Source organism: Mus musculus, chromosome 5 (assembly GCF_000001635.26).
Source record: "Mus musculus strain C57BL/6J chromosome 5, GRCm38.p6 C57BL/6J".
Lineage (NCBI taxonomy): Eukaryota > Metazoa > Chordata > Mammalia > Rodentia > Muridae > Mus > Mus musculus.
In genome coordinates, this window is record NC_000071.6 from 122,517,801 (window position 1) to 122,641,243 (window position 123,443).

General features: G+C 45.0%; 1 protein-coding gene, 1 long non-coding RNA gene and 1 pseudogene across 10 annotated transcripts; 2 read left to right on the plus strand and 1 right to left on the minus strand.

Annotated features, from left to right (window-relative positions):
• Positions 1-22,464: 22,464 nt before the first annotated feature.
• Ift81 (intraflagellar transport 81) lies at positions 22,465-96,746 on the minus strand. Of its 9 annotated transcripts, XM_011248162.1 has the most exons (20): positions 96,638-96,746; positions 93,143-93,307; positions 92,278-92,381; positions 91,373-91,553; positions 89,168-89,257; positions 84,885-84,950; positions 84,468-84,578; positions 82,640-82,724; positions 76,725-76,888; positions 75,250-75,345; positions 73,280-73,426; positions 54,840-54,989; positions 51,111-51,239; positions 49,461-49,550; positions 42,859-42,945; positions 41,897-41,968; positions 41,355-41,440; positions 37,697-37,742; positions 33,260-33,403; positions 22,465-22,726 (listed from the first exon to the last, which is right to left on the minus strand). In XM_011248162.1, exons 2-20 carry the CDS (start codon positions 93,284-93,286, stop codon positions 22,691-22,693), a joined length of 2,028 nt encoding a protein of 675 aa, XP_011246464.1. In that variant the 5' UTR covers positions 93,287-93,307; positions 96,638-96,746; the 3' UTR covers positions 22,465-22,690. The 9 variants fall into 9 exon arrangements, 8 of the variants coding, with proteins under 8 accessions (XP_011246464.1, NP_034009.2, NP_001345847.1 ...); XR_003955576.1 differs by lacking the exon at positions 37,697-37,742; NM_009879.4 differs by lacking the exon at positions 22,465-22,726 and having other exon boundaries at positions 32,404-33,403; positions 96,638-96,744.
• Positions 62,083-62,821, plus strand: Gm18941 (predicted gene, 18941; annotated as a pseudogene).
• Positions 96,747-106,301: 9,555 nt separating the features above from the next.
• Gm32988 lies at positions 106,302-110,483 on the plus strand. The gene is made up of 3 exons (XR_387697.3): positions 106,302-107,472; positions 109,457-109,521; positions 110,364-110,483. It is a non-coding gene; the product is annotated as a predicted gene, 32988 (long non-coding RNA).
• Positions 110,484-123,443: the final 12,960 nt, after the last annotated feature.

Genomic DNA, 123,443 nt, shown 5'->3' on the forward strand with positions numbered 1-123,443 from the left:
GTGCTGGGATTAAAAGTGTGTCACTGACGCCTGGTTCCGAGTTTATGGAAGGTTCTCCTCCTGCCCCCCTCTTCCCTTCCAAGACTTTCACAGCCCATGTCAGTCTCAAACTGCTGCTCTGCTCTGCTGTGTGTGTGTGTATGCGTGTGTGTGCTTTGTAGATGATTAGTGTTTATAATTACTTGAGTTTAAGGAGTTTATAAACTGACATCAAGTCAAAGTTTCCCTGTAGAAGAAATTTCACCCATGTGACACAGCTTCTGGGAGCTTCCAGGGCAGTGGATGGGCTTTCCCCAGCCAACCCCCAAGACTGTATAAACCAATTGTTTGCCATAATTCTTATCTCTTGTCTCCTGTTGGTCATCAATCTACAAGGTACCTTGGCCACCTTAGGCATTCTTTAGTACCTTGAAGGATCCAGTCAAGAATCCTGACCACGGCTGCTGCATATCCACCTCTGGGACTGTGAGGACATCCGTTCCCACAAGTCCCCTTCACATCCTACATCCCTGCAGGGACCCCTTCACATCCTACATCCCTGCCTGCAGGCTCCACCTGCTGTAGCTGAAGCTCTGCGAGGCCTCTCTGGGTCAGCCAGAGTTCACTGGTCTGCATCACGCACTGCTGTGTGACATTTGCCCTTCAACCCAGCTTTGTCCCGTGTGGCTGAGGTCAGAAGGTGGCTTCTAAGCCTTTGTTTCCCTGATGCATAACGGCTGCTTTGCCAGAGAACGGACTGGGGTGTTGGACACTGTTGGTGCTGTGTTGGCATAATGGTGCCGCCGTGAGCTGAGTCATGTTCTGATTCCTGCCCCTCCCCAACTGACTTTTTTTTTTTTCTTGGCACTTAACACCCTCCAGTCCCTTCAACCTCTAAAGCTGGGACAGTCGAGGATGACAAATGGGCTTTTGAACCCTGACTCTGCCTAAGGAACTGAGAGATATTTCTGGTAGCCCATAGAGATTGAGGAGGTCACACTGTCCAATCTTGAGGCTAACAATTCTAGGTGTAGCAGGCAAGATTGGGTGCCTGTGCATAGGAGCCACACCCGCAGGGACAATGCCAGACACGCAGCTGGACCCTGGAGGAGGGGATTCCTGCATAGTCTCCTGGACCCTGAGGACATCAGCGCCTGCCTCCTTCAGCTCTGAGTGGTGTCTTCTGTACCCACTGTGCACCAGCCAGAGGAAGGGGCTCACACACCCAAGGGAGATATTGGCTCATGCCCCTCTAGTGCCAAGGAGGCCTCTCTGAAGATTAGGAGAGCCCATCAGAACCTCAGTAGGGAGGCCGGGCAGCTGAGGCCACAGGCTCATGAGAAACAGAGGTCCTTTCTTTGGCCCCATTGCTCTCTCACCTCCCCAGAGAGCAATAGGAATTTAAGTTTCCTGGGAAGAGAAAACCAAGGGCACTGGCCTGCTGGCTCTAGCCTGGGTACTGCCTGTAGAGAGAGATCCTCCCTCTGGAACCGCCTGAGGATGGCAGATTAGGTGGAAGGGAAATCTTGCACTCTGACCCTCTTGCCTCTGAGGTGTGGCAGTGTGGCAGGAGCCCCCAAAGCGAGTCAGGTGTGGCTGGGGTGGGGGAGAGGAAATAGAAGTCTGAACCACGGCATATGTCCTTATTATGACCAAAGTTCTGCATAGGGCATATGGAATGTGAAAGCAGATTCTTTCTCACAGGACTCCCTCGAGTGACTGGGTGCAGACTGGAGAGAGGGAGAGCCAGGCAGTGGTGACAAAGCTGCCCTGTGGCAAGTACTCGTGGAGAGATGACTGCCTAATAAACCTGTAAAGGCAAGTTCAGCTTCACCAGCGATCAAGGAAAATGCAAATCACATGGAGGGGGGAGAACTTCCACCGACCAAACTGGGATTGCTTTCAAAAGAGGGCCATCTCCTCCTCACATCTGTGGGAGTGCCACGGTGGCTTTCTGGGAAGGCACTTGGTAATATGGAAAGAGGCTGTTAAAGGAACCATTTGGTCATTTCACTTATAGGAAAAAGGTTCTGGGAGAAAAAAAAATAGCAAGAGGTGCAAACCATGGTGGTTTGAAGCTAAGCTGTTGGGGAAAAATGCATGCCCAATAACAGGAGAATTATTCATGATAAACTCATGGAGAATTTCACTTAGATGTCAAAAAAGCCCATGAGAAGCTGGAGACACAGATCCACAGTACATATGCTCATATCTGACACCCATGAGGTCCTGGGATCTAGTCCCAACACTGGGGAAAAACAAAAAAACAAAAAAGCCACTGGTAGGTTAAGTTTGTGCCCATGTTGCAGGATCCTAGGGACTGAGGATAAGTTCCTTCACCTCCCTGGGCCTCACCGTCCTTACCTTTAGCTTGAGTCACTTCCTGCAAGATTTCATGTCACATAGTCCCTAACATTCTTAAGAGTCCCTGGCCTCTGAGATGAGATTGTGTGAGCAACATTTATCTTAACATTGATAAGGGACAAATGTGAAGTACGTTTTTTAGAAATTATTTCCAGGGCCTGGCAACGTGGCTTAGCAGGAAGAGGTGCTTGCTGCAGGGCTTGCGTTTGGTACCCAGGATCCTCATGGTGACCCTCAGGTTGTCCTCTGACCTCTACATCACAGAGGTCATCGTAGCACTACACATCTATTGTGGCTCATGGACCCATTCGCCCCAAGATCAATGTACAATGAAATCAGACAGAGGTGTTTCTGACGAAATGTTGATGGATGGGACACTAAGGTGCTAAGGTAAATATAAGAGAAGCATATAGGCACTGTGTGTGTCCGAGTCCACTTCCCAGTAAGCATGCATATACAGGCACTTCACAGACAGACCACCAGAGGCTAGGCAGCGATCGTGGTGGCTTTTCTTTCCCCTTTATAGTTTAGTGTATTTGAAACAGAAATTTTTTTTCCAAAAAACCTGGTGTGGGGAAAGTGTACCCTGTGAACTGTGCCCTCCGGCTGCCTGCCAACAGTTTGGTTTCTGTTGGTGTCACATCCACAGCGAGCCCAGTCGCCCCTGCACGGCCAAGGTGTCCTGTGAAATATATAGACCAGGGTCAGCTCGGCTCACAGGGTCCGATGGCCTCAGCAGACCTTTCCGGGGGGGGGGGGGTGAGGGGTGGCGCACTGCCATGGGGCATTATCTCCAGGAGATAGGGACGATGGACAAGCACTTTACTGCAGAGAGGTGATCCAAGCAGGCTTGGTCGGTCGAGGGAAAGGAGGCTAGGACACATTCCATTAAGGAATTTCACACTCCCCCTCCTCCCCAGCCCGTCATCGTCGTTTTCTCTATCCCCTGAACAGAAATATATTTAGCAACCCTATCTAAACCCTCTCCTTTCCCTTAATTTGATTAAGGAGCTGAGGGAACAAAACCAGAGATGGGTGGGGGCTTGGGGAGGGGGTCAGGAGCGGGTGGTTAAGCTGTGGCGAGTGATTAGGGGAGCTGGCTGCCCATCTCAGGCAGGTGAGGCTTAAGTGTGGACAGCCCCAGTGCCTCCTGGTACTCTGTAAAGAGGCACCGAGGACCCAGGGAGGGAACATTTTATCAGGGAATGCTCTTCTCTGGGAAAATGTGAACCAAACCAGAGGGGGTCAAGCCTCAAGGATTAGCTCAGACAATGGGGCCTCACTAACACAGGACACCAGCTTCTTTCCCAGTCTCTGCCTCCCTGGAACTTCAGTCTTCAGGGCTTCCCAGAGGCTGCGCAGTTTGAACTCTTGGGGCTTTAATGGCTCGCACCTACCTACCTACCTACCTACCTACCTACCTACCTACCGATCTACCTACCGATATACCTACCGACCTACCTACCTACCTACCTGACCTACCTACCTACCTACCTACCTACCTACCTACCTACCGATCTACCTACCTACCTACCTACCGACCTACCTACCTACCTACCTACCTACCTACCTACCTACCTATGTACCTACCTACCTATCGACCTACCTACCTACCTACCTACCGATCTACCTACCGACCTACCTACCTACCTACCTACCTACCAACCTACCAACCTACCTACCTACCTACCTACCTACCTACCTACCTACCGATCTACCTACCGACCTACCTACCTACGTACCTACCTACCTACCTACCGACCTACCTACCTACCTACCTACCTACCTACCTACCTACCGATCTACCTACCTACCTACCTACCGACCTACCTACCTACCTACCTACCTACCTACCTACCTACCTATGTACCTACCTACCTATCGACCTACCTACCTACCTACCTACCGATCTACCTACCGACCTACCTACCTACCTACCTACCTACCTACCAACCTACCAACCTACCTACCTACCTACCTACCTACGTACCTACCTACCACCTACCCACCTACCTACCTATGTACCTACCTACCTACCTACGTACCTACCTACCTATGTACCTACCTACCTACCTACGTACCTACCTACCTATGTACCTACCTACCTACCTACCTACCTACCTACCGATCTACCTACCTACCTACCTACCGACCTACCTACCTACCTACCTACCTACCTACCTATGTACCTACCTACCTACCTACCTACGTACCTACGTACCTACCTACCTACCTACCTACCTACCTACCTACCTACCAACCTACCAACCTACCTACCTACCTACCTACCTACCTACCTACCTACCTACCTACCTGTGGGACTGGAGATAGGATTCAGAGTCTCATGCACTGCAGAACACAACCCTATTATTATAAACTTGATTTATACACAGTGTCTTCTATATCCCAAGATGGCCTCCACCTTGCTATGTAGCTGAGGATGGTGGTCAACTCCTGATCTTCCTGCCTCTCTCTCTTGAGTGCCAGGCTTATAGGTCTAGGCTACTGCATCCAGTTTAAGTAGTGCTGGGTATCAAACCCAGGTCTTTAACTTTTTTTTTTATTATATCTACACGTGCATGTGTTCGTGTGCATGAATATGCCACACTACATGTACGGAGGCAGTAAGACTATTTTGGGACTTGGTTCTCTCCTTCTCCTATGCAGGTCCTGAGTATTGGCCTCAGGCCACCATGCTTAGTGGCAAGCACCATTAACCTCTGAGCCATTGGTTCTCAACACTCCTAATGCTGCTACCCTTTAGTACAGTTCCTCATGTTGTGGTGACCACACACCCCCAACCACAAAATTATTTTCGTGGCTGCTTCGTAACCGTAATTTTGCAACTGTTACAAACTGTAACATAAATATCTGATATGCAGGATATTTAATATGTGACTCCTGTGAGAGGCTCATTTGACCCCAAAAGGGTTGAGAACCACTGCTCTGAGCCATCTCACTGGCCCTGAGTCACCGTCTTTCTATGCTTGCTAGGAGAGCACGCCACCGACGTAGCCTCTCCCCATCCTTGGGTACTCGTCAGCGAGTTATCGTTCCCCATGAAGATGTTGCAGGGGAGATGCGCTGGCCAAATGTAAGCAGTAGTTAGTGCAGAAGAACAAGGACCCCAGATTATTTCATTAATCCACTGCTCCTTAGGCAAATGTTATCCTTCTGAGAAAACAAATGCAGCCGTCACTGGCCCAGCCCTGTGTGCCAGGCTCTATATGCCATCTCAGCCAGGAATGGTGGCATATGCCTTTGATCGCAGCACTCAGATGGACCTCTGAGGTCAAGGCCAGTCTGGTCTATCTAGTGAGTTCCAGGTTGCCTTTATAAATCAGGCTCTATAAGCTGGGCGTGGTGGCGCATGCCTTTAATCCCAGCACTCGGGAGGCAGAGGCAGGTGGATTTCTGAGTTCGAGGCCAGCCTGGTCTACAGAGTGAGTTCCAGGACAGCCAGGGTCTGAATGTCTGGGCACCACATGTGCACAGGGCTGGTGGAGGCCAGGAGAGGGCCTTGCATTCCTTGTTACTGTAGTTACAGATATGAGTTACAGATGTGAGTTACTGTGTGGATGCTGGGAACTGACCCTGGATGCTCTGGAAGAGCAGTCACTGAGTCCACTTGAAAAAAAAAATTTCTTGTGGATGTATTTGTTTGGATGTGCAAATGTCAAAGTACATGAATGGAAATGAGAGAGCAGCTTTTGGGAGCCGGTTCTCTCAACACGTGGGCTGGGGGACCAAACTCTGGTCATCAGGCTTGGTGGCAGGTGTCTATCTGTGGAGCATCTCACTAGTCTCGTTCTATCCAGTTTTACAGTAACTGCTCGCTGTCTACTCTTTAGTCCAGGCTGGACTTGAACTGTCTCTCTTCCTCAACCTCCACGGTGTTGGGTTTCCAGACCCAAGTGACTGCCACCTCTGTGTCCAATGACCCTCTTTTGTAGATCTGCAACCAGTTTATAAGTTACAAGAGGCAGAGGGGGTGAGAGGAGGGGTGTGGAGAGCAGGGGTGGATGGCAGTGTATGGAAGGAGTGGGCTCTCTGTTTTATACCATTTCTCTCACTAGTCTGTCCTCAAGAACAGGGCCTCCACCTTGTTGACCCTGGATTCCCACATCCAGACACAATGCCTGGAACAAAGGTAATGTTTCCGTGGGCACCAGCAGTGTCCGATAAATTTGGCTAAGCAACCCGAGGCCAAGTCAGGGAGGATTAAGCATTTGTCAAGAGATCTCTTGTTCAACCTGTCCTGTTGCTGGGCTTCAACAAAACAGTTCTGCTGGCAATGGGGATCCCTGCAGGAGGTGTGAAAGGTCACCAAGACCTTGAGAATGGGCAAGTCCTGGGAGGGGCTCCAACTCCCCTTGTGCTGTTGGATTTAGAGCCAGTGGCCTCTCTCTCTCTCTCTCTCTTTCTCTCTCTCTCTCTCTCTCTGTGTGTGTGTGTGTGTGTGTGTGTGTGATACACACTCCCCAGTGTTCCCTTCTACAGAGACTTCTCAAGGTCAAATCCAAAGGTCCTGAGGTTGGCTAGGCAGATGGGTGGGAAGGGGTGGGTGGAAAGAGAGCCACCCCAGCAGTTGCTGGGCCCTGGAGAGGGGGGATCGAGGTTAGTGCTTGAAGTTCAGGGAGCTCGTAGATCTGGTCTCTCAGGAAAAAAAACTAAAGCTCGTCCAGGAAGGGACCTCAGGCTTCAGCATGCCTCCCTGTGATTAATAACTACCTCACTGCCTCACCTAGCTGTCTACTGCGGCTTTTGGGTGGGGATCCTCTGCCGTCCACAAGGAAGCCTACAAAGGGTAGAGAACATGAACAGGCCCGGAGATCCTGGGCTGAGTCCAGGCCTTCCTGGCCTGCACTCTGGGAACCACAGGCTTTCTCTGCTTCTCCAAAGGCTCCTCGGTGTCTTTAAGTGAGCTGCTTATTAACCAGAGGACAGCAGGGCACAGGGACAGGAGAGCTGGGACCTGTGGCCAGTAAGTATACATTCAGAAGCAGTGTGGGCAAAGCTGATGGGCCAGCTGGGACATTAGACTGTGGTCTTTGTGGCTCCTGGGGACAGCCAGAGGAACAAGGGTCCTCCACCAGCATTGCATGCCCATAGAAGGGGACAAGAGTACCCTAAGTGGCTATGGGGCAGCTAGTGGCGCACTTGTTGGCAGGGCTGAGAGGTACTGGACTAAAATTTCCCTTTCAGAGCTACATGTGAGGGAGGCTCTTCCCCGGCTGTAGAAACGCCTCCACCCTCCTCCTTTGCTAAGAGACTTTTAAAGAGAAGGCCCTGGACACAAATGCTTGTGGCCCAGGCATCCTCTTCCCACACTCCACGCAAGCTGCCGTGGCCACCCCAATCTGTACAAGTGCTTCGGCCAGCTGGCTCCTGGGGGTCACGGCAGGGATGCAGAGCACCCCGGCACCCAAAGTGGCTTGGCCACAAAAGGTGTTTTTGTCTACGGAAACATGCATTAGCCGGGCTTTCAGCTGGGTCTTGGGTTTCTGGCTGGTGCTGATTGCGTCAAAGGGAATGGGTGGGAAGTGCTCCTGTTCGGCTTCACACACACACACACACACACACACACACACACACACACATACACACACAGAAGCAGAGAGACAGAGAAAGGGGGGTGAGTGAGCTTCGAGTGGCTGTGCTTAAGGCCAGTGCCTTAAAAATGATGATGTAAACACTGGCCAGCAGTTGGCCTGTGGAGCCCTTGGGGACCAGAGGAGAGAAACTGTCCTGACTTACCCTCCGCCCTAGGCTCTCCAAACAGAAGACCCAGTCCTCATCTATCACCTTAGAAGCTAAACAACTTCCTCAGACAGCTTTGAGGAGCATAAATCAGGAGCTGTAGCTTCTAAGAAGCCTGCGCAAGGCCTCCAATTCTACTATCCTGTCCTCACAGCGCAGGGGGGCTAAGTCACAGCCAGGGCTCATGCAGGCACACATACAGCGGTTCAACTTCTCCGAGTCTCCGTCCTCACTCATTGGTGGGTCAGTGCTATACCTGAGCCACAGGTATCGTGGAGGTTAAACAAGGAGACACCCTGGACATGATGGTTCATATCTGTAATCCCAGCACTTGGGAAATGGAGACAGAAAGACCAGGTGTTCAAGGTCAACCTGGGCTCCATAGTGAGTTTGAGGCCAGCCTAGGCTACAGGAGACTCTGTCTCAAAAACATAAATTAAAAACAAAACAGCAACAGAACAAAGAGAGAATTCACGCGGTGTGCTCTGTGCGGTCTGGGCTTCGGTGAGCGTTGTGGCTACATGCCCATCATCTCAGGGCCTGGAGGCCATCCCCAGACAAGAAAAAGCAGCAGCTCCCCTCAGACCCACCCAGCAAGAAGGCCGTGGGCCAGGACCTCAGCGGCTCACAATGCCCAAGCCTTCTTTCCCTTGCTCTGTCTCTGGCTAACCAGTGCCAGGCCTGCCTACTCCTGCCAAACTCTGTGGTCTCCAACTTATTTGAATTCTCAAAGAGCAGCCCAGTAGATACTTGGAGCCGCTGGAGGAGAGACGGATCCAAGCCTGCCTGGATGGCAGTACTACACTGTCAGTCAGCTTAGGTTCTAAGGTGGCCTGGAGAGCCGCGTTCCCACAGAGAGCGGCTTCTGTAGGCAGGCCAGGGAGCTAGCTGGCTTTGGTTAAAGACTCTTTCCTCTCATATATACTCGCATCTAAATGTGTCACAAGCAAGCGTGGCTCCCCAACAGGTTCCGACATGATGGCTTTCCTGTTCTAAGGTGATGGGACACCATCGCTTCCACTAGGATGGCACTGGGTCCCACTTGGGAAATAAGATCTGGAATGGGCACAGAAACGGCGGGTACCTGCCTGGTGTGGCAATGCCAGGACGAACTGTGGTATGTGGCACAGGAGCCAGGCAGGATGGGAGAGGCGGCTCCGAGTACAGTGACCTTTGTCCTGTTTGTTCTTGGAGAGGGCAGGCCCGGCTAGCACGGCCCTCTTCTCCCAGTGTCTGCCCGAGGCTCTTGGCTGCTCGAATGTTCTTTGGGCTTGAGGCAGCAGCCTAACTTTGGTGGGTGATAAGCAGGGAACCTTCCAGGCAGTTAGGACACTGTGGAGCCTCTGGGGTGACCCAGCAGGCACCGGACTAGGTGTTGTGTGTGCTCCTGCCCCCTCCCCTTCACCCCTCCCTCTGGTTCTTTGCCAGCTGAAGGCTTATCATTAACTAGACATCTAGGCAACCCCTGCCAATTTGGACACTTTGTCACTGGGAGGAGAGAGGGCTAAAGACCCTGTATCTGCTCCACACACCATTCTGTCTCTTCTCAGCTTTGTCCTCTTTTAGCCTTGCTCCCTGCCAAGGCTGCCTGGGTCTCTGGCTCCTGCAGTTGGACATAGACATAGTGATGATGCCTGTGTGATGGAGAGGCAGGGTACTCTGGCCCTTTCCCTGCCGAGCTTTCTGACTGAGCCTGTTTCACCCCGCCCCCTTCTTTTATTTTATTTTATTTTATTTTACTTATTCACTTTACATCCCACTCACTGCCCCTCTCCCGGTCACCCCTCCCACAATCTCCCAGAGCCCCACCCCCCTACCCACGGTCTTCTCCTCTGAGTGGGTGGGGCCCTCTTCTTTCTTAATTCTGAATGAAGCCATCAGGGCTTCAGACATCCCAAGCCAGGCAAAGCATTCCTCTTGGGACGAGTCTGAAGGCTTCTCTTCTCTTTCCTGTCCAAAGTTAGGCCTGGGTGACCACCCCTTTCGCATCACGGAGGGCACTGCCTCTGCCCGCTCTGCCCTGGCTGGCAAGAGAGCTCTAGAGGGTAAAGAGTATCTTTCCCTTTCACAAATAATCGAATCCAGCCGTGTGCTGGAGGACTCGGGTGTATTAATAGCAGATGTTTTGTTTTCCTACTCTGGAGCTTGTCCCTGCGTTCGCATAGACGATAAGAGTCCACACAGTGTTCTCTGCCAGGCACCCTTCTGCCCTCCCCCAGGAGGGGCAAGTTGGGGGCGCTTGTTCCTCTGTTTAAAGCCATTGCTGATTTACAAACTCTGAAAAAATAGACTTAAAAGTTTATGTTCGGTCTCTCTTGGCTACTGTTGCTGCTCAGCAAAGAAACCCTATATTGTTTAAAGCCTCCAGGCAAAAGGGTTGCAAGGCAACCTTCAAACAATAGAAAATACCCTAAACTAAAAATAAAAGCACCAAGACCTGGGAAGTGTGGTAGTGCTTCGGTGAAGTCGCCCTGCGGGAAAGGCAAAGGGGAAGGCTGTCACACCAACATGTGGGCCACTGGTACCCTTCTTGTCTGTGTCTCCTATAGTTCAAGCATACTGGGTCCCCCTTCTTCCTATGCCTGGACTCTCTGTCTTTCCAGTGTCCACAGCCCCCAAACTCAAGAGGCTCCTCTCTCTGTTCTAGGGAAACTTCCTAAGACTAACAATCGCTGACCCTGCCCTTTGTCTCTTGCAATGAAATAATCTCCCATCTCTAAGAAGTCCCTTGGAGGCCTAGGAAGGAAGCTGAGCTCAGGGTAGCATACCCCGGATTTTGGGAGTGCGCCCTGGGAGGGTCACTACTTTGAGGCTGGCCTGGAGTTGTTACACGGTGAGATCCATACAGACTAAAACAAGACAAAACACACAGTTCATAAAGGAAAAGTCCAAGGAAGAAAGGCAGGACTGAGGACAGGAGCTAGGACAGGCTGGGGCCAGAGCCCATTATGATTCATTACATGGTGGGAGGCTCTAAACTAGGGAAAGATCCTTGTACTTTGAGGAAGGGGCCTCAAGCCAAGAAGTGCTAGGCTCCTGAAGCTGGAAAAGCAAGATGGATGCCCTTCAGAGGCCCTAGTGGGGACTTGACCAGTCGGACACCCTGACCTCTGGATTTCTGGCCTTAGAAATTTAAGGCTACAGTCCTGTTTTAAGCCATCAAGTTGGATGTTTGTATAGCAACATCAGGAGACAAATACAACGTTGAAAGCAGAACCTGAGGCTCTCTGGTGAAGACAAGAAACCTGCAATTCACTCTTCAGCATGTGACACAGAGGGCAGACCCATGGGGACAAAGCTGTAAGATCACGGTTTCCCTTAAAGAGTCACAGGGTCATAAAAAGGCTATGCCCTCTCTTCTCTCTCCCTCCACTCACTACTTTCCTCTCCCCTGCCAGCAGGGCAGGCTGGGCAATAGAGTGTCCACCTGTCTGCCTTCAGCAGCTGGGATGTTGTATTTTATCCTGTAACTTGTGACCCATCCAACTAGTGACCCAGAAACAGACCAGACTGGAAAGGGAAACCAGAAGTTAGCAAAACAAGCCACCTAGTCAGCCCCACCTCCACTCCAGGCTGCTAGCCAGCACTTGCTGCAGACTCTCCAAGCAGGGAGACTTGCAGGCCCTCTCCTTTGTAAGCAGGCTCGCCTTTTCCCAGTCTGTTCCCTGAGTGAATGCCTCCTAAGGACTTGCATAAGAGAGCCCGTAAAAGCCTCCCACCTTAAAGCAAGAGGAAAACACTGGATTTTTGGAGGCCCCCTTGTCTCCTGGATGCACACACACACTCAAAGACCGGAATTTACTCTGTTCTCCCTACAATGCCAGGAGATAAGAACCATCGGTCCTGTGTTAGAAGTCAGAGCCCTGAATTATGGTGAGGATGAGTAACATGGTCAAAGTCACATGGCAAACTAGACTGAACCAAAGCAGGAGGCAGCTCTCCCGGCTCCAGAGGACCGGGGAGCACTCCAGCGGACCGGGGAGCACTCAGGCTTAGTCTTTGGTTGTGCAGGTCAGTAGGGCGTGGCCTCTGGGTAGGTGGTCCCGGCAGAATTATAAACCATTAAACCTGTCATTACAAGTCATTACTGATGTCTCAGGAGAAAGATTTTTTTGCAGGCTAAGGAGCTCTATAGAGCTCTCTCTCTCTGTCTCTCTCTCTCTGTCTCTCTCTCTCTGTGTATGTGTGTGAGTCTGTGTTTGGCAGGTAGCCAGGGGAGGAGGTATGTTGCTAGTCAACCATGGGGTCAAGGCAGGTGTGCTCTATACGTGCACATAAACGCACAGAGAGCGTCCCACCAGCATCAACATGACTCCCTCTCTAGCTTCTCTTTCAGCATCTGCTGCTTGTCCTCCTCCACTACTCTTCTGAGAGATCCTGGAGTCTAACTTCAGGAGCAATGCTAATCGACTCCACAAAGTCAATGCCAAGGACTGAGCTGGCCAAGGCTGAATAGCTGTGAGTCTCTGCGACCAGAGCAACCAGAGCAACCAGCACCTGCAGCCTGGCACAGGGGCTGAGCAGCTCAGCCCAGGGCCACCAGTCTTCTGACCTTTGACACAGACAGGCTCTGTGCGGGCACCCTCATTTCCCACTCTCACAAAAGGGTGCCCTTTGTTTCCTGCTAAAAAGCAAGTGAATGGAATGATTTGGTTTCAAATGGCCTGTTCGTCATAAGTATTTACAGTATTTTCATTTGTACTAGTCACCCAAGGGGGCTGTTGTGCAAAAATTTATGCACAGAGTTCTGTTAGGTGCCTCTCCAAGGGGTCAGGGTGGTCAAAGCTGTCCTGTGGTCCCTGTGTCCCATGGGACAGAGGTGGAGACAAGTAGCTGGCAAGGACAAAACCTGAATGAAGGACTGACTCCTGCTCTTTAACATCTGAGATGCCTGTGGGTGTGGGCTCAGGTTTAGTGACCCATCGGAAAGTGTTATGGGTCCTAGACTAAAAGGCGACACCCTTGAATGCCCTTGAATGCTGTGCACATATCTGTATATAAAGGAGTGGACATGGGAGGGAAGATGGGGACTGGGACAAAGGGGCAGGGAAGGTGGGAAATGTCCCCACAATCTCTATAAGACACCTGCTAAGAGTCCAAAAAAATACAGTTTGTAGTTGACACATCACGACTTGTAAGTGAGGAGGCTGCGAGCCTCCAGTTCCTGGGCTGTCTTCCTCACATAGTATCCTTGGGTGGATACTATGGCAAGATGCTTGTTGAGTAGCAATTTCCTCCAAGTTAAAAGGTCCATCCTAGAGGAGAGATCCTCTGAGAGGGATGCAGACAACTCACAAGTATCAGGAAGTACCCAAAACTAACCAGATTCTCAAGGCTCCTCCCTCCCTAAGGTTATATAAGCAGCAAGGGCTCCTGAGGCAAGGAGATTCTCCCAGGTGTCAAACTGACAGCTCCGGGGTTGTAAAGACAGCTCTAAGGTGGCAGTTTTTTTGTTTTTGTTTTTGTTTTTGTTTTTGTTTTGTTTTGTTTTGTTTCTGGTTATCACTCATGTTGGGGTAAGCTGTTGGTGATACAGCTGTCGTTGACTCATCCACGGTCCTGTAAGCAATCTCTAACAGATGCCTTGGTTAAACAGGTTGAGCCCTGGTGGTATTATTACTCTGTCCTTGGATTCCTACGGGGTGAGCAGATGTCAGCTCATGTCTCCCCAGGAAGACTATTTAAGTGCCCCTACTTCCCACCTCTGTGGCCCCTGAAGAAAACTATGCCTTACTTAATGGCCTCTCTACCAACAAATGAAGGAACTGGGCCTCTCACCCCCTCCAGCAATTCAACAGTATTCACTCACTACTCCCCAAAGCCGGAGAGCAAGGCAGCCTCAGTGACCTAGCTACAACAGACGCTACTCACACACTCAGATGTGAAATCACCTGAGTCTTCCATGCCTTTCTGGGCTCCCCATAGGGTTTCTGACTATCAACTGGTTATCTAACATCCATGGGTAACTGAAAATCCGTGGCCAACACAAATATTTCCAGCCCTATGATCCGGGCTTTAGATTTTCAAAGCTTTTCTTCTAAATTGGGTGAGAGGGAGCTGGAAAGATGGCTCTGTGGCTAAGAGAGCTTGCTGGTCTTTGAGAAGGCCTGGGTTCGGTTCCCAGCACCCACATGATGGCTCATGACCATCCTTAACTCCAGCTGCATAGGATCCAACAACACTCGCCGGGTGTGGTGGTGCACACCTTTAATCCCAGCACTCGGGAGGCAGAGGCAGGCGGATTTCTGAGTTTGAGGCCAGCCTGGTCTACAGAGTGAGTTCCAGGACAGCCAGGACTATACAGAGAAACCTTGTCTCAAAAAACCAAAAAACAAACAAACAAACAAACAAACAAACAAACAAACAAAAAACAAGGATCCAACACTCTCTGACCTCCAGTGGCACAAGGCACACATGTGATGTGCGTTCATTATGTATATGAGGCAAAATACTCATAAACATGTGGTAAAGTAAATCTAAAAATAAGAAAAAAATGAAATCCAAGCCAGATTATGTCCTCCTCCTGCTCAGAGGCACTGAATATCATATCAGCGTGTTAAAAAATAAACTGTAAGACAGGCGGGGTGGCTCATGCTTGTAACTCCACATCCAGGAGACAGGCATGAGGCCTGTCATGGGTTTGAGGCAGCTTGGGCTCCACAGCGAGGTGCTACCATGCCCTCCCCCTATGAACGCTATTTCCCTCCCCTTGCTTCAGCTTTCATCACCTAGGCTCTGCCCTGGTCACAGTGGACATTTGCTGGTCCTTACACACAAAGAACTTCCTCCAGCCTCCAAGCCTCTGCACTAGATAGAGCACTCCCAGGTGAAAGGCTCAGCCTACTGTCCACAATGGCTTTGTGACTTGCGTCTAGATTTAAAGGATTCTTTTTCGGAGAAACTTTGCTTGTGTGTTTCATCTTAAATGAAGGGAAAGTGGACTTAGAGGACTGAGTCACCTGGTTCGATCACTTGGTGTCTGTTGCACTTGGGAGTACGATCCAGGGATGCACAGGGCTCCTTCCCTTCTAGACAGGACCTCAGCATCCACTGTCGTGTCCAGCATAGACCACGTGTCCCATAAAAACTGATGGATAAGGAGTAAAAATACAACCATTCCATGCAGCTAATGAAAGTGATAAATAAGGATCAAAGGTAAAGTAGGAATCCCAGCACATCTCTCTCTCTCTCTCTCTCTCTCTCTCTCTGTGTGTCTCCTCTCTGTCTGCCTGTCTCTGTCTCTGTCTCTGTCTCTCTCTCTCTCTCTGTGTGTGTCTCCTCTCTGTCTGCCTGTCTCTGTCTCTGTCTCTGTCTCTGTCTCTCTCTCTCTCACACACACACACACACACACACACACACACACACACATCCATTTAGGAGAGAGACACTCCAGGAATAGAAGGGAGTGTCCCAGTCTGATAAACTGTCTACTACACAGACACGGCACACATCCTAGTTAATGGCGAAGATAAGCGGAAGAGACCCAAGCTCACGACGTCTGTTGGACATTGCTCCAAAGGTTCTAGCCTGGGCAACCAGCTTTGGGGAGATGTGAAGGTGCAATACAGCTGCGACCCAGGTTGCCATGTAATGATGAGAGAGACAATAACAAGTGATGTCGGCCGGGGGTTGGTGGCCCAAGCCTGTGATCGCAGGATAGAGGCACAGGAAGATCCAACAACTGAGGTCAGTTCAAAGCTACCCTGTACTAAATGAGACTTTGCCTGAAAACAAACAAAACAAACAAACAAACAAAACAAAACAAAACCAGAAACCCAAGCCAAATCAGCAAAACCCCCAAACAAACAAACAAACAAACAGGAATAAAACACAACACCCCCTGGCAACAATGTGGATGTGTGGGAATCTTCAGACAGTGCTTCACTGGGCAGAGGATGGCTTGGAAAACAGCTTGCAATTCTTTTGAGAAGTTGAACATGGAGGTGTTGTTTGACTCCAAGAGAATGGAAAACATGGCCACACAGAAGCTGAATGCTCACAGCAACATTCTCCATGGTAGTCAAGAAATAGGAACAACTCAAATGCTTAGGAGCCCGTGAAGACACAAACTGGAGTAAAACCACACAATGGAATGTTCAGCCAAAGGAGGCACAAGACACACCTGCCATGGCCCAGAGCCCCAGTGACAGAGAGGGAAAGGGTTTGGAGGGCAACCTGCCAAGGAAACAAGCCGGTCAGACGCTGGCAAATGCTGCAATCCCACTCCCCTGAGGTGCCGCGGGCGACCACACTTACACAGGCAGGACAGCCAGAGGTGGTGGGAGGGGAAAGTGGGAGCTTGCTATGCAATGGCTACAGAGTTTCTGCGAGCGGTAAAGAGGTCTGGACTGTACAACAAAACCAATGTACTCCACTGAAACGTATGCTTCAAAGTGGCCAAGGCACCAGGCATAGTGGGGGCACATCTTTAATCCCAGCAGTCAGAAGGCAGAGGCAGGAGGGTCTTAGTGAGTTCCAGGCCAGCCAGGGCTACACAGTGAGACTCTTTCTCAAGGAATGAAATAAAATAATAAAATATGAAGTGGTTCAAGGGTTTAGAGACTTGATTTTGAATGACACATGTGTGCACCTGCACTTACACACATACATCATACAGTGGTACATCATACATTTTAATGCTTGGAATAGGCCAGTCTAGACAGACAGACAGACAGACATCAAGTTAGGGGCTGCTGAACACTGAGGTGACTTTGAAAAGTGGGAGCGATTTCTACTGGGTGTGGGGTTTCTTTTGGGGGTGGTGAAGTGTTCTAAAACTGAGTGCAGTGCACAACATTCCACAGATTGAGGGGTGGGGGCCAACTAGATGGCTTGGCAGTAAGAGTGCTTCTGGTTGAACTCATGACCTCTGGAGACCAGGTAGTAGGAGACAAACTGAAACTGTCCTCTGGCCCCATAGTGCCATAATAGTGATGCCATGGGGGTGGGGGGAGCTCCACTGGCACACACCTTTAATCCCAACACTCAGGAGACAGAGGCAGGCAGAGATCTGAGTTTGAGGCCAGCCTGGTCTATAGAGCTAGTTCCAGGAAAGCCCTGGCTACACAGAGAAACCCTCTCAAAAGAGAAAAAAAATATATAGCCCCATTGGATCATATGCTGAAGTTAAGGTAGGAAGACCATGGAAGTATAAAGTCTGACTCCTTTAAATAATTGTTACTCTGCTTCTGTTAGGCAAGCTTCTCTCTCCTTAATGGAAGATGGAACATGAGGCTGTTGTTGTTGGGACAAGAAGGGAAGGAGGGCTCTCTAGGAACAGGAATAGAGAGAGCTATCTCAAGAGACTCAACTGTGCTCAAGAAAACGGAGCTGGGTACAGGGAGCTCTAGAAACAGTTGAATAAGCCACACACTGTGCAGAAAGCAACTAAAAACCTTTCCTACAGGGGCCCACCAAACACTTTTCAGGCCTGATAGCTGCTATTGAGATGAGGAAGTTCTAGGCCGGTTAGTTGCATTATAAATCTCTCTTGATTTCTGGGTATATTAGACAACCAAATGTGCCTTTTGATTTGTTTTTCCATAATTTAATTACACGCTGGGACACTACAGCTGATATGATCTTCAGAACAGTTACTTTTGGAGCACTGGGGCTCGGTTGTAAAAGAAGACACAGAAAGGGCCAGTGGAAGGCCAGCGTCCAGTCTCAGTGACGAAGGAGGATGAACCTGGAGGACACTGGTGAGAGGGATGCCAGTTGGAAAAAGACACACAATGCCACCTTTGAGGTGCCCATGGTCAACGTCAGGAAGATGAAAACCAACAGGGTAGGTAGGTGCTGGCAGGGAAGGAGGGTGCGAAATCTCAAGCATTCGTTCTTGCAAGATGGAAGGTTTGGAGGGTCAACGTGCCGCCACACGCCCACAGTAAACACCCAGGAAGCAGACGCTGAGAGGCAGGGAGATGCTGAGCCCAGAGCTCAGCCCTGCCACCTCAGCACTTTGGAGGGAGAGGATGAGGCCAGCCTGGACTATTTTGTTTCTGCCACATTTCAAAAGTGCAGCACGGAGCTCAAAGCCTGAGTAACGACTTGATTTCATTGTCATTATGACTGCTGTGGAAAGAATTCTTAAATGTGATGAACCTGCTCCGTGTTTGTCTTTTTAAATAAAGATTTTAAAACTTGTGATGGAGTTATGGAAACGGGCCACTTGGTTTAATTTCGTGATTGTTTTTACTTCCCGATTCCTACCTGATTATGCAATTCTGGGGCTTACAAATGGAAACAAAAGGAAAAAGTTCACGTGCCAATCTGTTATCTTCATGGTTCTGCACTAAGGAGGAACGAGGAATGTTTGCACTGACATTAAGACTTAAAACCACTACTTATGTGTACTTGTGCCTCCATGAGGTTTACGAATGGAGTGCGTGAAGGTGCTTCCAGGGGCCAAAGCCATTGGATATCCTGGAACTGGAGTCACAGGCAGCAGTGAGCCACCAGATGTGGGTCCTGGAAACTAGACTCAGAGCCTCTGCATGAGCCATGTCTCCAGCCCCCACATCAAGATCATTTCTGCCGATGCTTTCCTATGTAGTCTGTATGGCCCTCCGAGGCCCCAGGCAGGACCAGACGCTGAGGGAAATCCTTCTGCCTCAGCTTCTCTGATTCTGGGATTATAATGAGTACCGTCATGCTTCCATAAAAACCTCTCTTTAAGTAAATTTGGATCTGGGGGACTCAGTACTGGGTGAGACGCCTCCTTCAGCGCTGAGAGTGGATACACTCTTGTACTTGAGATGTACTATTTGAACAGTTCCTATATAAACTTTCCTCTTTCAACAAACCTACAAGGTCACAGAATCCATCCTGAGGAAAACACAGAATCTTGCCAAGATTAAAAAAGTTGTCACATTGACTCCAAAATGTAACCATTTCCCCCCAAATACTTGATTCAAGATACAAGCAAAAGGACAGATGTTCCTATGACTCCGCGACAGAAGGTGAACTCTGGGAATAGCCATTTACCATCTTGTGTACATACCACATGACTCCTGACTTACCAGTTCTGTGTTTGAACAATAACCATCTACATATTGCTAAATGTCTCGAAAACATGGTAATATCCATTTCTATTAACTTTCTCCTAAGCCTAGTGGGTCTTCTAATGAAGTATCTATTTTTAAAAAATATTTTATGTTTAGTTACATGTATGTTCATGTGTCTGTACGTACTCACGTGTGTACACATACATGTATACACACAGGTGCCTGCAGAGGCCACAAGATCACAGGATCTCTCAGAGTTGGAGTTACAGAAGGTTGTGGGCCATCTGATGTAAGTGCTGGGAACCAACCCTGGTTCCTCTAAAGAGCACTAGGGGCTCTTAGCCACTGAGCCATCTCTCTAGCCCCAAATGTATAAACTGTTGGATATATCAAAGTTCACAGGACACACAATCAAAGCAATTCTCAACCTGCAGCTGTGACTCCTAGTAGGGTTGAACTTCTTTTCACAGGGGTTGCCTAAGACGATCAGAAAACACAGATCTTTACATTGTGGTGGATAATGTAAGCAAATTACAGTTATGAAGTAGCAATTGGGGGAGGGAAGGATGGAGAGATGGAGAGATGGCTCAGTGGTTAAGAGCACTGACTGCTCTTCCAGAGGTCCTGAGTTCAATTCCCAGCACCCACATGGTGGCTCACAACCATCTGTAATGCCCTCTTCTGGTGTGTCTTAAGAAAGTTACAGTATACTCATATACATAAAATAAATAAGTACAATTTTTGGGAAAGAAAAAAATGGTCACCACACTATGAGGATCTGTACTAAACGGTCGCAGCATCAGGATGGGTTGAGAACCGCTGCTCTGTTTGTTTAATTGTTTTCTGTGGAAGAGAATACATTTGTGCTTCCACATAGGGTGTAGACTCCCTATAAAGACTAGGGGTTGACTGGGGTGGGGGTGAAGCTCACTTGACAGTACTTACCTAGCATGCATGAAACCTCGGTTACATGCCCAGCACAACACAGACCAGGTGTGGCTGTGCACGCCTGCTATCTAAGCACTTGTGAGGTAGATGCAAGAAGAATAGCCCAAGTTCACAGTGAGTTCATGGCTATGTGAGACTACCCCACCTACCTGAAAATAAAAGACTGGGGATGAGTCTTTTTAATTATAAAGCTACCTTACATTTTTCCCCATTAGGTTAGCCAAGAAACTGCTCGTTAGGGAGGTTACACGGTAAGATCTCCCTGGCCAGGGGCCGGAGTAGAAATTGCATTTAGCTGGGCAAGAATAATGATACTGTTTGCTGCGAAGGGCACCCAGTCTCATCCACCACCACCGTAAGTTACGTAACTTCATCTTTCCAGTGACTTTTGGTCATAGAAAACCACACTGAAGTGATTTGCTAGAGAAGGCCTTGCACGTCCATTTCACCCACATTTCCTGACTGAGCCGCCCGTCTTCCTGTGCAGACCGAGGAACTCAATTCTGTGTTTTTATGTGCTTACAACTCAAGAGGAGGGTCAGGTAAGGAAACTCGCAGGCACCAAACAGTACAGGACTTGGAATGGTTCATTTAGGTTAAACCAAAACTGTACAATGGCCCATTCCCAGCTTACTCATCTACTGTCCTCCACATTGTGTGCACCATGACTGCACATGGTGACCACACATGGACGCCCTTAACAGGACTATGTGATAAGGTACAGCGCCCACTACCTTCTATTCGAATACCCATGGGTACCCATAGCTCCACCTGCTCCTAGAGACCTACTGGCTCCTAGGAGATCCCTCTAGTTTGAGACCTGGGAGTGAATGGACCGTCATTGTCAGGCAAGAACGTTAATGTCTCTCCAACAGTTGATCTGAAAAGCTTGGCAGAGGAACCATTCCACGGCATCTCGATGGACAAAGCTCACGGAGTAGCTCAGACGTCACCGTTCTCTCCCTGGGTGACAGGTCAAGTTTAGGGTCCCATGCACGCTAAGCGAGTGCCACCACTGACAGCTTCAGCCTCTGACTTTCAGGGCTATTTGTTTTGTTTTGTTTTGTTTTTCATAAAAAATACATTATTTGGAAATATAATACCACTAGCTACTTTCATTATTTATTAAAAATAGATTTCATAGAAAGAATACTGAGCACAAAGCTGTTGACCTCTGAGCGAGATTATAGGTAACTGGCTTGTCTGGTTGGCTTTTTGAGACAGGCTCTCACTGTGTAGCTCTGGCTGGCCTGGAACTATGTAGATGAGGTTGGCTCTAACTCTTGAGAGCTGGGATTAAAGGCAGGAACTGCCACACTTGGCTAATTACAAATTCCGTAACCCTATGATCCTCACTGAGATACTGTAGCATTAGCACACCTCGCCTAGGGAAGCCGACAGCCAGCCAGTGAGGTGCAGTGATGCACAGCTGGAGCCAGTGAGGTGCTGTGATGCACAGCTGGAGCCAGTGAGGTGCTGTGATGCACAGCTGGAGCCAGTGAGGTGCTGTGATGCACAGCTGGAGCCAGTGAGGTGCAGTGATGCACAGCTGGAAGAAATGCACACTGGGACTGGCTTTCTCAGCCGCAATTTGGCCCTATTTATTATTTCTATCTTGAGACAGGACGTTCCTTTTAAAAATATTTAAGGGTGTTTGTTTGTTTGTTTGTTTGTTTGTTTTAAAAGACGTGGTTTCTCTGTGTAGCCCTGGCTGTCCTGGAACTCACTTTGTAGACCAGCCTGGCCTCGAACTCAGAAATCCGCCTGCCTCTGCCTCCCAAGTGCTGGGATTAAATGGCACCATCACCCGGACTTAAAGTTATTTCTTGATTAGTTCTTTGAGAATGATGGACCTGTTTTGATATTGCCCCTCCCCCATCCTATCCAGATACACCTCCTCTTCTCTACCCCAACAGGGCGCTCTTAACCCTTGGGTCCCCCACCTCACCATGCATTCCACGCATGTGCCACTATGCTCAAGTTCCGTTAGAACTTTATTCATTTGAAATTTTAATTGATCACAGTGTGTACGTGGATGCAGTGATGAGCCATGGGTACGGCGCTTAGAGGGTTACCTCTGTAGAGGCAATTACTCTTTCTTACCTTGTTCTTGGTTCCGGTGTGATCCAACTCAGGTTGCCACTTCTTACACACTTGGCCATGTTGCTGGGCCTGGGTTTGTTTTTTTTTTTTTTTTTTTTTTTTTTTGAGACACGGTCTATGTAGTCCTGGCTCTCCTGGAACTTGCTATGTAGACCAGGCCAGCCTCGAACTCATGGAGATCCACTTGCCTCTGCCTTCTGAGTGCTGGGACTAAAGGCGTGCACCATCACACCTTGGCCTACGGCCCAATTTTTTTTTTTTAATCACGTATTCTCTGCTACCTGAACTTTGTTACACAGAGCACGTATTTTTAAGTTTTATTCACCTCGCAGAACTGACTCACCCTTAAAAGTGGTTGTTAGTGTGCACATGTGCTGTGCTCTTCAGACTGTCAGAGCCACACAGGCCTCCTCAGGGCTCTCACTCCTTTTGGGGGTTGGCTTATTGTTTTTGAGACATGGTCTTGCCACATAGCCCAATGCTGGTCTCAAACTGCTAATCCTTCTGTCTCGGTCTCCCCCGTGCCGGGCTTACAGGTGGACGCCACCATACATGGCTTCTATGTCCTTAAAAATAGAAAACATTTCTGAGAGATGTTCCAGAGTCACTTAGCTATAAGAAGCTGTCTATAGGGAGAAGATCGAAAGGTTTGAATTATAAGAACCATCCGATACACATGAACAGGGAGGAAAAATGCAGGAGTAAAAACAACAACAGCAAAAGCAGCAAACAAAAGCAACTACCACTAAAGGGTGTCCCATCTGGGAGGTCAGTCTGTCAGTAGAGGGCTTGCCCCACAAGTCTATGGGGACCTGAATCTGACCTGTTGCAGTCATGTGACCTCTGGCCTCAACTTGCATGTGCGTGCACTCAACACATATGCAACCCTCCCCTCACATGACCTCACATGGACCCACACATAACTGTATGGCAGGTAAAGAAAAACGACGGAAAGGGTCAGGAAAAAAATTAAGATTTTTAAAACGAACACACACTAGGCCTGCCTCCTTAAGTAAACAAATACGGACTCTTGTATCAAAAGATTGAGATAAGATGTACAGGCAGGATGAGAAAAAGAAAAAGAAGCCTTTCGGTCCGTGGAGAATAAACAGCTAGGTGGTTAAGAGCACGTGCTGCTCTTCCAGAGGATCAGGGTCTGGTTCCCAGTACCTGTCATGGCTCACAACCATCCAACACCATCTTCTGACCTCTGAAAGCACCAGATGAACACATGATGCACACACGTGCTAGCAAAAACACTCATACACATAAAATAAGTAAGTCTAAAAACATTTTAGAAACTACTGGTTAGGCAGGGCTTTGCGTATTTGGGGCAACCAGACTCTTCATTGATCTGAGGACAGCTCGGGTTCCATCTCTGGAAGACACACATTAAACGAGCTTAGAGATGCATGCTAATCCCTGAGTTCTGGAACTCCATCACAAGATGATGGGAGATAATAGAGAGGTGCTTGTTCCCATTGAATTCTGACAATACCTACTTGGCCAAGAGAATCTGAAAACAAGAAGAGCTGGAGAATGGGGCCCTTAAAACAGTCAGACCTCTTAAACCACAGTGACGCTTCAAGTCTAAGGCTGAAAGGTTTGTGGGCTTTTGTTTGCTTGTTCGTTTGTTTATTCCATTCCTGGGGATCGAACCCAGGACCTGGGGCACAAAGACTGTACACGTCACTGTGACCCATATCCTCAGCCCTGTGTGCAGTTTTGGAGAAAGGATGAGAAAGACTGAGGATGTGACTCAGACTAGAGGGCACCTGCCTAGCAGGTGTGACACCCTGGGTTTGGTGAGGAAAATGTGTATTTTTGAAAAACAACGTTTTCTGAAAAATATCTGGCAAACTTCACATTTTTCTAACTTCATATAAAATTCTATCCTTCCTCTGGGGGCATGCTCCTTATGAAAATTTTCCTCTAAGCACTCCAGATCTCGGGAACATTTTGTAGAACATCTTTATTTTCCTTTTCTGTATCACTCAAATCACAGTTCACAAGTTATGCAATAGGAGGAGTCTCTCGAACCAGGAAAAGGAAACTTTACTGCTTATCCTGCGCAGATCAATCAGCCCGGGCAACCACAAGCTCTTATTTGTTTAATTGGGTCAGTGGAGTGACTTTAGCCACTGCCCTGGTTCAACATCAATACAATAATGGAAATGTACACAGGGCAGCCGCCCGCCATGCGAAGCTTGTTTTTTGTAGAGGAGGAAAGGATTAAACAAGAAACGTTTTCAGCTTTCAAGTTGGGAAATTACAAAGTAAGGCTGATGTAACCATCTGTCATAATTAAACACTGCGGATGAGCCCATCATCAGATGGGAAGGGTCATCTTTGAAAAGTATCATAGGTATGAATTTTGTGTTGACTTTCTATCCAGTCAAGATCATTTACCTTGTGGCTAACAGCTGACGCAATGCTTGATTCCAAAGCAAACAACAGGGACTTCTTGCGAACCAGCTATCCTTACAATATTACAATATGGCGTCTTTATTTCCACATGCGGTATGGGTGTGCATAGCATCTTAGTGGAAATTAACGTAACGTGTGTGCTGGAGACTGTTGCCCACAACATAACCGACTCTGTAAATGCTCTGATTGCCCGTAACACACTAGGAAACCATACAAAAATAGATGATTCTATCCCTGATGATATGCTAAGTAACGTCAGACTGCACTATCCCTGATGATATGCTAGGTAAAACAATAATCAGACTGTAATTCTTATTTGCTTAAAAATAAATACACCTTATCAAGGAGGCTATCTATATCACGAATTAGAACCATGATAAGGGCAGTGGTTAAGAGCACTGACTGCTCTTGTAGAGGACCTGGGTTCAGTTCCCAGCACTCACATGGTGGCTCACAAGTCCCTGAACTAGGAACTCCAACAATCCCATCTGACTGCTGTGGGCACCAGACATGCATGTAGTACACAGAGATACACGCAGGTAAAATACTGACACATGTAAAATAAAATAAGCAAATCTAAACAAAACTTTTAAAGGCCATGACAACAACTGAAAAAGGAATTGCCTTCAAAATATGCAAAATAGCATCTGAGAGGCTGTCACTGTGAAGAAAGGACCAGCCATCCACCTCTACAGGCAAACTGCAGATTCAGCTGGAAGCTAACGTTGGCATTGAGCTGGAAGTTGGACCAGTAGGACTTCTACTGCCATCCTGGACGGGTGGTCATAACCTTAGAAGGGGCCCTCGACGCCTCTGACATCTTCTTTAGACCTTACATCAAGCTGCAATGAACTCTGGCTTCAAACCAGACTTTGAAGGCCAGAGAACAAATGCAAAGGGTTAAGGTTGGCTAGTTTTTATTTCTTATGAGCTAAAATATTTTGAAACCCAAGTTCAGCTCAATTTAGATTAGCAAAAGGTGTTCTGATGAAGAACAAATGTGCTCCCTGACTGTATTTTGAAGTAGATGGTTGGACAGCCAACATAGAGTTCGTGGATAAACCACAGCCCGCCTTTAAGGCAGAACATACTGCTGGGGAAATGTCCTCCATCCGTCCCAGGACTTAAGGCACAGAGTAACAAGAATGTTTTTCCATTCGGTGAATTTGCAGTGTTGGGGAGTATTGTGCAGCAGACCCAGGGAGAAGTCCTAAATTGGAAAAGCAGCTGAGTCCAAGGTCATCTCTCTTGTTGCCAAATATATCTTGAAACAAATATAAGAAGGCCACTTTGCTGAGTGTTATCTGGACATATATAGTTTCAATCAAATTCTTCGAGAAGTGTCAGAATAGAAGCTGAACATTTGTTTGACACGGCCAAGTCCCTGGCAAGTGGTCTTCTTGATGGCTAGGGCTCTCCCTGGCAGTGCTGTGATTGTTCCTATGAAAACTCTCCTGACTCTCAAGGGAAAGAAATCAAGCACTGTGAGGCACCAGCTCCCATTTCTTTTTTAAATACAGGAAATCATATAAACTTATAAAAATCTTTCCCAACAAAAATATCCCTTTGAGAGATTCTGTTCCTCAGCTAAATTCCTTAGAGTGATCAAATCTTTTTCACACACACACAAATCCCAACTGTTGCATATCGTTTTTTTATAAAAAAGATTGGATGATACCTCCTTAAAGGCTGGGTCTTAGTATTGATGTGAAAATACCCTCCTCCCCTTAATATAATAAACACATTAATTAACTGGCTGCCTGTCTATACTGCTCCTCCCAACTCCGTGGTTAAGCCCCAGATGATCACGTGTTCTCTACATAGAGAACCTCCATTTCATCAAAGTCTATAAGGAAGCTGGGACAGATAGAGAACCAAGACCACAGGAGACTTGGGGCTGCCCATCAATCACAGGAGCTGCCCATCAATCACTGGAGCTGCCCATCAATCACTGGAGCTGCCCATCAATCGCAGGAGCTGCCCATCAATCACTGGAGCTGTCCATCAATCGCAGGAGCTGCCCATCAATCACTGGAGCTGCCCATCAATCACTGGAGCTGCCCATCAATCACTGGAGCTGCCCATCAATCACTGGAGCTGCCCATCAATCACTGGAGCTGCCCATCAATCACAGGAGCTGCCCATCAATCAATCACTGGAACTGCCCATCAATCACTGGAGCTGCAGCACAGAGCTCTCGCCATCTGGTTCCCAGCAGCCCCTCCCTCATCCCTGGTAGGCTCCAGCTTGTACCACAGGATAATTCCCTTCTGGAGGTTTCATACGCCCCATGGAGTCTCTGCTCCTCTCCAAGTCAGATTCTACACGTGCTTCCAGAAGAGGTGGAATCATGGGTGTTTCTCTTCATTGGGCGGGCCAAAGATTACTCAGCCAAAAGGGCTTTTCTTCCTTTTGATTTCTGCATTGGTTCCTTAGAGCTCTTAAACCCCAAAAGGATAGCAGTGCCCTCCACCCAACCTAAGTCACAAAGTGAGTGTCTGGAAGTCCAGTGGAGTTCTGCTCTCTGTAATACATGTTGATATCTTGAAATAGTGCAGTTTTCAGGCAATCTGGGATAGTTCTGCTTATTGGCTAAACAAGCACTGTAAGCCATTTCTATTGTGGGCCCCGTTGCTTGTATTGATACCCAGACTTCATGCTTTTCTCCCACGCATGTCACCTCCAGCTCAGTCAGTCCCCACCTCGTTAAGGAAGCCCCCTTGGCTTTTTTCATTTTCTGGTGTTCTTTAGATCCCTGGTTTTTGATCTTTTCACGTCTTCAGTTTGCCACCTCTCCACCCACTTTTATCTCATCATTGCCCAGGCTGGAATTGAACTCCTGAGCTTTGGGCCCCCTTGTCTTGCTTCAGCTCCCAAGAAGCAGGACAGTACGCATAAACCACTGTGCCGGATCCAGATACTTGGGGGTTTTGTGCTTGTTTGTTTTGTTTCTATGATTTAGTTAGGGAAACTGAGAAAGAGCTCTCCAGAGTGGGAGGGGCTTAGGGAGGAATATTCTAGATGCCTGTTTTGAATGAACTTCCACAGCACCAGCATATTTAACACCTGGCTATAAGGTCTGGATGTTTACTGATGCTCAACGTATTTTAGGTCTGTTTAATCCTGCAGACACACCTTTTAGTCTCCTGTGCCTTTTCCTACAGTCTAGCTCAGAGGCCCCCTGGTGGGTCCTTGAGGCCAAAGGCAGTACCAAACCATCCTTCTTATTGTATGCCGTTTTCTCTATACATTCACACATATGATAAATTTTAATTTAATGACAGTAAGAATAAAATATGACTTAAAATCAGATACTATGATAAAAGCTAGTTCAAGTTTATGAATTATTAGGATGTTTTTCATTGATAAGTTTTGGAGTACAGCTGACCAAATGCAATTGAAGCATCAAAAAGCAGATCTGTGGGTCAGGAGGGACTGGTGTACAGAACACAGGAGCTTAGCACATACTGGTGCTCCGTTCTCTCACAAGGCAAGGCAACCCGGCCACACACTGAGATCTCTCATCATTTCCTGAACATGCCATACATATCCTTAAGTGAATTTTAAACTTAGTTATGGGTGTGCTCTTGTGTTTGTATGTATGTGTGTCCGTGTTCCTGCATGTTTGTATGTGGACTGTGTGTGTGTGGTGCTCCAGGAGAAGAGAAAAAGGATATCAGTTGCTATGATGCTGGAGGTAGTTGTAAGCCTCCACGCGGGTGGTGGGAACCCGAGCCAGGCCCTCTGTAAGAGCAGCCAGTGCTCTTAACTGCAGAGCATCTCTCCAGGACTTAAATGTATAGCTTCCATTTTTTTCCAAAAAACTTTCATCAGATTTCCATAAAATCTTAACACAGTCTTGCAAATCTAGACATGCCTCAACTCTTTTTAAAATTATTCCTCAAACCATTCAAAATATATAGCATTACTTTTCTATGTAGAGTCTGTGTGTTTGGAAAATTCTGTTTATTGTGTATACAACTTTCATTTCCGTAAGGGTTTGAAGGGCCATCTCAGATCACCTGGCTTGGTGGCAAGTCTTTACCTGCTCAGCCACCACGCCTGTCTGGCTATGAGGTTTTTAGAGCAAAAATGAGGTCGTGTAGACTTTACATTTTGTAACTTAGTAAAGAGTCACACACAGAAGATAATACTTATAGATAAGTAAATATTCTCCAGTTCAGAAAGAAGCTGTGTCTCGGCACTTAAAAAAAAAATGGCAAGAGATGTTTATAAAGTAGTAAAAATAATTTTGATTGAATAAATGTAATAAGCATATCTTATAGTCTCGCTTATTATGTTTTGTTTTGTTTGTTTGTTTGTTTGTATTTAAAAAATTACAGATGGTTGTGAACCACCAGATGGGTGTTGGGAATTGAACCCAGGTCCTCTGCAAGAGCAGCCAGTCCTTTTAACCACTGAGCCATCTCTCCGGGCCCCAGATCCATTCTTTAACAAGGTCCTCTAAGTTTATGTTACCAAAAAGAATTTAATGCATGCAATAGTTCAGAGACAGACACCAACTGTTTACAAATAAGTACTGCTTACAACAGACTCTGCACCAAGGCAGCAACTAAGAGCATACATCTTGGATGCAGGCTCTGCCACAGTCATCACCTGGGTCATAGTGTGAAGTCTACCTGGCCTGCCTCATTGTGAGCATCACCTTGCTTCCCCACAGAAACTTCTGGGACTATGCCTGGCACATGCCTGGCACTCAGCAACGGTTCATGCCCTTTCTTCTTTATCATGACTGCAGAGCTCTGGGAGATAGTATCTGCTAATTTGTTGCTTTGTTTAATGAATGCTTTAGTTAAGTCCATCCTTGGATACCACAGTACTGTGCCTGAGCCTCTTTAAGGAGGGAGCTGCATTGCTCTTCAGAGCAGGAAGGCAATCTGCTGCAAGAGCAGCAGCAGACCGGCTTTGCGGTGGCTGGCAGGGCTCCCTCAGAGGTCCCTCCAACAAAGGAAGATGCAGGTGAGTCATTCAAGCACCAGAGCCTGCTGTTCTCTGCTGATCTCAAAGCTACCCACCAAAGTGCTACACTAAACAGCAACTCACAGGGACCGACTGTCACACCCGGAACTCAAGTGGAAACTTAAGACCTCACTGGGAAGCAGGAATTCTTCATTTCCCCGCATATTCTGAATTGTGAATTTCCATAGCAGCAAACCTTAGCTTAGTGACGCAAGGCTTCTGGTTCTAGAAAGGAAATTGTGCAATGACCAGTGACCAGGAAAGTACTCCCAGTTTGCCAAAAGAGGGAGCTTGGGAGCAGAAAGCACGTGTTTGTCCAGGCCTCTCAAAAAACAAAACAAAACAAAAAAAACCCCAAAAAACTACTTATTTGGACTCTGGGTTTTTTTTTTATATAATTATTATTATTTCTTTTGCAAGGACTGGGTAAGAATAAGCCATATTCTTGCCCAGTGAACTTGCTTTGTTTTTTAAAGAAGACGGTCTTAAGACAGAAGAGTCAAACATCAAAACACACAGAGCACCTTTAATGATCCATCTCTACCCTCCCCAGACGAAACAGTCACCACATGCCTAGCTGCCACCGCAAACAACTCTAATTAGACTGCCCTCGTTTAGGGGAGACGGAGGGAGGCCTCGGTCAGCATGAGGACAGAGGTAATTACACTGGTGACAAAGGTGCAGCTCTGTCTCTTTCCTGGCTGCTGGAGACTGTCTGAAGACAGTGCACTACACATGCTTCACACCTCCCACACCACAACAGGGCCCAACTGTGGGCAAGCAGGTTATGGGAAGGCCAAGCATCCAAGTGGGCACCCATTACCTGCTCCCAGAGGCAAACCCCTTTCTGCCAAGCCAGAGGCATGATGTAAGCACCTAGAACTCTTTGTGGGAACAAACCTGTTATTCACCAGCGCTGGGCGAGGACCTGTGTGAGATGAGGTTTCTCTGAGAAACACAGTTATTTTTTAATATAAACTTTGCCTCTGTGAAGACAGATTTTTCTGTGTTACTCATGATGCACCCCCCCCCCCAAATTCAGATCCAAGAATCCTGCCAATTTACACATTTTTAGTTTGAGTGCATATATAGCCTCTTATTTTACTCAAATTATTTTTAAAAATGCTTGTTATCATCTTAGCATTAAAAACTTAAGAAATACACTTGGAAAGTGCATAGACCTTAAAATTTTCCAAAAAAAAAGTATAAATGTCATGCATGCTAAGAATTCAGCAGAATGACAAACATCAATTAAAAACAAGTGTGACTCAATGGCTTGTTTTAGAATTGCTGCCTGCTGAATTAAAAAGCAAGGCAGCAGCCAGCAGCAGCCTGAGGGAAAGCTAGCCGGTTCACAGTCTCTGGGTCCTTTCCCTTCACTCTCCAGTGTTCTGAGGTCTTCTAGCTTGCTCCCCAGCACTGCAAAGTGTGACCTTGAATTCAGCCAATTGTAACAGGAAGTACATCCGACTTCTAGATTCTTCTTAAAGGGCATATTTACAGGATTATTTCCTGAACCAATAGTGAGCAAGAGGGCGTTGCCACTGACAGTCAAAGTCCTCACAACAGCTAGCAGCCCAAGCCCCAGAGAAGGAAAGCTGACTGCAGAGGCAGATTCGCAGGCGACATTTTTCTCTTTTATTTGGGCCATCATGTGAAAGACACAATTATTTTCTAAAATGATTAAGTGCGCTCATCAATTAGCCGGTTAGCATATTAACCTTGAAAGAAAATAATGGAGCAAGCTCTTCTTTACTAAGTACAAGCTGTCAAAAACTGTCAGGGTTAGTCAAAGCTTCTTAATGTTCCAATCAAGTCATGGGCGAGTGGAAGGAAAGTCTGCATGAAACCCATTAAGCTGCGTTACTAAGTGTCCAATGTTATGTAAAAGCTATAAATAACTTGTTCTTTTAGAGGTTTTTCCAATTTGCTTTTCTTGAAGTGATAAGGATGTTCTGCTTTGCCTTGGTGTGTAATCCACACTCTTGCTCTGTGCAAGTGAAGGTGGAATGTGAGAATCAATCAGAATCTGAAGTGGGCCTGGGGCTGCCCTTCTCAATTCCAGAACTTAAGAAGAGAATGACGGAGTATGGAGCTAAAAAACAGATTAGCTTCTAGGTATAACGACCTTGTGAGGTTTCCTCTGGGGAGTAAAGTGCCTTTTTGAAATGCCATCTAGTCTTTCAAGTATTTGTTACAGAATTCACATTCTGGCTAATGGAGCATTTTATACTACTAAAAACATGCCAAGCCTACAGCTGATCTGACAGGAGCATAATCTACCTTGGTGTCCAAAAATGATTACTGAATTAAGAAGGGTTTCTTTCCATACACTAACACACAGCCTTTCCTCTTGGAGCTTCCCATCTACCAAAGGGCGGAAGGACAATGCTGGGAGTTGACACTGCCCAGATAAGAGGGCAACCAAACTGAGGACCAGAGTCAGCCACAGACACAGAATGCTCATCCTCTCCTTCCTCCCCTCCCGCCTCCTCTCTGTGTGTGTGTGTGTGTGTGTGTGTGTGTGTGTGTGTGTGTGCATGTGTGTGCACGCCTGTGTGTGTGTACACGGATGTGTGGAGAGCAGAGGTGGACGCTGAGATTCTGATTACTAACAAAAAAGCTTTCAAACAAATATTAAGAGTAGATTAAACTTGGGAGAAAGAGATCCATGTCTGTATATTTTACACAACACAAATTTTCATTACATTTTTTTCAAGGGTAGTTAAAAAGAACTAGCCTACAAAGGACATACTAACAATTTAAAATCTGGGTTTTTGACTCTAAAGACATTTTGAAACACAGACTGAAGCAAAAATGAAGTAAAAAGAGAACATACAAGTTTAATATCTTTCTTTAATGAAAACCAAAGAAATCTGTAAGTATGTAGTCCACATGGAACAGAGGCTGGGAGCACATGAGAGTCTTAATTTCACTAGGAATCCTGTGTTAGCTTTCCAGCCTATGTTGCATGTATATTTTATGACAATTTTTATATTTATAATAACAGTCCTCAGGACAATGCAAGTATTGTATTATGAAGTCCACATTTGATGAAAATGAGTGAGAATCCTGAGATGAGACATGAATGTTATAAAATACTTTAAAACAATCTTGACACAACTATGTTCTTTAAGATCAACAGCTACGGCAGGCCACCGCAGGCTTTATTTACTTTGCAATCACATCACATCACAATTGCTTTTCACAACATTAACTGGTTTGTATTTTATAGAAGAGAAAGAAACTGAAGTGAAACTGTAGCGACTGCTGACTTCAGACAAAAGCTTCTTCAAACGAACTCCTAGTTCCTAAAAGAGTCCTCCAAGTCAGAGACAGACTGAGAAGAGCATTACCCGTCAGTCCTCACAGCTTGAGAAGCTACGTGGTTCTTAATGGACACATGCTTACATTACAGAGAGCAAACTTAGCCCTTTCCCATAAAACTCAGGAGACACCACTAGACGGCTAAGCTAAACAAACAACGAAAGCCTCTCCTGCAGTTAAAAAGACCTTTAAAACCTCATCTGCCTTCACTTCATTTCCAAGACAACTGAGAAGGGACGGCTAGTCTGAAAGCAAAGGATGAATAAGTCACTTCCGAGAAGAAATCACGTTACGCAGATGCGACTTAAGCCCGGCCGACACAGGGCTCAGAGAACCAGCCGGTCCTCTCCGCCCTCTTGAATTACCTGGCCGATGGAAGCTGGGCTTTGCTGCTTTAGAAAGCACTGTTTTTTGCATTCCATCAGTTGTTCAAGATCACGCCACATTTTTGCTTGCTTCATGTTTGGACCATGACTTTCTCGTACAGCTTTTTGTTTTTCCCGGAGTTTCTATCATTAAACAAAACAAAACACCAAGTATAATAAATTATTGGTTAAAGAGATTTACTTCTGTCGTCATGTTGCAAAGGAGTATGGTATGTTTTATACAGTCCATGAGTGTTAATAAAGCAAATATGCTCTCTTCTAAAACACTTCTAAAACACTAAGAATATTTTAAAAGTTAACTAAATTGAAGGTGTATGTAGAATAACCTGACATTAAAAAGGTCAGGAAAGGGGGCTGGAGAGATGGCTCAGAGGCTAGAAACACCTGCTGTTCCTGCAAAGAACTCAGGTTTGATTCCCAGCAACCACATGGTAGCTCATAAACATCTGTAACACCAGTCCACATTTGGTATATTTGCATCAACTTAGGCCACCATTCATCCACAGAAAACAAACATACTGTTTCTCAGCCTTCTGGCTAAGATCAAGTGTAAGAGACAAACAAAAAAGTCATGAGAAAGATGGGAAAGGAAGGGAAAAGGGAGAGGGAAGGAAAAGAAAGGAAGGGGAGGGAAAAAGAGGAGAGGGAAGGGGAGGGGAGGGGAGGGGAGGGGAGGGGAGGGGAGGGGAGGGGAGGGGAGGGAAGGGGAGGGAAGGGAAGGGAAGGGAACGGAAGGGAAGGGAAGGGAAGCACAGAGGCAGATTGGACTGACAGCACGGAACAGACCCCGTCTAGGGGCTGGTGGCCAGCTGAGGTCCTGTCACGAGTTATAAGCAGGTACTCAGGTTCCCTGGATCTCCGTTTCTTAACTGCCAACTGTAGCTAAAGATCGGGAACACTAAAAGTATGTGCTTTATACTATTTTTTTCTTCATGTGAAAACAGAGCTGGAATATTTGATAAGCTAAATTGTGTGTTGTTATCATTAAATATATCTTGTACCCTGAAATCATATACATTCTATGTAAGTTCAAATTATCAAACCACATGCATTATCTTCTTCAGAGAAATCATGATTTCTTTTTTTACCATTTAATACGCCAAAATCTTTATGGGAAATATTTTTTTTAAAAATAAGACTTATTGTCAGCCTGAGTACAGAGCAAGTGCCAGGAAAGCCAGGAATGTACAGAGAAACCCTGTCTCCAAAAACAGAAAGAAAAGAAAAGAGGAGAGGAGAGGAGAGGAGAGGAGAGGAGAGGAGAGGAGAGGAGAGGAGAGGAGAGGAGAGGAGAGGAGAGGAGCTCCTGTTTAAACTTTGCATATATGGGTGTTTTGCCTGTAGATATGTCTGTGCACTGCATACATGTCTGGTCCCCATGAAGGTCAGATGAGTGTCAAATCACCCGTCTAGAGTTACAGATGGATGTGGGCAGCCATGTGGGTGCTGGGACCTGAATCTGGATCCTCTTAACTACTGAGCCATCTCTCCAGCCCCCAGAATTATTTTTGTTACTGTCCAGATGAGATGATTCCACCTGCTAAAACTTGTTTACTTCTTGACTATAATTATAAATAGACATGAAAAATGTTTTCAATGAATTGCAAAATTATATTTTGGTTCTGTAAATGAAGGAAGGCTAACAGAAAAGAGGAGTCAGAACAAAGACAGCAAGAAAGAAGGGCGGGGTGGCAGTGTACACACACGGAACCACTGTGACAGAAACGCCAACAGATGCACTGTGAGAAAATCTTCAGGAGGGAGAGAGACAAGCAGGCACACAGCAGCCGCCACCCGGGACACACTCATCTTTCCTCTTTTAGGACACGGCTCATCTACCGATCTTCAGGACAAATGAGAATGCTGGTGGCTGATGCTTGCCCAAATAAGAGAAAGAACCGGGATGAAAGCGAGATTTAAACCACTGATTAAATACTGCCCACCCCAGTTATGGGTACTGAAAGCAAACAGAACAGAAGCAATGTGAGAGCACGCAGGGGCATTTTCAGAAATAACTGTAATATAGCCAACCATTTAAAAACAGGCTTACAGAAAAGCACAGGCTTAGTATATGTAAGCTTATGTTGGGAGAAATGTATGTCACCACAAACATTCTGCTGTTCACAAATTAAAAGTATTTGAAAAGACCACTCAAGTATGCTAAGAATTTTAGGAGTTCTCAGCATGACTTTTTCAGATATGGTAAATCTAAATTAAAATTTTTCTTGTATTACTGAAATAATTTCTCACCCCTAAATGCGAGCAATCTATAGGAATGTCTTAAAGAAGCAGCCAGCGGTGGAAGAGATGGCTCAGTGGGGAAGGGTACTTGCTGCTCAGGCATGGGGACCTCAGTTGGGATCCCCAGTATCTACATCTGTAACCTCAGCACGGGGAGGGGGACAGATGCAGGAGGACCCCGGCCTTGGTGAGGGGGCCCTGGGAGCTCACAGGGACCAGGTGGAGAACGACGGCAGAGGACACACAGGGCCCCGGACCTCTGTGTGTGCCAGCACACACACGGAAACACTACCTTACCCAGGGCTACCTTGGAAATCACTCTAGAAGTGAGAGGAGGAAGAAGTGTCCAAATTCTGTTATGGGTTAGTCACTGACTCATTCTGCTTAAAAATACTTTATATCTGATTGTTCCTACAGCTTTCCCCAAGATCTTGATTAAGAAAAACATTATGCTGGGCATGGTGCCGCATGTCTTTAATCCCAGCACTTGGGAGGCAGAGGCAGGCGGATTTCTGAGTTCGAGGCCAACCTGGTCTACAAGGTGAGTTCCAGGACAGCCAGGGCTATACAGAGAAACCCTGTCTTGAAAAAAACCAAAACCAAAACCAAAACCAAAGCCAAAAACTACAAAAAAAGAAAAACATTACACTGGAAGGAGCGAGAACTTCTTGGTGTTGTAGACGGAAACCAGGCTTTTGCAGGCTCTTTCAGCACTGCACTATCACTGAGCCTCACAGCCCAACAAACAGCTGTAATTGGATTTAGAAATTAAGCTTATAAAGATATTTAAGGTTTTATAAGTGTGTCTATACACATCAACATCCATCCAGATATTTTTAATTAAAAGATTATATAGATATGTCATAACCCATAATGAACACAGAAACATATATTCATATCTTTATTATATCATATATTTGTATATTTATATATTTATTATATTAATTAAGATATCAATATGTTAATATAACATATGATATTAATTTATAAATTATTTTATATATTATATAAATATACTTATATATTTATAGTATATATTATGGTTATATGAGCTGTTAAATATACATATATTTATATAATATAGGTATAAAATATATAATAAATATATTTATATAATAAGATATTTATAAAATGTATAATAAACACATTACTGTATCTGTATGTGTTATGGGTGTTTTGCCTACATGTATGTCTGTACCACATGTATGCCTGGTTCACACAGACAACAGAAGGGACATGGGATTCCTTGGAACTGGACTTATAGACTATTGTGAGCCACCATGTGGGTGCTGGGAATTGAACACAGGTCCTTTGGAAGAGCAGGTAGTACTCTTAATCACTGAGCTATTTCTCCAGCTCCACTTTTAAACAAGAAAAAAAGGGGAATAGTTTCTTATTAATATAACGTGGACTCTTTAGATGAAAGCCTATTGAAAAACATACTAAAAATGTAAACAATCTATGGTTAATGTAAATGAAGGTTTATATACACTAATTAAAATACATTAATTTCTAACATAAAATTCCATTTGCTTCCTTTTTTAATGCAATTGTGCCACCCTTAAAGTAGCAGTTCTCAAACTGTGGGTTGTGACCCTTTCACGGGGGTCACCTAAGACCATCAGAAAACACAGATATTTACATTATGACTCATAACAGTAGCAAAATTACAGTTATTAAGTAGCAACACAAATAATTTCATGGCTGGGGGTCACCACAACATGAGGGGATGGGTCATAGCATTAGGAAAGTTGAGAACCACTGCTATAAAGAAATAAGATATAGAACTGACAAGTTCTCTGTCTCTGTCTCTGTCTCTCTCTCTCTCTCTCTCTCTCTCTCTCTCCCCTTCCTCCTTCCCTCCATCTCTCTGTCTCTGTCTTTGTCTCTGTCTCTCCCTCCCTCCCTCTCTCTCTGACTCTCTCTCTCATCCTGTGTGTGTGTACACTTGATACGTGTCTGGAGGTCAGAGGCCTCTGACAGGACTTGGCTCTCTGTGTGAGTCCTGGAGACTGACCTTATCACACGCTAACATGCAGCACCACCTCTCTGGTCCCTTTACTTTCCTAAGAAAGGAAGTAACAACCCCTTGAAATAGGTAGCCTTCCAGAAGAATAAGTGTCAGAGCCATGCAATAAAAAGCCTCAATTAGAGACATTAAAAAGTAATTCTTACCTTACCAAGGTTTTCTTGCTCAGTAATATTTTTGGTATACTGTTCCCTAGAGAGCCAACAGAATATTCAATCTTAGCTTTAATGATTTCATCACACAACAAAATTATAAATTAGCACATCTATATACATTTATAGTTTGCAACAGAATTAAGAAGGAACTCATCAGATACTTCGTTTTTCTTCATGTTTAAATTTCTGTTCCAGTAAACAGTAATTTAAAAGCCTTATATAGGAAATTAAGTTAAGAAAATTAAGATATATTACTAGTTCTGATTATCTACCCTTAAAATTGACAACCCGTGTGCTTAAATTACACATTGCCTTTTAGAGTCTATTAACTATATAAGTGTCTGACTCTACCTCCGCTTCCAGGAAATCAGCCTGAAGAAGAACTCCACAACTTAAGAAACATAAGAGCAAATACTACTTATTTCACCAATGTATAGAATACTGAAAGCTGGAAGACTAAATGCATATAGATGGGGAAATGTTTATGCAGATTATAGTAATCTATTGAAAGGAGTAACACAGAGTTGTGAAAAATGAGGTAAATCTATACATACTGAAGTGGAAAAAATTCTAAATGAATATTAAGATAATTTAATATTGGGGCTGGAGAGATGGCTCAGAGGTTAAGAACAATGATTGATCTTCTAGAGGTCCTGAGTTCAATTCCCAGTAACCACATGGTGGCTCACAACCATTTGTAATGGGATCTGATGCCTTCTAGTGTGTTCTGGTGTGTCTGAAGACAGCTATGTTGTACCTATATGCACAAAATAAATAAATCTAATAAAAAAGTTTAACAAGAGATAATTTAATATTATTTTTGCATACACACATGTATGTATACATATATTTCCCATGTATTGGCTAACATGCACATGTGCAGATATATTAGCATTTTCATGGTTGAATATGGAACAGTGTACACTAAAGCATTAATAGTAGACTGTTAAAGCATGAACCATGACAATATGGCCTGCATCTTTAAAACATTTTTATTTTATTTCATAGGTTTGGGTATTTTGTCTGCATAGGGGTCACCACAAGGTGAGGAACAGTATTAGTGTTGCAGCATTAGAAGGGTGGAGAACCACTGCTCTAAGCCATCTCTCCAGTCATCCTCTACCCACCATCTCCTTCTCTGCCCTTTTTGAAAGATCTCACAGAGCCCAGTATAATCTCACACTTAGCTAGCCTTGAATTACTGGTCCACCTGCCTTCACCTCTCAAGTGCTGGAGTTTACAGTGGTGTTTCACCACACAATAGGTCCTTTCCTTTGCTTTTCTTCCTTTTCCTTTCCTCTCCTTTCCCCTTTCCTTTTCCCTTACCTCCCCTCTTTCCTTCCCTCCCCTTTCCCCCTCTTTTTTTCATTCTTTCTTCCTTTCTTTCAACAGGGTCTTACTAGGTATTTGGCTGGTTTTGAATTCACCTCGGTAGACCAGGCTGGCCTTGAGCCCACAGCGATCTGTCTGCTTTGCCTTCTGAGTGCTGGAAATACACACACACACACACACACACACACACACACACACCTTTAACAAGGTCCTGCCATTTTTCTCAGGCTGGCCTCAAACTCAAGTAGCCCAGGCCAGCCCTAACCCCACGATCCTCTAGCCTCAGCCTCCCAGTGCTGAGGTTACAGGTATCTGCCGCTATGCTCACCACATTTTGTCTGGAAAGCACTGAATTTCTACTTATAATGATTACTTTTTGGTTTTACAGATAATTTTTATGAGCTAAAAGCTCATTTAAAGTGAAAAATTCAAAGTATTGAAAAATTACAGTACAATTATATTTTAATGGTGTTTAAGAAAAAAAGCACAATTTAGAGTAGGTGACATATTAAGGTCAAAGGATTAAGGAACAGATGGAAGTGTCCAGAGTAGTTTGTGCCAATCTGACACAAGATAGTCGTTTAGGAAAAAGGACTCTCAACTGAGAAAATGCCTCCATAAGATCCAGCCACAGGCAAGCCGGGAACACATCTTCTTAATCAGCAATACATGTAAGAGGGCCCTGCTCAGTGTGGTGGTGCTGCTCCAGGGCTGTCAGTCCTGGGTGGTCTACAAACTCAGGCTGAGCAAGCTATGAGGAACACGCCAGTGAGCAGCCGTCCTCCACAGCTCTGCACCAGCTCCTGCCTCCAGCTTCCCCCCTAATTGAATTCCTGCCCTGACTTCCCAACACCTATAAGCTGAAATCAACTGACTTTGGTTGATGGCATCTTATCACAGCAATAGAAACCTTAACAATACAAGGAACACGGGAGGAGTCTTTAGACTCTGTATATTTGTTTGTTTGTTTAGGGTTTTGTGAAACAGGGTTTTTCTGTGTAACATCTCTGGCCTCAAACTCAGAGATCTACCTGCTTCTGCCTCCCAAGAGCTGTGATTAAACACATGTCACCATGCCTGGCTAGCTCTTATATTTCAATGCAAATATGTTTTATTTTTCTGTGCAAACTTAGATTGTCCTATTAGAAGAATTTAGCAAGATAAGATGAGAAACCCAGCAGCACAAGCAGAGCCAGGCCACACCCCTGCAGCGGGAGGCATGAGAGAGAGGTGGATCTCTGTGAGTTTGAGGCTAGCCTGGTCTACAGAGTGAATGCCAGGATAGCCCGGGGTACATAGTGAGACTCTGTCTTGAGAAAAAGAAAAGGAGAACCGTAAAGTTTACGTTGTGTAAATGAAGCTAAATGAGGACTTTTATAGTTAATGTGTAAGAGTATGTACTAAAGTCTCTATTTATAGGACATCTCCGGGCTGCCTCGCCTGCCAGCACACTACAGACTCTGCAACAGACAGCTTCTACAACAGACAAGTTCCCAGGCTCCTTCTGGTAACACTAATGCAAGCACGGTCCCTCGAAATCTCAAGCGCAGGCTCAGACAAATGACTCCTCCCTTTAGTGTTCTTACTGGCGAGTAAGAAGAAGACATAGCTGTGATGGTGAGTGAGGAAGGATACGCTCCCACGACTGCATTTTATTACAACTTGCAAATGTTTTACAAATTTATTATTTTAAGGCAAGAGTTGATTCAAATTGATTTAAGGCAAGACTACAACACAGTTGAGACTACAAATAAACTCCCCATTCAAGGACTAAGCAGTGTTTACATACAGTTCTTATTTCAGAGGCTGGCATACCGCAGTCACATGCTTCTAGCTAAAAGGCAGCTGCCACACTGCACTATTAGCAGGTAGATGACCAGAGTCCCAGCCATGTGTGCTTAACGAGATGACATTAAAACGCTAATGCTTACAGAAAGCAAATATAAAAGCACACATATTCCTGGGGCTTGGAGGGGGGCTAATGATTCATGCAATGTGAAAGGCTTTGGAACCAGGCAGTGGTGATGGCTCAGCACAGTGAATGTAATCAGGGCCACTAATCACATGCTTACAAGTGGCTAAGGTGACACATTTTATATTTTATACAAATATATATTTTCTACATGAAAAAAAGCAAGCAAGCAGCACAATTATATGTACTCCTATCCTGTTAGGAGGGTTAGACTATCCTAAGATTCAGTGTTCAACAGCAGCTTAGCATCTGACAGCTGAAATATTCTCTATGTTCCTATCTTATTTACAAATCTTGTATAGTTAAAGAGAAAGAATCATTCATATAAGAATAAAAATCACTTACCTAATTGCTTTCCTCTTCTCTTGCTGATCAGAAGAGACGTACGCCTTCATCTCATCAGTCGCTCGACGAAGCTCAACTTCTAGGTTCTACATGTAACATAAAACAAGTTTCAGGAAGTTGTTAATACTTAGAGGGAGGTCTCAGATGGGGCCTAAAACTGGTTCAGTGGGTAAAGGCAAGAGCCATCAAGTCTCACAACCTGAGTTCCATCCCCAGTACCCACACAGTAGAAAGAGAATGCTGAGTCCTGTAAGTTGTTCTCTGATCTCCTCACATGCACCAGGGCACATGGTGTGTATGTTCACAAACATACACAATCAATAAAATAATTTTTAGGACAGTTATGGTGGTGCACATCTTTGATTCCAGCCCTCAGGAAGCAGAGGCAGGCAGATTTCTGTGAATCTGAGGCCAGCCTGGTCTATGTAGCAAGCTTCAGAACAGCCAGGACTACAGAGAGACTCTGTCTCAAAGCACAAACAAACAAAAGAAAAAAACTTAACCTTTGTCAAGAAAGCCTCTGACCCCACTCCTTGCCTTACCTTAATCATGCAGTTTGTATAGTGGTATTTACTTTCTTCTTGAAGACATTCCTCACGAAGTCCTCGCACTTCCTACAGTAGATAATGTTACAGGGGCAACCAATGATTGAAAGAGCAGAAGACTCGTTGCTTTAGATGAACAGCAGAAGAGCAAGCGTCAGAACCAGCTCCTCAGGACTGCTGCTTTATGATGACTGCGCAGCCGCACCGCGGGTCCTGAGACTCGTCCTAGTGCGTTCTAACCTCAGCAGCAGTTACTCATTTATTTATTAAGTCCTACTGTGTGTCTAGCACTCTTGTAAGAATTAGGGACATAGCAGTGAGGAAGAAATGGGGTTCTTCCTCTCATAGACAAGGAAACAGGAATGAAGAGTGGTCCCCATGGGTGCAGGTTCATGTGGACACCTCAGCCCTGGGGAGATGGTACTGTAAGGTGTGTCAGCCTGCGGCGGGGAGTGGGAATCTCTAGGCAGAGGGATCAGTAGGAGCTGACTTTCAGGCTGAGATCTATGTGCTGAGGATAAGGGGGAAGAAGACACTGAGTGTCCCAGGCAGACAGGAGCACACACAGTAACCTGGAAGTAGAACGGAGCTTGGCCAGTTTGGAGTTCAGACACAGACCACCATGCTGGACAAGGAGGAGGACTACAGGACACAGATATGACCTTGACCAGCAGCAGGAACCCCATACAACATAGCCTGAAGGTTAGGTTTACTTCAAGTGTACTGGGAAGCCAATGGAGGGTGGCTTATATATGATATCACGTCTGCTCTAGGAGATGACCTTAGGCATTGGTCATACAGATAGAAAAATTCAAGTTTAAAGAAATAGAATTTCTGGTACTGTGGAGGAATGCTAGAAGGCAGCGGTAAAGATGTAAGAACATCATGACTCAGGGGGTGAAAATGTGCACAGGTGGGCAGCATTGGCTGCACTGTTAAAACAGAAGCCCTCTTCTTACCTGCTCTAATTTGGACCGGTTGCTTTCAAGGCCTGCTGCACAGCTATCATACTGGGCTTTCTTCTCATCACACTCCTGGGTTAGTTCCTAGTTTGAAAAGGGCAGATGATTAAGTGGAAAACAAAGGCAGAAACCATGCCTCGGAAACAATGCGCGTCCTTGTCAGTCCTGTAACTTAACTCTAAGCTTCCTGGCATGCTGACGAGTTATTTATACAACAACTGGACAGTCAAGAATTATGACAGGCGGAGGTGCTGATAAGAACAATGGCTGCCGTGTACTGATCTGTGTGCCAGGCTCTAGCTTATGAGCTGGGATACAACAGTGAACAAACAGCACGCCCCTCAGTGATGCCCAGAGCCAGGGGCTGCTGGAGCCTCAGTGATGCCCAGAGCCACGGGCTGCAGTGTGACCTGTGCAGGAGCACACAGGACTTTCAAACCTAATCTAGGCTTGGGGATCAGTGGAGACAACATCTTGGAGAAACCAATATCTAAACCGAGAATGAGGTATTAGTAAGAATAATTAGAAGGTGAGCAAGGGAAAGGAGATGCTTTTTTTTTTTTTTTTTTTTTTTTTTTTAAGGAACACTGTGTGTAAAGGATTGGAAACAAGGGAGAACAAAAATTCAGGGATGTGTGAATAGTGTCCATTTTTGGACTGAATCTGAGAACAGGGAGAGAAGAGGAGGAAGATGTACGTGGGCTGTGATAAGAACTCTGAATCCTATTAGAACCCTGGACAGTAACTAAATCTTCAATACTGAAGGAGGTGCTGACATAAAGCTTAAAGAACATGCAGGAAGGTCAGTGCCTTGCTGAGATTATACTGCTATGAAGGGCAGAGGCAGGGTGAATTCAAGCTCTTTTAGTAGTTTCCACATTTATTTAGATATTTTGAAGGAGATAATCTGAAAATCTCTAGCAAATACACAGTGATGATTAGTATCTGCAAATGTTGCTAAGGAGAAGCAAATGTCTCGTAAAATCCAAGGCTGAACTGAACTGCCAAGGAATTAGAACCATCAGTCTTGGGAAGCAGAGACTAGCAGTGCTATCTTGGGGAAAGGAGTCTGCACTGCAGAGGGATAATGCCAGCCACAGGGTAGGGGAAGCACTGGGAACACCAGGCGAGGAGGTGGAACTGAGGACCCTATGTAGACCCAAGCTGCTCTCAATGAGGAAACTTCTAAAGGGTTAAGGGTTAAGAAGGAAGAGTTATGATCAGCCTGAAGACAACCGTGGTTAGCCATAGCATCCCTGGACACAGGGGCGCACCCTGAGCATCCTTGGACACAGGGCACACATTGAGCATCCCTGGACACAGGGGCACACATTGAGCATCCCTGGACACAGGAGCACACCCTGAGCATCCCTGGACACAGGGGCACACACTGAGCATCCCTGGACACAGGGGCACACGCTGAGCATCCCTGGACACAGGGGCACACCCTGAGCATCCCTGGACACAGGGGCACACACTGAGCATCCCTGGACACAGGGGCACACCCTGAGCATCCCTGGACACAGGAACACACCCTGAGCATCCCTGGACACAGGGGCACACACTGAGCATCCCTGGACACAGGGGCACATGCTGAGACCTTGCAGGCCAGAGTCCTGCTGCCTGTGCTGTCTCTGTGGATTGGGACTGCATACGGCTGGTGTAACTAGACCAGCGAAAGCTGCAGAGAGGAGCCGCTACCCTATGGGTCACACTGAGCTAAAGCAGAAGCCAGGGAGGTGGCTTGGGGGGTAATGGATTTGTCGACAAGCCTAATATCCAAGTTCAACCCCTGGGAGCCACACACTGACTCTCACAAGTTGACCTCTGACATCTGTGCATGTACACACACACACACACACACACACACACACACACACCCAACAAAATAAATAAATGAATGAATGTAACAATCATATGTCTCTTAAGTGGAGAAAGAAAGCAGTTGTGTGTACTTAGACAGCTTACAGGACCTATGTTCAGATCTCAGCACCTACACTGGGCAGCTCACAACCATCTACACTGGGCAGCTCACAACCATCTACACTGGGCAGCTCACAACCATCTACACTGGGCAGCTCACAACCATCTACACTGGGCAGCTCACAACCATCTACACTGGGCAGTTCACAACCATCTACACTGGGCAGCTCACAACCATCTACACTGGGCAGTTCACAACCATCTACACTGGGCAGCTCACAACCATCTACACTGGGCAGCTCACAACCATCTACACTGGGCAGCTCACAACCATCTACACTGGGCAGCTCACAACCTTCTACAATCCAGATCCAGAGGATTCTAGGATTTCTTCTAGCTCTCATCGTTGTCCCACTCCTGCCGCATGCACACACACACACACACACACACACACACACACACACACAACTAAATAATAATAATAATAATTAACAATAATAATAAAAACACGTCTGTACTGTGTGTCTTTAACCCCAGCACTCAGGAGGCAGAAGCAGAGGCTGGTGAATTTCTGTAAATTCAAAGTCAGCCTGGTCTACATAGTGAGTTTCAGGCCAGCCAGGGCTATATAATTAGACTCTGCCAATAAGTAAACAAGTAAATAAATAGACATACAGACAAATAAACAAATAAAATCTACTTACTAACTCCCATAAAACTTCTGGAAAATATTTAAGGCCCTATTAAGTTATATTCTCTTTCTCTGATGAAGGGGCAGACAGGAAAAATAGTATATTTGAGACAAGGCCTCAGGTAGCGTTAGCTGGCCTTGAACTGTTTTTTGTTTGTTTGTTTGTTTGTTTGTTTTTTGAGACAGGGTCTCTGTATAATTGTTCTGGCTGTTCTGGAACTGACTATGTAGACCAGGCTAGCTTTGAACTCACAGAGATCCTCCTGCCTCTGTCTCCTGAGTGCTGGGATAAAGGCGCATAGCCCCACGCTCAACTGAACTTGTTCTCTCTAATGAAGATCCCTTTGGGTTTAGCAGAGAAGCACCGAGACAGCGCCTTAGCAACACTGCTTGCTCACTCACAAGTTGGGCAGAGCCACAGAACAAAGGCAATTTCTTACTTTTATAGACTTAAAAAGAGATTTACGCTGGGCGTGGTGGCGCACGCCTTTAATCCCAGCACTCGGGAGGCAGAGGCAGGCAGATTTCTGAGTTCGAGGCCAGCCTGGTCTACAGAGTGAGTTCCAGGACAGCCAGGGCTATACAGAGAAACCCTGTCTCGAACCCCCCCACACACACAAAAAAGAGATTTACTTTTATTTAAATGTACAGGAATGTCCTGGTTTGTATATGCTTGGCCCAGGGAGTGGCACTATTAGAGGTGTGGCCTTAGGTACATCACTGTGGGCATGGGCTTAAGACCTTTATCCTAGCTGCCTGGAAGTCAGTCTCCTCATAGAAGCCTTCAGATGAAGACATAGAACTCTGAGCTCTGCCTGTACCATGCCTGCCTGGATACTGCCATGTTCTCACCTCGATGATAATGGATTGAACCTCTGAACCTGTAAGCCAGCCCCAACTAAATGTTTTTATGAGTTGCCTTGGTCATGGTATCTATCCACAGCAGTAAAACCCTAACTAAGACAATGTATGTATGTCTCTGTGGTCATCTGTCACATATGTGCAGGGGCCCATGGTGGCCAGAAGAAGGTATCAGAACCCTGGAGCTAAAGTTACTGGGCGCTGTGTGGGTGCTCTGATGTAGACTCTGATTTCTAGAAGAGCAGCAAGTGCTCTAAGCCACCTTGAGACTTTAAAGGGGAGAAGGCTGGGCCTAGAAATAAGGCCTACAAGGTAATCCGGGGCTTCTGTGTGCTAGGAATTAGCAGCTTGGTGAAGCTGGGGTATAAGGCCACACCTTAGGCCTAGGATGGAGAGAAAGCTGTAGGGGGTGCGGCTGCACCCCTCTATAGCAGCAGAATCTATGGTCAAGATGACCTCAATCATCCTCCACCCCGTCCCAGCCCAAGTGCTGGGTTACAGTGTTTGTCACAGTCCCAGCTCTGCTTGGTGCTGGGGATTAAACCTAGGCTCTGGCATGTTAGGCAAGCACTCTACCAACTGAGTGCCACATCCTAGTCCCTCCAAACGTCCCCCTAGACAGTGCTGCACAGCTTGAATCATGTGTAATTTGGGGGTTTGTAGGGTTTTTGGATACATGATCTTTCATGGAGTCTATGATGGCTTCAAGTTCAACATGTGGATGTAACCAGAGATGACCTTGAACCTCTTACCCTTCCAGTTCCACCACATCCAGCTGAGTTTTACAATCAATCAATAAAAAGTATTTCAAGAAAACTAAACTATTAGATTGTATACTCTAAACTGAGTATACAATTACAATTGCATGTAATTAGTTATTCCATTTAATTACACAGCAATAGAATTGCCTCTAAGAAAACAAACTTTTCAAGGTGTTATTCTAGTTACAGATGATTAAATGTTAAGGTGTAAATCTTGAGTTGGTGATACTCTTGATTTTAAGTAGTTATAAAACTTAATTTTAGAATGCATTCCAAATACAATAGAAATAACTGAGGATAGCCCATTAAAGTTAAAAGTATACAATATTTTAAAATACTCTTGGTCTTTAAATGTATGATAGTGTCACTGGGCATGTTGGCACATACCTTTAATTCCAACTCTTTGGGACTGGGGCAGGCTGAGCTCTACAAGTTCAAGGCCAGCCAGGACTACATAGTGAGATCTTCACTTAAAACAAACTGAAACAAAAACAAAATAAAAAGGCACAGCCTCAAAGGCTGCGGGATTCCCTTAGCTCCTGAGTTCTGGGCAACTACAACAATCTGAATGTAAACAATGGGTGTTAGGACTTGGGGATGTAGTTTACCAACACAATGCTTTGCCTAGCAAGTGTCAAATGTGGGACTCCATCTGCAGCATCAGAAAAGTAAAACAAAACAAAACATACAAAAACCTCTGAAAGGCTAGGGAATAGTTTAGTGGCAGGCCTAGTTTAGTGCTTGTCTAGCATGTGAAAGGCCCTGGATTCCATCTCTACCACCACAAAACACACAAATAAATCAAGGGCAACAGAGAAGTTAGTAGTCAACACTGGTATAACAAGACTAGAAAGGCCATCCTGTGGTTGGAGGCGTAACTAATTCCCACAGGAGGAGGAGGGGGACCATGATACGGGGAAAAAAGAAACAGTGGTAAAAAGACTTGAAGGTGGCAGGAATAGAGGAAGATCCCCAAAGATTCAGGGGTCACATTACATTACTAGTGCAGTGTTAGAGACACTTGCTCTGCCGTCTGCCACTATACAATCTTAGACAAGTCACTAGTCTCTATGCCTGCCTGCCTGCCTCCCTCCCCACCTCTGTTCCTTTCTTTCTCTCCATAAAGGAAGTTCCTGTCTCTTTGGATTGTTTGTCAGGTCCAATGAGAAATGTCAGAGTACAAGGTACATAGCTAGTGCTTAATAAATATTGTTAATACCAAATTTACCATCACTATCTATAAGTCCCCATTGCTAACACTCGTACAGCTTTTCTGGTTTCATAGCATCCCTCTGGCCTATTCCACAATATACTAAGTAATATATACATTACTTGCTCTTTAGATGTGATTTCTTTTATCTTGCTTGAATTTCCTTATGTGCTGCTACCATACCGCTTAGAGCATAAACCTGAGAGAGCAGGGCTGTCTCTTCGATCTCCTCTGTGATGGCAGCAGTGTGTAATGAGATAGACTGAGATAAGGCAACTTAGGCAGGACATGCAGACATGGTAGCATTCACCTTTAATTCTAGCACTTGGAAGAGGCACATGGATCTCTTTAAATCCAAGGCCAACATGGTGTAAACATAGTGTTCCAGGACAGCCAGAGCTATGCAAAATGGGAGAAAGACCCCGGGGGGGGGGGGAATTTGCAGGCTAAAGTAAGACCCTTCCTTGAGTCTCCCATTTGTCTGTCTGGATAAGCTTCTAAACCTATCTCAGACTGTGTGGCATTTTCTATAAAAAGGAAATGATGTCTATAGCTGACTTCAAAGTCTATGTGATTTTCTACTCTGGAGCTAACTCTGACAGATGGTGTTCATGTAGAACTGGGTTTCTAGTTCCGTCCTCAGGCACAGGCAAGATGGCTCACACTCACACTTACAATTACTCCGGAGACGGATGAAGCAGCAGCACTACTGCCAAAACCTAGCGGCTGGCCGCTGGCTCGTGCATGCTGTGCAGGGCACTTACCTCTGACAGTTCTCCTTTAAAGCCCTGGTTACAACTAGCTTCCAAGTAATGGCACTTGTGCTTAGCCTCCTGCCGTTTGCCCGCTGTGCCTGCCAGAACAGTAAGCCCATCCATCTAAGGCTGCCTTGCTGGGATACTCTGCCTCACTTGGCCACACAAGAATGAGATTTAATACTTACAGCACTCAAATGCAAATGATTTTTACAAATTTCATCTGGCTGCATTTTGCATTTCAGTTTGAATTCCTTCTCCCCAGCCCTCACTGATTTGTGGGCCCCACCATCACTGCCTTATGCTGCGTCAGTTCAGTACTAGTTTCCTTTCCATTATCTCCCTTAAAAAATACCTAAGAGTCCACCTAAGCAAGACAGCAAAAACATCAAACTTACTTGACATTTCTGACGCAACTGCCGTAGTTCTTTTATAACTGGGGCTAAAGCTGACTTCTTTTCTGATACCAAGGAATTCAGTTTTTTCACCTGTCATTTAAAGCAAAAGACATGTCATTTAAAAAATGAAAAAAAGTGCTGCATACATAAAAATACTACTGCAGTCAAGTAAAGACTTAAAGAAATAAAACTTTTAATTACTTTAGTGCCAAATAGTAGGAAAGAGATTGAATAGATGTTAGTTTCTTTTTTTCTTATTTTTTGGGGGATATAGGGTCTCACTATGTAGCTCTGGCTGTCCTCAAACTCACAGAGATTTGCCTGTCTCTGCTTCCCCAGTGCTAGGATTATAGATGTGTGCCCGAGGTCTGGTTAATAGATGTGAACTCCGTAGCAAAGTGCAGGGCCACTTATTGGTTCTAAATGCCAGTTATCATGACCGCACACCATGCTGAGAAGATGTCTGCAATCTAACACTGAAGCACAAAGCAACTACAAATTACCTGTGTGCCATTATAATGTTATTGTCTATGAGACATGTGCAACTCAGGAGGTCACATAAATGAACACAAATATGCACGGGTGATTTTCAATATATGTAATGTGAATAACCTGACAGAAGAGGGGTCCTGGAGGCCTCCTCTATACTAAACACTAAGTATTTTTAGAAACTAGATTTGGGCGAAATCCAGAAAGTTTGTAGGATACATTCTGGAAAGTCTTTGAGTTTGGGGATGCAACTATCTTTTTTCTTTTTTTTTTTTTTTTTTTTTTTTTTTTTTTTTTGGTTTTTCGAGACAGGGTTTCTCTGTATAGCCCTGGCTGTCCTCGAACTCAGAAATCCTCCTGCCTCTGCCTCCCAAGTGCTGGGATTACTATCTACTAATAAATAAGAAAAGATTTTAATATCATGCTTGATGAAAATGTCCCAGTGTATTTGGGTGATAGCAGCCCCGAATCTAGAATATCAAAGACATACACAAAGATGAAATAATTCTAGTTCTTATTTTTAATATAGATATTTCTTTAATGTTACATCAAGATACAAAATAAGCACTGTTTTAAGCTGAACATTACAATGGAACAACTCCTTGATAAAAAAACACCACATAGATGCAAGAATTCGGGAGAGTGAAGTCTCAAGCAACGGTGTGCTGCTGTCGGTGTGAGTGGAGCCTGAGTCCTGAGGGTGAGTGAGGTAAGGCCTTCTCTAGGCAAATCCTTCCTCTGGCCTGAGTGTGCAAATTGACAATGTGTAGAAAATGTCCACCATAGCTTCCCCCATAGAGTTTACGCCTAACGATTGATACCCTACAGAGACTGCTCCTAAGAAGACTAGCTAAGCCCCCTCCTTGTTCCTCTGTGCATAGTAAACAGCTAAGTGGGTATGCAGCAGCAGCAGCTTCTTAGAGCCTGGATCACCTGATTCCCGCTTTTCTATTTATGTGTCTGTGTGTCTGTCCTTTGTTCCTTCCCTTGCTGCCCCAAGAGGTCAACCCTGATACCATACAAGCATGTATGACAAAAGAATAGAAAGTAAGCATTGTATAGAGATGAATATTTGAATGTTTAACTGAAAATTAAACACACACACACACACACACACACACAGAGTAAGTCAACAAGCAAGCAGTAGAGAGGCTCCATTACCATCTCTGACATGTCATCCAGGGTCCGGCCTTTCATCTCGTCAACCTCACTCTTCAGGGCCGACACTCTCTCAAGCTCCTCTTGGGTGTAACTGTATCCAGATATACCCTTCTTTTCTTCAATAGTTCGCTATAAGAAATGAATAGGCCATGAGTATTGGCATCTTCTTCCCATAAGAAACACTTCCTATTTCTGTTGAAAAGTTGTGAATAACATAAAGTCATTCAGAATCCTAATGGACCATCTGCATTTACTTCAATTATTATCTCATCCAGAAACAGGTCTTTATACACTATAAACCTGTACTCAAAGTTGCCATACTGTCTGGAGATGCAGAGGAAGTACATCCAATTTCAGATCTTCAAATAACGCCACATACTTAGTGTAGGCTATGAAACACACGATGCACCCAATAGCTCTGTAAAGAATGCACACACTCGTAAGTGATAGTGAACTCATCCACTTATCTGCTGCCCCGTATGCACTAGCTTTTCTGAGCACAGTTCTAGCCACTAGTACGCAGGGTGAGCATAATAAAGGAGGGGGTTCTTTCTAAAACTAGCTTATTTCTAGTAGGAAAAATACACAATAAAAAAACAAGTAAGTAGAATACACTCAAGGTGAGAACAGATTTGCTGCAGAAAGTATATGACATCTGAGCAAAGCTCTGCTGGGCGTATGGAAGTGGGACCCAGCAATGGAGTAGCAACCTTAGACTGGAAGAAAACACACAAGTGCAACATCCTAGACAAGTGGAACAATGTGTGTGTGGGTGCACACGTGTTTGAGGCTGCACATGTGTGCAGAGGCAGACCCCCGTGTCTTCGCAGTCACTCCCTCCCATGTTTTTTGAGACAGTGTCTGGAGCTCACTGAGTCTCTGCATCGGGGGCCAGGCTTATACTGGTGTGCTTCTCTGTGCTATGGTGTTAAGGACTGAGCTCAGGCCCTCCTTACTACATGGCAAGCACGGACTGAGCCAGCTCCTAATGCTATTAAAAATGTTTCAGGGAAGAGAGAATGGGCAGCTACTTTAAATGCTGCTAAAAGGCTGAGTAAGAAAAGAACTCAAGCTGGATGGTGGTGTATGCCTTTGATCCCAGCACTCAAAGGCAGAGGCCAGCCTGGTCTACAGAGCAAGTCCTAGGATGGCCCAGGCGACACAGAGAAACCCTGTCTCAAAACACCAGAGGAGGGGAGAGAAGGGCCAGGGGAAGAGAGAGGGAGACAAATACTTAAAATTGAAGGCACTTGTGACCTAATGAGAAGTTTCTGTGCAATGGCAAGTTTTAAAACCTCATTGGAAGCCAGGCATAGTGGCACATGACTGTAATTCCAGCACTCAGAAGACTAAGGCAGGAAGGAGATCATGACTTCAAAGCCAGCTAGGACTACACAGTGAGTTTCAGGGCAGCCGAGCCTACACAGTAAGACCCTATCTCAAAGAAAAATAAAAAGTATCATTGAAGAATATTCCAAAGGGTTGGATTTCTGGGCTACCAATAGGACTAGCATAAAAAGAGAAGAAGGAATCAGGGAGAAGTAGCATACAGTTCTGCAAGCTGCCTCATCTGTGGGCAGCAATCCAAGCCCTCAGCTGGGCACTGAGGAGGAAGACACTAGGACTGAGCGGGACTGGGTGTGACCACTTAAGAGACAGACACAGATTTTAGCATTTCCATGGTACTATGACACAGAGGTAGAACTCAACACCTGTCAACATATAGGTGGCCTGTAAATGCCCCGGCTTCCAGCTAATGCCTCAGAGGGCTGCATCTTAGAGATTATAGGGATAACCTAACAGCCAGACCTAGGCCCAATAGTAACAACCAATTCCGAGGAATAAAGTCTCTGCTTGTGGTATAAGGACTGTCCTTATGAGTAAATAAAAATTAGAAGAATATCAGCTCTAACATTCCCCATCAATTGGATTAAAGAAATCTTCAGGAAAAAAAGTTAAATCTTCCTTTGGAAGGTAATTAATATAGGTAGGGCCACAAGTCTATAATTACACATAATTTCTGACATCCAATAAATATTATGGATAAAGAAACAGAACCAAGTCCCCAAAAAAACAAGAAAAAAAAATAGAGAAGAGAAATGGGTGTCTGTATAAACTTAGTAGACAGGAACTTTGAAACCACGAACTAGGATCTATAAAACAGAATAAACAGGAAACTCAAAGATGGAAAAACAAATTAACTGAGATTAAGAACTTTATAAATGTTTTAAACATGAAACTGGCATACATACATAAACAACACACACACACACACTAATTAATGAACTAGAAGCAGAAAAACAGGCCTAGAAAGATGGCTCAGTTAAGAGCATTTGTTGCTCTTACAGAGGAAGCAGGTTTGGTCCAGCACCCACAAGGCAGCTCACAACCATTTAACTCTAATTCTAAGATTACCTTTCCTGACCTCCGTGAGCACCACGGACACATGGGGCACACACACATTCATGCAGGATATGCTTATACATATAAAAATAAATCAATCTAAGAACAAAAGAAGGTACAAAGGACAAGACAATAAAGCAACCCAAGGTAAATCCCTGCAAGAAACAATACTGAGAAATGAAAACAAACAAAAAAACAAAAAGTGATACACATAATTAATTAAAAAAAACAAAAAAACAGGACGATGAGGTGGCTCAGGGGAAGGACACTTGCTGCAAAGCCTGATGTCGTGAGTCTGATCCCTGGAGCCCATGTGGTGGAAGGAGAGGATAGACTCCTACAGGTCATCCTCTGACATCCACACATGCACGTGAGCACAACACTAAACTAAACAAACAAGTGTAACACCAATAACAGAGGAACAGGGGCAGTGGCAGCTAGAACTAATACAGATGTCACGGGAGTCCAAGTAAGAGGGGGGAGAGACACTGACAACCCATGCAGCCACATGGAATCACAAGTCCACAGCACAAGAGGAAACTGAAAAGCCCCCAATGTTTGATTTTTAAGTCAAGGCTAAGGGATCCAAGTGGAAATTAGAAAATCGTCTAAACAATAATGCAGGTATTATTGTCAGTTTTCAAACTAGTGTTGTCAGGATCCATGTTTGGTTCACAGTAAATTTTAGTCTTAAAATCTCTACAAACAGACTGTTCATTATCACAACACTGAAAAGTTCATATTGTCGAACTGCAACATATGAAATGCCCTTGACCTCAACCAGGATTGCTGTTCACAGCAACGTCCTGATGAAATAGCTTCCCCCATGGGGAAAAGGAGGGAAAATGTCACCCCAAGAGAGCTGCAGGGATCTGGAGCTCAGAGCAGCTCAACAGCAATGCTTCAGCTATCACGTGCCAAGCCTGCAGGCAAACTCCACACAGCACCTTCCCTGGGCATTTCTTTCCAAAGCTCTTAGAGAGCGCATGTGTAAGCCATGATAAATAAATGTTTTATAGTCACTCGCTTGGAATGATAATTTTACTCATATTAACTAGCTAACCAAAAGAAACACCCACTTGGACTTCCAACTTCTATTAATAACTCCAAAGTAGGCACACACATTTTTTAAAAGGCAGTGCTTACTGCTGTATTTTAAAAATAAATGAATCAGCTTATATGACATCTCTGTAATTAATCAAAGAAAGTTAATAATTGGATGATTTTTCCAGTGAAAACAGTGACCTCAGCAGAAAGCTCTGAGCCATAAGCAAGCCTCCTGATATCTGTATTTTAGCAGCCACGTAATACATGAGGCTGTATTACCAGTTGATGCTGAATGGTTTCCTGACGCTGCTTCAGAAGTTCTTCTGTCCTCTGCAGGAGGCCAAACTCAGCCTTAAATTCAGCTATTATCTGATGCTTCTTTTTGAAAACTGTGCTTTTGCTTCGAAGTTTACTGACGTATCGCTTGAACTGCAAAAAGAACCCAAACATTAGAAATAAACTCACTGTGTTAGAAAGCCTTTCTTATCTTTTTCAGCTGTCCGTGAACCACCAATACATAAAAACTTAGCTTTCTTAGACAACTAGTAGAGACTAATTGCTTAATATTTATGCACTTAGCATGTATGCACCATATGCAATGCAGAGACAGAGAAGTCAGGGAAGGTGTCAGACCCCTAGGAACTGGAGTTACAGATGGTTGTTGCGAGCTACCACATTGGTGCTGTCAACTGAACCTGGCTCTTCTCTGTTTTTTCTGATCAGGCTGTCCTAGAACTTGCTATGTAGACCAGGCTGGCCAGGCATGTGCCACCATACCCAGCTAGGAACCTGGTTCCTCTATAAAAGCAACAAGTGCTATTAATCACTGAGCCATCTCTCCTGCCTTAAGACTAACTGCTTAATTAAACAATATATATATACATCTTCATTTTTGAACTCACCTAAATATTCTGAGTCCTCATATAAAAAGCTCTTCACTTTAAACTTTACAAATAAGAAATTAAAAAAAAAAAATGAACAAACAAAAAACCCACCCAGCCATTGAACCCATGACAGTCGGAAGGCCTAAAGCAGAAGGAAGCTGCTCCGAGTGGCTGTGGCCCTGGTCTCGCCATGGAGTCTTGTGAATGACTGTGTGCTGCCAGAGTGCACTGGACTCACTGGGCTCGACACTGAGAACTGGAGTCAGCCACAGGGACTACTTGCCACCTGAGAAATGCCTGTGCTTGTTTCCTTAGGAAGCATTGCAGGCAGAGGATAGGGACTCATCCTAAAATGGAAGAACTTAAGAATACTGAACATTAGGGCAGGAACTCAGTCACCTATTGGGCCACTTACCTCCATGTGATAGCCAAGCTATGACTACACTACACTCACTAAAGACCTAGTATTAAGAAATACCAACTGGGGCTGGTGAGATGGCTCAGTGGGTAAGAGCACCCGACTGCTCTTCCGAAGGTCCAGAGTTCAAATCCCAGCAACTACATGGTGGCTCACAACCATCCGTAACAAGATCTGACTCCCTCTTCTGGTGTGTCTGAAGACAGCTAGAGTGTACTTACATATAATAATAAATAAATAAATCTTAAAAAAAAAAAAAAAAAGAAATACCAACTGGAGTCTGAAAAGCCAAGTGAAATCAAATATTCAAGAAAGTCGTATGATAAACATTACTTATTACATATTATGGCACTGCGGCAGAGACGACTACTCTGAACAAGGCTCTCTACTCACCAAGCTGAAAGAAATCACCCAGGTTTACAATGCTGGTAAGCTTTATAAAAAACTGAAGGGACCCCAAGGGCACGGAGTAGCTAAACCTGCGCTGGGACAAAGGTCAGAAATAGGGACGCAGGTTAGAGGAGGGGCTCATAGGAAGCTTCCCGGAATAAGTTACATTTAACCAAAAGTGAAGGCATGGAAGTGCCTTAAAGGGCAGAGAAGGAAGCCGTGACTAGCATTCCAGGAAGTAGGAGCAGCCTGTGCACAGCCTGAGACACCGGCTCCACATGGGTACTGCTCAGTGTGAGAAGGAGGCACACAAGAAACTGCTGATGAGGAACACTGACCCCCACTTCTACCGTGCCCAGGTCTTCTCCTGCTGTGGAACGTCTCTAATACAAGAGGCATTTCATTACATATAGAATTGAAAATTCCATCGTAGGGACCAGGCTGCCATATGCACACCACTTCCATATAACTTCTCAGGTGGCCTGTCCCCCTCACCTGAGACAGTTACCAACCTCAGAGAATACACAGTGCTTCGTTTTGTTTTGTTTCTTGAGTTTTGGAGACAGGGTCTTACTATATAATAGCCTTTGCTGTCCTGAGCTTATGATGTAGACCAGGCTGACTTTGAATTTACAGAGATCCTCCTGTCTCTGTCCCTCCAGTGTTAGGATTAAGGGCATGAGAGCCAGCTGTATGGTGCTTCTTAAAACTAATTTTTAAGATGGTGAGTTTAGTAAATAACATACTAAGTAAAGTCATGACTATACTACTGAATAAAATCTTAGAAATGAGAGAAAGATAAAGTTCAAAGACACTATACCAATGAGGATTTTTCTTCTAAGCTGGTCCTTTGTTGTTGATGAGAAAGATATGCTATTTTTACCCAAAGAATTAGATCTCAGCAGAGGACTGATGGCACACGCCTTTAACCTGAGAATTTGGGAGGCAGAGGTAATTGGATCTCTGTGAGTTCAAGGCCAGCCTGGTCTACAGACTGAGTTCTAGCACAGCCAGGGCTACACAGAAAAACTCCATCTCGAAAAATCAAAATAAATAAATGAATGAATAAAATAATTAATTAGATCTCAATTGAATATTTGAGATACACTAGAGGATACAGAGTATCATCATTAATTTTCAGAGCTGATAAATATTTGGGTTTCTTCAAATATTTGATTTATACATTTATTTTAATATTTTTGGTTTTTCGAGACAGGGTTTCTCTGTGTAGCCCTGCTGGCCTTGTAGACTAGGCTGATACTGAACTAGAAATCTGCCTGCCTCTGCCTCCTGAATGCCGAGATTAAAGGTGTGTGTGATGTCACCATGCTCCACTTAAATATTTGATTTTTTAAAAATTTTATTTTATGTGTATGGGTGTGCTTGCCTGCATGTATGTCTGTGTATTGTGTGCTTGCCTGATGCTGGTGAAGGCTAGAAGAGGAAATTAGATTGCCTGGAAGTAGAGTTACAGATGGCTGTGACCACCATGTGGGTGCTAGGAATTGAACATGGTCCTCTGTTAGAACAGCTAGTGTTCCTAACCCCTGAGCTATCTCTTCAGCCCCACAATGTTTGATTTTATTACCATCAACCATGGTGAAAATGCTACTCATACAAACACACAGGACAAAATGGCAGTAGTATGTTTATGGCCATCTCAGAACTGTTGAAAATTTTGTCTTAATCCTGGGCTAAAGTTAATTTAACAACACTTTTCAATGAGACTCAAGATAGCAACTCAGACAGCCATTTTTAAGATCAAATCACATAACACAATACAAACCAAAGATAAATTAATTTGATATTTACACACTGAGGAGTGATGGTGGGGAAATATGAAGTTTTTGTTTCCTATAACCAGACTACTGTGTTTCTATAACAGCATTTAATTTAATTTAATTAATTTATTTATTTGAGGCAGGGTTTCTCTGTGTAGCCCTGGCTGGCCTCTATAGATCAGGCTGGCCTTGAACTCAGAGACCCACCTGCCTCTGCCTCCTGAGTGTTGTGATTCAAGGCCACCAATGCCTGGCTATACAGCAAAAAATTTTGTATGGGCAGTAGAAACATTACAATTCTTAACAGGCCAATGATATTCAATGTGAGCTATGGGGTGATGGTGTGTGTGGTGTGTGTGTGGTGTCTGTGTGTGTGCATGTATGTATGTATGTATGTGTGTGTTATGTGTGTATGTGTGTGTTGTGTCAGTGTGTATGTGTGTGTGTGAGTGGTGTGTGTGTGGTGTGTGTGTGTGTGAGTGGTGTGTGTGTGGTGTGTGTGTGTGTGTGTGGTGTGTGTGTGTGTGAGTGGTGTGTGTGTGGTGTGTGTGTGTGTGTGTGTGTGTGTGTGTGGTGTGTGTGTGTGTGTGTATGTGTGTGTGTGTATCTTTAAAACTCTGTCACAGCATCCCATGGACTTGCCATCCACAGTTTTAGAAAATGAGCCTCAGAGCAAGGAAGTTCAAAAATACTTTTCCTTTGTTTTCTTTGTGGATTTTTGAGATAGGGTCTCCTTATGTAGTCCAGGCTAGACTGAACCTAAACATGACACTTGGCCTTGGCCTCCTTAGTGCTGGAACTACAGGCAGGTGACAACACACTGAGTTTGATTATATGGGGACGGGATGGGGAAGAGACAGATACAGAGAGACAGATAGGCAGGCAGACACACAGAGAGAAAGACAGAATCAGACAGAGGGAGAGGGAGGTAGACGGGGAGGGGGAGGGGGAAGGAGGGAGGGGATGACCCCTGTAGCCAGGCTAGCCTTGAACTGATACTCTTGCCTCCACTTTCCGAGGCTAGGATTACAAGCATGCATCACCATGACTGGCTCCTCAAATATTTCTCTATAATTAAGTTAGCCTTGCTCCTCAGGAATCCAGCCCCCACACAGCAAATTTTCAATGGCTGGGTTACAAAAGCTGCTGAAAAAAAATCTGAGCAATCCAAAGTACCCAGAGTCTAATTCTAATAACTTGCTAATTCTCCCTTTCAAGAATAAATGTGTACACCAGCTATAAGCCCAGCCTCAGAATCCCGAGTAACTATACGTTCTATTAAAAGTGTCCTGGGCAAAGCGCCCAGGATAATATCAGCCCTGCTCATCTGGTACCCCGTGTAACATCTAGGCCAGTCTCCCTTCTCTAGCTTGGGCTCCATAACTATTTTTAAAAGCTAAAAGCCAGAGATGCTGTTGGTGGAAGAACAACCTCACAGATTACTCACCGTACTCTATGAGAACCAGTTATTATTTGGCCTTCATTGTACATTGTACCTAGGGGAGGGTACAGCGGGGTCACATGAATCACAGTTGCATACAAAGAAGCAATAGGTGACCTTCTAAGTGCTCTGCTGCTCCTGGCTAACTAAGGAGAAGGAAACACATCACCCTGTTCTCATTCCTGGACGCTCCTAATTACCACTTGAACTTTAGGTTATTTCTGGGCTGTTAAATAATATACAAAACAGTACAAAAACACTGACTCTTCAAACACTTTATTTTTTTGAGACAAGGATCTTGCTATGTAACAGAGGCCAGCCTTCAACCCAGATCTTCTGAGTGCTGGGATTACAGCTTTGTGTCACCATGCTACATTAAATATACACTTCTTAACTTCTATGGGATATTTTCCCCAGACATAGTCAAAAGGAACATGCATTTCTGATATTCTGCCACACTGCTCTTCAGAAGGCTATTTATAATATTTTTATAATCGATCTAAAAAGTGAACCAATTGCCCTCTTTAGCCCATACTTCTTTATTAGGAAGCTTGGCTCTCCATCATTTCTTGAGCACCTGCAGAGATCTTGTGGAACAACCTGCTTGCCTCTGACTCATCTTGTCACCAGTCTGCTGTGTTTTGCTGCTGCATCTGTAACAGTGATTCTCAAACTTTCCGGTCTCAAGAACCCTTTATATAATCTTTTCTATTTGGCTCAGGCTGGTCTTGAACTCATCACCCTCCTGTCTCATTCTTCCAAGAGCTGAGATGACAGAAATGTACCACCATGCCCAGCGATCCTCTTAAAATCATCAGAGATTTCAAGATTTTATTTATGTAGATCCTACCTATCGATGTTTACCACACTAGAAATGAAAATTAGCACTATGGTGTACCGCAAAGTCTAAAACACAAAAAAGCAAGCACAAGCTCTCTGGCTCCCGTAGGATGCTTGCACAGGAAGTCTCTGTAAGCGCAACTGTGTACCAGAGATGGTCAGAGTAAGCTCTCCCTCAGGCTCCTCTCTCAGAGCGGTGACAATGGTGCCTGGAAGGATGGCCAATGTCAAAGGCTCAGGAGCAAAGTGGCACAGTCAGAGTGTCCAGGCACTAAAGACAGGGAATCGAATGGACAGAGGAAGCCTGCAGAGGTTATATCTGAGCAGACTGGGAATGTTTATGGAAGTAAGATCAGTAGGCTGGATTCCAAGGATGGAGAGTGATGGACAGAATTGAGGGGCTGAAATGACACAGACACAGACTAGTCAGTCGCAGGCATAGGGAAGGCTCAGTGAGAGCATGGGAAATAAACATACCAAGGTGATAACATGACCTGTGGGGCACAAGATTGATATGTGGATGACATATGGAAGAAGAAGCTGGAGTAATTGGTATGTTGACTAAATTAAGCACTGCGTGAGGGGACTCATTAATACAGGCATAGTGGCACACATCTGTAATTCTGACATTCAGGAGTCTGAGGGAAACAAACAAACCTGAATTTGAGGCCAGCCCGAGCTAGATGAACACCATTGCAAAACAAAGCACAGCAAAGCAAAACAAAGTCAGTAAGGATGTAGCTCAGTGCATAGGGCACTCGCCCAGCATGCATGAAACACAGGTTGATATCCAGAACTACATAAAAATAGATGCTGTAGTAGTCTGAATAATAATAGCGCCCGTAGGCTCCTATCTTTGAATGCTTAGTCACTAGGGAGTGGTACTATTTGAAAGGATTATAAGGACTAGCAGATGTGGGAAGGGAAAAGGGAAAGGAAAAGGGAAAGGAAAAGGGAAGGGAAAAGGGAAGGGAAAAGGGAAGGGAAAAGGGAAGGGAAAAGGGAAGGGAAAAGGGAAGGGAAAAGGGAAGGGAAAAGGGAAGGGAAAAGGGAAGGGAAAAGGGAAGGGAAAAGGGAAGGGAAGGGAAGGGAAGGGAAGGGAAGGGAAGGGAAGGGAAAGATTTGCCCCGTGTGGTGGCACACACCTTTAGTCCCAGCACTTGGAAGCAGAGGCAGATGAATCTGTGAGTTTGAGGCCAGAGTGAGTTCCAGGATATCCAGGGCTATACAAAGAAACCCTTTCTTGAAGACCAAAACTGATGTCTTTTATTTGCATGAATGGTTTGTCTGCACATATGTATGTGCACTTTCTGTGGCCAGAGGAGGAACCTGCTCTCCTAGAACTAGAATTGTGGATGGCTGTCAGCTGCTAAGCGGGTGCTGGGAATCGATCCCAGGTCTTCTGGAAGAGCAAATGTTCTTAAGCACTGAGCCATTTCTCCAGCCTCATCATATCTTGTTTTATATTTATGGTGGGAAGATTTTAAAGTGGTAGTTGCAACTGAGAACCAAAGCCTGGTGCATTATGGTTCCCATAAGGCACCTCTGCAAATAATTGAGGAGGAACCAGTGTAAAAAGAATGTTTTATTGTGATGTGTTCTGTAAACTAGGAATTATGATTCCTGTCATTTCTCACCTTTGTTGTAGCTTTTACTATTGAAATACACCTCAACATTATCTTAAGGTGTTTGCTCACTGTAAGAATTGCTTCTACAGGTTGTGGTAACTGGGCCAGGAGGGAAAGGATAGAGGTGTGGTGCTAGGCACAAAAAGTACCCAGAGGTGGTGGCCTGCTGTGGCAGCAGCATTGCTGGGAACACACTGTGGGGGCCTATACTACCTGGGGATTCAAGAATAGCCTTAGTAGACAGCTGCTGAGTGCCAGTGTGTCCTGGAGCTGGATCGGCAGTCTGTGGAGGTGCACTTCTTCCTGGGCAGTGCCAGCTGGAGATGCAGTGAGGATGCAGCCACTGCCTGCCCCCCCCCCCCCCCCCGCCAATCTGCAGTGAGCCTACACCTTGCCCAAGGAGCAGCGTCAGCCCAACCTCCGGGATGACATCACTAGCCTCCTTTGCACAGGCGGCAGCGCCAGAGCAGTAACGAGGAGTGGCTCATCCAGCAGGAGAGCGAGCTGCATGCCCATCTCACCAGGCTCACCACTGTGGAGCCAGAGAGGGAATGTCCCCAGCTATATCCTGGGAACCAGGAAGGAGGTGAGAATGGCAGTCACATGGAGGCCCAGCAGGCCTGCATTGAGGCCAAGCACGACAAATCCACGGCAGGCAGGGACGAGCTCTTCTCTCAGGTGAACAAGAAGGGAAAGAAGCGAGCTATCCCTGAATACCAGTGTGGCAAGACTGCTGCAGGAAGTCTGCATCACACTCAGTGGTGTCACCTGTGATGGCAAGGACACTGAGGAGCAACTGTAGGCCTGGTGGCCTCTGGCACAGAGACAACTCATCCCCAAGTGGCCACAAAGGAAGTCACTAATGCATTCTTCCATCAGGATAGTGGAGTAAAGAACTGATGAGACCCCATCCCCTGTCTTGGCTGGCACGCTGATCCAAGACAGGACAGGGACAGGAGCTCCATTCCCTGCCTACAGTCCATGTTTCTGCATCTGCCTTTCTCCATCAGATCTACTGGCTGTTCTGAAATACTCTCCCTTCCCCCTTTCTGGGCCCCTGAAATGGAAACTTAAGGGTTCTTTGGAAAGTCAGCTGTGTTGGATGGTGTTTTGCTGGGGCAAACAGGCGAAGGAGTTTTTCAGGCAGACTCATGAAGGAACATTCTGCTGAAGACACAGGAGAAAGGCTGTTCTGCTAAAGCAAGCACGTGAAAGGACACATGATGCAAGAGTCTTTGCTAATGGCGCACATGTATTGGTCCGCCTTACATTGTGTAGTGGAGCTGCATTTGTTGGGACTCCATAGAAACGCACCAAAAACCTTCTGGTGGTGTGCTACAGCTTCTTGATGCTTCTGCAGACTCAGGCTGATTGGCAGAGTGATGTCAGCTGAGACAGACGCACATGCTGAGGCAAGACTCATGGAGGACATGTGAAATTTGGAGGGATTATAAAAAGAACGACCAGTGACAAAGGCTGAGTTTGGCTGATGAACAGTGACAGAGGCTGAGTTTGGCTGAGGTAGCCTTAAATGCTTGCTGGTCTTTTGTCTTCGCTGCTCTTTGCCCGCTGAGATACAAACTGAAAACTTCTCCTGATGTCCCTCCGGATCCCTCCTACTGACTCGTGCCAAGACTGATGCCTGTTTCTCTCTGCTAGGTACTGCTGCTGATTCGAGTTTGCTACTGAATTAGACTATTAGTGTATCCATGAAGTGTTTGCCAGTGGATTGAGCTGTCACTGCTAACCTGTAAACTGAACTGCCGATTTCCAGACAACACAGATAGGAGCTGCTCCAAAGAACCTTTCTATAAGTAGATTCACTTCTCCACCCTCCCACTCTGTATCCTTTCTTTCTTTCCCACTACCTCTGGTGGGCTATAGGCTAAAAGGGAAGCTAAAACATTTAAGAACCATCATTAAAAATAAGATTTGAAAGACTTCTCCTCCCACTTTTAGGCTAAAAGGAGCCTGCTGCTACCACCACCGTCCTGGGTCTGTGAGCACTTGGGAAAAAGTGCTTCAAAGTGTTCTCATTAAAGTAACTGCGGACATACTTCAAAAATATTGCTGAATTTTACAAGCCAGACTGATCAAAGAGGTAAGTAAATGACCTTTAGAGGGAAGGGAGGTGGTAATGAAAGTTGTGTGACTTTTATATTTATTTCTGTCAGCAAACACGGGTTAAAATATCAACAGTGCAATTCCATTGTTTAAATAACAACACACTGGTCCTAAATGAAAGGGCTGTTGTTTTGCTAATGACACACATATACTGTTATAAATAATTTTTTGTTGTTGTTGTTTTGATTTTTTGAGACTGGATCTTACTATGTAGCTCTGGCTGTCCTGAACTCACTATGTACACCAGACCAGACGGGCCTCAAACACAGAGATCCACCTGCCTCTGCTTCCCAAGTGCTGCGATTAAAAAAGTACACTACTACATCTGGCAAATGAATGCATCTTAACATAAAAAATTAGTTGAAATTTTTCTTCTTAGATTATGCTTGAAAGATAAAACCTTGACTAGGCAGTGGTGACGCACACTTTAATCTGAGCACTGGGGAGGCAAAGGCAGGAAAATCTCTGAGTTTGAAGCCAGCCTAATCTACAGAGTGAGTTCCAGGACAGCCAGGGCTACACAGAGAAACCCTGTCTCAAAAAACAAAATCAACAGCAAAAAAAAAACCCTCCACCACCACTGCCTAAAAACCTTAAATGTTCTATGCTTAGTTATAAAAGTTTTAAAAATATATGCCCTAGAGTGGAGCTGGAGAGATGGTTCAGCAGTTACAAGCACTTAGGGTCTTAGCAGTCACATGGGCGTTTACAACCACATAGCTCTGGTTCTAGGGGATCTCCTGCCCTCTCCTAACTTCTGAGGGTACCAGGCACATACATACATACATACATACATACATACATGTATATGTACATATAGACACACACACATGCATGTGCTACACAAACACACATGTAGAAAAACACTTATACACTTTAAAATAAGTAAATGTTTAAAATGTAGAAGAGGCTATTTAAAATAGTTCTAAAGAAGAATAATTCCAAAGTAGATGTTTCCAAGAATCACTGTAAGCAGCTGGCAGGCAGCACAGCAGGAAACAGTCCCTGCTATTTGAGCCTGATGGCCTAGGTTCCGTCCCGAGAGCCTATGCAGAAAGCCCCATGTGTCCGTGTACATCTGTGATCCTAGCATGTCTGAAAAGTGCCAGGAAGCAGAGCGGAGAATCGTGCAGCTCAGAAACAACAGAGACGGCAATGCACAGGAGGCAGGAGGAGAGAACCAGCTCCCAGAAGCTTCCTCCTGTGTCTACGCCTGTGCTGGGCATGTGCATGTGTACACACTCAAATTAATAGGCAAGTCTTTTATTAAAAGAAATCAGTTTCATGCTAATGAGGCACTTGCAGCCATGCCTGACAACCTGAGCTCTAACCCTGGGACCCACAGAGTGAATGGAGAGATTTGCCTCCCTCATGCCATCCCCTGACCTCCACAGGTGCTCTGTGCACACAGATATATTCACATGTAAGGAAATGAAAAGGTAAATTTAAAATGAAAAGAATGACTTCCAAAGGAAGTCATTCCAAAATTTAAGCATTTTATCTTTAAAGACACAGTGTTTCACTGCGTGTGTTCATGTGTGTGAACTTGCACATGTATGTGGCTGATATCACACCAGGATTTTATTTGGTGGTGGAGGACACTGACTGGGGCCCTCATGTTTCAGCAGCAAACACTACTGACTGTGCCACCTTGCCAATCACAAACAAAATTGTAAAGGTGTGCCTGGTGCCTGCGGAGGTCACAAGAAGGCAGCAGGTCCCCAAGAACTGGAGCTAGGAGTAGTTCTGAACCACTGTGTGGATGATGGGAACTTGAACCTGGGTCTTTTACAAAAGCTTAAACAGAGTGCCATCCCCAGGCTTTAAACGATTTTAGTAGTAGTAGTATCATCATTATCATCATCATCATCATTTGGGGTGTGTGTGTGTGTGTGTGTGTGTGTGTGTGTGTGTGTGTGTGCACATGCGCCTAAGTGTGTGTGCAGGTTCCCAGAGGCCAGAAAACAGCATCAAATTCCCAGAGGCTGGAGTTACAGGTGGCTGTGAGCTGCCTGATGTGGATTCTGGTCCTTCCAAAGAGCAAGTAGGTGCTTTTAACCAATGAGCTATTTCACCAGTCAAGAGACTTGTTTGAAAAAAACAAGTCATTTTAAAGGGGGAAAATAAAGGCATAGGATATAAGCAATACATTTGTGCAAGATTAAGATAAAAGCTTCCCATTTTGCACTGTAATAGGTCACCCAAACAAATGTGTCCTCATTACAGTGAAACTCCAAGCCTGCCATTGGGTAGAAAAGTGCAATTCAGTACTATCATCAATCCTGTGTACCATTATACACATGGAATCCAATGTTGTCATTTGGGAAAGAGCAGCCCCCACTGTGAATGCTTAGGTCAGTAGGATTCATGCTTTTCGGTTTAGGCCGTAGGTGCTAAGGGAACACGCTCTTATGTGGAACTAATCTATCTGCAGGCACTGGGGTGGGTAATGGATTAATGATTTACAGTGCTAGCTGTGCCTTTAGGAACAATATTATAGACTCAGCTCCTTCATGATCGAAATGGAATTTGACAAATGTTCTTTCTCCTTTTATCTGCTTACTGTGTTCCTAACCTTTTACAGTAATGATCAGAATCTGGGCTGACCTATTCCTGACACTTCGCAAGCCCACCGGGAACTACAAAACAATTACTGGACTTTCAACCTCGTTCTGAACACTTACCTGAAAACAAGAATCTGCCCCTACTCCAATTTTTTTTTTTTTTGCTTCAATATCCAGCATGAAAATTTTATTCTGAGCAATTAAGCTGGAAGGGTTTCACAAGACAGCTACACAATAGGAATGAACGTTCTGCTGCTCAGGACTATGAAGAGCCATGCATAGTTTAAAGGAGAAATGAGAAATTCCACCAAGCTCTCAAGTTTCTTCTTACAAGTGGACCAGAATGAGTACTGTCTGTTCTCAAATCCCATTAGTCCAACCCCCGTGCTAGTTTCCATGTCTCAATTAAATCACATCTTTGCCAATTGTCTGGTCAAATGATATTTAAATAAAAAGTGCATAGAAATAGGCTTGAGGGAGCTAAAGAGTTCAGGGATGGGATGCCACTATGTACAAACAACATGCTGTGTCCAAAGATAGCATTCCCATTGGTCAGGCTATTTTTCCGCTCACAGGCTCAGAAGTTTGCTCTCAGAGCTGCTACCTACTCTAAGCAAAAAGAAAATGTTTCAAAGCAACCTTTGTTTTCTGCTAAAATGGCCGTCTGTTCACAACACCCAGCATAACCAGTGTAACATAAACACGTACACAAATACTATCCCAACCTTTCCCAACCTGTTAGTATTACATTTTAAACTTTAAATTAGAAAATCTCAGCAGGCAAGCATGAACGATGTAATTATGTGCATATGGTAGTAGCTAGTTAGCTGTGCCCTCTTTACAGTCTATAATGAACAGTGTTATATGTGCTGGTTGCAATCAGCCTTAAGCAGAGGCTGGCCCAGGAATGTCTATCTTAAGAGAGCGGACCACGCCCTCCCAAGTCTCTGTGCTTCTCCTAGGAATCAGACCACCAGCTCACAGCTCACTCTAATGAACGCTTCACCTGCCGTTAATGTTCCAAGAAAAAAGCTGAAAATCTAATATTGCCTGCATCACATACTACTTCTATTATAGTAAGCTGAGCCAAATTTATTTGGTCCAATTTTGTTCTCTGTCTTAGGAAATTTTAGGACCCATAGGCCCTGCTATGATAGAGAACAATGCGATTTGAAAGGCTCTAAAAATACGGCAGGCAGGCAGGCTTGCCTCGGCTCACTTGGAAGGGCGGATGATTCAACCACAAGTGTCAAAATTTGGTTCCCAATTTTTCGGGAACTGACAGCTGCAGCAGATCTTGCCAGGATTCCCTTATCTCCACGCTGCTTCTCTTTGAAGTCCTTAAAGAAGATTTCATAATCTTCCCTATTTAGCTCTAGGATTTCTGGTGGTGGCTGCAGAATGAAATGCTTGGCTGTTTTTAAAGCTGCTTATAATAGTATTTGACTAAGCACATTTTCCGAACTGCCGAGCGTCTGGTGATGGTGGGGAAGAGGGTGCAATGGGCTGCACCCAACGGTGACCTCTCAACCCATGGACCAGGGGAACGTACACACCCTTCAGGTTCATTTGGTGCTTTAAAAGAATTTAGACCCAAAAGACATACTCCAATCTGAATGAAAACCCTGGGAACATAGCCTACAAGCTTAGATTGTTGACTAAAAAAATGGCAAAATATCACACCAAAAGAATTGGCTACAGGCTACCATATTAAATAGCAAATTTAACCTTGTGATCAGGATTATAAAACTACTTGAAGATGTAAACAGCCATGGCTAGGGTGAAGAATGATTAATTTTTCTCATCAACTGAGGCTTGCAAAATAGTGCCAAGACATTTGTTAATATTCATAGTCTGATTTAAAAAAAACAAAAACAAAAACAAACAACTTTTCAATGGACAGGCAGATCTCTGTGGGTTTGAGACTACCCTGGTCTATATATTGGGTTCCAGGCCACCTAGGCTGCACAATGAAACCATGTAGATAGAAATGGAAGCAGGGGATGGGAGGAGGGAGGAAGGAAGCAAGGAAGCTTTCATTCCAAGTGTCTGGTACCCAAGCCGCATCTGTGGTCTTTACTGTTTCCTGACTTGTGAGCTCAAGAGCGCTACAGACTATAACGGTCCACAGAGACTGCTGTCAGCATAGCATATGCTGGAGAAGGCCACAGTGAAGGTGTGAGCAGGAAGACAGCATCAGGGAGTGCATCCTAGAAGAGGCTCCCCTGGAGCTAACACCTTCCTGTTACTTGTAGAGAAGCCCACTGACAGCAGCACCTGCCACCAAGACACCGACACTGTCTTGGTCCTGCCTTCTCATTACTGCTGCTACTGGTGTAGCTGCTCTAGCTCCATCCCAATGAGACTTCTGTGTAATACATGTAAACACTTCAAAACAGAAAAGGTAAGATCACTTAAGATCTTGTTCCAATACTCAAAGTTGTCTTAATTTGGAATAATGGCAGTGACTTGCACTTTAAACCATATATGGATTTATGTTATTGTTTAGATTTAAATTTTATTTTTATTTTATGTGTGGAGTGTCTGCCCAAGTGTGTCTATGCATCACGTAAGTATGGTGTCCATGAAAGGCCAGAAGAGGGTGTTGGATCCCCTGGAATTACAGATTCCATGTGGATGCTGGGAATTGAACCTGGGATCCTCCAGAAGAGCAGCCAGTGCTCAGAAACACTAAGCTGCCTCTCCAGCCTCCATATGAAGATTTTTAACCAGAATCTAATATCAAACTAACTTACAAATTAAAGTGTGTTTTCTCTTATAAGTGATAACATTTTGAAAAGTCACACTGAGATATTCCTATATGCTCCGTGGAGGGTGATTCCCACCTATTTTATTCATTGACTTTCACTCTTAATTAATTAACTAATTAATTTAGCTTTAAGACAGGATCTCTTTATGTAGCCCTGGCTGTCCTGGAACTCACTCTGTAGACCAGGTTGGTCTCGAACTCAGAAATCCACCTGCCTCTGCCTCCCGAGTGCTGGGATTAAAGGCGTGCACCACCACTGCCCAGTAACTTTCAAATCTTTTTAACATGAAATTTTATTCTCAAACAAAGTCTTATTTTCGTTGTTCAGATAAAACAAATGAGGTGGCTGTTCTCAACAGAGGATGTGAACATGCCCCCCCTGTCTGCTGGGACCCTTCTTCTAGATGTTGCCCTGCTATAGTGTGAAAATACAATGTTGAGCTTGAGGAAAGGCTATACAAACCCCAGATACCCTGAGCCACTCAAAACCCATAAAAGTTACAGAAAAAAATGTTAATATTATCTAAATTACAAAGTATCTGAGGAAAACAAAAGAAACTAACACCATAAAGGAATTTGTTAACTCAAATAAGAAGCTAATAGTTAAAACTGTTCCATGGCTAGAACAAAAAAACTACATTAGAATGTGTCAAAAATATATGCAATTATTATTTTTAGAATCTACACAGGTGTTTGAGGAGATTCTTTGGCTTCTACTCAAAACACAGTACAATGCTACTCAAATTTCTCAAACCCACAGAACAGTATTTCTGTGTCTGTCTCCAGAGACAGGCCTGACATGATTTAAAGATGCATTATCACTTGTTTCTCTCTGGAAGGGTTGGATTGGGGATAAGAAACAGTCCGACTTTCATACTATAACAATCTATTCAGGAAGCTGGGCAGATTAATCAGCTCTGCAGATAAGCGCACTGGCCGCTCTTCCAGAGGACCCACATGTGGCTAACAAGTCTCTGTAACTCCAGGGGCTCCATCTCCTTCCTCTGGTCTCCCCAGACACCAGGCATGCACATGGCACATAGATACACATACAGAAAAAACTCACATACACATAAAAAGTTTGAACTGGACTGCACTGATCTTCTACATGTCTCTTACTCTAATCACACTAACAAGATTACCATCACAAGTACATTCCTATTGTTGGACATCCATTACCAAAGATATGGGTATTTGAGGTTTTTGTTAACTTGTTTGCCATTCATTTTATTTATTTATTTATTTATTGTTACCAAAGGTATGTTTTTAAAGACTGAGCACATGGCAATGGCTCAGTGAACAGCTGCTACAATAATTCTTACCAGCACTGTCTTACTCCATCTTGAATCTAGGTTATGTATCAAGTAGAAAATTATTTCATAGTTTTCTAATAGCTCCAGTTTGAACGCTGCTCTCAAATGTTAAGCTGTGAACTAGAGTTTTAGTTTCCACAATATCCACGCAGTGATAACGAGACCAGAGAAGTCTCAGAAGCCAACGCACCGGAGCGTCTGGTGCTGTACGGACCCTGTAGGCACTAATGCAGTCAGTCTTCATCGTGAGCAGGGAAGACACACCTAGTCATCTGGCATTAACCATCCTGCACACTCTGTACATTCACACTTGCCGATGTGGATGAGTGGCACTCAGACGACGCCAACGTGCATTAAACCCCCCCCCCCATAGAATGATGGCTCCACGTGCGACGTGGTGACTCAGCCCGCTTTGTAAGAAGCTTTGATATCAAATATTTGATGTGTTTTTCCTAGAGACCATCATCCCCATTTTACAGACGGAAAATCCTCAGAAAAGTCAAGAATCTTTTCAAGGTCAGTAAAAACACAGACCGTACTTTGGACAAGTCTCAGCTGTGCAATGCTCTCCCTGGATGCACTTAAGCGGTCCTCACTCTGCACGAGGTTCTGTCATGGCATCCTTTATAAACACTATACAACCAACCCATCCTCCCTCCTTCCCCACCTTCTCTCAGAGTCTATGTAGTCCATCCAAGCTGGCCTGGCACTTGCTATGTAGCCCAGGCTGGCCTCAAACTTCTGACAATCTTCCTGCCTCAAGGCACTCCTGAGTGCTGTGTTTACAGGCACAAGCCACAAGCAGGCAGCTTCGTGCCACTCTCTCTTAACACCCTCTCATCAAGTGCTCCGATAGGTAACATTTAAGTAAGAGGGGTTGAGTGACTACCATGTGATGCCAAATAAGAAACTCCAGAGAAGGCCGCCCATCTTATGTAATGTTAAGTAGAGCAAGCTTCCTCCCCTTGCCCATATGGTCTATCCTCTATCAAAGTTGAAAATAAAATTGGTCTACCAAGATTTGTTCTTTAGAAATTACGCATAATGTTCCCCAATACCTTCTGTTCTCTTAGGTAAATGCCAAATAATTTACTTGATTTGTTCTAGTTTTGATCACACATTTCTCAAAAATTAAGTTGACCATAGCAATTCCAAAGCTATCTTTTTCCACTTAAAAAGTATTCTTGGTCTGCTGTCAGATACCTCTACACAACATGATGTCTTGAAAATAAAGGCTTACAGCTTGTCACTGGGTTCCTTCCCCCCACATGTGCATAGAGAGAATGCCCAGTGAGCCTGAGGCAGGGTCCACAGCACTGTGGTCACAGCACTTGCCCTGGCACTGGGCCTTCACAGTTGATAAAACCTAGGAAGCAGGCAGGAGTCTCCTACCCAGCTCCTGAAGGATGTGTCGACCACATGCTGCCTCACTAGCAGTGCTGCTCCCTTTAGACTGAAAGCCACGTTGGAAAGCTACAGTCAGAAGCTCAGGGGACACTCTGCAGCAGAGGAAGAATCCACTTGTGCTGGGCACAGGGAAGGAACACGGCCAATTTTTCACAGTATTAACTCAAGAACTTCTCAAAGTCCAAAATGAGGTTTGGCTATGTGCAGCTTTTCAAAGGAGCCTCTGCTGGGGTCTAGAAGCTAGAGAATACAGGCAAGGTGTTGGAGTCCAGCTGTGGCCTGCCACTTGAACTGCTACGTAAGAAAGCACTGGGCAGAGACAAGACTCTGGGCTTTATTCAAGATGTCTGGCTTTACCCTCAGCTGCACTTGAGCTAATTTTATGGAAAACAATGAAGAATGGTATTTTGCTACTCGAGTTCAGCCATCAGCAATCAAGATTAACTGCCCCACTAACTTACAAGTCTGACGCCATAAACGCAATTATTAAAGCATTGCTCAAAACGCAAAGGGCATAGGAATGTAGCATTTTAAAACAGATAAACATGCAGGATGAGGTCACTTTCACGGTTGTTAGTCAAATGCATACTACTAACAGCAATTTAGTAATAAAGCTTTCTTACTTTATTAATCAACAAAGACAAATTCTTATCTATTTGATTCTACTAGGTTTGCTTTGCTTTTATAATTTAATACTTAAATAAATCCAATATTAAGTCATTAAAATGTAAAAGCACTGGTGATGGAGAGATGGCTCAGAGCACGCCCTACTCTTCCAGAGGACTGAGTCTGGGTCCTAGCACTGATATCAGGTAGTTCACAACTACTGTGACTTCAGTTCTACGAAACACAACACCTCTGGCCTCTGCAGTCATGCATGCTCACAAGCACACCCTCCCCACACACACACACACAATTTAAATCAAAAGACAAGTGAAACTCTGGAATACTGTTTCGAAAAACTCCAGTCTTTCATATCTTATATCAAGAAATTGTCAATATTACCTCAAAAAGGACAAAACATTTAATACTTCAGTTTTTGTAACTTTTACTAAATGAATTAACTTCACACCAACATACACTTAAGAAGTTAACCGCGTCAGTGATCTAGAACAAACTTCACTGTCATAACCTTCAGTCATGGGATGCTTCAACTTACCTCATCTCCCTTCAGAACCTCAGTGCCGTCGAACTCCCGGGTCTGGTTTGTTTTCACCAACACCTCTCTCTCAAGGCTGGCCAGCTTCTCCTTGGTCTCCTGCAGCTCCTCAGCTTTGGCTTCTTTCTTACGAGAAATGATGGATGCCTAGTTGGATAGTCAATACGAGAATAAAATAGTAAATACATTCAGTTTTCTGTTATCTTGTGAAATTACCTTTTGGGGGAGGATTTTCACCAATATAAATGTTCAGGGTCAGCTTTGCTGCTCCTGACCAACACTGCCTGCTCCTCTGGTCCTTCTCACCGGTGGGTGTTTACCACGACAAACATGGATGGTCAAACTCACATTCTGAAAGGCAAAGGCCCTGGGGAAACACTCAAACCCCCAAATATGCACTAGAGAAATACTCGAGCCCTCGAGTGACAGATGCTGAGAGGCAATGAAAACACCTTCCAGGAAGGGACGCGGAGCAAGACCCAGTGTACAGTTTGTACATTTCCACTCACTGGAAGAAAATAAGAATACCTTCTTTTCAAAAATACCGTGAAGTGCAGCTCACTAAAGTTAATACCAATATTTAAAAAAAAAGAAAGGCCAAACTATCTACTACATTTGGTACATTTAATAAACAATTTATTTTTATAAGATATTTCTGTTAAATGTATGTGTGTATGCCTCAGTGTTTGCATGCACCATGTGTGTGCGTGGGCCCATGGAGGTCAGACGAGAGCACTAGAACTGGGGTGACAGGAGGCTGTCAGTGCCACAAGGGCACTGGGAATCAAACTGGGTCCTCTGTGAACAGCACTTGCTCTGCACCACTGAGCCATCTCTCCAGCCCAAGATTCACTCCTGTGTGTGTGTGTGTGTGTGCGCATCATGTATATGTGTAGATCCATGGAAACCAGAGGTATTGAACCCTTTGGAGCTGAAGTCACAGGCTTCTGTGAGCTGCCTGACCTGGGGACTGGGAACAAAACTGGGGTCCTCTGTAAGAGCAGCAAGAACTTTTAACTGCAGAGGCATCTCTCCAGCATTTTAATAAATAAGATATAGGTTAAAAGTCAAACATCGGGGCTGGTGAGATGGCTCAGTGGGTAAGAGCACCTGACTGCTCTTCCGAAGGTCAGGAGTTCAAATCCCAGCAACCACATGGTGGCTCACAACCATCCCTAATGAGATCTGACTCCCTCTTCTGGAGTGTCTGAAGACAGCTACAGTGTACTTACATATAATAAATAAATAAATCTTAAAAATAAAGTCAAACATCAGAATCATCAGAATTGTACATATTATTTACATAATCCAAATGGATGTTCTTAAAGCTGAATGAACATTTAAATGAGCTAGAACTCGGGAAATGTTTTCTGTCTTTCATTTGTTTATTTATTTATTTATTTATTTATTTATTTATTTATTTATTTATTTATTTATTTGATTTTCAGAGATGGTTTGTGTTTGTTTATTTTTTTTGGAGAAAGGGTTCCTGAATATGGTCCTGGCTGTCTTGGAACTTGTTATGTAAAGCAGACTGGCCTTGAACTCAAAGATCTTCCTGCCTCTGCCTCCTGCATTAAAGGCATGCACCACTACACCCAGCCTTCTAGAATTTTCTTAGATTCTTAGAATATTATCAGCCAAATTGTGACATAGTACAAATTCGAAAGAGTAAAACAAACACGACAGGAGATGGGTACATTGTGCACAAACCCCTTAAAAATTCTATTTTTCTTTTGATTAAAAATAAATGAAAGGGAAGTGATGAAGGACTAGTTCCCCTCATGCAAGGACTCCATGTTAAAAGACAAGGGAGTGAAGTGCACTCTGGGTGGGAACTGAGATCTCACATAACAGAGACATGAGACTCCCTCCCAAGGTCAAAGTGCCCAACACCATCTTGAAGCTATGAGTTAACTCCATCAGACAAGAAACAGAAGAACTTCCCCAGCAGTTACAGATCGCCTTACCTGTTGCCTGTACAGTGAGAGCTTGCCTTCAATTGGCTCGTTTCTCATCATTTTCTTTTCAATCAACTGATTGATCTCCGTGTTTACTTCATTGACCTAAAACAGTGTAAAAGTTAAAGATGTTAAAACTCTCCCTGACAGCCAGGAGTGGTAGTACATACTTGAAACCCTAAGCACTAGGGAAGCTGAGGCAGGAGGATAGATACTTAAGATTAGCTTCAGCTACTCAGTAGAACTCTCTCAGAAAAACCAAGCAACCAATCAAATAGCCAGACAACTATACCAACATCCCAAGCTGATGTGCACTAGCGAACTCGGCCTAGCAGCAGCCACATTCAGCTTGAGTTCATGTAACAGTTTCCATTACGGAAATCACCAGGAGCAAAGTCCCAGCTACCGTATAAGCCGACTATTGGGAGCACTTTTAGAAACAACTTAAATTTAATAATAAATAATATACAATTCGATTACTTCTACAGATTGAATCAGATATGTACACAATCCTGAAGCATTTATAGGAATTATTCTTACATTATTATATGAAATCTGAAGTTACCCACATACCTCTGCTGTGACTTACAAATCACCAGGTAACAATGTGAACCCAGTCAGACATTCCCCAGAGGCAGAGGACAGGGAGTTCACAGACCCAGCTGAGAGCTGACATGGAACAACTAAAATTCACTGATACACACCATTTATACTACTCATTAACTCTTTCCAAAGTAATAAAGCCAGGTAACATCAGTCCTTCAACAAAGAAAAACAAACAAACCAACCACGGCTTGGTATATCCATCCTTCAAAAGTCTGAAGCCCCTAACCTGTGACCTCCTATGTAAGCCACATCTGACCTGAGTATCCATGTTGCCTAAGTGAGTTAAAAGGGCAATGTGGTCAGAATTAGACATTTAACTGGAGAGCTTATTAAATAAATCAAAGAGTCATCAAGTAAAAACCTTTCAATCAATTTTCATGAGAATTGGGCTTTTTTTGCTTGTTTTTCCAGACAGGGTTTCTCTGTGTAGCCCTGGCTGTCCTGGAACTCACTCTGTAGACCAGGCTGACCTCGAACTCAGAAATCCGCCTGCCTCTGCCTCCTGAGTGCTGGGATTAAAGGCAGGTGCTACCACTGCCTGGCTGAGAACTTTTAAAAATAATCAAATGATTAGTGTTTTATTTATAGGGAACAAGATGTTATAATACATTAGCATCCAGTGGATTCTGAAGCAAAGTCCAGTCAAAGTACACATGAGAAGTACGCATTTTTTTTTTACTTAAAGACAAAAAAATGATAATATATTATGATTATTCTGAAGAATACAACATTCTAGAATCTCCACAACAAGGACAACGGATCAGCAGCACTATCAACCCTTAGCCCAGGCTAGCTCTAGAGTCACAAGGAGGACACCACAGGTACAGGTCCTTATCATAAGACAGATACAGCTGAACTATAAGAAGACCAGCACTTACTTTAGTCTCAAGTTCGAGAAGGTCAGAGTGGCCCATAGCTGGCTCAGAAACCACCTTCTGTAAAAAATGTAATTCCTTTTTCTTGCTTTCTAATTCTTTTGGAAATTTTTCAGTGACCATGTATGAGTTAAATTTTATCTCCTCCTCTAGCCTCTTCATTAAACCTTTAAAAGACAAAGTAAGTGAAAGTTTAGTTCAAAAGGGCAGGTATTGTGATATTCCGCATCCTGCTTTGTGATCAGAACGAGGAGTGGGGCTATGTGTTAAAGCTCTCTGTGCAGCATCTATACAGTACCATAGAGATCACTGAAGTCTTTCCAGGTTAATTAGTTTAGTATAAATCATAACTTACATAAAATATTTATATAGTTAGAGCAAAAGTATATTAGGATCTTTCTAACTTTATAAACTAGTTCCTTAAATTACAAAATACACAAATAATAGTTACAGGAGCAGGTCTATCAGTGTCCTATTTCACCTTCTAAGTATTTAAGAAGCCAGTGGGTCAAAGTAAAACACAAATTTCCCCCAGGAATTCTCCTACACATGGGTATTTTATTCTTCTTTCTCTTCCCTTCCCTTTCCCGTCTTTGTGTATATGTGTGTATACTTACATGCGTTATTTTTCAAGACAAGGTTTCTCTGTGTAGCCCTGGCTGTCCTAGAACTCACTCTGTAGACTGGGCTAGCCTTGAACTCACAGAGATCCTCCTGCCTCTGCCTCCCCAGCGCTGGGATTAAAGGCTTGCCTGGCTTCTTAAACTTTGAATAGTTCATAAACAGCAACACATGGTACTGTGCCAGCTTCAGACCAATGCAGGCAGAGCTAGAGGTCAACAAGTTCAAATCCGGAGAAGAGAAAGAAAAGTGCCCACTTGAATAAATGTTTTAGATTTAGTTGCTTTTAGTTTTTTAAAGTATTAATTTATAGTAAATATTTTTAAGATTTAATAGTTTTCTTACTTTGGCAGATGTACAACTATATACAGATTTTCAGTGAATAATGGTTTTATTGTAAATTCCCAGCCTGGAGAGATTTACATAGTTTATTTCTGATCTTTCCGTTACACATTTACAAATTCTGGCTTGGCTTTTAAAAATGATGAGTTTCTAGCTTAAGTAACCTACGTATAAGATTGCATAACAAATCTGGCCCAAAGCCTTACAATTATTTTTAGTTCTGCTGTACAAATAGTACATGTAAAATTTTATTAATGCAAATTCACGAGTTTTCCATTCATTCTCTCAGCACTCCCCCCACTTCTTTCCAGGACTGGAAAAGGTAGAGGAGGGAAGGGTGCCCTGGGGTCCTCTCAGGCGCCCATCCCCACATGCCTTCTCACTAACTCTCCATCCCATCTTCTTTGTCATGTCCAGGTAGTTACATACTTCCTACAAGCACAGGTGCATGGAATCAAAGTCTAAAAATTTTTTTTACACGTAAGACTCTTAAATATTATTTCTATTTTTAATAATCTATTTTATTCTATGTGCATTGGTGTTTTGCCTGCATGTAGATCTGTGTAAGGTGTCAGGGCCCGAGAACTGGAGTCACAGACAGTTGCAAGCTGCATGTGGGTGCTGGGGCTTAACCCAGTCCTCGGGAAGAACAGCCAGAGCTCCTAACCACTGAGCCATCTCTCTGGCCCTAATTACTTCTCTACTTTAAAAAGTTTTGTGCCGGGCGTGGTGGCGCACGCCTTTAATCCCAGCACTCGGGAGGCAGAGGCAGGCGGATTTCTGAGTTCGAGGCCAGCCTGGTCTACAGAGTGAGTTCCAGGACAGCCAGGGCTACACAGAGAAACCCTGTCTCAAAAAACCAAACCAAAACAAAAAAAAAAAAAAAAGTTTGAAAACACAAATTAACCCTACAGTAACAAAAAACAGATCAATATCTGCTTGAGGAAGGGGACAGGACCAGAGGAGGCATCGCAAAGGCCACAGTAATGAGAGGCTTGTCAGCTATCTTGATTAAAGGCTGATGGCAATCTGGGGAGAGAGCTGAGAAGTATGACAGAATGCCTGCCCAGCATGCATGAGCTATGAGCAGGAAAGGCTAGGCCTCAGTTCCTGCCCACTTACAAAGTACATGCATAACATATAGTATCTTCTTTTTATCTGTGTTTTCCTCACTTGATTTTTCCCTCCTGCCTGTGGAAAACATTGTGTTCTTTTTATCCAAATTTAAACTTCAGTTCCTATCTCCTATTGTGTAACTGTTTCCTAGAAACTATACATTGAAGCACTACTTCCTGCAGAGAAGCCCCCTAACCAGGAAGGTAACCAACTCAAAATAGCTTCAGGAAGTTCCTGAAATTGACCAGATTCACCAGGCCCCTCCCTCCTGAAGTAAGAATAAAGCTGCTGAGAGTTACTCTTGGACTAGTTGTGATGGTTATTCTTGGTTGTCAACTTGACTACATCTGACATTAACTAAAACCCATAATTGGAGAGCACACTTGTGAGGGGTTTTTAACTTAATTTGAAATAGGAAGATTCACTTCTAATCTGGATCTTTGAGGTAGGAAGACAAGCGTCTAATCCATATCTTCTGAGCTGAGAAAACCCACCTCTAATATCAGCCATACCTTCTTCTGGATGCCTATGTAAGGAAGGAAATGGAAGAAGGAAATTTTTACTCTTTGCCTGTGTGCTCTGGGTTTGCTACCAAGTCCACTACTTCACTGGCATTAAAGTCTACTTCTTTGGGATTCCAGTGAAGACCAGTTCAGATATCCAGCTTCAGGAACTGAGAGCACCTACTAGATACTTGGATTTTTCATTCATAGCCAACCATTGTTGGATTAGCTGGACCACAGCCTGTATATAACAGTATACACACAGATACACACAGATACATATTCATTCTATAAGTTACATTACCCTAGAGAACCCTGATTAATACACTACTCAAACTGAGAAGACTCTGAGACCGGCAAGCTGTCAGAAAGGAGGAGGAATTGTGCTGGTTTCCAAGGGTCATGTGGAAAGGACATTCTCCAACCCATTGAGCTGCCTATAGACTCAAATAGGCAGTGTGCTCCAGGCTCCCAGCTTCTGTGAGCTGTCACCCATTCTGAGGTGGGCTTTGGTGATGCAGCTGTCTTTGAGTCCCTTCTTCTTCTGTAAGTGATCCTTGCCTATATTCCTCTAAGTAACCCTAAGAAATCCACCGTTCACTAAGCTGGACTTTGGCATCTTACACTGGTCTGTGAGTGGACATGTGCTGCATCTCCCCAGGAAAATTTGTATGACACAACCCGCCCCAACTACTAACGGATTATTTACTAAGTTTCTGACACATGAATTACTTCTTGATACTGTAATGTAGCTGTAATATAATGAAATGGTTAGAACATTCATATTCCTTTTATAAGAGAAACATGAAGAACATGTCCTATACATGTAGGGAAAATCTGTTGAGAATTTTTCTCCTAAAAAGTAAAATTTAGTAAACAAAGAATTAAATAAAGGACATCCACAACTAACTGTATGCTTACTCCTGGAACTGGAACTTAGCCCGGGATGAATGAGAAATGATCCAGAAAGCCAGCAATGACAAGTACCGGCTACTCAGCATGTCAATACAAGGTTCCTATTCATTTCTTTTTTTTTTTTTTTTCCTCTCCTTTCCTTTTCTTTTTTAGAGTTTATTTTATTTTGTGTCTGGGTATTTTGCCTACACTGTATGTCTGTACACCACATGTGTGCAGTGCCCACAGGTGTTAGAGAGGATATCAGATCCCCTGGAGCTGAAGATGCAGATGGTTGTAAGCAGTTGTGTGGGTGCTGGGAACCGAACCTAGGTCCTCTGTAAGAGCTACAAGTGCTAAGTCATTTTACCATTTTAACTACTGAGCCACTACTCAAGCCCCTGCACTATCTCTTAATAGCTTTATTGGGCTAGCACTCAACTGCCACAAAGTTCACTCATTCAGAGGCACAATTCAATAATTTCAGTATATAAACAGTTATCTAACCACCAGAACAATTTATTAGGTCATTATTAGCAAAGAAGTCTCTGAACTCATTTGTAGGCACTTACCTCTACCTGTTTGTTCCCAGCCCTAGAAAACTATTGATTTCTATTTCTATAGATCATCTCCTCCTCCTCATTATTATTATTATGATGATGATGATGTGTGTTCTATCTGCATGTACACCTGCGTGCCAGAGAGGGCATCAGATCCCATTACAGATGGTTGTGAGCTGCCATGTGGTTGCTGGGAATTGAACTCAGGATCTCTAGAAGAGCAGTCAGTGCTCTTAACCACTGAGCCATCTCTCCAGTCCTCTATGGATGTTCTCATAAATAGCACCATACAATACATGGTCTTTTGTGATTGGCTTCTTAAAGTTATATTTTTGAGGTTCACCTATGTCATAAGCATGTATTAGAACTTCATCCACTTTGGTGGCAAAGCAATATTCTACTGTATAAATATACAGGTTAGGTACATGTGGGTTGCTTCAACTCTTTTGCTTATTACAAATAATGCTGCTACACACATGTATGTTTTTGTGTGAACAGATGTTTTACATTGCTTAAGAATATGCCTAAGAGGGGGCTGGAGAGATGGTTCAGCGGGTTAAGAGCAGTGACTGCTCTTCCAGAGGTCCTGAGTTCAATTCCCAGAAACCACATGGTGGCTCACAACCATCCATAACCAGATATGACACCCTCTTCTGGAGCATCTGAAGACAGTTACAGTGTAATTACATATAGTAAATAAATAAATAAGTAAATAATAAAAAATATGCCTAAGAGTAGGGACAGTGGTTCTGGAGCTGGTGACATGGCTCAGCAAGTCAGGGTGCTTGCCACCAACCAGATCTGGCGATCCGAGTCTGCTATGGAGCCCATATGATAGAAGAAAACCAACCACATGATAGAAGAAAACCAACTCCCACAAGTTGTCCTCTGACCTTGATACTCATATAGCGGCATGTGTGCCCCCTCACAAATGTTTTTTAATAAAAAAGGAAAGAATTAGAAGTTCATATTGTAATAATTTTTAGCATTTTGAGGAATTTCTAAATTGTTTTTCAAAGAAGCTACATCCTTTACATTTCTACAAACAAATATGAGTTTCCCAATTTCTGTGCATCTTGCCAACACCTGTGATTATCTGTTGCATTTAGTACTGGTATCCTATGTATCATGTACTATTTATAGGTTATTATCCCTCCCTCGGCTAGATATTCACATTGTGATATTTCTCCAGTTCAAAACACAAATGAGAGCATGCTCTGTTCTTAGCTTGTGTGACCTCCTTTGGGATGAGCAAGGAGCCGTTCAGTGCCTGGGATGGGATTAAGTGGGTCATGAAAACAGCTTGTCACCTGCCTGAGCTACGAAGAGCTCAGCCAGAACATCCACCTTATTACCCGCTACCCTACAAACCAGGCCATAGAAAACATTCAGCTTCAAGGTCTAGGAGTTGATTTTTTTTTTTTTTTTTCGAGACAAGGTTTCTCTCTGTGTAGCCCTGGCTGTCCTGGAACTCACTCTGTAGACCAGGCTGGCCTCAGACTCACAGAGATCTACTGCCTCTGCCTCCCAAGTGCTGGGATTAAAGGTTGTGCTATAATCGCCAACCTTGATTCTTCTTCTTTTGAGCCTTGACAAGATTCATATTTTTTCCATCCATCACACACATCCTAAGCACACAGGGACGAGCCACCTCCACAGTTATATCATGGTCACCATTTGACTGAAAACAGGAGGCAGAAAACCATTTTTGAAAACCCATGGATTGTTTTTGTTTTTAAAATCAGGATTCCCTTTGACCAGACAGGTAACGAAATGATCCTCTAAAATGCTGAAACAACTAATGCCTACGAGTCGTCTTCAGGGCTATCCTGGGGTAAATTACTACTTTCTAGTCCTCTGCATCACGAAGTGACTCACTTACTCTCAGGCTTTGCATCCGCTGCTGCGTGCCGCATGCTCTTCAGCTGATTTTGCACTCTCTGCAATCTCTGCACCGCATGAAACAGCTTTAAACGATAAGGCAACTTATTACTTGCTCAGTCCGCTGAGATAATGCTTACATAGACAAGCAATGGGAGATATACGGGATTCCTACTCTATAGAAGAAACAGGGAAGTACTGAGAAAATAACTGCACTAAACCAAAAATGTAACTAGTTTTCTCAATGTATTTTTGTGTTAATTTAACTGTTTATTTATTGTATTTTGTATGTGAGTGTGTGTGTGTGTGTGCTTCAGTGTATTCATGAGTGTGTGCATGTGTGCCAGACAAGAGTGTCTGATCCGCTGGAATTAGTCATAGGAAGCTGTGAGCTGTCCTATGTGGGTGCTGGGAACCACACTGGCGTCTCCTGCGAGAGCAGCACGTGCTCTTATCTACTAAACCATCGTCTCTCTAGCCCCTCATACAAAATTTTAAAAATGCTTCCAGAACATTTTTCTTTAGTTACTGCTTAAGCTAGCGATTCAAGAAAACTCTTCAGTTTGGAGGTGGCATGCACCTTTAATCCCAGCATTCAGGAGACAGAGGCAGGAGGAGCTCTGTGAGTTCAAGGCCAGTCTACATAGTCAGCTCCAGAGCAGCAAGGACTTTATAGGAAGATCCTGTCACAAAATAAATAAAGAATAAAGTTGATAGAATAATTTTTTAAAGAAACTATTTCTTAGAGAGGTGCCTGCCTTCCTTTGTGTAACAAGGTTTTCTTGTACACATTCGCAGTAATGCCTCAGCACCAGACCCTGACCTTAAATACCCATCCGAGGCCCAGGGAATGGAACCCACCACTGCAGTAAACTGCTGAGCTGCCAAGTCAGATCCCACAGAGCTAAATATCTTGGCTGCCAGCTTAAATTGGCAATTTAGAAATTACACTGATTTGAAATATATGTTTAAAGTTTAAGGCAGATGTTTAATAATTTAAAGTAATACTTTAAAGCCAAATATTTTCTTCTTTAAGGTGAAGTTTCAAAGTATGGCAGTGTGGGTGACTGTGAGTCCCCAACTACTATCACTTAAGAGTTTCTGTGACACTGTCAACAACAGCAGCACCCTCTCAGGCTCCATATGATGTGTAAGTGCTGTGTTCTGGGCTGCACCTGTCTCAGGTTGCTCTACAGATCGCTCTATTGTGCAGCAGGTAAGGTTAGCTGCTAACCTACAGTATTACTGGGCTCCCTGCGTCTGAGGCAGTGAGAACAGTCTTTTGCTTTCACTGATATGATCCTGCATGTTTCATTCCAGTGGCAAATAAGCAAACTGTATCTTACAATAAAAAATAAACAAATTCTGGGGATACAGCTCCATTGTAGAGTGCTTGTCTAATGTGTGTCTGAGGGTCAACCCTCAAATACTGAAAAAAAGGAAATAAAGAAACAAAGGAAAGAAAAACAGTAGTCTTGACTGGGGATACAGCTCAATCATAGAGCACTTGTGCAGCATGAGAAAGGTTCCTGGCTTGATTCCCAGCAACTCACACACACACACACACACACACACACACACACACACACACATATACATACACTCACACTCACATATACATACACACACACTCACACACAATCACACACACACATACAATCACACACGCACATACTCACGCACTCATATAAAACCCATCCTAAAGAAAGAGTGGGTCCATCAATAGGAAATGAGAAACTGTAAAAATTTTCCTTTTTTTTTTTTTTTTCAAGTTTGAATGCCAAGAGGAGCTACTTCTGCGGTCCTGAGTATAAACTTCCTGTGGATACCTGATTCTTTTGTTCCTGTTTCTGTTGTGCAAGAAATTCTTCTCTCTCTTTCTCAACTCGAAGCTGTCTTGCTATTTTAAGCATTCGCTGATGGTTCTGAACGGTCTCCACCTACAGCAAGAGAATAAGTAGTGCATGGTACTGTCACGTTTGAGAAAGGCATTAGCAGGTCACGTGACCCGACATCCACTTATCATTTCCTCTTGGTAAACAGTACTCCCCAGAGAAGACAGCCAAGCTTTCAACGCAGGTCCTTGAAAGCTCTGGGCTACTGCCTGGGAGATCCCCTTCCTTCTGCGTTACTTGAGTCCATCCTCCGCTGGCCATCCAGGCCTGGCTTAAGCTTTATGTGCATTCCTACGTCTCTGCCAGTCCTTGGGACTGGGGCTGAGGTGTATGGGGTAACTCACGACTTACCCTCTTCTTCAGCCGTTCAACTCTCTTCATGAGCTGGTCTTTTTCCTCCTCCATTGCGCTGATATCCTAAAAAGCAGTAAAGAGGTTATTAAAAAAACACACTCAGTCTACAGGATGAGGTGAGGCTTGACCAAGCCCTGTGTCTCCCATCCCTTCATAGCCAGAGCAGCAAGTAACAAAGACCCTCTTTGATTTAAGGGCATGCTCATTTCCCCCAGGCTCCTTTATGCAAGAAGAAAAAAAATGTTTGGCAGTGTGGCATTCATCTAGAAAAGTACCTAAAGCAGGTTATAGCGCAGCAAGGTAAAGCTGCCAGCCGGTACATTTGTGCTCTGAGTCCAAATATGCCTACATGAGTCTCCAAAACCTTCCATAATGAAATTTGTGCAGGTCTAAATGCACGAACAGCTGCTGACAGCCCATCTGCTCTGTTAAATACCAACCACACATCCTGCCAATTTCCCATCAAAACTATTTTTAAGGTTATGATGGGGGGTTTGTTTGTTCGGTTGGTTGGTTTTGTTTTGTTTTTGAGACAGGGTCTCCCTAGATAATCCTGACTGCCTTGGCAATTACTATGTAGACTAGGCTGGCCTCAATTTCAAAATATCCACCTGCTTCTGCCCCCAAGTACTAGAATTAAAGGCATGTGCCACCATGCCGTATCCATACGATATTTTTTTTTGTTGTTTTTTTCGTTGTTGTTGTTGCTTGAGACAGGGTTTTTCTGTATATCTATAGCTGTCCTGGAACTCACTTTGTAGACCAGGCTGGCCTCGAACTCAGAAATCCGCCTGCCTCTGCCTCCCGAGTGCAGGGATTAAAGGCCTATGCCACCATGCTCAGCTCCCATATGGTAATCCCCCCCACCCACCCAAGACAGTGTTTCTCTGTGTGGCCCTGGCTGTCCTGGAACTCACTCTGTAGACCAGGCTGGCCTCGAACTCAGAAATCTGCCTCTGCCTCCCAAGTGCTAGGATTAAAGGCGTGTGCCACCACGCCCAGCCCATATTGTATTCTTAAAATGTAAAACTGAAGTTTGTTGGTGGTAGGGGCACAAACCTTTAATCCCAATGCCCAGGAGACAGAGGCAACTGGGTCTCTTTGAGTTTGAAGCCAGCCTGGTCTACAGAGCAAGTTCCAGGTCAGACAAGGCTACAGAGAAACCCTGTCTCAAAAAACTAAAATGAAAAAAAAGAATGGCCAGGCATGGTGACTCACACCTTTAAAATTGTTTTGTCAACCTCCGTGAAAAGAAAAAAAAAAATAAAAATAAACTACCTTCTTTTAAATCAGCTCTACAATAGTTCATAAAGAAATCAGAGAAGCAAACAAATTTCTGTCTTAAACAAACAAGCAAAAGCAAAGCAAAACAAAGCAAAACAAACAAAACCCAAAGGGTCATACAGAAATACTATAGGTTACATGTACAATGGTAGCCATTACTGGTAGGATTTTAGGAAATATTGATAGTGCTGTGTTAAAAAAATAATGTAAGAAGTCATAAAACTAACGTGTATCCCTTCAGGCTATGAACTCTGTACATGGGCTATTCTAGGAAAATATTCACAACGGCCAACAAGATGGCTCATTGGGTAAGGACAATTGGTGCCAAGACTGACAACCTGAGGTCAATTATTGGGATTTACATGGTTTGTGTGAGTGTGTGTGTGTGTGTGTGTGTGTGTTTATGAATGTTTGTTAAGACAGGGTTTCTCTGTGTAGCCCTGTCAAAACTGTGCACTAAGCTGGGCGTGGTGGCACACACCTTTAATCCCAGCAGTCGGGAGGCAGAGGCAGGCGGATCTCTGAGTTCGAGGCCAGCCTGGTCTACAAAGTGAGTGCCAGGACAGCCAGGGCTATACAGAGAAACCCTGTCTTGAAAAACCAAAAAAAAAAAAAAAAAAAAAACCAAAAAACAAAAAAAACAAAAAAACAAAAAACAAAACAAAACTATGCACTAGTACTACCCAGCAAAGTCAGACTGTTTCTTTTTTTTAAATTAATTAATTTATTTACTTTATATGAGTACATTGTCACTCTCTTCAGACACAACAGACGAGGGCATCGGACCCCATTACAGAGGGTTGTGAGCCACCATGTGGTTGCTGGGAATTGAACTCAGAACCTCTGGAAGAGCAGTTCGTGCTCTTAACCGCTGAGCCATGTCTCCAGCCCCCAGACTTTTTCTATAAGGATTCCTACCGATGCCAATGCAGCTAAATTTTTTTTTTTTTGCAGCTAAAATTTTAAAGAATCTAAATGTCTGACAATGATTAACCACAATGTAACAAAACAAAAGTCATCAGATGACACAGAAGACTACTTAATGACATGAGAAAAAGTCATAAACTGTCACAGCTTGAAAGAAGCACATTGCAATCTTTGTGCATCATTCACCGTCAAGGGAGATAAATGTCAACAGCAGGTGTCCTGAGAGCATGTGATTGTGACTGAACTCTTTTTTAATTTCTTCTGTCACCATGGTTTTTAAATCTGTTACAGAGAACAGGTTCAAGGATATTTAGTAATAATGAATGAAACTAAAGTCAGACTCAGGATTCTTCCATCTCTACGATTCACTCACAGGACACAGGAGATGACATCCTTATCTGAAAGAGCTGAGCTCACCTTTCATTTCTCGTATTCAACAGACTCCTACCGAGGGCCTGCCATATGACAAGGACCATGTCAGGCACTGGGAATACAGTGGTGAAGACGCAGAGACACAATCCCTGCCTTCTTAGGGCTTCACACAGTTAGAAAGACAGACATTAAGGCACTTATAAGGGCAATGAATGCCATCACAGGAAAAGAACTAGGGAACGTGATCTATTTAGGGAGTCAGGGACAGCTTCCCTGAGGAAGAAACTTTGATGTCCCCGATTTAATGAGAATATAAAGATAGCACTCATAACTCAGGAATTCTAAAAATACAAGATTCATGCAAGTCAGAATAGCAAGTCTTTAAGGAAAGTACTTAAATGCCTGGGCAGAATGTAAAAATATTTTCTGGAGAACATGTATTAAAAGCCCTAAAGTAATTTATGTGTGTTAATAAGCAATTCTACATTTAAAACCCACTGCAAAGAAACAAACCCAGCCATGCAAAAGTTATGTTGATAATCATGGCATTATTTATAATAACAAAAGAAAATGAAGCCAAAGTGTAAACACGATTAATGTATAAGCACAACAGAAAGTAGATTTGGTCACTGTCGTAACAATGAAAATGCACTCACAACGGGATGACTACAAAGCAGCAGGAGCTGGAGAGATGCCTCAGTGGCTAAGAGCATGCATGCACGAGCTCAGTTCCCAGCACCCACGTTAGGCTTCTCATGACTGCCTATGACTCCAGCTCCTGTAGCTTCAACATCCTTCTCTGGACTCCGCAGACACCTGTACTCACATGTGCATGCTCCCACACAGATGCGCACAGAGATACATATAAAAAAAAAAAAGTGAGACTCACTGGTGAGACTGTGAGAATGGCTAGGCCAGCAAAGCTCGCCAAGCAAACTGCAGCCAGGACCGGAGTTCAGGACCTACGCAATGAGCAGGCATGGTGGCACACACCTGGGATCCCAGCACCAGGGAGCTGAAACAGGAGGACCTCGGAGCTTTGCTGGCCAGACAGTCTAACCTAATTAGTGAGCTGCAGGCCTGCAAGAAACCCTGTCTCTAAGGAGGTTGGGATCCTGAGGGAGTCCTCTGACCCTCATTTAAAAATGCAAAATGGAGTCATTATGAGTTCTCAAATAAACACAATGCAACTTTTCCCTTTTTGTTCTTTTCTGCATTTTCTGTATCATATGAAGGATACCTATCAAATAAAGATTCAAAATGAAGTATTTCTAAATCCCTGCTAGATATCAACATCAAACATGCGCTTGGTGCCCTCATTGATTTCTTCAGTAGAGACCGACAAAGGAAAGGCTGGGCATGGCTGAGCGTACCTCTAATTTCAGTGCTGGGGGTAAGGGGAGATGGGTATTGAGAGCTTGCTGCCCAGTCAGATTAGCCTAAGCTTCAGGTTCAATGAGAGATTCTGCCTCAAAAACTAATGTACATAGAAGAGAAAGACTCCAGATGACTTCTAGGTTCTACATGCACACACATGAATACGTATGTCTACACGCAAAGACATACACACAACATATTAAAGGTCATTAAAAGCAGTCATTCACCTAGTTTCCATACAGTTAAAACTCATGTTGAATAACTAAAATCAGAAAAAGCTAAACACAGCATTATTCAAGTCGAAATAGATATTTCTTTACCCTTCTGATTTCTGCTGTAGAGAATCCAGATGTTTTGAGCTGCTCACACTCTTTATGCAGAGTTTTAAAGGCTTCCATCAGCTCTTCATACTGGAAAGGAAGTCAGCAGGTTAGCAGTTGCAGCGCCATCCAGCAGTGTCCTTGTCACCAAACCACCCACTCCCTTGCACCAATCACTTCAGTCCTTGGAGGAACAGCACTAAAAACAGTATGGTGCATGGGCATCATTCTAGGCCCTGGAAGGCTGAGGCAGGATCTCGAGTGTGAATTCAGAATGGGCTACATATCAAAGCCTTGTCTCAAAAACAAAACAAAACCTCCTCACATTCTTGCACACTAGATAGTATCTAAAAACAAGATCTGCTCAGTCTCCTCACTAAATACTCTCTCACAGTCTACCCTCTAGCTATGCCAACCTGGAACAGTCTATGCTCCCACCTACAGGTTACCTTCTCTATGCCCTCTGAGAACGCTCATGACACACTCCCTCCTAATCCGAATCACAGATTCATCCCAATAAATAGTGGTATAGATACCACTATCCTAAGCAAAGCCTGCTCCAGCTGTCTATCAGAGATATCATGTTATAACACAGGAGTTGCCTGTCTGGCTCCTTCCAGGAAATAGCAAGAGCCAGGAGGGTAAGAACTTGTCATACAGACCTTCACAGCCCTAGGGCATTCTGTAGGACATGATCCGCATAGGTGCTTAATACACAGTAGTTGCGTTAATGAAACTCACCATCCACAGCTCTTATCCTAATTTTAGGGCACTGTCAGGTCTGAAAGTGTATCTCAGTGGTAGAACATGTACTTAGCATGCCTAAGATCTGGTCAAACTCTAGCACCACACACACCACTGTGGTTTTTTTAAATAACAATATCAGAAAAATCAATACTTGTGACTGATAATATGCTATAAATCTACAAACTATCCACTCTAAAGCTTTTCATTGAGAAAGACAGCACACAATTTTTATTAGTGTGTTTGCTAAATGTGTCTCTTTTTTAAAACATATACCCTTGGACATGCTTCAAGAACAACATCTTTATTACTTTTTATCCCCTTAATTGGCTGAGCATATTAAAAGATACTATTAATAAACTTCCTCTAGAAGGTTTATTTACATTATCAAATACATAACATATATTCAAAATGCACTCTTTTAAAATCCCTGTTAGTGGTCTACGTGATATATAGGAAGCATTTATGAAGGGTGTTGGGAGGGACAGACACACTCCACACACACACATCCCTGTCTCCTTTATCAGATAAATGCCTACTAGGGCATCTGACCTGTGTACTTGTATAGCTGCGGCTTTAAGACATCAATACTAACTATAGTTTTAGTGCCACCATTAACAATACACTGATGAAAAATGAAAGCCTTCAGTTCATTATTTTGATTCAGTCCAGTACTGAGCAATCAACATACAGAAGCTACTGTACCAAATCCTGGAGGAAAACAAAGATGGACATTATAAACTTGACACCTGTCTCCATGGACCTCATAGTCTACTGGAAAAAAAGACAGAATGACAAACTTTGTAACAAACTGACCCAAATCAACCTAACTACTATGAAGTGAAAGTATAAAAAACTAAAATTCTTTGAAGCCCACACTGGTTACTCTGTTTCTACAGTCTTTGGTCAGCCAAGTACCTTATGACATGAGGACCCAGGACCCAGAGCAGCTGAATCCTCATCATCACTAGCTATAAAGACCTGGGGTCAGAATGCAATGTTGATGAGAAAAATACATTGCAACTTCAAACTTCCTATCCTCCCTCCGTCCTGAGAGACTGCAGGCCTAGCTCAGCTGCAGGGCCAACATATTCCAACTGGGCGGAGGGAGGATGAACGAACGTCTATCATTTGTCCTGGTGTAATTATGAAGGTCGTCAGCTTCTCTCTCAATCAGATGACAAACTACACGATTGCCTTACTGATGAGCACAGCGCCCTGCAATCTCAAGCCTGGGAGAAGTACTAAGCACAGAAAGTACTTGAACATCTTCATTTCCTATTCATAGATCCTAGCACTAAACAGTATTTGTGGGAAAAAAAAAAACCCACAGTTTTAGACTTAACTCCAGCTGACCATGAGCTGATACCATTTTCCCTTCTGGTATCACCTGGAACTCTAAAATAACAATTAAAGAGCAATTTACACTGGGCTCAGGCAGTGTTCATCATTGCTGTGTACCTGTTTATTGGTGTCAGCCACGGTCTCATCTTGAAGAAACTCACTTGGCACCTCCAGTTTTATTAAGAAACGAGCTAAATATGCCCTTTTCTTTAGTTCATTACTCCGCTGAAGAAGCCAGTGGAGCACTGGGTAAATCACAGGTTTACTTCCAATCACCAAGCCCTGACGGAAGGTGCTCCTAAAGTGGAAATAGATGCTCGTTAGCACACAGAAAAGGCAGCCTTTGTTCAAAGTGTGACTTACAGGGTTAATCCCGATTGCTTTAGACAACCACTTTTAAAATATGGATGTGAGACTGATGAGACCTTCCATTAGTCAGAAGGTTACAGCCTCAGCATAGCACTGGAGCATCCAAGAAGCTGTGCTGAAACCATTAGTCAGCAGAGTTAACCTTAAGACTTTACTGGCTGGGCAGCATTCTAGTTGGTTTGGTTTCTTGAGATTTATTTATTTATATTAACGTGCATGTGTATATTTGTGTAAGTATATGCTGTGTGTGTGTGTGTGTGTGTGTGTGTGCATTTATGCCCTGAGAGGCCAGTAGAGAGCGTATGATCCCCTGGAGCTGGAGCTGTAGGTGGTTGTGAGCCACCAAACTCAGGTCCTCTGGAGGAGCAGCAGATTCTTCGAGCCCCAGAGCTGTTTTTATGTAATGACACAAATCATAAAATGGTATGTGCCTGACTGCTGGTGAGAGAGGAAGAACTGACCTACTTAAGACTTCTTTCTATGCAACAAAACAGAGTTAGAAGGATTAGAATTGTTGATTTTCAAATTCTGTGATGTCCTAAGGCCATCAGATGAGGGAGGACCAAGTGTCACCCAAAAAGACCAACTGTATCATCTGGAGTTTCAGACTTTAACGCGGCTTTAAGAAGCATGGTATGTGAGCAGATCCTTACATGTCTGTGGCATTTCCCGGAGGTTTGTACTTAAGGATACCAAGAAGATTCAACATTCGTTTGGCTGTCTGCTCTGGCATCTCCTCTCTGATATCAACATCTTGCTAACAAACAAAGAAGTTGAAAGATATGTTATCCTTGTGTGTTTAACAAAGAAAGATATTTAAACTCATCGACAAGTTTGTTCTGCTACAGCATACCACAAAGAATGGTCTCTTCATAAAACAGATTAAGCACAGACTCCCTAATTCCAAGTCAGATCAAGAGTCACATTTTTAATGTCAAGCTTCTAAAGTCTCCAATGGGAAAGTGAATAAGAGACATGAACTAACTTGCAATATAATAAAGCCTTTTATAAAATACATCTTTATTCCAGGACCAAATCTATTTGTGTCTAGAAGAAGAGAAATAATGTCTAAATAAGTAGATAACTGAGGGACCAGTGAAACGGCTCACTGGGTAAAAATGGGTCTGCCACCGAGCCTGGCAAGGATCACAGCGAACCACATGGTAAAGGAAACTGATGCCTGTAAGTTGTCCTCTGACCTCCACACGGGTTTGATAGCATGTACACACCCACCACAAATGCACACAGCATGTACATGCCCCCACACATGCACACAGCATGTACATGCCCCCACACATGCACACAAAATAAATGAAAAGTAAAAAAACTAAAACCTTTAGGTAGGTAACAGAAATGGGAGTTGGTAGAGTGGTCTGAAAGTTCATTAACTCCTCCTTACGAGCAGGTAAATGAGACCCAGGAATGGACTTTTCCACACACCCATGGCAGTTAATTAAGAGGCAAAGGTGGGCGATCCTCCTACATTTTTCATTACAAAGAAATATCTTGAAAACTTACCTTGGGGTCAATCTCAGCCAGGACATCATTGAGAACTTGCAATAGTTGCATTGGTCCCAAAGAATCAAATGTGATTAAGTTATAATTCTTCTTAAAAGGCTCCTTATTGAGGCTGTCCACGATGAATTTGATTTGGTCACTCATGATTAATGTTATAGCTTAAAACTACAGAGGGAAAAGAAAAAGAGGAGCGAGGAATCCTCAGTCTTGGTAGCTAACATGTCAGGAGAAAATCAGAATTAAATTCATAGGAAGTAGATAGAGAGGGATACTTCTGCACTACATACATAATGCTAGGACAAGACAGTTTTGTTGGAAGAAATCAGAATATGAAGATTTCAGTATGAAGTCTGTATATGCTGCTAATATTCAATATCAACCTGCTTTAGTATCAACTCTGATGCACCTAAACACAGACAAATGGACAATAATGTCCACCCACATTAGAACCGCCCCAATACAGTTTTTACCCTGGCTTAAAGACAGAATTATAGGCAAGCTTTTTTTTTTTTTTAATTGGTTACCTCATATTTTAAAAAAATCTTATTTCCATGATAGAATCCAGATCTTATCCTTTTGAAAATTAGATCTGGCAACCCTGAGCCCATATCTGTGCTTTGCCTCAACCAGGGAATGCAAATGGGGCCCATACACTTCAGGCCAGGCCTATTCTTTAGTGCTGTTTAGGTCTCCAAACGCTCCCTGCCCCCACGTTACTATGACTGGGTTAGCCTGGTAGACCTCAGCTCTGCTACCCTGTGTATTTCAGGCCTTGGTTTCCTTTTACCTTCAGTGAGGAAGCAGTTTCCAGTGTTCTGGCCTCCACCTCTCCTCAGATCATTTGTAAGCTTCTCATTTCTTATGAAATAAAGCTCTCAAGATCTGTATGAGCCAACTCAACTTAACCTTTCACTCTGAAACTTGAGCCCAGTCGCTGCTCCTGCTTCCACCTACGTTCAATCAACGCTGTTCTCTTTCTGCCTAACAATGATTGTTCCTCCTTTTCCCTCCTTAGCTGGATTGGATCTCACCACTCTCCCAGGCCCTGTTGGGACTCACAATCTCTCAGGAAATCCTCAAGGAACAAAGCCTGTCTGTCCTCCGTGCCCACCACACCACCGGCACAGCTTTCCTTAGGCAGCTTTGTATGTTGTTCTAGTTTCTTAGGGGCCTTCCTCTTCCTCCCCCCCCCCCTCTCTCTGGTAAACTGTACATTCCATGAGGAATCTATCCAATTCCATTCTGAACACATTAAATCGAGACTGAGGCGGTGATTTTTTTCTACTAGGTTGAATGAACTTGTTCATTGGCCTCAAGCTGGAAAGCAAAACAAACAGCCTGGAAGCCTGAGCATAAAAGGCTGTTACGGAAGATCATAGCCTTAAAACATTGGAGAGTACCCTGGGTTTGGTTCCCAGAACCCACGTGGTGACTCACAAGTACCCCTAACTTCGTTTCCAGGGGATCTTCTGAACATCTGCAGCATTAGGCATCCATGTGGCACACATACATAACAAGCAAAACATTCATATTTATAAAATAAATATTTTAAAGTTTATTTTTTTAATTTTTAATTAAAATTGAATAACTGATTTCTTAACAGCTGAAATGGCTTTACCAAGGGAAACTGCTTTACTAAAATGAAGTGCTGGGCTGGGGATTTATGATGGCTTGCCTAACATGTAGGAAGCCCTGGGTTTGATTCCCAGCACTGAATTAACTGGAGGTCCGTGAGCAGGCCTGTAACGTCAGCACTCAGGAGGTGGAAGCAGGAAGATCACAAGTTCAAGGTGGCCCTTGCTTGGCTACTTAGTGTGAGGTCAAAGCCGCTTGGGCGCCTTGAGACCTTGTCAAAATCACAGCAACAAAACTGAACTGCTATTCCTGAGCACTGCCCCACACTGTAAGCCCAGAAGTGAGGCGGCTGAGAAAGAAGGAGGCAAAGTTTAAGGCCAACCTGGGCTGCACTATAAGACCCTCTTAAACTAGAAAAGGTGAGGTGGACAAGACGACAAAGTCATCTCAATGCTTTCTTAGTTAAAACTATGAGACAGATACTGTTTCACTCAAGACATAAAGTAAGCCCTGAGCATCTTACTCCACCCCCCCCAACACACATGCTCGCGCGCTCTCTCTCTCTCTCTCTCTCTCTCTTTCTCTCCTTTTAAAACAGGTTTTGCTGTGTAGCCTTAGCTGGCCTGGAACTCACGGTGTAGACCAAGCTTCTCTCTCCTGAGTGCTGGAATTAAAATCAAGAGCCACCAAGTCTGGCATGAAATGGGTTCTTTAATTGGGTGGGTGAAGCTTACATTTAGAAGACATTTGGAAGAAAGGAAGGAAGGAAAGGAGGAAGGAAGCTAGAAGGAAGGAAATAAAGTTGTTCTAAAAGATAAGAAAGGATGGCACAACCAGTATGGTTGCTAAATTTAAGGTTTCTTTTTAAGTTTATATATAAAGACTATCTCAGGGATAGTAGTGTGCAATTTTAATCTCAGTGCTAGGAGGCAGAGGCAGGAGGATTTCTGAGTTTGAGGCCAGCCTGGTCTACAGAGTGAGTTCCTGGCCAGCCAGGACTCTACAGAGAAGCATTGTCTCAAAAAACAAGCCAGAAATAAATAAATTACAGAGAATATCTTTACTTTTTAAAAACTTGGGAGGCTCAAGTTTTCAACTGTAAAAATATAATACACATCCTTATATCCACATATATTTAAACTAATTTAGAAGTTGTCCATACGGCTTTTTCTTCTCTGAGAAACACAAAATCAAACCAAATATCTGGATAAGCAAGAAAATGTTGCCAAGAGAAGAAAAGGGGAGGGGCTCACGATTATTACAGGCAACTTAATGGTTGCTAAGGGTGGGGAACCATAATTAAACTCATTGGACCTCCAAAAGAAAAGGGGAGTGAGGTGGGGGCAAAAAAGTCGAAGGGAGAAGGGTTAGGAAATGGATTCCGTGGGAGCAGGAAAGCGAAGAGCGAGAAACGGGGATGGGGTGATGGAATACACTATATGTATGCATGTGTGAATACAGTGGTACCCATTATGCGCAACTAATACACGCCAAGTTTCCAAACTTTTTTAAGAAAAGAAATGAGCTGCGTTGCCCCACCAGCTTTCAGAGGACAGAGATGCTCTTGAACCAGGTAGGGCTGTCGCTGCCCGCCGGGCGCTGCGCGCTAAAATTAGCAAAAGCAATTACTCTCCCTCTTCCAGCGCAACCGGCCGAGCTAATTCACCAGCACTCACCCACTGCAGCACCCAGGGGGAGCCGGGGCAAGAATTAAAACCAGGACGCGCGTGGTATCCGGCCCAGCCGGGGCAGCGCGCGCAGGCCTACGGCCTCCTGCGACGCCCGGAGACCGAGGGGGACCCGCGCGGCCGACCCCCCGCCCCCCGACAGGCCCTGCTGCCGCCACCGGCCGGGAGCGGGCGCAGCTTGACGGGATTCGGGGGTTCGCGGAGTTCCCGACCGCGAGTTGGCGGGGGTTACCTCAAATCCTCCTCACGAAACCACCTCCCCACCCTCGGGAGGCACTGGGGCGCTTGCGGGTTCTTAGAGACCGCTCCTTGGCAACGGTTGCCATGCGGTGACGTCACTTCCTCTGGCTCGGGGAGGAGGGGGGCGCGCGCACACCGGAGGGCGGAGCCTCGGGCTGGAAAGCTTGGCCCTGGTACCTGGGGTTCCGAACCTCTGCAGAAAGCCTAGGGTGACTCTGGCTGTTATTCCCACTTAGACTCCTGCTGATAATAACCTTTGCGAACCGTCTACCGTTCTCACCTTGACAAAGGGCTTAACCTGTGCTGTTTGCGTGTGCTGTTTCATTCATTCATTCATTTATTTACCAAACTTGGGGCGACTTGTTTGAAGCAGGACTGGATAGGGTTTGGGGTCAGAAAGCATTGGGCGTGGTTTCCGAATTTAGGTTTTCGACGAAAGAATCTCCAGGTTAAATCATGCATGGAACAATTATAAACTATGGATTGAGAGACCCAGACATGGAGAGGAGAGACAGACCGGGACAAATGGAGGCCTACTCTGAAAACTAGGTTAGATGCTCAGACATCCTTGGAGAAACAGTAAATGTAATACCAGACTTGCCACAACCTCAAGCTAACAAATGATAAATTAGGCATTCCATACTGCTGACTGCTGGAAATGCAATAGAGAACAAGACCCAATAGGGTTGGTTCTGTCCTCACAGAGATGATGGGGAAAGAGAGGCAATATAGTTAAACAGCCCAGGACGGAGAGAAATGTACCAAGATGTCTCAGTGATGACAGAGTATGTGTGACGTTTACTGGGGGACAGGGATGGCTGAAGGAATCATACTGTCATGTCTCCATTAGACAGAGCGCTGTTTAAAGACCAGTAAAAAGAATCCAAATGACCTGTTGAGGTAGCTCAACTGGTAAAGGCGCTTGGCACACAAACCTAGAGACAGGTTCCACAGAGACAGATTGTGGTGTCCCCACCTGCTACAGACGAAAGGAGGAACTGACTTCACCCTGTGATTCCTTGGTGGGATTCACTGAGGAGTCTAAGAAGACATTCCTAGCAACAGTTTTACAGCATAGAGACCTTGCTTATTCTGTCTGAAACAAACTGTGGGTAGCTTTTCTTTTCCCCCCAGAGACGCCTGGTCAAGTCTGGTATGTAAGCTCCTAATGGTACCTTCTAACTGAACTGTGTTTGAGATTTTGAATAGATTTCTAACAGGCTCTAACAGCGGTTCTGAAAGCTTGTCACTTCTACCTCACCTCCCGCTCCACCCCCTCTTCCTCCACCTCCTCATCCTGTTCTCCTATAGCCTGTGCTAGGAAAGAACTCTACCACTGAGTTACACCTCCGACCTTGCTTTTTATTTTATTACATCATTAATTTATTGTGTGTAGGAGGGCCGGGCCCGTTGTGAGCAAGGCCACCCCTGGGCATGTGGGCCTGGCCGATGTAAGAAAGGTAGCTGAGAATCTCAGGAGAAGCAGGCCAGTAAGAAGTATTCCTTTGTGGTTCCTGCTTCAAGCTCCTGCCTTTTCTTTCCTGATGACGGACTATGATCTGTAAACTAAGTAAATCATTTCCTCCCCAAGTTGTTTTTGGTCATGGTAGTTTATTACGGAAATAGAAAGCAAACTAAAACAGGTGCTTAGATGCTGTGTCATTGGGAAGTTCATATCACTCCTGTATGACTTAATCTAAGAGTTCACTGTCATCTTGACTTGCTCTCTCCCCCCATCTCTGTCTCCTCCCCCTTTGCTCTGAATGGGCTGCTAGTACTGGTGGGCTGCTAGTACTGGGAGGCTTACCCCTGTCCTGGCAGCCTAGTGTTCCAGAAAGTTCTCGGCGAAGACTCTCATTGGCCCAAAAGATGTTAGACTGTTGCCCCCATATGTTCATTTTTATTTTATGTATTTTATGTGTACAGATGTTTTTGTCTGCGTGTGTGTACACCACATGCATGCAGTGCCCATGGAGGCCAGAAGGGAGAGCATCAGACCCTTGGAAATGGAGTTAGAGACTGCTACCAGCCATTATGTGTGTGTGACAAGAATCAAACTTGGGTTCTCTGGAAGAGCAGCACATGATTTTAATGCCTAAGCCATCTCCCCGGACCCGGAGATGATTCCCTTTTTAAATTTTTAAAAAATGCTTTTGGTCATATTTGATTTTGAAACAGTCTTGCAAGCCAGGCAGTGATGGCGCATGCCTTTAATCCCAGCACTTGGGAGGCAGAGGCAGGCAGATCTCTGAGTTTGAGGCCAGCCTGGTCTACAGAGTGAGTTCCAGGACAGCCAAAGAACAGACACAGAGAAGCCCTGACTCAAGAAGAAGAAGAAGAAGGAGGAGGAGGAGGAGGAGGAGGAGGAGGAGGAGGAGGAGGAGGAGGAGAAAAAGAAGCAGTCTTGGTAAGTCACCCATGCTGACCTTGGATCTTTGGTCCTCCTGTCTCAGCTGGGGTACTCCTCCTGTGTAGCTGGGATACCACTGTGCCACACTCCATTCTGTTTGCTTGGTTTGTTTGTTTGTTTGTTTGAAACATGGTCTTTAACATATTGCCCAGACCTGTTTGGAACTCATTGTGTGGCCCAGGCTGGCCTCAAACTCTGCCCTGGCTCCACCTTATATAGGCACGGACACCACACCCCGGTTCAAACCATTCTTGAATCAATCAATTCTTTTCTTACAGCACCAGGAACAGTGGATGAGGGTGGCTCTCCAAAAGGAAGGGCTGGGCTTGTTAGCAGAGGAAGAGATGGTGTTTCATCAAGAGCAAGTATTGGCCAGTTGTGTTGGGAGAGACTGCTACTATGTCTCAAAGCTGGGAATGTGGCTGAATTGGTAGAGCGCTTGCCTAGAATGCACAAAGCCCTGGGTTTGATCCCCAGCACCACTTAAAACGGGCAGCGCCGAGGAGTTAAAGGCGAGACTCTCAGCCATTCTAGGTCATCCTTAATCACATAATGAGCTTGAGGCCAGCCTGTGCTAGGCGGGAGGGAGGGAAACTGAGTCAGTAGTAAAGGCTCTTGCTGCCGAGCCTCATGACCTGAGTTTGATTTCTGGAGCCCACAGAGTGGAAGGAAAGAACAGTCTCCTGAAACTCGTCCTCTGAGCTCCACATAAGGGCACAGGAGATAATTTAAAACGAAAGAAAATGCACATGTATTCATTGTATGGAGTGGATACAATGTTTCTTCTTTGTTTCCCCACCCAAAAAAAAAAAAAATCTGTCTCTCGTGATGGCAAGGGTCCACAGGGGTAATAGTAGAGTCCCTAGATCTTCACAGACGTCTGAGGGGGGCCACACATGCACCGTCTCCAGCCCCTTTTCAGTTCAGAACTTCCAAACAAAAGCCTCCCTGTGCAGAATCCAATGAATCCAAGCCAGTTTTCTGTTTGGGGCCTTAAATTTAGACTTATCATCCTGACCAGGAGATATTTCTGGATCCTGAACGAGCATTCAGTGAATGCCAGTTTCCAAGATGCCATCCCATCTGGGGTGGCTGTGCACACTACCCGAGTTATCTTATCCTTTGGAAACAGGGGAAAATGACCCAGACACTGGGACACACTCAGAAGTGGGTCATTTCATGACCCAAGAATTGTCATTTAACACCTTGGTCATCTAGGCTACGTGGAGATGAAAGTCATTAGATCTAAATGGAAACCTGAATTGAGGTTTGAGTGTACCCCAAGCTCTCTCCGCTCTGGCGGTTGGATCTTGTGGGCACATGTGGTAGCAGGATGTGCTCTCTTAAAAGGCAGAAAGATAAATAGTCTCTGAAACATTCAGCTAAACGGACGAGATTCCAGGAGGTCTAATTAAATGCATGCCTGGTGCTACACTTTGTCAGGCTTTCCCAGTAATGGATTTTGTGTTTGCAAATGGACTACACTTTGCAAAGCCCGAAAATCACTGTCCAGATGAATGGGCTAAATAAAGTAGCCAAAATTCTATTACAATTTATATAGACTCCTTGGTTATCCATTTGGATTGAAATATAGTCATCACCCGACATTCCCCCAGGGGCTCAAACCATCATCAGTAAGGCTGAGAGCTATTTACCAGCAGCCTTGAGAAACACTTCACAAACCTGTCAGAACTCACTCCAATATTACCGTGTGTGGCACGGCCTGGCCCAATTTCTCCTCCTCGGGAAGCAATTCCCATTGCTGATACTGGGCTATGCTTCCCATAGCAAATCTGCACTTGCTACAGAAGCTGTGAAATCTTTGGGGGAGAAGAGGAGACACCCCCCTTTCAAGGGGGTCAACAGAGACAAGAGGTATCCCAGGTTAGAGACAGGGCCCTAGAAAAGATGGGAACACTCCACAGAGGCCATGCCACAAGTCCTGTGGCTTCCGGTCTGAATGACTCTCAGTCCTTGTCCCGGGCTTCTCATGGAGGCAGAAGAGCTGTTGGTTGTGAATGGAGCTGCAGGCTGGGATGATGAGTGGGCATACTCAAAGTTTCACTCCTGCAGAAAACCCCTGGAAGCTGGCATCCCTAAGCATGTGTGCCCATGGAGTGGGGCACCCTATCATGAGAGTCCATTCATAGCACAAGAGGGACTCAACGTCAGACTTCAGCAGTTACAAAATAATAAAGTCATCCATGCAGATCAATGATGACCTCTGTCAGTTGGCAATCCCATTAAGGTAGAGGCGGCCCACCCCCAGGGTAATGGAAGAGTGAAGGAAAGGTGGCTAAGGTAGGTGGCTAAGGGACTCTGCAAGGGTTGACATCAACATATTGTGGGGTTTTCTTTGCCTCTAGGGGGCTCTTGAAGCAGCCCGCTCTCCCTATAGTCTAACTTTTGTTGGTATTATTTTATGTGTATATGTGCATGAAGAAACCTGATTGTGTGGAGGTCAGAGACTAACCCTGAGGAGTCAGTTCCTCCCTTCTGACTCATTAAATAGTAGCTCGCTTGTGTCTTCATACTCATACTTCATACCGACCTGTGAACTTTGGGACAACTCTCCTGTCTCCACTTCCCAAGGTAGGAGATACAGATAGGTGTTGCCATACCCAACTTTTTGTGGGTTCTGGGGATTGGATCCAGGTCATCAGGCTTGTGTGGCAAACACATTTACCTGCCCCCACCTTCCCTCTCTTTCTGAGCTAGAACCTCAGAATCCAGGCTGACCTTGAACTCATAGTTTTCTTGTCTCCTGCACTGGATTGCAGGCGTGTGTTGCTACATTCAGCTAAGCAGCCTTGTCTCCACCCATGTGGAGCTAATGGTTGGAAAAAAAAACAAAACAAAAAAACAAAACTCCAAGCAAACACTTCAGAGTCAAAGCAGAGGAAAATGGACAAAACACACACACACACACACACACACACACACACACACACACACATTGGCCAGTGATGGAAACGAAAGTATATTTTTGTTCTGGATGCTTCTCCGATGCTTTTTTTTTTCTCTCTCTTCTTTTCCTGAGCTAAATGTTTGGTGTATTTATAGACTTCCAGGGGGAGTATTTAAGGGTAGCCAGCGATAGAGCTGCCTCTGGGGCTGTTACAAAACTCAGAACCATTCGGGAAAAGGTTGACGGGAGGGTGGGAGAGGGTGAGAAGAGGCCAGGAACAGAGGGACACAGGTGGGCTTCATTCCTCACGTGACCAAGACCTTCTCAGTCTCCTGAATGGGTGACGTCAGGGCAAGGTTTTGATAGGGCACCAGATGGAATGACAGAACCCAAAGGATGGATAAGCCAATGTATGAACAAGGAAACCGTGGTTGGTGCATTGTAAAGTAAAAACGAGAGTCTGCCCAAGAAGCAGAGAAAATAGGGGCTGGGGGGATGAGGTGCTTGCTGTGCAGGCATGAGGACTTGATTTAAATCCTTAGAGTCCATGGGGAAATGTCAGGCATGGAAAGGGAGAATCAGGAGGATGCTTGGAGCTCAACGGTTTGTCAGTCTAGGCCAAAATGATGGGTACCAGGTTCAGTGAGAGACCATATTGAAAGTAACTTAGGTAGCGCTGGGCAATGGTGGCATCTGCCTTTAATCCCAGCACTCAGGAGGCAGCAGAACCAGGAGGAACTCTGAGTTCGAGGCCAGTCTGGTTTGCATAGTGAGTTCCAGGGCAGCCAAGGCTACAGAGAAACCCTGTCTCGACAGACAGACAGACAGTAATTGAGAAAGACAGTGGACATTGATATATGGCTTCCATTAGTATGGGCACACATGTGCATCTGCAGGCATCTGTGTATATAAACACACACACATGAAGTACTGGTACATGCTGTACCATGGACGAACCCGTAGGATACTGTGCTGAGGGAAAGACCCCATCCCAAAGGACATATATTGAACAAGTGAGCATTCTAGCAACTGAGCCATCTTCTAGCTTTCTTGCCTTGTCCACTGCTATGTTGTTCAGTGCCTAAAATGGCCTGGCACTTAACTGGTGTCTATCAGATGCCCATGAGCACAAAATGGGCTAAGGTCAAATCAGCTGTTATTTCTTGGGTGCCACTAAACAAAAACATTTTATGGCATTGCTTTATACATATGTGTCCACCTACTGTGTGCCAGGCACTACAAGTACAAGGGCCACTGCAATAGTACAGAACAAGACAGACCAAAAATCCTGCCCGATGGGGCACGTTTTCATTACAACAACAGAATAGTGTCAAACAAATGTACTGTTGCTATTTTGATAGAGAAGAAAACAGAGTGAGGTCTCAAAGGGTCACAAGGCTACTCAGTTCACTCGGATACCTAGCTTCACCCCCATGTCCTAGCAGGTGTTGAGTTTTGCCCAGAGATGGGCCTCAGTGGTTACAGATCTCAGGCCCTGACATTGCTTCTCAGAAGGACCAAACTTGCCCTTCTGGGAACAGGACCCAGAGCAATGGAAACAAGCGAATCCCATGACCTCAATGTCCCTTGCCTGCTCCCTCCCCTCTGCCCCCAACTCCATGACGAAGGCTCACACCTGGGGTGTTGTAGATTTGAGCCACAGATCTTAGTCACCCCACTAGCTTATCGGCATGTGACATCCCCGAGTGGCTGAGGCCTGCGGGCCAAGCAAAGAATTCAGCTGGAGTAAAAATAAACCGATCGCATTCCTTGGCAGCCCCCTGCCCCTTCCCACTCTCAGCCGGCCATCCAGGCAGCAGAGGCTGCCAGGGAAGGCAGGGGGAGGGAGGGGGGAGGAAGCTAGCAGTGTTGCTGTCCAACCCTGAGAAAGAGAGAGAGAGGGAGAGGACAAGAGGGAGGGAGAGAGAGAGATGGCCTTATATGGGAACATAGGCAGACAATATGTGGCAATGGCTTAGAGGGCAGCAGAGGTCAGATACCAGACAGATGGAAGAAATTAAACATGGGACACAGCAGGTTCTGGGCCCAGAAAACAGCTCTTGTTTCACAGTGAAGCTACACAAAGCCTGGCCTGGTTTCCTTTTTTTTTTTTTTTTTTTTTTCTTTTTTCTTTTTCTTTTTCCCCTAAACAGCAAGACTTTTATCCAAAACTCTCCATGACTTTGTTTCTGGCTCCCTGCTCCATGGTTGGCTGACAGAGGTCTTGGGCCTTTGGAAGTCATTTCTTTGACGAACCATCTACCTTGTCAGAGAACACAAGGAGAAAGAAGACCAGGCCTGTCTCTTACAAGTCTCCCAAAGCACATACATTAGTGGGTAATTGTTGTGATCGTAAAACGATAAAGAGCTAGTAAGATATGTTCTATAGGGGTGTGGGGAGGTGTGGGGGAAGAGGGTGTCTCAGAGGGCCCATGCCAAGGCATCCCTTCCCCCTCAGGGACCAGCCACACAACGGTATAGTATAGAATAGAGTTTATTCAGGGCATGGGGAGGGGAGTTAAGAGAGTAGTAGAGTCAGAGAAAGGCAGAGAGAGGGAGAGAGTAGAGAAGAGGCCAGCCATGAACACGTGGAGAGCGGGGGGGGGGGGGGAGGGTATGGAGAGCGAGAGGGCAAGAGAGGTAAGAAGAGGCAAGAGAGAGGGGAGGAGCCAAGCAGTCCCTTTTATAGTGGTCCAGGCCTACCTGACTGTTGCCAGGTAACTGTAGGGAGAAGCATACCTGGCTGTTGCCAGGTAACTGTGGGGGTGGAGTCCAGACAGAGTGCCAACAGTAATGAAATTTTCAAACAAACAAACAAACAAACAGAACCAGCCATTCAACAAATACTGAGACTCACTTATTTTCGGACCTTGTTCCAGAGGCTGGAAAGACTTGACCCATATTTCAACAAATAAAAATATTTGCTCAACTCTGCCCATGTCCATTACTACTGATGATGCAGAACATTGGCTGAGAGTCATCTGGCCTCTGCCCTCATGGACTCAGGAAACTGAAAGGAGGCAGAAATGACAGATAGGGATGAGCCCTCGGTTCTGAAGACAAGCTCTTCGAGTAGCGCCCATGAATATCTCCATTTAACACAGGACATTTCAACCTTGCCGTGGTGGACACTGAGGCTGACCAGTCCATTGCAGAGGGCTCTTTCTTTACTGTTGGATATTCAGCAGTTATCTCGGGCCTCTCCTCCATGCTTCTGTTTGGACCCATTGTGACATAGAGTTATCACCCTCTGATGGCAAATGTCTGGGGGATGGGAGGTGCCAAGGTCTGTCCTGACTGAGAATCACTGATTGAGGAGCTGGGGGAAGAGGAGATGTAGAGTGAGCAAAGAGGCTGCCTAAGGGTCACGTGACTGCGAGTAGCCCTTTTACTTTGACTTGCCTGATCCTAAACCTGGGGTCCTAACCACGACAGAGTGGAACTCTGTCTCTTTGGGAGCAGAGGGTCATGAGTTTGGATGGCTGAAATCCCCTTGTGCTCACTCCACGAAGAGAAAAGCTCTAGCCATCTGGATCCAATAAGAAGCAAACACCAAGGAAGGAGTGACCGTGGAAGGGAGCTGTAAAGGGTTGGAAGTTCATATTCTTTCCTTTCCTTGTCTCCATGACCAAAATACCTGATGAGAAGTAGCTTAAGGGAGGAAGAGTTTATTTGGGTGTGGCAGCTGGTAACGCTGCACCTGCAATCAGGAAGAGAAAGGATAGGAAGAGGGGTCTTCCTATCAACCTCAAGGCCCCTCCCCCAGTGGTGCACTTCCTCAAGCCAAGCTCCACCTCCTAGATATTCCACAGCCTTCCAAAAAACAAAAACAAACAAACAAAAAACGGCAGTTCCAATATAAGGGAACAAGATTGTTCCAACCAAGAAGAAAGGGATAGTGGGCAGGGCAAGGGGAGGGTGGGTGGTGCCTCTGCCGGCCATCAGTTAGCCAAAGGCACTTGGCCTCCTGTTCAGGGTGCACAGGTAAAAGAAATCACAGATCTGACAGCAGAAGGGCTGCACAGGTTGGTCCCCAGGCAAGAGAAGGGGTGGTTTTAGCGTGAACTTGGAGGCCACGGTGCTCTTAGAATCAGAATCCCAGGAGGAAACGTGAGCTACGTGTCACAAAGCAGGGCCCAGTGGTTACATTGTTAATGTAATGTAAGGGAAAGAGATTGAAAAGGAACCAATAGGAAGTAGGGGAACGCTGGGCAGTGGTGACGCATGCCTTTAATCCTAGCACTTGGGAGGCAGAGGCAGGCGGTTTTCTGAGTTCGAGGCCAACCTGGTTTACAAAGTGAGCTAAAAATAATAATAAAAGGGAAGTAGGGGAGCTTTCTTATCCCTCCAGTCACCTCACTCCTTCCCGTGGCCAGTTAGCTCCTGCAGCGCATGGGATTACTTTCTGATTTGCCGCCCTTCTGAAGCCCTTCTGGGATCTCTAAAATTATCCCTGACATTTCAGAAGAATTTTTTTCTTACATTTTTATTTCTCATCACATTCATGAAGCACTATCAGCTACAGAGTCAACCACGCCCTCCGCCCCCCGCGCCCCCCCCAAAGGTATGGGTGGGTTATTTCCCCTACTTCCCAGCATAGAGCCTGGAGAGAGGAAGAGCTGAGCTGGTCGACCGCACAGCTTGCTGGCGGGGACACAGCAAGCCCCCCCCTCCAAACCCTCGCTGACTTAATTCTGATCCGTTTCCCCTTTACTTTTAGTAACAAAATGGAATCCAGCTTTTGTTGCACGAGACCGAAATGTTTAGTTCGCTTATAATTATTGTGTGTCTGATGAGTTTGCATGCAGGAGCGCGCACGTCACAACAGGCGTGTGTGGCCAGGGGCTATCCTTTTGGGGGTCGGCTCTGTCTTTCCACTGTGGGGTTTGGGAGATGGAAGTCAGGTCATACGTGCTTGTACAGCAAGCACTGAGCTGCCCTGCCAACCCACAGGACAGAAATGAACTAAAACTTGAATATGCAAAGATAGGCAACCGAGTAGCGATGAGGTATATGCCTGAGAGCCCGGTGTTCACCAGGCTGAAGCAAGAGGATCGTGAATTCAATGCCATATGAACTACATGGAAAGACCCTACCTAAAAATACAGCCATACATAGAAAAATGACAATTGAATTTACTGCATAGCTGACCTTCTGATACCCGTGTCTGTACTTCCCAAGTCGAGCCATTACAAGCAGTGCCGCCACCCTAGGTTGATTCTGTGTAGGGGAACAAACCCACAGCCTTGTGCAGACTAGGCAAGCACTCTACGAACTGAGCCTCATCTCCAACCCCTTGGCCCTATAGATAAGCAACCAATGTATTCATAATGGCAAGATAACTGCCAGCTCTCGAATTCCATTTAGCCTCATATCCAACAGGACTGCCCTTGCAGACCTTCCTACCAAATGAAATTGAACCTCGTTGGTCCTGATTGGCCTGATGTGGTCATGTGCCCACCTTCTGGGAACCAATCACTGGAAACCGGGGAACAGGCCGGAAAAAGAGGTACGGACAAAGGATTAATAATAGTCTTCTCGAGGACGGTTGGCTGATGTTATCAGGAAAGGGCCTGAATGCTGAGTGAGCCTTCCTCTCATGAAAAAGATGTTTGTTACTTACAGTGGTCCTGAGGCATGCCCTCTTTTTGGGCAAGGCCTCCTTTAAACACTCTTCCTCTGTTCAAATGGACATTTGCGTCCCCCACGTTGAGCCTCCTGGATTCAACATCCCTGGGTCTCATTGAAGCGGTTTGAGAGTTCCTGGTACACAGAGAATCTGAATCACATACTGCAGCGTTGGGGCTGTATGGACGACCAGGAGACGCTGCACTTGAACCCCAATCTCTAGAAAACAGTTGGGATTGTGGTGTGGGGACTGTCAGAAGCATAGCGGCCACCTCTGAATGGCGGGTTCCTGAGATATCAGGCCTGTGCTTTTTCTTTGCTTTGTCAAAATCTCCACCATGAGAAAGAGACAAGCAGCCATGATGTAAAGGAAGTAAAGCAAGTCTGGTATAATCAACCCAGGGCCCGTGGGAGACCAGGACCCGGACTTGGTTCTCTCCTAGTCCCTCACTCCTGAAGGTAGGGACCACAGTGTCAGAACAGGTTATTGCTCCCTGTAAGCTACAGTAACGGCACCGGGGATCACCAAGACACTACTAATCGCTTTCCCACAAAATCAAGTCTCTAGTTGATAACCTGGTCTAAGTCTTTATGACAACTTCATTGTCCCGGCTTGAGATTGGGTTAGGCGGAGTCATGTGACACTTCTGGCCAATGAAATGAGAGCGCAAATGGGTTCCAGCCCCTTGGAAGTTGGTGAACGGCTGACCACACCACCTTGCAATCAGCTTGTTACATCCAAGTTACATGTTCCTTATGTTGGAGCTAATTTGAGTCGAGCTTTGCTATTACATCATCCTCTCCTACCCAGGCATCTGCTGAAGACATTGCACATGCAAACTGGCCAAACAGCCATTAGCAACAGGGAGTGGGTAGCAGAGGGTGGAGTGGGTAGCAGAGGGTGGTGGGAAGCTGCTCCTGGCGCCGAGTTCCAATGATAATCCTCTGAGGACTGTGATTGATCAAAAGCGATTTCAGTTCTAGAAGGAATCGTTAAGCGCTGGTGCAGGCGCTGAGACAGAGAAGCAGCCTGCCTAATTATCTGAAGGCAGGGCTGATACCTGGGCTAGAAATTATCTTGTATTATTGCATCAAAACACTCCACAAGGAGCCGAGAGGACCACTCAGCAGATAGGAGCACTGCTACTCTTAGAGAGAGGACCTGAGCACAGTTGCCAGTACCCACACTGAGTGTGTGTGTCACAACCACCTGTAACAGCAGCCCTAGGGGATCCCACACTGGCCTCTGAGAGGAACTTGCACTCACATACACAACGGGACATAAACTAGCATATATGCACATAACTAAAAACAGGCTGGAGAGTGGTTAAAAGCACTTGCTGCTCCTGGAAAGGACCCGAGTTCAATTCCCAGCATCCACACCAGGCAGTTCACAACCATCCTCAACTTCAGTTCCAGGGTGTCTTATGCCCTCTGGGCTTGCTGGGCATTTGCCTACGCATGGTACACACAGATGCGGTGCACATAAACATACACAGGTATACACACCTATAAAATTAAATTAAAATTTAAAAACCAACATGCTACAGGACATCTAGAGTGCATTGCTATTCTGCTTCTATTCCTGAGAATCCACTCTTAACCTCTAAGATCAAGCCAAGTGGTGAAGCAGATGAGTTTTAGGGGCCTCAGTTTTCTGACCTGTAAACTGGGATGGTTAGGATGCAAATTCTCTCATATCGACACTCAGAAAGAGCTTTGTGAGACGTAAAACAGGTAAAAGGTCACCAATGCTCTGCAGCCCAGACACAGCAGTCATGCCTTTCAATGCTGTCTAAATTTGGGACGCTTGTGACCCTGTATATGAGTCTATGGTTTAGACAGAGCCTTGTTCCGTTCCTTAGGTTTTGGAGACCCAACCTTTTCATCTGTATCCAGTGGGAAGACCTTGTTCTACTGTGCACTGAGGGTAAAATAACCTTATCTGGAAATAGTGACATACTGCATTATTATCTCACCAGGTTTTCCTGGCCAGGGTCAGACAAAAACAGTGCAGATGCCATACTGAATGTTGGTGCATTGCTGCCCTCTGCTGGTCATGCCCATAGCTCCTGGACAACAAGCAAGCCCAAGGCACAGAGTTAGCTCTCCTTGGATTGAGCAGACAGTTGAACTGGGGACTAATCTCTGATCTGCATAACAAGAGAGAGGATGAACCTATGTAGGGTCGTCTGCTCAGACTCTCAGGGTTTTCCAGTCTGGGATCTCTCTCTCTCCCCCCCCCTCTCTCTCTCTCTCTCTCTCTCTCCCTCTCCCTCTCCCTCTCCCTCTCGCTCTCGCTCTCGCTCTCGCTCTTGCTCTCGCTCTTGCTCTCTCTTTCTCTCTCTCTCCTTTGCTACCTGTGATGGCTAGTGTAGGCTGTCAAGTTGACATAATCTAGAACCTCCTGCAATAGTTGTATTTGTGCACATCCACAAGGGTGGGGGTGGGATGGGGTCATCCTAACTTGGCCCACCAGTGTAGAAACACTCTCCCACTGTGGATGGCCCCTATTCCCAGGGCTGGGCTTGTGGAGAAAGAGAAAGAACGGGAGCTGAGCGTATTCCTCCTTTTCCTCCTTCATTTTAAATATTATTTATTTAATGTATATGAGTATACTGTAGCTGTCTTCAGACACACCAGAAGAGGGCATCGGATCCCATTACAGATGGTTGAGAGCCTCCATGTGGTTGCTGGGAATTGAACTCAGGACCTCTGGAACAGCAGTCAGTGCTCCTAACCGCATATCCATTCTTATCTCTCTGCTTTCAGAGTGTGGATTCGATGTGTCCCCGTGCCACAGGCTCCCATTGCCTCGACTCTCCCTGCCATCAAAGATTCACCTTCAAATTTAACGGGGCAGTGGGCATGGGGGAATAAAGGGAGTGGGAGAAAACCCCCGTCCCACAAGAGTTCTGGTGCTCTGGGCGGGCAGATGTAGGAGGACTGTCACACCCTTTCCATGTAGCCCCGGGTGGGTGTCTGAATGTGGGAAGCTATGGACCTAGCCCACGAGGGTGGACAAGGGACAGTCTTAGATCTCTGGGCCTAAAGGAGGCCAGAGGTAACAGGTTCTCAGTATTGGGCATCCCAGACACTGCTGGACACAGCAGAAGGGCTGAGAACAAATGGGGGCCCCGGGGGCGGCTTGGTCAGCTCCTGGGTCAAAGGGAGAAGGCAGGGAGAGAGGGGGCGTTGGGTGGTTCCCATACAGGCGAGAGTCCTTGGTCCTGTTTGTGGCTGGAGTGCAGGAAGGCCTTCCTTCCAGCGGGAGGTTAGATGAGGCTCTTTAGGGAAAAGCCTATCTCATCATTCAAGCACAGTGGGCCTTGATGAGCAGATACAGTCTATGGTTTTAGAGCTTTATTGTAGAAAGGCAGGGAGAAAAAGAGAAGGTAGAAAGAAACAGAGAGGCAGGTCATGGACATGTGGAGAGAAGGGGGAAGGGAGAGAAAAAGAGAGCTGGAGATGAGAGTAAGAAAGGTGAGAGCTTAAAGAGAGTGAGGAGGGGCCAAGCAGCCCCTTTTATAGTGCACTGTGCTACCTTGCTGTTGCTAGGTAACTGTAGGGAGGAGCATACCTGGCTATAGTCAGGTAACTGTGGGGATGGACTCTAGCCAGAATGCTAGAAGTTTGAGACATTGTCTGCATGATTTATAGTCACAGAATTATGGAATTGGGGGGCTCTGTGGTGTCAGGCACTTGTCTCTGGGAACGTGGCTCACTGTTCTGTCTCTTGTAGAGTTTCCTAGTGGGTTTGTCTCTACTGGGTCACTGGAGCAAGCCTCATTCAACCAAAACAGGCTGCCTTTTACAGTTCCACAAAATTGTGATCCAGAATAAACCCATTCTTCCTCAGGAAGCTTTTGTTAGAGCAAAGAAGCTAAGAGAGCCTCAAACTGACTGGAGTTCTTGTCATTTGACATAAACCGGAGTAGCTGCCCCCAGACCCAAGGCCCTACGTTCTGCTGGGTGCTAGGTGCGTACCTCTCTTGTATCTTTTGTAAGGTAGGCTAGGAAACCAAAGCTCAGAGAGGTTAAGACACTTATCTGGGCTCAAACAGTCAATAAACTCGGACGCTAGACTTGAACTCTCTTGAGTTCAACTTCAGAGTAAAGATTCTACCACCAAAATTCAAAATAAGGCAAACCATCACAGTGACTTGTATTGAAACTATTATGTAAGAGTTCACTGAGAGAAATGGCACACACCAGCAAACCTGAAGGCATGAGCTCAATTTCTGGGTCCCATACAGTGGGAGTAAAGAAAGAGATGGCATCCACAGATTATTCTCTGACCTCAACACACACACTCACACACACACACACACACTATTGTGGGGCTATGGGCTATGCACAGACAACCTGGTCTCCAGTTGAGCTTAGGTCTTGAACCCCAGTGGGACCCGGTGGGTGGTAATTTCCACCTACATGGGAAGGAAGTCTTTTGATCGTTTCTCCTGGACCCCTGGCTCCTGTCAAAGTTACCGCCCCTACAGCCCCTCACAGGAGGGGCAAATGGCTATCAGTCACGTAGACAATATCCCAAGTTTCTGGCATTCTGACTAGACTCCTCTCCACAGTTACCTAGCAACAGCAAGATAGCCCAGCCCACTATAAGAGGGGCTGCTTGGCCCCTCCTCGCTCTCTTAAACTTTCACCTTTCTTATTCTCTAGCCTTCCTTCTCTCTCTCTCTCTCTCTCTTCCCCCTTTCTCTCCATGTGGCCATGGCCGGCCTCTCTCTCTCTCTTTCTACCTTCTCTCTTTCACCCTGACTTTCTACAATAAAGCTCTAAAACCATAGACTGTCTCTGATCATGAAGGCCCACCATGCTTGAACGATGGGACAGGCTTTCTCCTAACAAGCCCTGTCTAACTTCCCATCAGAAGGTCTTCCTATGGACCCGGACTAAGGACTCTCGCCTGTGTGGGAACCACCCAGCACCCCCTCTCCCCCTGTCCAATCCTGCCTTTCCTTATCCCCGGGGCTGAGTGCCACCCTGGGGTCCCTATTCTGTTCTCAGTTCCTCTGCCATATCCAGTGTGGGATGCCTGAGGCTGAGAACCTGGTACCTGGGGCTGCCCCTTGTCCACCACCTGCCATGTGGGGTCAGTGGCCTAACACAGCCAGATGCCCACCCCGGGCCATGTGGAAATCGTCTGGCAGTCCTCCCTCATCTGCCTACCCAGAGCACCAGAACTCTGGTGGGACACGGGCACTCTCCCACTCCCCTCTTTCCCACACACCCACGGCCCAGCACACTATGGCTCATTTGCAAATGCCACATGCTCTCATTTGAATAGACATAATCATTTTTTAATTAAAAAAAAAATCCCAGCCTGGTCTACATAGAAAGTTTCAGGACCCTCAGCTCTGCAACGGAAGATCTTGCCTCAGAAATAAAATAAAATAAAATAAAATAAAATAAAGCAAAATGATGGTTTAAATTAATGTATGTTTTGAATGCCTAAATGTGCCAAGTGGTACTTTCTGGGCAAACCATGATGAAGCAATGGTAAAGGGAAGGTCTTTAGAACAGCTGCCATGAGCTGGTGATGGTGTGGTGGAAGAATTCTGCTCTTAGATTTTTACCCCCAAAGAGTTAAAAAAAAAACAAAAACAAAAAACAGTCGCCCAAACACATCCTTGCAAAAGAGAACTTGCCTAGAGCAGCACCTTGCACAGTAACCCAAAGATGGAGCCGGTGCACTTAACCACTGAGCCATCTCTCCACCCCTCTTTCTAGTCTTCATAGAGAAGTCATGACTAGCCTCCAGCCAGCCAACAGTCTGGCCACACCAGGGTCTATTGACTTCAGGTTGAGGCTGGAAAGGGAAGCAGGGCATAGTCGTAGTCACTGTTGTATTGCAGTGCTGAGACACTGTGACCAACTCAACCCTTATCAAAGAAAGCATTGCTTACAGTTTCAGAGGCCATTATCGTCGTGGTGGGGAGTGTGGTAGCAGGCAAGTATGGTGCTGGAGAAGCAGCTGAGAGCTACATCCTGATCCAAAAGGAGAGAGAGAGAGAGAGAGAGAGAATGGGAGACTTTCAAAGAGTTCCACTCCAGTGACTAAGCACTCAAATATGAACCTATAAGGACCGTTCTTATTCAAACCACCACGGGCATGCATGGCAGAAAAAATATATACTAGTCTTTGCAACAATTAAACAATAAATAGTGGAATTCTGAACCTGGATATGGACTGGTCACTATCCTTGTTTTCCAAGAACTTATAGCTCATCACCATCATCACCACAATCATCATCACTGCCACCACCATCACCATGATCATCATCAGTATTACCATCACTATCATCACCATCATCACTGTCATCATAGTCATTACCATCATCATCACCACCACCACCATCATCATCATCATCAACACCATCATCATGTTAATAGTTGCAGTTCATTGGACTTTGGGCATGGTGTTTATTCTTAGAAATCTCACACAATTCCCTTAATGAGAATTAGGCAATCAGAGCTCTTTCTTTGTGAATAGCAACCCCAGGGACACTTGAGATTTAAAATGTGCATTTCAGAGAAACAATACAGATATTCAACTTGCTCTTCATCAGAGCTGCTGCTGAGTGGTAGGTAGAGCCTAAAGGGAAGGCAACGGTCAGGGCATGTAGATGCTAAGTGGGAGAGTGTTACTGGGGGGTGGGTAAGCAAAAAGCAAGAGAGATGATGGGTGTAAGTACCTGGGGAACGGCTTGAGTCCATAAGATGGGCAGTGAGAAGAAAGACTTTAATGGGAACTGTCTTAGTTAGGGTCTTACTGCTGTGAAGAGACACCATGACCAAGACAAGTCTTAGAAGGACAACATTTAACTGGGGCTGGCTTACAGGTTCAGAGGTTCAGTTCATTATCATCAAGGCAGGAGCATGGCAGCATCCAGACAGGCATGGTGCAGGAGGAGCTGAGAGTTCCACCTCTTGTTCTGAAGGCAGTTAGGAGAAGGCTGGCTTCCAGGCAGCTAGGATGAGGGTCTCAAAGCCCACGTCCACAGTAACACACCTACTCCAACAAGGCCACACCTCCTAATAGTGTCACTCCCTGGACCAAGCGTATACAAACCACCACAGGTGCAATGAGTTGGGTGGGAAAGCACAAAGCCCTGGGCTCGGCGGCCACACCCTCTCCTCTTCAGCAGGAGTCAGGATCAAGGGTTTCTTTCCACTTCTTATTCTTGAGCCCCCCCCCCACACACACACACACATTCTGAGCTTAGCCCCCTGACCTGTTCCTTGGCGCTCATCTCTCTTCCTGTTCACTGATCCTGCCTTTTCCTGCAGTACCATGGCCTGGTAACTTAACCGTAGCTCCAGCCTATTCCATTGGCTTCTCCCTTTGGTCTGGGTCTCTTGAGACCTCTCTGATGGAGACCCACAACACAGGCCCATGAGAGTCAAGGTCACTGGCATGAAGGTGCTGTCTGTCTACGCAGAATGAGTTTGCATTGTTAAGTGACTCGAGTGTATGTAACTGGTGGTAATCCTGTGTCACACTATGAGGATTTATTATGCTAAGGTGGGGCGGTAGGGGATGGCACTTCACAGAAAAGAGGAGAGAAGCTGCACTTAGGTCAGGCTTGCTTGGGAGCAAGTCTCTGTTGGGGATATCCGGGAAAGAGATGAAGCTGGCAATTCCTCACTAAGACAGAAGTGTTTCAGAGAGAGAGAGAGAGAGAGAGAGAGAGAAAGAGAGAGAGAGAGAGAGAAGTTTTAGGGTTAAAAAGGAGCTGCCATCAGGTACATATGGATAATGGATATATATTTTGTAGATTAAACAACTACCATTCCACAAAGCTTAAATATAGAATTACCACATGATCCAGCAGTTCCTCTAGGGGTTGTTTATACCTAAAAGAATTAAAAGCAGGAGCTGGGTGAGCCAGCTCACACTATCATCTCAGTATTCAGGAGGCTGAGACAGTACTGTTGCAAGTTCAAAGCCAGCCTGGGCTACACCTGAGGCCACGATAGACTACAGATCGAGGCTTTGTCTCAACAGAACAGTTAGGCATGGTGGTTCATATCTATAATCTCAGCATTTACCAGGCTGAGACAAAAGGGGGACAGGGTCAAGATCAGCTTGGGCTACGCAGGAAGATCTGATAACAAAGGAGTCAAGGAGACATCTGAGACACAAGTGTGCTTTTCCACTGTGTGATGCATTTTCCCATGTTTTGATGCAGCGGGAAGCCTTCATAAAACCCCAAACAGATGTCAGGGCCATGCTCCTGGACTTCTATTCTTTACAAATTGCCTGGTATCAGGCATTGCTATTGCAACAGTAAATGGGTGAAGACAGATGTTGTTGATGGTTGCATAACAACGTGTGCATACTTAATGTACTTCACTGTATGTATGTATGTATGTATGTATGTATACACAGTGGAGTATTGTCTTAGTTAGGGTTTTACTGCTGTGAACAGACACTATGACCAAGGCAAGTCTTATAAAAAACAACATTTAATTGGGGCTGGCTTACAGATTCAGAGGTTCAGTCCATTACCATCAAGGTGGGAGCATGGCAGTATCCAGGCAGGCATGGTACAGGCAGAGCTGAAAGTTCTACATCTTCATCCAAAGGCTGCTAGTGGAAGACTGACTTCCAGGCAACTAGGGTGAGGGTCTTAAGCCCACATCCACAATGACACACCTACTCCAACCAGGTCACACCTATATTCCAACAAGGCCACACCTCCAAATGGTGCCACTCCCTGGTCCAAGAATATACAAACCATCACAAATATATATATATATATATATATATATATATATATATATATATATATATATGTATATATTAGTGGAGTATATGTATATATATTAGATATTTTTATTTCATATATATGTTTTGTTTTGGTTTTTCTAGACAGGGTTTCTCTGTATAGCTCTGGCTGTCCTAGAACTTACTCTGTAGACCAGGCTGGTCTCGAACTCAGAAATCCACCTGCCTCTGCCTCCCAAGTGCTGGGATTAAAGGCATGTGCCACCACTGCTCAGCTTATTTTATATTTTTTATGATTTATTTTTTATTTTATGACTACACTGTAGCTGTCTTCAGATGCACCAGAAGAGTATATTGGGTCCCATTACAGATGGTCATGAGCCACCATGTGGTCATTGGGAATTGAACTCAGGACCTCTGGGAGAGCAGATAGTGCTCTTAACTGCTGAGCCATCTCTCCAGCCCTCCACTGTATACTTAAAAGTAATTCAAGGGCTGGAAAGAGGGCTCCATGGGTAAAGGAGTTTGCTACCAAGCCTGAAGGCTTGCATTTGTCACCTAGACCAACATGGTAGAAAGAAAGGACCAACTCCCACTCCTCTGATTTCCACACACATGCGGTAGCACACATGTACATACAAAGACACATAGACACACACCCCAATAAAAATAAATTCAAGCTTCATGTGCTGGCACATGCCTGGAATTCTAGTACTTGGTAGGTAGGACCTAAGATGGTCCGAAGTTTGAACTAATCTCCAGCTTCATAGGGAGTTTGAGAGTAGGTTGAGCTACTTCAGATCCTGTCTCAAAAATAAAATGAAAAACCAGGCATCGTGGTACACACCTTTGATCCCAGTGCGTGGACGGTAGAGGCTTGTGGATTTCTGAATTCAGGGCTAGCTTGGTCTACACAGGGCTGCAGGACAGCCAGGGCTGCAAATGAGAGACCCTGTCTCCAACAACTACAAAATTCTTTTGATTTATGGGAGTTAGAGGTTGGGAACCCATTCATCACTAGAGTGAGATTTCTTTTAGGCTAGCTACACTAACAAAGAAGCTGTCAGGGCCCTTACAAGCAGGACAGGAAGAAAGGATTTAAAAAAAATGGAACCTCATCTTATCAATTATCAGAAGCTTCAGTGCCAAAGAACTTCTAGGGCAAAGTTGCTAGGAGGAAGATGACAGAAAGGGTAGCCTGCTGGACCTGTGACACAGACTGTAGTGGCGCTAGCCACAACCACACTGCAGAGCACGTTGGCTATAAGTTTAAAAAAAAAAAAGGTCACGTGACTCAACGCCAGCCAAGCCCTTCTTATTTGCTCTGCCACTCAGAGCACGTGATACAGAAGTCCCGCCTCTTCTCCTGATCTTTTCTGAATAAAATCTTTCTTCAGAAGGCCCCTCCCCATGGTAAAATTTCCTTCATGTTTTTTTTAAGTGGCCCCATGAGCTTTCATACCCGATCACATCCAGGTTAAACGGGACCAGCTTGATACAACCGAGTGGAGGATAGAGGTATCTTTCCCAAGGGCTTCAAATTAAATTGGGGAATCTGAAAGGACAAGTTTGGTGGCACGTGACTGAACTCTCAGCGTTGAGGAGGCTCCGGCAGGTGGATCAGGAGTTGGATCGGGAGTTGAAGGCTTGTCTGGGCTGTGTAGCAAGACACTGTCTCAAAAAATAACTAAATAATATCCAGACACGCCTTTAATCCCAGCACTCAGGAGGCAGAGGCAGGCAGATCTCTGTGAGTCAAGGCCAGCCTGTTCTACAGAGTGAGTTCCAGCACATCCAGGACTGTTACCCAGGGAAACCTTGTCAGAAACAAACAACAAACGAGGATTCTGTTATCCAAGAAAGGAAGAGTGGCCTCTGAGTGGGCCATGAGGGGTGTCTATTACACCTGGGGACTGGTAATTTGAGGAGGGTAGAAGACAGTGATTGAAACTGTTCTCCATGCCTGAGTTGACTTAGAGCTTACTTCCCTGCATTATGGGGCCAGCAAGGGTGTGAGACTCAGAGAAATGTGACTTAGGGGCAAGAGGCAGCAGGGATATAGAGTCCTCCTCTTGTTCCTGTGTCTGGGGTTCTGCTTGCAGTTGATGCCCATAACATACCCCGATGGCGCCAACAGCTACAAATCCTAAGAGCCACTCAACTTTTTGGGAAGCACTGGTGGGCCGTTAGGTTGTCCTCGGGGAAAGGCTCAATCCTGTCCCCTGGGCAGCCATGCAGACCATTGCAATAACAAATTCACGGTCTCCAGTTTTCCACAGCACCCTGGAATTCCTGTGGTCCCTGTTGGCTCTCTTCCCCGGTTCACCATAGCAACAGCTTTGACTCTTCTGTACTCTCATCCCACGGCCTCCGCCCCTGTCTTCCCTCCCATCGGACTACTCTGCCTCTTCCTTCATGCAGAAAACAGAGGTCACCTGACTTGGAACTGTCTTCCCCTTCATCACTGACCTGACACTAAACTCTCTTCTTTTTCCTTCCCAGCTAGCACGGGTAGTTAGTTGGTATGTCCCATAGAACTTTCTATACCGTCAATGCCTAAAAGGAGAACCACTAGGCATGTGCAGCTGGTGTGACAGAAAACTTCAGGGTTTTATTTTATCTTTTTTATTTATTTATTTATTTTTGTTCTTTTCTTTTTTAGGGTTTTATTTTATATTATTTTATTTAAATAATTTTTTTAATAGCCACATGTGGGAGAGGCTTAAAACTCAGCAAAAAGCCTTATTTATTTATTTGTTTGTTTGTTTATCTAGTTATTTGAAAGCGTTTTTAAATCCAGAGTTTCCCCTTAGTCTTGTGCCACTGCTGAGCAGCAGGACCTAAGAACTCTGGATTAGAGGCGGAGGAGGGAAGGCTGAGAGGATTGCTGCCAGGATCCGCCACGGAGCCACAGAGTAGGGAAAGTACCACTTGGCATAGCTCTCGCCGGCCGGCCACAATGAACTGTGCTGACACATGACACACCTGAGGGGCAGTCATCAATGCAGCCACGTCAGTGTTGACAGGGACGGAGTTGGAAGGAGGAAGAGTCCAACGCCAGCTGCTGCAGGAGGGAGCGGGGAGGTAAAAACCTCCTGTGGTGACGTCATTTCGTGACGTCATCACCGCGCTATTGCAAAGGGCAACAACCTGTTACCTTTATTTTCTCCTTAATCCCAAATGCAAGCAGTCGAAACACAAAGAAGCCCATCTTGGGTAGCTGAACCAGTTCTCTGCTGGTGTTTCCACTCTGTCTCCTAGAACTAAACATCTTAGACCTGATGAATTCAAGTACCACAGTCCCCCGTCTTCAGCCACCTCCACACCACTCAGCTAGCCTGTCCTTTCCAGAGTGTGTGACGTGAATGAATCCTTTCTCCCCAGATGCTGTAGGCTTTGCTCCTACGCCTAGCCCCCACTCTCACCGCGCTTAATCCTTGACTCTGTCTGGTCCCATGGTTTATCTGCCCACACTTGACTAAGTGCGGCTTATGACGAAGCTCTGTACCGGCCCTTAAGTCTGTGACCGCTGACTTATTGGACCGCTGACTTATTGGAGCAGCATTCTTCCTATGGCTTCTGAGGGCAAGGCGCCTCCCGCGCCCCCCACCCCCTTTCCCACTTGCGTCTTCTCATGGTCTGGTGTCCTCAGGACACTTTAGATTCCCTCTGCTGGGCCTGCTGGCTGCTTCCCCTGAGGCTTCCAAACTCAGCAGCAAGTCACATAATGCCAGGGGTCTCCCTCTACGCACACACCAGCAAGGGTTTTAGAATCAGTAGTTTCCTCGGGGAGTGACAACAGGAAGATAATGGGGAAGTCCTGGGGGGAGGGGGGTCAGGGCTGGGGGATAGGGAAAGTGGAGGCAGTTGAGGGCAAGTCCCTGCTGATAAGCATTTACCAGTAAGGTTTAGTGCCCTGGGAAATAGCCTGGAAGAACCACAAAGCATTCCTACCCAAGAGAGGACCTGGGGTCCCCTGACCCGCCATCGTTCTTATCCCCAGGTAGCTCCAGATGACATCTGTCCTGTGGCCCTATCCGCAGTCATAATGGATTTGGTCAGGGAGAAATGACCAAATCAACCAGGTTTGCTTTCCTAGGATCCCGGAGTCGGTGGATCTGGACTTAGAGCCCAGTGGAATGATGCTTTCTGAAAAGCAGAGAAGTCGTGTGTTCTAGAGACACACAGTGGGTGTCCAGAGAGACAGAACCACAGAGCTCAGGTGGAATTGAAAAAAGCAGCCTCAGCACAGGGAGAGATTTTAGCTTCATATGCTATTCATAGGTCCTTAGGAGATCAGGCCACATCTCAGACACTCCTATAGCTACAGAGAGATACCGTTTCCTGTTATCTTTGCAGACAACTTTATCTGTTACTCAGAGAAAACCTCCAGGTGCCCCTAAAGAAACTGGGCCTTACATCACATACCCATACCACACACATGCAACATGCAAAACATACACACATACATAGACACACACACCACATGCACACAGACACATACAGACACACACACATACTATACATACAGACACATATGCTACACACATACAGACACACACAAGCACACATACTACACACACAGAGACACACACACCACACACACACACACCACACACATACTACACACGCAGAGACACACACACACACACCACACACACACATACACACACACACTCACCACATGCACACAGACAGACATACACACACCACATGCACAGGCAGACAGACAGACAGACACACACACACCCTTTTCCAAAAAAGTCATCCTTCAAATCCTACAACCTCTGTTCACATCACAACCTGGCTTTCTACTTCACAAAGAAATAGACCACCAATGACGACATACTTTTCAAGCCAGCTTATTCTTTGAAAGGCTCCATTGCTTCTGTCTCATCAGCCCCCTGCCCAATCTTCCCTTGACTGCATATCCTCCCATTTAGACCAACTCCTATGCACTTAGGAGGCAGAGGCAGGTGGATCTGTGAGTTCGAGGCCAGGCTGGTCTACAGAGCGAGTTCCAGGACAGCCTGGGCTATATAGAGAAACCCTGTCTCAAAACAAAACAAAACAAAACAAAACAACAACAACAACAACAACAACAACAAATAATCAACTGTTGTGTCTGTTTCCCTCAGAGCCACACCTACACCGGACATGGCGAATCTCTGACTGCCTCCTCTCTCCTGCTTTCATGACTCCTTACTAGGATGCTTGTTCTGCTGGGAGTGTGGCTTTGATTGTTTGGAGGGTTTGGGTGGCACACGTGCTAGAACCAGGGATCTCAGCTATGACAGGCAAGTGCCTAGGTGGAGCTACAAGCCCGTGCAGGGTTTTGAAGATGTGATTTGTCTGTGGGCTATCTAGGTACTACAGGGGTTCAGGGCTCAGAAGGGAACATTAATCTGGAGTTGGAGATTTTATATTTGGTGCTTTGTCAACAAGAATGAGAAGCAAATGCTAGAGAGGGGGCGGGGGCGGGGGGTAACTAGCTACAAGAAAGGGGACAAGTCTCTTGTTAACCATGAGTTCCACCAGTGACTTCCCTTCCTAGAGACCAGCTTTCTGTTCTTCCAGATGCATCCGCTTTGTGGGTGTGGGAGCTGTGTGTTCACAGCAAGTCCTACCCATGCTTAAAGGAACTCAATGTGGCTTTGTCGCCATCTTGAAACTCTTGATTTTATTTTTTTTTTAAAATCAGGGGGACTTCAAAAATTACATAGCAGGCCCTGTTTCCAGCCACAGTCCACACCTTATTAAATATATAATAATATACACATGTGTCCCGCCTACTATCCTTTTGGCTTTTAGCATCTGGTGATGAGATGATTAATTAATTAACTAATTAATCAATTAAAGCGCTGCTGAGATAGAACTCTAGGCCTTACACATGCTATTTATGTGCTTTACCAGGGAGCCACATCCAAGCCCCAGACTTTGAAGATATTTTTTAATTAAAGATTTACTTTCAGGTGTGTATGTATGTATGCTTGTATGTACGCAACCACACATGGGGTTGCAAGTGCCTACAGAGGCCAGAAGAGGGTGTCGGATGCCTTAGAGCTGGAGTTACAGGCAGTTGTGAGCCACCCAAGTCGGTTTTGGGGAAGTGGACTTGTATTCTCTGGGAAAAACAGCAAGGACTTGTAACTGTGGAATCATCTCTCCAGGATAAGTTTTGTGTACTTCTTAACGCAACATATCTGGAGGAAGAGTGTGTGTGTGTGTGTGTGTGTGTGTGTGCTCACATGTGCACACAACCATAGTCGTTAACACTATTCACCAAACAGTTCTACTGCTTCTGTTTCTGCATACACCAAAGATACACGGTAGGACTGAATTCCCTGGCTCACTATTGGATAGGTGGGACCAAGACATTACTTTTGGCCAATCAGTGACACACAGGAGAGAGAGCTTTGTTTCTAGGTCAGCATTTAATTAGCTGCTGTGAGAATCCAGAGTTCTCATTCAAGAGTTCAAGATGACGCTACTCTGTTAGCGATGGATGTGTAACACGGATGAGAAATAGAACCGCTACTTTAAGCCACGAGGGAGCTGTGTTACGGCTGCATAGTCTGTCCTGTGCTGACTGACAGGAACACAGACGCTCCGAGGAAGGGTCGATGGAGCTGATGTGTGAGAAGAAGAAGTCACTGAAGGATAAGAGTCCCAGAGGCCAATGAGAAATTAGGACAGCGTGAGACCAGGAGCATCACAGATGTCAGGGGAGGAGTTAGTCCAAGAAATAGAGAGTAAGTGGCCGTGCTAGTGATCGAGTCCCAGAGGCCAAGCAACATAAGGAATACATATATGTCCAGTAAAACTGGCCACTGAGGAGTATGGGTAATCTTATTAATAACAGCTCTCTGTGGTTTGAATAGGAACGGCCCCCACAGACTTGAATGCTTGGTCACCAGGGCATGGCACTATTAGGGAGTCGGGGTGGGCTTTGAGGTCTCAAATGCTCAAGGCAGGCCTAGTCAGTCAGTCTGTCTGTCTGTCTCCCTTTCTCCCTCCCCGTTCTCTCTCTCTTCCTGCTGCCCACTGATCCAAATGTAGAATTCTGAGCTTCTCCAGTACCATGCCTGCTTGCACGCCATGAT

Bases quoted from the DNA above. Each gene is read 5' to 3' on its own strand.
- Ift81 (NM_009879.4), bottom strand. From the start codon at position 93,286: ATGAGTGACCAAATCAAATTCATCGTGGACAGCCTCAATAAGGAGCCT. The intron at 89,258-91,372 runs GTACACAGCAAT...CTTCCTTTCCAG, and splicing joins TGGCTGACACCAATAAACAG to TATGAAGAGCTGATGGAAGC. The intron at 33,404-37,696 runs GTAAGAATTACT...GTTTAATGATAG, and splicing joins AGCAAGAAAACCTTGGTAAG to AAACTCCGGGAAAAACAAAA.